The 136119-nt window shown below is 34.6% G+C and overlaps 19 protein-coding genes and 1 long non-coding RNA gene across 21 annotated transcripts; 10 read left to right on the forward strand and 10 right to left on the reverse strand.

The window, feature by feature from the left end:
• Positions 1-40728: 40728 nt before the first annotated feature.
• On the reverse strand, positions 40729-43160 carry LOC126839845 (cullin-3-B-like). The gene is given in 2 exon segments (XM_050575266.1): positions 40729-41350; positions 41353-43160. Coding segments are annotated over 2 exon segments (2304 nt in total). The 5' UTR covers positions 43055-43160; the 3' UTR covers positions 40729-40748.
• A 537-nt stretch (positions 43161-43697) lies between these two features.
• Positions 43698-45345, forward strand: LOC126839848 (uncharacterized). Its single transcript, XR_007685982.1, has 5 exons — positions 43698-43907; positions 44005-44213; positions 44286-44400; positions 44467-44573; positions 45326-45345. It is a non-coding gene; the product is annotated as an uncharacterized LOC126839848 (long non-coding RNA).
• A 9031-nt stretch (positions 45346-54376) lies between these two features.
• On the reverse strand, positions 54377-56023 carry LOC126839810 (uncharacterized protein K02A2.6-like). Its single transcript, XM_050575225.1, has one exon. The coding sequence runs from the start codon at positions 56021-56023 to the stop codon at positions 54377-54379; it is 1647 nt and encodes a 548-aa protein (XP_050431182.1).
• A 6756-nt stretch (positions 56024-62779) lies between these two features.
• Positions 62780-63157, forward strand: LOC126839811 (histone H2B-like). Its single transcript, XM_050575226.1, has one exon. It carries the CDS (start codon positions 62780-62782, stop codon positions 63155-63157), a length of 378 nt encoding a protein of 125 aa, XP_050431183.1.
• Positions 63158-67938: 4781 nt separating this feature from the next.
• On the reverse strand, positions 67939-68250 carry LOC126839812 (histone H4). Its single transcript, XM_050575227.1, has one exon. The coding sequence runs from the start codon at positions 68248-68250 to the stop codon at positions 67939-67941; it is 312 nt and encodes a 103-aa protein (XP_050431184.1).
• Positions 68251-68525: 275 nt separating this feature from the next.
• On the forward strand, positions 68526-68936 carry LOC126839813 (histone H3). Its single transcript, XM_050575228.1, has one exon. The coding sequence runs from the start codon at positions 68526-68528 to the stop codon at positions 68934-68936; it is 411 nt and encodes a 136-aa protein (XP_050431185.1).
• A 2165-nt stretch (positions 68937-71101) lies between these two features.
• LOC126839815 (histone H1-like) lies at positions 71102-71731 on the forward strand. The gene has a single exon (XM_050575229.1). The coding sequence runs from the start codon at positions 71102-71104 to the stop codon at positions 71729-71731; it is 630 nt and encodes a 209-aa protein (XP_050431186.1).
• Positions 71732-73988: 2257 nt separating this feature from the next.
• Positions 73989-74366, reverse strand: LOC126839816 (histone H2B). Its single transcript, XM_050575230.1, has one exon. It carries the CDS (start codon positions 74364-74366, stop codon positions 73989-73991), a length of 378 nt encoding a protein of 125 aa, XP_050431187.1.
• A 444-nt stretch (positions 74367-74810) lies between these two features.
• LOC126839817 (histone H2A) lies at positions 74811-75188 on the forward strand. The gene has a single exon (XM_050575231.1). The coding sequence runs from the start codon at positions 74811-74813 to the stop codon at positions 75186-75188; it is 378 nt and encodes a 125-aa protein (XP_050431188.1).
• A 701-nt stretch (positions 75189-75889) lies between these two features.
• On the reverse strand, positions 75890-76552 carry LOC126839853 (histone H4-like). Its single transcript, XM_050575272.1, has one exon. It carries the CDS (start codon positions 76528-76530, stop codon positions 76219-76221), a length of 312 nt encoding a protein of 103 aa, XP_050431229.1. The 5' UTR covers positions 76531-76552; the 3' UTR covers positions 75890-76218.
• A 1267-nt stretch (positions 76553-77819) lies between these two features.
• Positions 77820-78230, forward strand: LOC126839818 (histone H3-like). The gene has a single exon (XM_050575233.1). The coding sequence runs from the start codon at positions 77820-77822 to the stop codon at positions 78228-78230; it is 411 nt and encodes a 136-aa protein (XP_050431190.1).
• Positions 78231-78803: 573 nt separating this feature from the next.
• On the reverse strand, positions 78804-79284 carry LOC126839850 (deoxyuridine 5'-triphosphate nucleotidohydrolase, mitochondrial-like). The gene is made up of 2 exons (XM_050575268.1): positions 79065-79284; positions 78804-79000 (listed from the first exon to the last, which is right to left on the reverse strand). Exons 1-2 carry the CDS (start codon positions 79282-79284, stop codon positions 78804-78806), a joined length of 417 nt encoding a protein of 138 aa, XP_050431225.1.
• A 1639-nt stretch (positions 79285-80923) lies between these two features.
• On the reverse strand, positions 80924-81544 carry LOC126839819 (histone H1A, sperm-like). Its single transcript, XM_050575234.1, has one exon. The coding sequence runs from the start codon at positions 81542-81544 to the stop codon at positions 80924-80926; it is 621 nt and encodes a 206-aa protein (XP_050431191.1).
• A 2219-nt stretch (positions 81545-83763) lies between these two features.
• On the reverse strand, positions 83764-84233 carry LOC126839851 (histone H3). The gene has a single exon (XM_050575269.1). It carries the CDS (start codon positions 84201-84203, stop codon positions 83793-83795), a length of 411 nt encoding a protein of 136 aa, XP_050431226.1. The 5' UTR covers positions 84204-84233; the 3' UTR covers positions 83764-83792.
• A 223-nt stretch (positions 84234-84456) lies between these two features.
• Positions 84457-84848, forward strand: LOC126839852 (histone H4). Its single transcript, XM_050575270.1, has one exon. It carries the CDS (start codon positions 84479-84481, stop codon positions 84788-84790), a length of 312 nt encoding a protein of 103 aa, XP_050431227.1. The 5' UTR covers positions 84457-84478; the 3' UTR covers positions 84791-84848.
• A 957-nt stretch (positions 84849-85805) lies between these two features.
• On the reverse strand, positions 85806-86183 carry LOC126839820 (histone H2A). Its single transcript, XM_050575235.1, has one exon. The coding sequence runs from the start codon at positions 86181-86183 to the stop codon at positions 85806-85808; it is 378 nt and encodes a 125-aa protein (XP_050431192.1).
• Positions 86184-86627: 444 nt separating this feature from the next.
• On the forward strand, positions 86628-87005 carry LOC126839821 (histone H2B). The gene has a single exon (XM_050575236.1). The coding sequence runs from the start codon at positions 86628-86630 to the stop codon at positions 87003-87005; it is 378 nt and encodes a 125-aa protein (XP_050431193.1).
• A 3325-nt stretch (positions 87006-90330) lies between these two features.
• On the forward strand, positions 90331-94781 carry LOC126839841 (MAD2L1-binding protein-like). 2 transcript variants are annotated; one of them, XM_050575263.1, is made up of 4 exons: positions 90331-90453; positions 93220-93402; positions 93648-93749; positions 93836-94781. In XM_050575263.1, exons 2-4 carry the CDS (start codon positions 93232-93234, stop codon positions 94463-94465), a joined length of 903 nt encoding a protein of 300 aa, XP_050431220.1. In that variant the 5' UTR covers positions 90331-90453; positions 93220-93231; the 3' UTR covers positions 94466-94781. The 2 variants fall into 2 exon arrangements, with proteins under 2 accessions (XP_050431220.1, XP_050431219.1); XM_050575262.1 differs by lacking the exon at positions 90331-90453 and adding an exon at positions 92155-92359.
• A 1841-nt stretch (positions 94782-96622) lies between these two features.
• On the reverse strand, positions 96623-101332 carry LOC126839802 (ras-related GTP-binding protein A-like). The gene is made up of 8 exons (XM_050575217.1): positions 100766-101332; positions 100459-100558; positions 99875-99941; positions 99557-99785; positions 99371-99466; positions 98707-98921; positions 98470-98585; positions 96623-97350 (listed from the first exon to the last, which is right to left on the reverse strand). Exons 1-8 carry the CDS (start codon positions 100775-100777, stop codon positions 97256-97258), a joined length of 930 nt encoding a protein of 309 aa, XP_050431174.1. The 5' UTR covers positions 100778-101332; the 3' UTR covers positions 96623-97255.
• A 1989-nt stretch (positions 101333-103321) lies between these two features.
• On the forward strand, positions 103322-110390 carry LOC126839822 (uncharacterized). The gene is made up of 8 exons (XM_050575237.1): positions 103322-103354; positions 103967-104126; positions 106215-106356; positions 106459-106682; positions 107226-108940; positions 109009-109141; positions 109624-110227; positions 110294-110390. The coding sequence occupies exons 1-8, from the start codon at positions 103322-103324 to the stop codon at positions 110388-110390; spliced, it is 3108 nt and encodes a 1035-aa protein (XP_050431194.1).
• The last annotated feature ends 25729 nt before the right edge of the window (positions 110391-136119 follow it).

The raw sequence follows: 136119 nt of genomic DNA on the forward strand, positions 1-136119 counted from the left end.
TAATAAATCAACTATCCGACAATGTTCCACAATTAACAATGAACAGCTCAGCCATTCACCCGCAACCCGGACTCGAGGATTGGCCATTGCACCACTTGGGAGAGGTCAACGAGCCGCCAAAGGACGACTCCTTCCACGACGATCGGACGGCCATTTGACGTAAATACGAGCCGCCTCGCCATGCGATCCTCAGAAGTGTTTTGGCTGCGTATTTTGATACCTGCAACAATAACATTCACGATTACTGTTTTGTACACTAAACTTATACACGTTGAAATTACAAAATACTTACTTTATTTTTGTCTTTGAGAGTTTCTTTTCATTTTTAAACCTTCAATACCATCTTCAACCTTTTGTGTACAAGTACTCAAAGGCCACGAACTTGCGAGGAACTTTACACTGGCGCAGTCGGTAGGATTGTCAAAAGCGGGACTGATTTCAACATCACACCGAAGACCAATTGAAGAGTTCCTGCCTTCTTGATCTTCAACGCTTTTTGACACGACCAGACGACTCATCATGAACGCTCTATTGTGAGTAATCTATAATATAAGAATATAAGATAAGTTAATTAAGTTGATTGTATGAGTAATAATAAGCAGTTAGGCACTTCTCACGTTAAGGTAGAATTAGATTTATCTGAAGTTACGTTAGAATCTGATGAAATTAATTTGATTAATTTAGACGAAAGTAACGGTAGTTCTATTATTATTAATCAGGAATCTGAAACTGACCCGATAGACCTTTTAAACAGAACATTTAGGGAAGCAGATAGGCGACTCACTAGGAGTACACGAGGTGTAGTGCATGTTGAACTACAACCAGTTAGGAAAACAAAATCTAAGGTAAAAGAAATTAACACAACAGCTACGGCTAATACACCAGAAATAGAAACTAATCAATCAATGATGTCTTCAACTCCCACGTTAAGTTTAACTGACGCGTTACATTTAACTCCTAAATATTCCGGTGAAACGGATATTTATCAATTTTTAAATGCATGTGAGGCAATAATTAATTCAGTTAGTGCCGATCAAATACCGCTTTTGTTAAAAATGGTTATAAGCACCAAGCTTACGGGCCGTGCGTTTAATTGTACTAAATATAAAACTTTGGCATCTTGGGAGGAGTTGAAAAAATCATTGCTTGACGCGTTTGAAACACCTTTTGCAGCGGCTAACTTACAAATTCAATTAAATATAATAAGAATGAACAAAAATGAAACAGTTAATAGTTATAATGAACGGGTAGATGAAGTTTATCAAAAATTATGTAACGCTTTAGCTGCAGGAAAATCGAAGGAAGACGCGAAAATTATAAACGAAAATGTAAAAACACAGGCTCTGGTTAGTTATATTAATGGGTTAAATGATCAACTTAAATTTGAAGTTAAAACTAAAAATCCTCTTACACTTGATGGTGCTATGCAAACCGCAGTCCTAGCTGAAAAGGACTTAATCACTTACAGAGGGGTACAGGATATGTTTAAATCGCAAAACTCAGGGAATAATTTTAATACGGGTCAAAACAACAACGGGAATAGGAGTTTTCAGTCACCAAGGAATAACGGCAATAATAATAATAATCGGGGTAACAATTTTAATGGTAATCGTCCTAATGTAGATAATAGACGTTGCAGGATTTGCAATCAAGTAGGTCATTTATCCTATAATTGTAGATTAAACACTAACAATGGCAATGATAATAATAGACCTCCGCCTCAGCAAAATAGGCAAAATACTAATTATCAATCGGGAAATTTTAATTCGAATAATGCGGGTCCCATGGTTTGTAATTATTGTGGCAAAATCGGGCACGGGGAGTCTGTTTGCTATAAAAGGGAAAATGACGCGAAACGTGCAAATATGGGAGGCGCCGCGATTAAAACAGAAAATTTTCTAGAACCGACCGCGAACCACGGGGCGCGCGTCGTCAGACAAATAGCCGTGGAATCGCAGACTGTTTCAGAATCACTCGAACGACAATGATTAATAAACATATTTTTTGTAATAGTAACGCTAGCAAAAACGATAATTTTCAATTGCTAGTCGATACTGGCTCTCAGATTAATATTTTAAAAATTAGCACGGTAAAAGATGATATTATGGTTAACGAATTAAATAAAGTCTATCTTAAGGGAATTCATGAAAAAATTATACCAACTTATGGTACTATAGTTATTCCGATAATAATTAATAATAAGGAAATATACACAGAATTTAATTTAGTAGGTAACAATTGTATAATGCAGGAAGATGGTATTTTGGGGGAAAAATTCCTTACTGAAAATCACACGGTGATAGATATGGGTAATAATGTTCTTTTGATAAATGATAATGATGATGATGATGATGTTTTAAGTAGAAATGGTAAGCAAAATGGGAAAAATGATATTTTAAAAAATGAAAAAGAATTAGGTATAGTTGGGAATAATAAAGTATTAGGTGAAGAAAGCTTGAAAATGGATAGCAATGTAATTGGGGAAAATATGTTAGGTGAAACAGATACCAAGAGTATTTTAATGGTTAGTGGGGAGCAAATAATTGATGAGTGTATAGTCACTCTAGTCAATGGGAGTATAATTAATGAAAATGTAGTTGATGGGAATATAGCCAGTAGGAATAGATTAAGTGAGGATATAGTTGAATTCCCCTTAGCAGAAAAAATTGGAAAAAATAATTATAATGATAATGGGTTACGTCAGGGTGTATCATGTTCGCATCAAGCGGCGAATAGTATTGAACACCCTGCCATAGGTAGAAACGAAAAGGATATGAATATTAGTTATGATGAAATAAAGGACAAATGTAGTAAAATAGGTTTAAATGCGAATGACGCAGGGGAAATAAATGTAGAAAACACGACATTGGAATGTATTGGGTCACAGAACAAGGATTTAGTCGATATAGACGGAGCTCATAATGTTATAAATGTAAATGAATTGGTAAAAAATATATGTAATAAATTACATTTAGATGACAGGGTAATAAAAAACATAGGTAACATGAAACTAAACGATACGGGAAATAAGCAGGTAGCCAAGAATAATGATGTAATACTACAACCGAGGTCAGAGACGGTCATAACGGTACCAATCACTGATCTGGACGGGCAGGAGATATTGGTACATAAACAGGAATTAATTAAAGACGTATATTGTAGCAGCGCGATTTCTCTTGTCAAGGACGGTGGGTTTATAGTAGGACTATTAAATATCGCAGAAACCGAGTCACGTTTAAGTAGTCACGATTTAAGTAAAATAACTTACGAAGGACAAAACAATTATAGTATTTATAATATTAATGTAGAAAACATCGAAGAAGACAGGGTCAATAAGATTAAAACATTAATTAGGAGCGATCATATGAACGCTGAAGAAAAAGAATCTATTCTAGAAATATGTGGGGATTTTTCAGATATATTTTATTTAGAGGGAGATAAATTATCTTGTACTAATACAATAGAACACGAAGTTAGAATAAAACCGGATCAAAAGCCCGTGTACTTAAGGCCATATAGATTGCCTTTCGCGCAGCAAGAAGAAATAAGTAGACAGGTATCGCAAATGGAAAAGGACGGGATAATACAGGAAAGCTTCTCTCCTTGGAATTCACCACTTTTGTTAGTAAAGAAAAAGTTAGACGCTAGTGGGATTCAAAAGTACCGTATAGTAGTTGATTTTCGGGGGTTAAATGCTGTTACATTAGATGAATTTTATCCGATACCTAATATTACCGAGATACTTGACCAATTAGGCCGAAGTCAGATTTTTAGCGTCATAGATTTAGCATCGGGGTTTTATCAAATTCCCTTATCAGAAGCGTCACGGGAACTCACTGGATTCACCGTAATGAACTCCAGACACGGTGCTCGACATATGATTTTCAATCGTGCAGTTATGGGGCTTAAAGGAAGCCCTTTGACCTTTTCACGTCTTATGGCTACAGTACTATCAGGGCTAATAGGGCTCAAGGCCCTAGTGTATATGGATGACGTCATCGTGTATGCAAGCTCGCTTAGTCAGAGCATAACTCTAAGTTACGTGACGTTTTCGATCGGTTAAGACAGCATAATTTAAAGATTCAACCGGATAAATGTCATTTTATTCAAAGGGAATGTGTTTTCCTAGGGCACGTTGTTTCAGCTGACGGTATTCGTCCGGACAAATCGAAAGTCCAGGCGGTTTTAAATTTTCCTGTCCCTAGAACACCAAAAGACATTAAAAGCTTTCTTGGTCTCTCAGGTTTTTATAGAAAATTTATTGATAATTATAGTAGTATTGCGAAACCATTAACTAATCTATTAAGAAAGGGGGTAAAATTCGTATGGACAGATAGTTGTCAGGAAGCATTTAATACACTAAAAAATGCACTATGTTCAGAACCCGTTTTGCAATACCCAGATTTTACTAGGCCTTTTATATTGACTACGGATGCTAGTTTAAAGGGGTTGGCAGCTATATTGTCACAGGGGGAACCTAAAGAAGAAAAACCTATAGCATATGCCTCTAGGACTTTAAATAAAAGTGAGAGTAATTACTCAACAACCGAACTCGAATGTTTAGCAATAGTATTTGGGGTAAAAACGTTCAGGCCTTATCTCTATGGACGAAAGTTCACAATATATTCAGACCACAGAGCTTTGCAGTGGCTCTTTAACTTAAAAGACCCTTTATCAAAATTAGCCCGTTGGCGAATATTATTAGAAGAATACGATTATGAAATACGTTATAAACCGGGGGTACAAAACTCGAACGTAGACGCGCTAAGCCGAGTATATAGTATTACAGAAGTCAAAGAATTAACGTACCCAGTTTTCCTTGAGAAATTCGAAACACAGCTGATTACTAATAAAAATGTATCTGAAGTAACGGGAGAACTAATAGACGTACCCGACGAATATCACATAGTGTCCGAGATCGCGAAGCAATTTAATTTTAGAACCGGTATTAACTATCAGTTAAAACAAAAATTCGGAGCCGACCAAAACGTACAAGCAGGCGATATTGGTGGGACGACTTTCATAAAAAATAACGACCGATACATTATATTCTTAATAACGAAGACACGCGATCAGCAGGTAACGACGTGTGAAAACCTGTTTCTAACGTTAGTAGCATTGCGGCAATTCTGTGAAGAAAACAACTTGAACAAACTAGCCATGAATAAATTAGGTCATGACGACGATTTAGACTGGTCACACGTAAGGTCAATGATACGGTATGTTTTCCGTGATACCGACATAGTAATTATTATTTGTTCACGCGTAGAGTTTACACCGGAAGAAAAACGTACTATTTTTGCGCAATATCACGACTCAAAGCTTGCCGGCGGTCATTCAGGCGTAAATCAGACACTTAAAAAAATACAGCAATACTTTAGCTGGAAGGGGCTTAAGAAAGAGGTAAAAGAATATATTAAAAAATGCGATTCTTGCCAGCGCAACAAAATATCGAACCACCACGTTAAACAACCTCTCGCTATTACTAGTACAAGTTCACGAGCTTTCCAGACCATTCAATTAGATATAGTTGGCCCACTGCGAACCACTGACTTAGGAAACAGTTATCTTTTATCGATCAAAGACGACCTTACTAAATTTGCCTTGGCAATTCCCCTACCCGACCACAAAGCTAATACGGTCGCAGAAGCACTTGTAATACATTTTGTGTGTTTACATGGACTCCCAGAACGAATTTTAACTGATCAAGGAACGGATTTCTTATCAAAAACTTTTAAAGATGTATGTAAATTACTAAATATAGATAAAGCTCAATCTTCGGCTAATCACGCCATGAGCCTTGGCTCGGTGGAGAGGCTCCATAGGAACTTAGCTGAATATCTGCGTGCTTATTCAAATAAGAACTTAAATGATTGGGATAAAAATATAATGTACGCTATCTTTGTTTACAATAATACTGTGCATACGTCGACTAACTATAGCCCTTATCAATTGGTATATGGCAGAGCCATAGAAATACCTTTTAAATTACAACGCGAACCAGAACCTCGTTATAATTATGATGATTACTATTTTGATTTAAAGCAGCGTATGCAAGTAGCTCACGAAATAGCTAGGGAAAATTTAATAAAGAAAAAAGTAGAGTCAAAGGAACGCTATGATAAGAAAATTAATCCAATCGAATTAGAGGTGGGAGACGACGTTTTGTTATTAGACCATACTCAAAGAAATAAATTAGCTCCACTTTGGAAGGGACCATACAAGGTCACAGAAGTGATTGGATCTCACAACGTACAGATATTAAGGGGCAACAAACACGTGACTGTTCATATAAATAATGTAAAAAAATATTTCAGTCCTAGTTCCGATGAGGAAGAGTAATACTAAGACTGTCACATTTTTATACTGTTACACCTTTAAATCAAGTTAATTTTAATAAACAAAAAAAAAAAAAAAAAAAACACTTTTAGTTCACTGAAACACTGCACATAAATAAAATAGCTTTTACTAACCTGTATTATAGGTGAATCTCTATGATGAATGTAATTATAAACTCTTAAAACAATTTTCTTAGTAAAGCCGGAATTAGGTGTGCGATTTTTCTCCCCGAGTAGGTCTATGATTTATTTTTTATTCAAAAAAAAAAAAAGTAATAAAGAAAAAGAATAATAATAACGTAATGACGCCAGACGCATATTTTAAACATGAGTTATTTTATATTATGCAATTACATTAACGTTAAAAAGAAAATATGTATTAATGTATTTCAGGAATTAAACTTAAATTAACGCTAACAATATTAAGTTAAAAAGAAAAAAAAATAATAAACATTTTTGTTTAATCGACACAAAACGTTTTATAAAATTCCGACAACGGTACACGAATATGGCCAACTATATACTAAGCAGTGGCCAACAACCAAAAAACCTGTGTAGGTCTGTTCAGTTTGTTTCGGCATTATTTTTAATCACCTGCTCGACACAGGTAAATCCGATGGAACAACGCAAGGTCGACACTGAAACCACATTCCTGTGGGGTTGTACAGCGTTGCCACGTTGTGATGTTACCTAAAGATCGTTTTAAGGTACATACGTTACATCACAATAACTAGTTTTAACCGTATAAAACGAATAACATGGGCTGACCATGAACGGTAACATTCAAATATAATAACCGTTTGATATTTTCTGTATAATGGGTACCTTACAAAAAAAAAAACTTTATTGTCGAGGTTACGGTTCGAAAACAATTATGATATTTTTATATAATTTAAAACAAGCGTATATTAAAAGTGTCTCCCAACCCATTGTTATACCACTTCGTTTCAATTACTTTGACAAACGGGAAAAGAGTAGATCAATTATTTTTACTAATTGGTTCATAATTTTGTTTTGACCACTTTAATAATAAAAGAATACGGTTAAATTTCAGAACACTACCGCTACTAATTACCATACGGCTTGTTAAGTCAACCACGCCTTATCAAGATGACAGATTGTTAACCACTGCGGGGTTACTTTACGAAAGTTTGGGTGAGATGAGAGTTCAACAAACAGCTTTCGACCTTACAGCATACCTAGATTTAAGTTATTATAATTCTAATGCAGATCAATTAAAAATACGTATCGCCGAGTTAAGGGAATATTGTAAAAACTATGATAATCGAACATTTGAATGGAATTCTGTAAACAATGTTACTACCAATGATAAAACCTTATCACAACGATGTACTTTTATAGCAGATAAAATAGATTTTATTCGCGAGGAAGTCGGGCGAAAAATAGGCTTAAGTTTGAAATCTGTAGGCTATTCTAAGTCTAGACGTTCTATTCCATGGGGTGCCCTAGTCAAAACGGCAAAAACTATCTTTGGGCTCTGTAGCGACATTTGCTTGGAAAAATCTGAATCACTCATTAAAAATTACCTAGATGGGGGCGAAACTGCTTTACCGCAAAATACTAGAGTATTTAAAATATCACAGAGTGTCAAACCTGATCAAACTTTGCCACCACAAATAAAACCTCCAGTCGATGTCTTTACCACGGGTATGATGGAGCTATTTCGTCTAGGAAATGTAGACGAAATTGAATTGTTATTATCCCAATATATATACGAATCCAATCTCATATTTGAAATACTACAATTAGCACGATTAGGTCAGCTTCATTCTAGCCTAATAAGTATTGAGGAACTCCAAACACAACTAGTCGTTATCGCAAACCAATTAGGACCAAACACTCAACTTCCATTTGATACTAGTATTGACCACATAGCTGAAACAATTAAATTATCACAAATTATCATTTATTATGCCGATGGAAAAATTGTATTTAAGATAAACTTACCTGTAGTTTTAAGGGAACGGCTACTTTTGTACCACATCGTTCCTTTGCCATTTTGTAATAACCAGACTTGTATGTATATCAAACCAAAATTTCACTATATAGCTGTAACAAACAATCATGAACGATATTCGACATTCGAAAAAATTGATCAGCTAAACTGTAAAAGAAGCTCAAATTTCTTATTATGTAATGAATTATATCCACTCCATGCTTACAGCAATTTGCAAGTTTGTGAGCTTTTACTATTGAAACAACAAAGAACAGTACCTAGTAGTTGTAAAATCCTTTACAACAGGATAACTAGTACAATATTTTATAAATTTATAAACAAAAATAAATGGTTGTATATTTCCTCTGGTGAGACCATTTTCATCGCTTGCGGAGAACGTCCCGCAGATCGAATACAATTAGAAAATAATGGGATACTAAGTTTAAATGCTTCTTGTAGAGCCTATAGCGATCAAGATGTACTAATACCGGGAAAAGAAATTATTTCTGAAGGATACAATGATTTTATTGCCAACTTCTCTATGCCTGAACCAACATATATGAGTTCAAGGTTTAATAACCACTTTTTAAATGCCTTTCACACACAAGCTCGTTCAATTAGTGATCTTTTAACTAACGGGAAGTCAACAAGGCAGCTCGAAGCAGAAGCCGATATTTTTCATGTACCATTTATACAAAGTATTTATGAATACGTTTTATTAGGTCTCAGCGTAGCTAACTTAATGATAATTTTAGTAGTACTATATATAAACGATATATTACAGTATAATCGCTTAAGGCGAGCACGAGCCAATAGGATCGGGCCAGCTGTGCACGCCGACGAGGAAATACCCATGTAAAATATTAGTAATAAATCAGATAGAAAGTAGTTTTATAAGTCTAGCATAGTAATTTAAATATTAAAATAACCACGGTGAAGGACGATCAATGCACGTATAATATCTGTAATAATGTAATAAAACCTGTTTTAGTGCCAACGTAAAAATCATTGTTGCTGACTTTGAGTTCTTACCAAAAGCACACAGTGAGTACATCGCTGTGTCGGGGTGTTTACTGTCGACGCACAAAAACAACATTCCTGTGAAACTATCGGGATTTCCCGTAGTAGTAACCACCCATTGTGCGCCTAGAGCAGCTAGTCAAAAGGAACTCAAGTCATTAATAAGGCAGTGTAATAGATTTAAAGCTACCAAACCAGCGTTCGACTCATTATTAAATGAGTTGAAGAAGGGGTTGTGTCAAACAGAACCCTCAACAATGACGTTACCCTCCATTACAAAATATTTGCATAAAGGATCACGAAAGCCTATCGTGGTATTTTGGAACGGTAGCCATGATTATAAAATATTGAAACAGTTTGGAGTGACTAATATCTACAAATATCTAAATATGACCGCCTGGGATAATAACAATGACGGGCGGTTCCATTTAAAACTTATAAACATGGATACCGGGAAGATATATTACGATGAGTTCTTGGGGGAAGTAAGGAAGGGGGGAAGAGATCTGAACTTACGGGAAGCCCACGAGTTAACGTGTATAGAAACACACTCCCCCCACATGAACTTTCATGATCCGGTTTTTGACACAATTGCTTCCCGCTGTGTTTTAAATTATATAATTAATAGATTAAGACCCATAAAATTTTACCGTTTAATTAAAGATATGCCTAGGTTAAGAAAAAAGAAAAACAATAAGAGAAAAAACAAAAAAAAGACTGTAGTATAGTGACTAACATAGAATTAAGCAATTATATAAGTATCACTAACATTTGATTCTAAAAATATATGTTTTAATGTTTTAGGTAATGGAAATCTTTCCTACTTACATTAGAATTAATACATTAGACATTACAATGAGTACGAGCAATCCCCGGATAATCTTTTTGAAACGAGTAATAAAACTTGCTTTAAACAATTGTACCAACCCTTTAGCGCCCAAACATACATTACATACAATAATAGCTGAAGTAAACTCAAATCTAATTATAAAATTTGATGACTATTATTTAAAAAGCGTAGGAAAAGATATTACAAAATTAATGAGGGAACTTTATGGACCCTTACGACCATATAACATTTCAATGGCACTTGTTATCTCCGCAATAGATGGGGACAACTTATTAGATTCGGTTTTTGAATATAAAAATACATCAGATAAAGTAAATTACTTCACTAATGTGTTAAGAATAGCATTTGAAAACTGTACTATACATAAAATGAGGCGCACACTTTGGGACATATTGGTAGAGGCAAATACCATTGATTTTTCCGATAGTTTCCTCAAACGTACTGAAACCCAATTTAAGGCTGCATTTAGGGATCGTTTTAATAAGCTAAGACCATACAATACCAGCATGGCAATTGTCATAGCCATCCAAGATAAAGATTTTCTAGTATCACAAATCACGGGGGTGCTACCCAACATGGATTACACCGTAGATGAGACCATAGACTAGGCTGTGCCTAAAAAGTTCTAAGGGAGACAGGATTTGTCTCTCTTCACACCGAACTGGTATGGCCCTGTCTTGGTCGAGTCTGGCTTTCCTCGGATAAAATAAATTGCTCGTACCTCGTTTAATGAAGACAAAAGTGTTTTGTTCCGCAATAGTTCAAGAGAAGGCAGGACTTGTCTTTTCTCACACCGAGCTCAAGGACACACACCAGCGTCAAATAGATTATGATTAATAATAATTAATAAGATTGTGACACGGTCAATCATTAAAAATGGTAAAGTTCCTTTTGTTATAGATTCTAAATTAACTGAAGATATTATCTATGGTAATAAATTGTAATTGTACTTTAAAAAAAAAAATATTGTAATTGTACTTTGAAAAAAAAAACTTATATATATATTGTATTGTGTCTTGATGAAAAGATATATATTGTAATTGTAAAATTATGAAAAAAAATAATAATAGATATATAAATTGTAATTGATGTTAAATACTAATCTATACTAATCAATAATTTTAAATGTTTAAAAAAAAAAAAAAAAAAAATTTATGTAATACTAACCATTAACCTACTATATTCATTATGTACTCAAATGTATAACTTTTATAACGAATGTAATTTTCAATGTTATGTAATGATACACAAACACGTAATCAATGATGAAGAAGGTATATCGTTTACGGATGTACAATATACCTCCTTTTTGGAAGGAAGGTGTAATGGGTTGCTACAACTAACTAAATAACCGATTTCTCCTCGAACGTTAATAATGCACGACCTAAATGGGTTTTTCTCTACTTTGTAGCCCAAAGGGTAAAACAACGTAATAAATTGTAAAATCCTATTATAAATTGTAATAACCAATGTATTCATACAACTATAAGAAATCGTGTACTCTGTACCTAGCCAAAGGGTAAAAACCATGGCATAAATTGTAAACTCCAATTATAAATTGTAAAAACCGATTTATTTATACACTATAGAAATCATATACTTTGTACAAAAAGAGATTGTAAAAACACACGAATAAGCCATTTTAATAAATCAACTATCCGACAATGTTCCACAATTAACAATGAACAGCTCAGCCATTCACCCGCAACCCGGACTCGAGGATTGGCCATTGCACCACTTGGGAGAGGTCAACGAGCCGCCAAAGGACGACTCCTTCCACGACGATCGGACGGCCATTTGACGTAAATACGAGCCGCCTCGCCATGCGATCCTCAGAAGTGTTTTGGCTGCGTATTTTGATACCTGCAACAATAACATTCACGATTACTGTTTTGTACACTAAACTTATACACGTTGAAATTACAAAATACTTACTTTATTTTTGTCTTTGAGAGTTTCTTTTCATTTTTAAACCTTCAATACCATCTTCAACCTTTTGTGTACAAGTACTCAAAGGCCACGAACTTGCGAGGAACTTTACAATGATGTAGGCTGTAGCCTGTAGGGCATGTGTACAAATTGCTGGAAATTATTATTCTACAGCTAAATATTAAATAAATATTATGAAATCGTAATGCTTAATTTATTTTCCTACTGCTGTAGTCTACTACATAGTACACTTACAAAAAAATAATTCTTTGAGATTTTTTTTTATTTTTGCTTAAATTTGTATTTACTGGCCTATAAGTTAGCTACGCAAAATGTGTTTTTTAAAACCACCATGGACTATTTCAAAGGGATGATAGAATATCGGGTCTAGTATGATTATAAAATTAATTCAATAACACAATGTAATTATGTAAGCAGCTCAGAATTCTGGGTTATTGTTAATTTATGTTAATGGATTATATTATATATTAGTTTATATTATATTATTTTATATATTATAGTTAGGTTGTTTTGCAGGATGTCATGATTGGCTAAATGACATCATAGCCCATAGGCCTTAAACTTTTAAATTGTTATTACACAGTATTTCTTATTGTAAACTAGGTCACGTCTAGTTACCCCTTGTAATTATTTTTAAAATTCGTGGGTGCGCGTGAAAAAGGGGTTAAGTCAACCACTATGAACTTTTCAGGAAATGGAAAATAAAGTTTAGAAGAATATGTAAGATCAGGTATTAGGATAAGATAAATATCTTTTTAATAAGATAATAAAATAACTTGTTTTATACTTTCCTGTATAAATTAGAATTAGAACACTATTAAATTGTAAATTCAAAAATATTTAAGTCGACTTATTACAAAATACACTAAGATCAGAAAAATAGTGACATCTCATCAAACACTTCTTTATTATTCATTGAATATTACACTTAGACTTAAACTATAAAACACAAATGATAGTTTTTTTTGTGAATTTGTCGGTGCATATAACTCATTTTGCACAAAATGTTGACTTAACCTCTTTTTCACGCGCATCCACGATAATATTATTAGGCCTTCCTAGTTCTCTAAGTTAAACGTCATTCACTAATTTATATATTACTATATAAACTGTTTTTTAATTAACCACAATTAGGCCAGTTACTTATGCCAGATCATAGACATAGTGTGTCAGTAAAAGATTTATATATATATATATTATATTATATTATATATATATATATATATATATATAATTGTTATTGTGTGTTTATTATAAATTACAGCTTTAAAGTCTTTTAAGTTATAACGTGGTTTATATATATTCTCTTGGTCCTCAATTTTATGTAGTGAGCTCTGCTTACTACAATAGCATATATTTAATCTATAGCAGTGACGCAACGCCACCAGTTAGGTGCCTGTTATTTTTTTTTTTTTAGATACTCCAAAGTAGCTTAGCTGCTTTAAATAGATATTTTATATACTATTTATCATGGTTTTTTCCACGGCACGGGGCACCTGCTGCGCCGGTTACTGTTGTCACGCCCAGTGCCTTTCAACATACGTTAATGCTCTATTATTGTTATTATTGTTATTGTTATCAAACATGCCAGTTGCCACCTAAAACCGGTTTTGGTCGCGGTGCCCGAACCCGGAGATTTCGGCGCGACCGATTCGCCGCCAGAACAAGGGACGTTAAAATTATAATATATAACGAGGAATTACTTAATGCCATTCTAGAGGGGCTAGGATTTTATAACACAGAGATTAATGTATATTTATTTAATTTTAGTGTCAATGAAATATTGATATTTAAATCGAATCTGTTTATACAAATATATATTAAATACACTTTTATTTTATACAAATGTTTTGATTATGCATAAATGTAATGCAATGTTTTTTAAAATTAACTTTTAAAAAAATAAGTACAGATTGATTTATATATTGTTTTCATTAAATGTAATATAAAATTATTTTAAAACAAATTATATGATTAGTTAACATTATATAAGCGCTTCTTCGGCGGTCGGTAGACGGCCGGCTGCTTATATTTTTGTGCCTGGGTTCGGCGGCTTCTGGTGGCCGCAAGACCCCCGGTGCCAACTTTTTTCATAGAGACGAATTTTTAGACATTTTAGTAAGCGTTCGATTGGTATAGTCAAATTGAGGGGACCTCTGTCCGGAACATTGTCAAAAATTGACATAACTGCCGTCGGTTTAGGTCGGCGGTCGGCCGTTTTTTTATTGCTGGATTGGGTTCGGCGGCTTCTGGTGGCCGCAAGACCCCCGGTGCCAACTTTTTTCATAGAGACGAATTTTTAGACATTTTAGTAAGCTTTCGATTGGTATAGTCAAATTGAGGGGACCTCTTCCGGAACATTGTCAAAAATTGACATAACTGCCGTCGGTTTGATCGGCAATCGGTCGGCGGTCGGCCGTTTTTTTATTGCTGGGTTGGGTTCGGCGGCCGCAAAACCCCAAGTGCCATTTTTTTAAGTTAAATAATATACTCTTACTGTTTTGTCGATAAATATAATATATTTTAATTATTTAAGTCGATATCGTATAATAATAATCGTCGGTGTTTGGGGTATATATGGACTGCCCCTTAGAATAATAAGTGTATTGGCAACACAACATACACCAACGCCATGACACTTTCTGTTATCAAATATTGCTGGCTCGTTTATGGCTAACTTCACACACGTACATAATTTACTTGTATTAATAGTTTTATTTAAATAGGATGTAATAATATTGTCACACAAATTAGTACAATATAGTGTATGTATGAACTTTGTCGCTAGGTACTATAATTGATAAATATATTATGTTATTCATATTAAATATTGCAAGTTTATATTATGTGAAAATAAGAGTTTTGAATTATGAATTAAAAAAGAATTCTAATAAAAATATTCATTTAATATTAATAAGAAACGAAAGTAAATTTTATTTACCAATAATTATCGTTGTCGTCATATGAACTAGTTGGTTTTTTGTCATTATAAATGTATCGTAAAAATGTGTACTATTTAAGAAAATATAATATATTTTAACACGGTTATTTTTTTATCATTTGAATTATTGCCGTTTAGTTCTAGAGATAACAGTTAACTCTGACAAACGTTAGTTATATTTTAGTTACTTTTATTCTGATAGAATTGGCAGACTGATAGAATGTGATTTTATATTTTGGTGTTTCTGGGTTGGTCATGCTGATAAAATAAAAATTGTGTTATCTTTTGGAAGAACTCTTATCTCTTATCATTTATTGGAAGAATTGCCCTAAACACTAGCTAAGTATAAACAAATACTAACAATTAAGCATTGGTAGTATATATGGAAAAAAAATGTCAACCACAAAATAAAAAATAGCTGTATATTTCAATAACAAATGGAACTTATCACAGATGTTATAAAAATAGCGTAAACAGTAGACACAACGCGGTCACACGGCGCGCGTAACAGTGTTTTTGTATACTATTATAATTTATAACTTATAAGGTTCTGTTCAAACAATAAGTGTCAGCTAAAATACGTTCGATGACATTATTTTCTACTTAAATATTTTTCGGCTATTATATTTTCGGTTAATATATGTTTTGGTTCTAAATTTTTTCGGAATTATTATTTTCGGCATATATATAACGTGATAACTAATACACAGATATGATAATATATAATACAAAATTAAATAGTATTTAACTATAATTTATTATTGTGTTATTGCCTATTGGAAGTTGTAAAGTATTTAAGTAAATGTGTTTAATTTTATTGACGGGTATCGAATAGTTTCGTATGAGGTATTCACGATGTATTGTTTTAAATAGATAGGTATAATACATCGGTATTAAATAATTTAAAAAAAAAAGTATAATTTCATTGAAATTTGATCAATGAACATTCTGCTTTACTTATTATAAAACGTGTAAGTATGTTTTGAAAAACATTTTTTTTTACAAACTCAAGCGGCAATTTATTGTTGGTAAATTATCACTATAATATAATATTGTAAATATTGTTTCATATACTTTCATTTTTTTTTTTTATATAAATTTCAATAATAGAAACTGATTTGATTATAACTTAAATAAAAAAACTCAAAACAGGAGACAGGTCACACAGTGAATTAAAAATAGTTCAAGCCTTATTGCATTAATTATGAAATGTACAAGTTTTCCCCTTTAAAAAAACAATACTAGCCGCACAACATACACGAATAATAATCATGCATTTTTTATAAATATTGTATATGTTGGTACCCCTTCGAGTGGCTGCTTGTCGAGTGGCTCGGTGTCGATTTTCGGTGGTTGTTTGTCGAGTGGCTCCGTGTCGAGTGGCTCTTTGAGGTGTAACCCTATTTTGTGGCTCCCTTATCGATGTCGAACACTATCTTTTCTAGTTTTCCTAGTTTTTCTAGTTTTTCTAATTTTTATAGTTTTTATAGTTTTTCTAATTTTTCTATTTTTTATAGTTCATCTAGTTTTTATAGTTTTTATAGTTTTTCTATCTTTTCTAGAAAAACTAGAAAACTAGAAATACTAGAAAAACTAGAAAAACTAGAAAAACTAGAAAAGTTTTACTAATTTTACTAATTTTTATAGTTTTTCTAATTTTTATAATTTTTTTAGTTTTTCTAGATTTTCTAATTTTTCTTTTTTCCTAGAAAAACTAGAAAAAATAGAAAAACTTTTCTAGTTTTTCTAATTTTTAAAGTTTTTATAGTATTTCTAATTTTTATAGTTTTTTTAGTTTTTCTAGTTTTTCTAGTTTTTCTAGTTTTTATAGTTTTTCTACTTTTTATAGTTTTTTTATCTTTTCTAGATAAACTAGAAAAACTAGAAAAACTAGAAAAATTAAAAAAACTAAAAAAACTTAAAAAATTAGAAATACTATAAAAACTATAAAAATTAAAAAAACTAGAAAAGCTTTTATAGTTTTTATAGTCTTTCTAATTTTTATAGTTTTTTTTGTTTTTCTAGTTTTTCTGGGTTTTCTAATTTTCTAGTTTTTCTAGTTTTTCTGGAAAAGATAGAAAAACTAAAAAAACTATAAAAATTAGAAAAACTAGGAAAACTAAAAAAGTAGAAATACTATAAAACTATAAAAATTAGAAAAACTATAAAAAGTAGAAAAACTAAAAAGATAGAAAATAGTATAATATTATAGTTTTTCTAATTTTCTAGTTTTTCTAGTTTTTCTAGTCTTTCTAGTTTTTCTCAAAAAGATAGAAAAACTATAAAAAGTAGAAAGACTATAAAAACTATAAAAATTAGAAAAACTAGAAAAACTAGAAAAGATAAAAAAACTAAAAAGATAGAAAATAGTACAATATTATAGTTTTTCTAATTTTCTAGTTTTCCTAGTTTTTCTATATTTTATAGTTTTTATAGTTTTTTTAGTTTTTCTAGTTTTTCTATTTTAAACTAAAAAAACTATAAAAATTAGAAAAACTAGAAAAGATAGGAAAACTATAATATTATACTATTTTCTATCTTTTTTGTTTTTCTACTTTTTTTAATTTTTTTAGTTTTTTTAGTTTTTCTAGTTTTTATAATTTTTAAGTTTTTCTATCTTTTCTAGTTTTTCTAGATTTTCTAATTTTTATAGTTTTTATAGTTTTTCTTCTTTTTATAGTTTTTCTATCTTTTCTAGATAAACTAGAAAAACTAGAAAAACTAGAAAAATTAGAAAAACTAAAAAAAGTAGAAAAACTAGAAAAGATAAAAAAACTAACAAAAATAGAAAAACTAGAAAAACTAGAGAAGTTTTTCTAGTTTTTCTATCTTTTCTAATTTTTATAATATTTCTAATTGTTATAGTTTTTTTAGTTTTTCTAGTTTTTCTAATTTTCTAGTTTTTCTAGTTTTTCTGGAAAAGATAGGAAAACTATAATATTATACTATTTTCTATCTTTTTTGTTTTTCTACTTTTTTTAATTTTTTTAGTTTTTTTAGTTTTTCTAGTTTTTATAATTTTTAAGTGTTTCTATCTTTTCTAGTTTTTCTAGATTTTCTAATTTTTATAGTTTTTATAGTTTTTCTTCTTTTTATAGTTTTTCTATCTTTTCTAGATAAACTAGAAAAACTAGAAAAACTAGAAAAATTAGAAAAACTAAAAAAGTAGAAAAACTAGAAAAGATAAAAAAACTAACAAAAATAGAAAAACTAGAAAAACTAGAGAAGTTTTTATAGTTTTTCTATCTTTTCTAATTTTTATAATATTTCTAATTGTTATAGTTTTTTTAGTTTTTCTAGTTTTTCTAATTTTCTAGTTTTTCTAGTTTTTCTGGAAAAGATTGAAAAACTAAAAAAACTAGAAAAACTAGAAAACTAGAAAAACTAAAAAAGATAGAAAATAGTATAATATTATAGTTTTTCTAGTTTTTCTAGTTTTTCTATATTTGTTAGTTTTTTTATCTTTTCTAGTTTTCTACTTTTTTAGTTTTTCTAATTTTTCTAGTTTTTCTAGTTTTTCTAGTTTATCTAGAAAAGATAGAAAAACTATAAAAAGAAGAAAAACTATAAAAACTATAAAAATTATAAAATCTAGAAAAACTAGAAAAGATAGAAAAACTTAAAAATTATAAAAACTAGAAAAACTAGAAAAACTAAAAAGATAGAAAATAGTATAATATTATAGTTTTCCTATCTTTTCTAGTTTTTCTAATTTTTATAGTTTTTTTAGTTTAAAATAGAAAAACTAGAAAAACTAAAAAAACTATAAAATATAGAAAAACTAGGAAAACTAAAAAAGTAGAAATACTATAAAACTATAAAAATTAGAAAAACTATAAAAAGTAGAAAAACTAAAAAGATAGAAAATAGTATAATATTATAGTTTTTCTAATTTTCTAGTTTTTCTAGTTTTTCTAGTCTTTCTAGTTTTTCTCAAAAAGATAGAAAAAACTATAAAAAGTAGAAAAAGTATAAAAACTAGAAAAACTAGAAAAGATAAAAAAACTAAAAAAATATAAAAACAAGAAAAGTTTTTCTATCTTTTCAAGAAAACAGAGAAGTTTTTCTAGTTTTTCTATCTTTTCTAGTTTTTCTAATTTTTATAGTTTTTTTTAGTTTAAACTAGAAAAACTAGAAAAACTAGAAAAGATAGAAAAACTAAAAAAACTAGTAAAACTATAAAAACTATAAAAACTAAAAAAGATAGAAAATAGTATAATATTATAGTTTTTCTAATTTTTCTAGTTTTCTAGTTTTACTAGTTTTTATAGTTCATCTAGTTTTTATAGTTTTTCTATCTTTTCTTGAAAAACTAGAAAAATCAGAAAAACTAGAAAAATTAGAAAAACTAGAAAAATTTTTCTAGTATTTCTAGTTTTCTAGTTTTTCTTTCTTTACTAGAAAAACTAGCAAAACTAGAAAAACTAGAAAAGATAAAAAAACTAAAAAAAAAAGAAAAACTAGAAAAGTTTTTCTAGTTTTTCTAGTTTAAACTAAAAAAACTATAAAAATTAGAAAAACTAGAAAAGATAGAAAAACTAGAAAAACTTCTCTGTTTTCTTGAAAAGATAGAAAAACTTTTCTTGTTTTTATATTTTTTTAGTTTTTTTATCTTTTCTAGTTTTTCTAGTTTTTCTAATTTTTATAGTTTTTATAGTTTTTCTATTTTTTATAGTTTTTCTATCTTTTTGAGAAAAACTAGAAAGACTAGAAAAACTAGAAAAACTAGAAAATTAGAAAAACTATAATATTTTACTATTTTCTATCTTTTTAGTTTTTCTAATTTTTATAGTTTTATAGTATTTCTACTTTTTTAGTTTTCCTAGTTTTTCTATATTTTATAGTTTTTTTAGTTTTTCTAGTTTTTCCATTTTAAACTAAAAAAACTATAAAAATTAGAAAAACTAGAAAAGATAGGAAAACTATAATATTATACTATTTTCTATCTTTTTTGTTTTTCTACTTTTTATAGTTTTTCTAATTATTCTAGTTTTTCTAGTATTTCAATTTTTTCTAGTTTTTCAGGTTTTCCAATTTTTTCTAGTTTTTCTAGATTTTCAATTTTTTTAGGTTTTTCAGTTTTTTCTAGTTTTCAATTTTTTCAGGATTTCTAGTTTTTCAGGTTTTTTAATTTTTTCTAGTTTTACAATTTTTTCTAGTTTTTCTAGTTTTTCAAGTTTTTCAATTTTTTCTAGTTTTTCAATTTTTTCTAGTTTTTTTTATATAGTACTATATTGTCCTACCGGGGATACAGAAGTGTGGGGGTTGTGTTGGGATGACTAGGAGGAAGGTAGGGCAGCTTGAATAATTGCCTACGGACTCTAGTCACCGGGAGGAGAGCGCAACTTTAGTAAGTGACTCTGTATTTTAAGAAGGACGGCCTTCGATGTGGAATCGTCGGTGGAGCCGTGGGAGCTGTCGGCACATCTGCTGCGGGTGCCGCTTCTGTCGGTTCCGCTGCTGCTGGGGCCGCTGTGGTTACTACTGGTGTCGCTTGCTACTGCTGGTAGACGCTGGCGGTTGATAGTATAGGTGCCGGCTTCCAATTGATCCAGTGTATAAGATACCCGGATGGTTGGAAGAAGACTGTACTGATTATGGGATTGCGCTCGGTATTTATGCTGTTCTCATAAAAACCCCGCAATCCCATTGGTCGATTTTTTGTTACTGGTTTTCTGTCGTTGTGTTTACTGTTCGACACGGCCGTGTGGTGTGTTGCTCCGTTACATATATATATATATATATATATATATATATATATATATATATATATATATATATATAATATATATATATATATATATATATATATATATATACCGGGTGATTGGTTAACTATGGACCACTCAATATCTTAGAAGATATTAGACTTTTTAAATTATTTTTTTTTTTTGCACTATTATAGTTATTAGGTGGGACAAATTTGATGTATTTTTCAAAATTTTAATACCATCCTTTATGCGTTAAAACCATATCAACTTTAGATTTTTAAATGGTAACCCCCAATTTTTTTTTGATGATCGTGTTTATTTTTTTAAAATTTAATTTAAGGCGTAAAGACTAGCTAAATCGGACAAGTACTTTTAAAGTTATAGCTTAGTACTACAATATTATAATATTAGCTTATATGAGATGCTTTTATAAGTTTTACAACTAAAGAAAAAAATTGTTTATCGCCAGATCTCACGTTGCACAAAATAAGATTGATTAACGATACGGCTGTTGATTAAAATTAATAGTTGACGGGCGTCGGTCACAATGAAAACGAACTAATAATAAATCTATAATATTATATGGGTAATGTCTTCTTATCTGTTTTTTCTGTAGTGTTCCTAGCGGTGCGGTGTACCTGTACGTATTGAATATTAGGCATTAGCTGCTGTTATGTATGAACAAACCATATTATGAGCCCTAGTAAATAGTTTTTTTTTTCAATTTCAACCATAGGTTACCGTGGTCTAATCACGGTCTTATATAGAGTATATACCGTGGTTCTACCAAAACGATTCGTTACTAGCGTAGATTAATATCAACACAGAACAAATTATTATAAAAATACGACTACTTGAAAATTAATTAAAAAGTTCATTATTCTAATTTTTCAATTATTATGGTTATTTAGCGTCTTGATTTTTCTTTAAATATTTAGCGTCTTGGTCTTAATAAATGTTACTTGTACTGGTGTCTTAACTAGTCAAATTATTAATTCTGTTAGTGAAAATGTTTTTAAAAAAACTTTAATAAATAACATTCAATTTTTTATTTTTTTAGTATAATACTGTATTACATACAGTTAATAGATAATATGTACCGAATATATACAGAAATAAACAAAAACTAAACTTAATATGTACAGAAACTATTTTAGCATTTGTTCAAACTGGTTTATGATACTGGTTTATGGTACATAAGATGTCAAACTGGTTTATGGTACATAAGATGTCAAACAACATCTTTATAAGGCAACTATTGTGTTTATTAAAATGTTTAGATAACAAAGGATTCCATAAGAAATATGTTCATCCAATACTTGTGCACTAAAATAAATTTTCATTTTTATAATTTAAAGTTGTAACGCGTCAATTTTAACTATTTCTAGTTCAGTATTTTTAATTATTAAAAGCTGTATTTATTTATTAACTCTTTATTATATTACCACCTTAAGCCTATACTGTATATATTTCATAGTATTAACTATTCTTACTTACTTTAATATGTTCATATGAACAGTAAAAGTATGTTTTTTATTTAATAAATGGTTGTTTTTCTCGTTGTACGAGGTATAAACAAAAATTTAGAGTGACAATGAAAAAGTACAATTTTTGTTGTTCTTGTACGGCTTTTTTAACAGTCATAAGCTTAAAATTCAATAATAATATTACTAACAAACATTTAAAAACTATATTATGTTATGTTTATTATGATAATAGTAAAATAAAAAAACAAGTAACAAGATAAATAATACGCTTATAAGATACGAATAAACATTTTTATTTGCTAAATCATATTAAAAAACTAAGACTAAATAAAATTAACATATCTATAATTAACTTGTAAATAATAGAGGTACTACATATTACTGTATATAGTGATGTATTTACAGGAAGTTACCTAGGGCGGTAAAGTTTGTTTGATGATTTTCCACTAGAAGAAATCCATCTCCATTTACATATTTAAGTTAAAAAATATTTATAAGTATATTCATTCAATTTACTTTTTTACACTTAATCCAGTAGTTAACATTTTTTTTTTCTATTTTGTGTTTTATAATTTTATTTACTTTATTACTTATAAAAACTTAATCGTAAACCACTAGAAAGTTGTCAATAAATTCTGTAATAGCTAATGCCAAAACTATGCCATCATGAAAATAATTTCAAGATTTGTATTAAGACAATAACATATTTTAGAAATATTAACATTCTCAGCAGCATTTTAAATTAAATTAATATTAAATAAAGAATTCATCATTAATAATTAATAAATAATAAATAATGTATAGTAATTATAGATATGTTAAGTATATGTGTGTTTAAATACTTAGAGTTTAAAAACTCATTGTCACTTTCAAAATGATAAAGTACTTTTAAATTATTTTATTGAATTACATTTTTAGCTGAATAACTAAATATACATAGTTGTCTAATATTTGATTTGAACTTGTAAATCCATCTTTTTCTCCTTACTGACTTAATGGAAAACCGTTATCTGCAATAGTGTGCCACAGTAACTAAAAAAATAATAATAATAATAAATTGTTAGTGATGAATTCATAGAAATTAACTAAATTATTGCAAACTGATGATCTTATATATTTTACCTTAAAGTAAAACACCTATAAATTTACTGAAAATTGAATACCACAACATTCGACAATGTATTGATGGAATTGGTTTAGACTGATTGACTACAATAATATAATACACCAAATTTGACGTTGGTAGTAGTGTAGTTGTAGACAATAATAAATATCAATTTAAGTTGAGATAGTCCATATTAATATTGAACATACTGAAACATATAATTTAAAAAAATGAAATAAGTTTCTTAGATACTTAAATAATTATATGGTTAAGCAACAAATATCAGTATACACATATATTTTTTATAATTATACAAGTATGATAATTTTTAAGTTAAAAGTTAATTTTTAAGTAACGCATTTTAATAAAACATATTAAGTATGATAAACTTAAGTAATCCAAAAAAACTTATTATGTAAAAACATTTTATATGTTCATGAATAATAAAAAAATGTACTTATACAATACACCTATACTAATAAATACATTATCTTACCTATTATTGATACAGTAAACGATGATTGAAGATTCAATTTTTTCATACAAAATTTTATATTTTTTCTTTGAATTCAGATACCAATATGTTAAAACACAAAACTACACATTTATAAGTTTCTCAGAACAAAGACATAATACTGTAAAAATAAAAGTTTTAATTAAAATATCATCAAGCATAATTCAAATTACTCTATTTATTTTAAATAACATATTATTATTATAAGTATCTTTAATTTTGATATCTGATGTGCATACATTTTATAAGTAATGTTTTAGGCTTTATAGACTTGTCACTTGAGCAAAACTCCATCTCGGTATTCACATTGATTATGGATATTTAATACCAATGTTATTATTTAAAACACAATAAATGTTGACAAGTTCATAGATCTAGTAAGTTATGATACTATATTATTATAATATACTATGAAATTAAGACGTACAAATCGCATGAATAAACAAAATGTTTCAAATTAACCAAAACAAATAATTGCTAAATGCTGGAAAAATATACACAAGGTATTGATAACAAATTAAACATACCTACTATTTTACAAAATAAATGTAAAAGTGTGTAGTGGTGGTATATTTGTCAGTCGATATAGCGGTTATCATTTTAATTTACTATCGGTGAATTATTTACCTAAAGTAAATAGTGTTTGGTACGGTTATGATTTTTAAACGCTATTATAGCTATTGTCAAAGTTAATTGTCAATAAATAATAACAGAGAGCAGTCAAGTGTCACCTTAATATGTTAGCGTCTCCAAGATATTTAATTTATTTTTTACACTCCCTTTATTTTAAAACTGTGTAGCTCGTTAACTACTCAGTCGATTTACTTAGTTTTTACGCCTAAAATTATATTTAAAAAAAGTAAACACGATCATCAAAAAAAAAATTGGGGGTTACCATTTAAAAATCCAAAGTTTATATAATTTTAACGCATAAGGGGTGGTGTTAAAATTTTGAAATATATATATAAAATTTGTCCCAACTAATTACTATAAAAGTATTAAAAAAAAAATAATTAAAAAAGTCTAATATCTTCTAAGATATTGAGTGGTCCATAGTTAACCAATCACCCGGTATATAATATATTTATTATGTATGTGTATCATACACAATATAATATAATGTATAACATCAATATATAAAACTTAAAATATACCCATAAACGTACAATGTATAAAAATTATGTACCTGAGACGTCGCGTAATCTACAATAGTAGAACTTGCAACTTTATCGTCCAACATACAGAATTACACTAAAAAATAAAGTTCGAAATCATAACAGATTTCAACTATACAATGTCATTTAAAGGTATTATAATTATCATTGTGATGAGGAAATCCTAAAACTATTTAAAATAAAATTCATTATCGGTGTACTACAAATTACAATAGTAGAACGCGCGACTGATTTAGGGTTAATCGCATTACTCAACCGCACTTCAACACAGTCCTTAATTTTAAACTCCATTCAAAAGATTCAGCAAATTATTCTTATTTTAAAAAGTTTGGCAATTAATTAAATGCGTTCACATTAAAGATTCAAAAGTTAAAAATAATAACAGTGTTTATTATTTATTAGTTTAATAATTTTGTACAATAACATGAATATTTTATTTAACCATCTTGATTGATGACTAAAGTTTCTCATTATTTACTTTTAGTTAAATTTAATCTATAATATTTGCAAAAGCTTAAAAAATAAATGTCGCTAAAAAAAATTGTATAATTTATACATAACAAAATCGGCACGTGGTTATTATTTGTTGAGTTAACTGAATAAACACGGCATGGCACTTGTGTGAAACATGATGTCCCAAAATAAAATAATTTAATAAAATATGTTTAATACTAGGTGATCTTGTTGGACTTTGTTTATAGTTTTTAATAGCAAACTGGTTTACGATGTTTAGGTGTAATATAAAGGAAGTATTTTTTATTCTGTATTATCCAAAAGTTACCCAAATAATTTAAAAATAAAATCATTTTTTTCTCGGAAGTGTCATACGCAGCTGTGTGCACCACCCGTCCGAAACGCCTGGAAAACATGGTTATGTACGTGGCACGTGTAAGATATTTAGGATATTTTGTGATTATCATTGTCAAAATTTTGTATAGCGTTCCAATGTCAAGTTATTATAAACTAACATAATATTATAACGTCACACGGCCCTTGGGTTTTCTTATCGGATATCCAATACGAAGGAAATTATATTATGTAACATACAATATTATTTTTACTTTTTTTGTCCTATAAATGTACACCTCTATATCCTGCTACAGTATTGAAATACTGATATTTAGAAAAATAGACAATGCCAATTTCTGAAACAGCTTTGCAGAACTCGAATTTTAATTGGTAGTTTTAGAGCATATATTATGCAAAACGCATAATACAAAAACCGAAAACCAATAATGATATTGCACAGGATAAATTTAACTAACTGGAACGGTAGTGAACAAAATCCTAATTATTTATTTATTCCACAGAAAAACTGTAAAAGTTAGATTTGGTCCAATAATATTATTAGACAATATTCAAATTTGTATCATGTTTATTATTTACTGTAAAAATAACTCTACCCTCCACCCTTCCTCCTGTCATAACTTTAAAACTTAAATAACTAAAACTGGTTAGCGACCAGTTAAATTTTTAGAAAATCATTCTTAACTTAAAGAGTTAATAAAATATGTACGTTACCATTTAAGTTTTTAAACCTCATAAAACTAGAAAATTCTAAAAAGATAAAAATTTGAATATCGTGAAATATTGTAATATAGCATAAACAAAATATTTTCAGAAAGAAAAACTAAAAAATTGTTATTATTTTCCGAGTAAACTAGTATAGGACGTTAAAAGAATCATACGGTACATATTATAAATATAAAAATAATAAAACAAATATAATAATATATTTTTTTTGATACGAAACGATTTATTTTAGTATTACAATTGCATAATATTTCACGCAGGTTTGGATTCAAATTTTCTGAAAAAAATCATGCAGTATAGGGTTAATAAAAATGTTGGAAGTACATAATTAATGTGTAAGCCTTGTTTCAAAATAGTGATAATACACTATGCTTAATTTACCAAAGTGTGCATTTGGTCATTGATATTAATATTATGTCAATAACAAACTATTTATGATATTTATATGTAGGAAGTATGAAGGTATATTTCGGTATTATTCGTAAGTTAAAATATTTTAAATACATGACTCGTGTAGCAATATTATTATGAAATAAAATTTAAGGGTGTTTTATAAGTTCATATAAGTGTCGTATTTAAAATTTTTAAAACATAAAAATAGGCTCTCTAATTAAATAAAAAAATACACATTGGTAATAACTAATGTATTGGTTAAAATCTAAATACATAATTTTTTAAAATATATATATTATTATTATATCAAACTCTACAGTTTTCATTTATAAAATGGCCCGTGAAGTATATTATTAATATTACAGCAAATAACTAAGCCATGTGTATGTGTGTGTAGTCGCACCAATTTTTATCGCCAAAAAAATAATAGTACAACAATACATAGGGCGGAAGTGTTAACAACGGTATGTTGAAAATACCTATAAACTATAAAGACCCATTTATCTATGTAAGCACACAATCACTTTATTTTTCTCGGAAATAATTATGTGTACCATCTAAACTATTATTTTTTGGGAAAATTTGATTTTATCAAGAAGAGAGTTATTTTGTACCGATGACTGGAAATATTAATTAAAGAGATGGGAGAAAGTGACAAAATTTAGTAACGGTTCCAATGGTGACAGTGACCAAAATGTCACCGTTACTTTTTATGGTGACTTGTCACCACTTATTCTACTGATCGAATATTTAACATTTCACAAAGTCGCCATCACGTATCAGCCTAAGAACGGTCGCCGGTCAGCCGTCGCGTTCTGCGGCGAAGTGAGAAGGCCCCAGTGACCACAGCTGTCACGGACGGTTGTGTGTAACCATGGTTGAAATATACAGGTTATTGCACATCGTCTCGAATCGTTATCTTCAGAAAAAAAATTGCCGCGTAACGGGATATCAATTTTACTATTACTGTATATTTTACTGTGTACATATAATATACCTACAGTATACTTTATTATTGCTAATTGCTAAGCGTTACGCTGACATATTTGATTTCATCATCAAAGGGTCCTATTGATAATACGTTTTTTGAGACACGTAAATACTAAATGTGGTAAATTGAACCAATATTACTTCCACCAAGCTAAAGGATTACCTACTCTTGATAATAAATCTATTTCTAGATATCTATTGACTTAAGAAGACGTTCTTTCTCCTATTTATTAAGGCGTTATGTTATTCCGTATAGACATTTTTTTGGAAAATCCTAATTTTAACATAAAACTGAAGTGTTAATATTTGTTCAGTAATTAGGACTGTGTTTTTGAATTACCACAGCAGCATCCTTGACAGGGATTTAAAAAAAAATTAATTGAAACATAACTACGCAAAATACGCTTTACTCAGTTCATAGTGGTTTTAGAGCAAAAACACCTTGTAAAGTTCCTCGCAAGTTCGTGGCCTTTGAGTACTTGTACACAAAAGGTTGAAGATGGTATTGAAGGTTTAAAAATGAAAAGAAACTCTCAAAGACAAAAATAAAGTAAGTATTTTGTAATTTCAACGTATATAAGTTTAGTGTACAAAACAGTAATCGTGAATGTTATTGTTGCAGGTATCAAAATACGCAGCCAAAACACTTCTGTGTATATTTCCTTATTATTAATTATTATCGGAATAACTATAGTACCATAAGTTGGTATAATTTTTTCATGAATTCCCTTAAGATAGACTTTATTTAATTCGTTAACCATAATATCATCTTTTACCGTGCTAATTTTTAAAATATTAATCTGAGAGCCAGTATCGACTAGCAATTGAAAATTATCGTTTTTGCTAGCGTTACTATTACAAAAAATATGTTTATTAATCATTGTCGTTCGAGTGATTCTGAAACAGTCTGCGATTCCACGGCTATTTGTCTGACGACGCGCGCCCCGTGGTTCGCGGTCGGTTCTAGAAAATTTTCTGTTTTAATCGCGGCGCCTCCCATATTTGCACGTTTCGCGTCATTTTCCCTTTTATAGCAAACAGACTCCCCGTGCCCGATTTTGCCACAATAATTACAAACCATGGGACCCGCATTATTCGAATTAAAATTTCCCGATTGATAATTAGTATTTTGCCTATTTTGCTGAGGCGGAGGTCTATTATTATCATTGCCATTGTTAGTGTTTAATCTACAATTATAGGATAAATGACCTACTTGATTGCAAATCCTGCAACGTCTATTATCTACATTAGGACGATTACCATTAAAATTGTTACCCGATTATTATTATTATTGCCGTTATTCCTTGGTGACTGAAAACTCCTATTCCCGTTGTTGTTTTGACCCGTATTAAAATTATTCCCTGAGTTTTGCGATTTAAACATATCCTGTACCCCTCTGTAAGTGATCAAGTCCTTTTCAGCTAGGACTGCGGTTTGCATAGCACCATCAAGTGTAAGAGGATTTTTAGTTTTAACTTCAAATTTAAGTTGATCATTTAACCCATTAATATAACTAACCAGAGCCTGTGTTTTTACATTTTCGTTTATAATTTTCGCGTCTTCCTTCGATTTTCCTGCAGCTAAAGCGTTACATAATTTTTGATAAACTTCATCTACCCGTTCATTATAACTATTAACTGTTTCATTTTTGTTCATTCTTATTATATTTAATTGAATTTGTAAGTTAGCCGCTGCAAAAGGTGTTTCAAACGCGTCAAGCAATGATTTTTTCAACTCCTCCCAAGATGCCAAAGTTTTATATTTAGTACAGTTAAACGCACGGCCCGTAAGCTTGGTGCTTATAACCATTTTTAACAAAAGCGGTATTTGATCGGCACTAACTGAATTAATTATTGCCTCACATGCATTTAAAAATTGATAAATATCCGTTTCGCCGGAATATTTAGGAGTTAAATGTAACGCGTCAGTTAAACTTAACGTGGGAGTTGAAGACATCATTGATTGATTAGTTTCTATTTCTGGTGTATTAGCCGTAGCTGTTGTGTTAATTTCTTTTACCTTAGATTTTGTTTTCCTAACTGGTTGTAGTTCAACGTGCACTACACCTCGTGTACTCCTAGTGAGTCGCCTATCTGCTTCCCTAAACGTTCTGTTTAAAAGGTCTATCGGGTCAGTTTCAGATTCCTGATTAATAATAATAGAACTACCGTTACTTTCGTCTAAATTAATCAAATTAATTTCATCAGATTCTAACGTAACTTCAGATAAATCTAATTCTACCTTAACGTGAGAAGTGCCTAACTGCTTATTATTACTCATACAATCAACTTAATTAACTTATCTTATATTCTTATATTATAGATTACTCACAATAGAGCGTTCATGATGAGTCGTCTGGTCGTGTCAAAAGCGTTGAAGATCAAGAAGGCAGGAACTCTTCAATTGGTCTTCGGTGTGATGTTGAAATCAGTCCCGCTTTTGACAATCGTACCGCATCTGCGCCAGTGTAAAGTTCCTCGCAAGTTCGTGGCCTTTGAGTACTTGTACACAAAAGGTTGAAGATGGTATTGAAGGTTTAAAAATGAAAAGAAACTCTCAAAGACAAAAATAAAGTAAGTATTTTGTAATTTCAACGTGTATAAGTTTAGTGTACAAAACAGTAATCGTGAATGTTATTGTTGCAGGTATCAAAATACGCAGCCAAAACACTTCTACTTAAACGTGACTCGGTTTCTGCGATATTTAATAGTCCTACTATAAACCCACCGTCCTTGACAAGAGAAATCGCGCTGCTACAATATACGTCTTTAATTAATTCCTGTTTATGCACTAATATCTCCTGCCCGTCCAGATCAGTGATTGGTACCGTTATGACCGTCTCTGACCTCGGTTGTAGTATTACATCATTATTCTTGGCTACCTGCTTATTTCCCGTATCGTTTAGTTTCATGTTACCTATGTTTTTTATTACCCTGTCATCTAAATGTAATTTATTACATATATTTTTTACCAATTCATTTATATTTATAACATTATGAGCTCCGTCTATATCGACTAAATCCTTGTTCTGTGACCCAATACATTCCAATGTCGTGTTTTCTACATTTATTTCCCCTGCGTCATTCGCATTTAAACCTATTTTACTACATTTGTCATTTATTTCATCATAACTAATATTCATATCCTTTTCGTTTCTACCTATGGCAGGGTGTTCAATAATATTCGCCGCTTGATGCGAACATGATACACTCTGACGTAACCCATTATCATTATAATTATTTTTTTCCAATTTTTTCTGCTAAGGGAATTCAACTATATCCTCACTTAATCTATTCCTACTGGCTATATTCCCATCAACTACATTTTCATTAATTATACTCCCATTGACTAGAGTGACTATACACTCATCAATTATTTGCTCCCCACTAACCATTAAAATACTCTTAGTATCTGTTTCACCTAACATATTTTCCCCAATTACATTGCTATCCATTTTCAAGCTTTCTTCACCTAATACTTTATTATTCCCAACTATACCTAATTCTTTTTCATTTTTTAAAATATCATTTTTCCCATTTTGCTTACCATTTCTACTTAAAACATCATCATCATCATCATTATCATTTATCAAAAGAACATTATTACCCATATCTATCACCGTGTGATTTTCAGTAAGGAATTTTTCCCCCAAAATACCATCTTCCTGCATTATACAATTGTTACCTACTAAATTCCTTACTGAAAATCACACGGTGATAGATTAAGGTAATAATGTTCTTTTGATAAATGATAATGATGATGATGATGATGTTTTAAGTAGAAATGGTAAGCAAAATGGGAAAAATGATATTTAAAAAATGAAAAAGAATTAGGTATAGTTGGGAATAATAAAGTATTAGGTGAAGAAAGCTTGAAAATGGATAGCAATGTAATTGGGGAAAATATGTTAGGTGAAACAGATACTAAGAGTATTTTAATGGTTAGTGGGGAGCAAATAATTGATGAGTGTATAGTCACTCTAGTCAATGGGAGTATAATTAATGAAAATGTAGTTGATGGGTAGGAATAGATTAAGTGAGGATATAGTTGAATTCCCTTAGCAGAAAAAATTGGAAAAAATAATTATAATGATAATGGGTTACGTCAGAGTGTATCATGTTCGCATCAAGCGGCGAATATTATTGAACACCCTGCCATAGGTAGAAACGAAAAGGATATGAATATTAGTTATGATGAAATAAATGACAAATGTAGTAAAATAGGTTTAAATGCGAATGACGCAGGGGAAATAAATGTAGAAAACACGACATTGGAATGTATTGGGTCACAGAACAAGGATTTAGTCGATATAGACGGAGCTCATAATGTTATAAATATAAATGAATTGGTAAAAAATATATGTAATAAATTACATTTAGATGACAGGGTAATAAAAAACATAGGTAACATGAAACTAAACGATACGGGAAATAAGCAGGTAGCCAAGAATAATGATGTAATACTACAACCGAGGTCAGAGACGGTCATAACGGTACCAATCACTGATCTGGACGGGCAGGAGATATTAGTGCATAAACAGGAATTAATTAAAGACGTATATTGTAGCAGCGCGATTTCTCTTGTCAAGGACGGTGGGTTTATAGTAGGACTATTAAATATCGCAGAAACCGAGTCACGTTTAAGTAGAAGTGTTTTGGCTGCGTATTTTGATACCTGCAACAATAACATTCACGATTACTGTTTTGTACACTAAACTTATATACGTTGAAATTACAAAATACTTACTTTATTTTTGTCTTTGAGAGTTTCTTTTCATTTTTAAACCTTCAATACCATCTTCAACCTTTTGTGTACAAGTACTCAAAGGCCACGAACTTGCGAGGAACTTTACAACCTATTATAAAATCGAAAGATATCAAAATTTCAGAGACAATGCCATGTCCGATTTTGAAAGTAAAAAAATAATGATTTTAAATGTTAAATATTTGGTTTATCAAAAAAAGAATATGTATGACATTGTCTCCCAATTCTTTTCATTTTTCATTTTTGTTATCAGTATTTTTGCTATGAAATACAGCTTCACAGAGCGAGTAAAACGCATTCTGCGTAGGTATATTTAACGCTGTACAATTAGGTGTATAACATACTCTTAAATAATACCTTTAGATATAGGTATTTGTTCCTTATGCATAATAACATTTGATCTAATTTACTATGTCTACTGTAGCATTTATAATTTCAGATTTTGTTTAAGCGGAATTTTTTAGGTTAATGGTAACTATTTAAATCTTGGTTCTAAAAATGTACTATTCTTAAATTACTGTTTTCCAAGTTGGAGAAACGTTTGACGAGTCCATTTTTCAGTTGTAAAATAACTTTTGAAATATTAGTAACATGATCTTTTACATACATTTTATCTGTCACTGCCTTTAAGCTATTGCCCGTAATAATTACCAAAGAATCACTCATGTATATCTCTCCACTCACTGCTTTAGTAACTTCCTCAAACGACTTTAATATAAGACAAAGTTCCTTACAAATTTTCCAATCATTTGGTAATAAAGTAGGCAAATTAATATCGAGTATAGCAACTGTTGCTTTTAACGCATTTTCCAATTCTATGAAACGACTTAACATATAATAGGTAGAATTCCACCGTGTGGCTACATCTTGCAATATTTTTTTTGGCGTAGCTCGCAAATTTCGTTGATATTTATCAAGTTTATGGGAGGCATTTGAACTTCTTTTGAAATGCCCCACCAATGATTTAATTGTATTAATTATATTTGTTATTTCAGTTACTTTTTAACGATTCTTGGACAATTAAATTGAGCGAATGGGCAAAACATCCAGAATGCTTAATATTTTAATTATTCAACGCTCCTTTTATACGGAGGTATTATCAGATACCATTAGTAAAATTGTATTATCTAGCTCTCAGACACTTATAATAGTCTGTATTTCTCGACTCAGATTTAAACTAGTATGTTTTTCTTCAAATGACGTACATAGTAACAAAATATATTTTAAACAAAATCAGCTTTGAATATTGATTAAAGTTCCACAATCTGTCATTTAACTTAAGGATAATGAATCTACTTTTATATGTATCTTCATATAATTTAGGTGCACATTTTTCATATAAAACAGGCAAAGAAGTATTTGATAAGTATTGGTTTCTAGCCTTTCATTTAGCAGCATGAGTTTTTTTAAGTGTAAGTAGATATTAATCATTAGACGATGGACCTTCCACATTATATGCTAAACGACAACTACTTGTAGAAGCACAAACTTATGAAACAACAACCATCTGTTGTTTCAGGTAGGTACCTAACATTAAATAAGCCATGATATTATGTACATATATATATGTATTAAATAACTACAAATAACATAGTATGTATTCATTGACAAATATTTAACTAAAAATAGTATAATAAAATATACTAAAATTTTTAAGCTGTAAATACTATTGGTAGTAGGTACACTAATAGTTATTATAATTATTATTGTTATAATTGTATAAAACTCTATAGTCAAGTAAAATAAACTTTTTTTTTGTAAAAAAAAAGTTAATAAATTTCAGAAAATCTAAATAATGGCCTAAGTAAGGTATTATAGTACGTAAATTTTAACATGGTGGTATTTTCAGATTTTTCACTATTGCAATTAGTTTAAAATAAGGCTTTTGGTTTTTTCTGCCATGATATGGAAAATCTAAAAAGTATTCTATTTTCACTTTTTTTTTAACATACACGTGATTGTGGTCACGTGACTTCCCCTCGAGTGATTTTGCCAATATTTTCACCCTTATCGTCTTATGCCTTCTAAATATTCACATTGATTTCTTTAACAGCTAGTGTAAATCGTAAAAAAAACTATCTTAATTATAATTCATAAGTTTTGTCATCTGTGTAATATTAAAATAAAGATAGTTCTACTTAAGTTATAACTGAATTTTATCATGAGTGATTCGAGAAAACGAACTAGTGAACTATGGCAGTTTTTTACTTATATTGACTCAAATCATGCCAAATGCGATGCATGTCATGTAAAAATTTCACATAAAACTACCATGTCTAATTTAAAATAACATATGGAAAGGAGGCATCCATTGGTTAATTTAGGAATACCCTCTACATTTGAGTTACCACAAGTAAGCTCAGACAAGTTTATTTTACTTGAATTTAGAGTTTTCTATAGTTTATTTAAAATAATTATCAGTGTACTACCAATAGTATTTACAACTTAAAAATTGTATTATATTTTATCATACTATTTTTAGTTTAGTATTTGTTATTATATTTGTAGTTATCAAATACCTCACTACCTTTTTTGTATGAGAAATGTGTATCCGATATGAAAATTAAAATGAAAGCAGAAGCATTATCTATATGTTTAACAACAGATTGTTGGACTTCCATTAACAATCAAAGCTTCTTAGCGTTAACGGCTCATTATTTAGATAGCAACTTTAGTTTAAATTCGGTTTTGTTGCAATGTTCTCCTTTTGAAGAGACACATACTAGTTCAAATTTGAGTTTAGAAATGCAGACGATTATAACTGACTGGGAGCTAAATGACAAAATTGTATTAATTGTATCTGACAATGCCTATAATATTAAAGGAGCAATAAATAGTTTGAATCTAAAGCATTTTGGATGTTTTGCCCATTCACTAAATTTAATAGTCCAAGAATCGTTAAAAATAACTGAAATAACAAATATAATAATTAAAATTAAATCATTGGTGGGGCATTTCAAAAGAAGTGCGAATGCCTCCCATGAACTTGATAAATATCAAAGAAATTTGGGAGCTACACCAAAAAAAATATTGCAAGATGTAGCCACACGGTGGAATTCTACCTATTATATGTTAAGTCGTTTCATAGAATTGGAAAATGCGTTAAAAGCAACAGTTGCTATTCTCGATATTAATTTGCCCGCTTTGTTACCACATGATTGGAAAATATGTAAGGAACTTTGTCTTATTTTAAAGCCATTTGAAGAAGTTACTAAAGCAGTGAGTGGAGAGAACTATATGAGTGCTTCTCTGGCTATTGTAATGGTTAATAGTCTAAAGGCAATAACTGAAAAGATGTATATGAAAAATTATGATATTAATATTACAAAAGTTATTGTAGAGTTGAAAAAAGGACTAGACAAACGTTTCTCCAACTTGGAAAATATTAACACTCTTACCAATTGTACATTTTTAGATCCCAGGTTTAAACAGTTACCCTTAAGTGAGAAAGTTGCCACTCTTACGAAAAATAGAATAATAAGTGCTACAGCAGACAAAGTTAAAACAATACAAGATAATATGACAACAACTAGCTGCAATGAGGAGATAGAAAGTGATGAGTTTAGTATTTGGAATAGTTTTGACATAATTAGATCAAATGTTACACCCCAAGGGACAAATACATCCAAAGGTATAATTGAGGTTAATAGATATTTAGAAGAAGATCTTTTGATTAGAACTGGTGATCCCTTGGCTTGGTGGAAAGAGCATGGGTACAACTACCCACATTTACGAATTTTGGCCCGAGAAAAGTGTTGTGCAATGGCGACATCGGTACCATGCGAAAGAGTTTTTTCGAAGGCAGGATATGTGTTTAATGAGCGCCGTAACCGCCTAAAACCAACAAAAGTCAGCCAAATACTATTTTTAAACCATAGTTATAAATTTTAAATATAATATTAATTTTAAAAAAAAGTTCTTTTTTTAAATTTAAATGTTTACATCGTGTACAAAGTATATAAGAGCAATAAAGATAATTAAAGATAATATATTTTAACATAAGTAAAAAACATTACAAAAGTTTAAACTACAGAATAAAATTTAAATTTATAACATCCAATATCCATATTTTAATTGTTTTACAACAAATGTAAAATTAAGTGATTACAGATATTTACTATTTTGTAGTTTATCACGGTGATAGTGACAATATTATCGTAGAAGTGGAGTCACCACTGGCAGTGTCGCCACGGGCGCCACAATTTTTGTTTTTTTTTTTGTAAATATATATTTTACTACTTTAATCACTGGTCACCATATATTTTACCCAAGTGTCGCAGTGACTACTAGTGACAGTAATGTCGCCGTGACAAAGTCGCAGCGACGAGTTTACTTACCCTACTCTATTTAATTTACACGCGAATGAAATGACGTCGCATATTATATAGTGTATTAAACAAACACGACACCTAAAATACAATAAAAATGTATTTCATATGGTACAGTATTCGTATACCTGGACACATGAGTAATATACCGCTAGAAAGATGATGTTATAAAGCGTTTTGTTGGAATTAGATTTTGATAATTATAATTATTTTCCACATTATAAACAAATGAATATTACTAATTAATGATGTTATTGGTTAGCCGCAATGCTTGCTTTTTGGCACCATTTTCAGTATCGGATTCCAACAACAAATTGAACCCAATAAAACCAATTAAAAATCATCAATACTGTATTTATAAGTATAAACTAGTTAAGATCTAAATTAGTATTTAGCGAAACGTTATCTATGCGTCTATGTTTATGAAAAATGCTGTGTAAGTGTAATTAATCACGTTAACTTTGGTAAGCAAAAATTTTTAAAAATTAGGTTTATATTCTAACGTAATAATTACTACACATAATTAGTGCTATGTTAAAATATTTATTTACCAACATTAACAACTTGTAGTTGTTTAATATATTTTACGAACTGTTAAATATATGATAAAATATTTTAGATAAAAATTATACAAAATTAAATATTCTAATAAAAAGATTTTGAGTAATATTTTCATAAGATAGACAATTTAGGGTGTTCCTTAGCCATATGAGAAAAAAAAATAAATGATATATTTTTGGTCTCACCCCCTAAATCGATGTGTATACATATAAAAACGAACTGCAAAAAATGTTAGATCAATCAAATAAAGTTATTTCCTAAACCGTTATGAAAATCGTAATTTTTCTTCAAATGTTTTTTCAAGTAAATTAAATTTCCAATATATTTTATAATATAACATTTTTTGATAAATCTATTTATTTATAAGATGCATAAGCTTTACTCTTAAAATACACAATTTCTCCACAAATGTATTTATTTACATTACATTTATAATACTATAGTATTTCACTGTAGGACATTAGAATATATATAATTAAGAGTCAGAATTATATAATAAAGGGCTTAAAACACAATCTATTACTTTCGATGAGGTCATAAAAATATCAAACAATTTTTTACTGTAGTTTGAAAATGCACTCGTAGTGGATTATATTTTCGAAAACCGTAGTGCCACAATTTTTAATACTTTTGTGTACGCGTCAAGAGTGCGCCTCAGGGCGCCATCAGTAGTGCGACCCGGCGGTAGTCTTTCGGCTGGATGGCGACCAGTGCGCGGCCCGGGGCGTAACCGTACTGCGACCGGGCCGTAGTTTCTGGGCTCGGGTGTATTTTCCGGGCCGAGTCCGCTGATTAAACTTATGTATTTAAAAAGCTAAGAAAATTTCCCATAGGACGGGCATAAGGAAAAAGGTCACCCGTCGGGGGTTATATTTTTAATTGTTTTCTGAACGCGGCCCGGGCGTAGGTCTATGGCTCGGTCCCGGGCGCGCCGCGGTAGTCTGCGGTTTATGGGTCTTTGCCGTCGCATATACGGAATATGCGGCGGCCTCTAGCGGTAGATATCATGATATTTCATAGGTCACCAGTCGGTAACCTATTTGAACCGCAGTGGTTACTGCGGTCCATACGTAAAATCGTTATCACGAATTGCTAGAATGGAATTGCTAGTTTCACACTCGTTAGAAAAAAGACAACTCCTTTATCCTAAGAACCGAGAAAACCAGAATAATATAACTGATTGGTAAAAAATTAAGTCACTGTATCAACAGCAGGTCATAGCAGTCATTGGGGTTTTCATGTTAAAATGTACATATTATTATTATTCATTTAGTTAATACCAAGTAGTTCCATCTATAAAAAAAAATTGAAAAATATTGCAAATGAAATAATTAAAGAAAGTGTTGTTGGGGAAATTTAATACATAGTTTATATTTGAATTTAAAAGTGTTTAGACAATTATATACATATATCAGTTTATTTTATTATTATTTTATTTTAAACATTACAACTTACACATACTATTTAAGTATACTGTAACTTTTTCTTACTAATCTGTTTCCGATGAATATATCGGTTCATAACAAACGGCACCGTGTAAATGGGCTGGATTAACATTTACTATTTATAATACATTATTTTTCTATTTACTGTAATCCAACAATGTCGAACCATCTTACATTCTAATTAGTCGGTTTTGTTGTGGTATTTTGCAACTTTGTTGCATTGTTCACCACATACGGTGCATTCATCATCGCTGTCGAGGATTAAGGATATATGTATAAAGTAAAATGTAAGTATATTTTTTTTTTATCGAGTATATTTATAAACAATCACACAAAAAAATACCTAAAATTATTCCTAATGTAAGTAGTGAAAAGTTAATGGCAAAATCAAATAATTCTTATAGAAAACTAACATCTACATAATATGCACACTACATAAAACGTAAAACACAATCTTATCACTAGAATAATTTTGAATTATTTTTATACTACACTTAAACAATAATTAAATAAGAAAAAAACCACACGAGTAAAAACCGTCGGTATTCATTAGTTCAAAATCACATGTTGATACATTTCAGGTTACATTTTAGGTTGATACATTTCAGGTAGAAATGTATCAACCTACAAACTTCTTTTTTACAAAACGATTATCTGAAACATAAACAATGCACAATTAATTTGGTAAAACATTTACAAAGGTTTGTGTTTAAAATAAAATTGTTTGCAATACTAGTGTGGCAAAAACAATGATTATCAGTCCAACGGTCCAATTAATTTAAATTTATGTTAATGAATTAAAAATCTATTTAAAGCATTAATTTAAATTATTCCCCAATGTAAAAAAAATTGTAGATAAATATTTATTATGCATATAGTTGCAAATTAGGAGATTAGAGAATATTTTTATCTAGTTTGCATAATTTTCTGAAAAAATCATATTTTTTATTAATATATTGATGAATTATTATTTATAATTGTATTATTTTAAGAGAGACTGTTTTTAAGTTACTACATTAAATTAAATGACCAAAGATATAGTGAACAATAATAATATTATTTTTTTTTACGTTCAAGTATGTTGGCATTAGTTTGTAGTTTTTATTAAAAATGTTTTAGTATTTAGAGAGATTGTTTTTAATATTTAAATATAACATTTTGGTAATACCTATTTCAGGAATAAAATATTTTTTAATTTGAATTTATTTTATCTCTCAAAGAAATAATATTCAATTATAATTTTTTTCTTTGTTCAAAATGTATTATTTGTTGTTTTAACTGAATAATTAAACATATTATATAGTATGTTTTTGTTACATTAATTTAGCTATTATAGTGGATTTTTACATGAAAATATATTTTAAGTTTATACATATATTTATTTAGGCTTTTTACAGCTTTAAAAGGGTAACAAATGTATCAATCAGAAATGATATTAATATCATTGAAAAAATATTATTATGGAGATAAGAGATGATTTTTAGGTTTTTTTTCTTTATACCATATTTTACCAGTTTTTTATTAAGTATTAACAGAATACTTTAAGACATTATTAGTGCCTATAATAATTTTAACTTTTTAAAACCTAAAATTTTGTTCTCTAGTATTAAAAACAAGAAAATATATATTTTAAAATAATTACCTCATACATAAATGGACATCGGATAAACAATTTGTGGCATGTGTTTATATGACATAGATGTAAGTGTTTTGATCTTCCAGAGTACGTGCTATGTATTCTTTTTCGATCAACCACTCGATTCGTTCTTTAATGTATTTATATGACGGCATGAATTGCGACCTCAACTGCTCAACAACTTCTATTACGAGCGTATCGTGCGTTAGTTTTTTGCGAGCTTTCATAATGCAAACCACTGCTGCCTCGATTTTGTGCATTCTATCCTCTTCCACCGTGTCCTTGGTCTTTTGAAATTCTGGCTTGCTTTCGCTTTTAGTTGAGGTTGACATTATTTGGACTTGGAATTTGTTCGACATGTACGACTCGTTCACAGAGAACTCGTGAGATAGTTCAATTTCTGGTGTATTAGGGCTCTTCAACAGCACTCTTTGCGGTGGTTTGCCCATCACCAACGATTGCAGAACGTGGGTCAGATCTTCCTTGTCGATTTCGGTTTTGTTCATGATGGTTTCCATAGTGATTTTCTCGTAAGTGTTGAACAACATCAGTATTGCCATTTGATAGGTGGAAACTTGGAAGTTATATTTTCGTGTAGACAACGTACCAATAGAATTCACGCTCGTACCAGAATTTAATGAAGGGGACACACGATGCTATCGATGGCATTTGTGCTTGTCGCACTATTATCTTGACGAGTCTCGTTAAACACGGCAGTAATGTCCGCCCATCCCAATTGAGGTTGGAGCCTTAATTGTTGGTGGCCCTTGGGTTCTCTTATACAAAAGTTTTGATAATTATTGTATGCCAGTTGCGCTACACTTGGCATGTTACATTTCGGTGTGGTTGCTGGCAACGGCCAGTAACCAGTTGTCAAGACGCAAACGGACAGTTCCATATTCTTACAATTCAAAGGAGTCCTGGCTAAATTTTTAAAAGAATCCATCATGAAGTTTGATAGCGCCATGTCTTTGAGCATACCTTCTAGTTTATACGTGAATTGACGTCCACACACCAATATCAATTTAGAGATCATGTTTTTCTCGATATCGTCGCTGACAGATTTGTTGTGCAACAATCTTTTGGCCAAAAGTCGCCTATAGTATGTTTCGAAAACATCTTTGTCCTGAAGCAATCGGAACAACGCTATGGCTTTGTCAAGTACCGATTCCAGGTCGTCCTCGTCCATTCCACAAACTCCTCTCTTCAACTTGTCATCGATAAATAACGACAAGTACTCTGGAGATTTTGGATTTAAATTTAAAAAATATATGAAACCCGAAGATATCGTCTGTTTGAACATTTTGTCGTTGACAAAACATTTGTTGAGGAATAAATCGAATCTATCTTTGAGATCCAACAGACTCTGTATGCAAGTGATAGGATTTAAATTGGTTTCGTCTTCTTTCACCAACGAACAGCCTTCTTCTCGTAGATATTTACTTAAACAATCTAACATGGTTTCGAGTTCGTCTGGAAATTTTTTCAGAAAATTGTACATACAAGCCAGGTCATTTGTTCTTTTGTTTCTCAACATGAACACTAAGCCGGAATTTTCCATTTCCAAAATGGCTTTTATATTTTTCTGGATAAGATGTTCCTTAAACGCTTGTATTATTTTCTTTGAGGTTGAGTTGTAGTCATTCTTGCAGCAATTCTTGGGGGGGTCCATGAAGTTTTCAGCCAGCTCGACTTCCTTTCTGAAGCACGCTTCAGCTTCTTTTATGTAATTGGGAGCACTGTTTATGGCCAGCAGCCTTTTACTTTCGAATTTGTAGAACTTGATGGACAGGGCAAGAAAAGGTTTTTCGAAATCTTCTTCATACACTGTCCGTTGTTGAATTCCCAACACCATGAGCATTCGACACGCACGCTCCAACTCTTTCCTATCGATGACCTCGCCGTTTCTTTCACTCATTACCATGCTCAACAATGTTTCACGTAAATGAAATTTAATGAGATCGTTGTGCACCACAATGTCGCAAAACAATCTGAGTCCAAGGCTGTAAACGCTGTGTAGCCTGTTCACTGCATTCAAATGCATGAATAAATATGTAATCACATCCATTGCTCTCTGATGATTCTGCCAGCATTGCTCCAGCTTTCTTAAAAAATGATTGTTTAATGAGCCGAGCACTTTGGCTAGCACGTTAGTCTTTAAATGCGCAGACACTGTTTCCTTCAGGCCGTTGTACAGTCGTTCGCCTTTTTTTAACGATAACAATTTGTATGTGTAGTTATACAGATCCGTATGTAACTTAAAGCTCATAATAGAGTTGTTCTTTAGTACATTTTGTACGGTGGTCATCAGCGTTTCCCACAAGCGGTCGTCCTCGGTGAGGTACGGGACTGCCATCTCGGTTTTCTTCTTCCGTATCTAGCTGTTCAATACGCTGGTGTTTGGTGAGTCTCCGTCCAACTTAAATCGATCTTGTGGCGCAACTAAAGTTGTTAGACGTTGACTAGAGTTAACAGCGATTGCACATGAGGCATTTCACATTAAGCGTATTTTCGCGAAGGAACCAAAAGCAATAGACAAATATTATACTAAACCAATGGCTTACAGATTACCGACAGCTGACTACTGTTTATTGATCGATAAAATGTTATCCAGGGGGTGTGACTCTCTATTCTATACTCCGGACCCTGATAAAAATTAACACAGGGATGATGCTTATCACACAAACCGCGGCGGCCATCTTTTTTAGGCTTCACCCCCTTGGATCCACCCCGGTCTACGCATAAAATATTTAAACACAGTGTTTGGTGTGGGTACCTATTTAAATATTTTTCAATTTATTTGGAAAATCAAAAATGTTGTCTTAATTAATGTGCTTCAGAAATCGCTTTTACAATATTTTTCACCGTGTATACTTAAATAACCGCGGTTTGCTTGTATCGCGGATATAGCTTGGGACCTCCTGGGAAATTTCTTATCATTAGTTTACTATTGCAGCGTACTGATAACATGACACATAACAACAGAATCGCCAATTACATTTATATTTTTTATACAAAACATTTATATTTTTTATATAATACTGAATACTAGCCAGTAGTCGTTCGCTAGGAACATTATTTTGAGACAACTCTACAAAACAGAAAAATTAAAAAAGTGATTGCACAGCTATTGTAATTTAAAGGGTTTAAATTTTTTTTTGTAATGAACAAACTACGCAAAAAATCAACGCTTCTAAATAATCGTTCGGGTTAGTGTGAACAAAAACTGATTATATAATATTATGTATTTATGGGGTATTCTAATTTTAGAACCAAATCGTTCTATATTTTTCTTTTGCATTTCAGATTTTGTTAATTTTTCTTCGTTGTCTATCAAATCAACATTTTCCTATTAAGGCCCTTGACTTTGAAGGCGTTGACAGGCCTTTGAATATAAAAGCTCGAGTTAAATGGCCTTGTTACACATCATGGATGAAGATCTAGCCGATAGAAGGTTTGGACACCGCTATGGTAGAAGAGGTGACTCCGAGCGGGAACTCGAGTTGGAGCCAATGGTATGTAAAAAATAATAGAAATTCCAAAACATAATTACAAGAAATCATAATACGATCCTCATAAAACTACAGACTTAACTGAGTGATAGCGATATAGAAGTCTCTGATGCTTGTCCAAGTTTTTCAAAAGATAATGACGAGTTACTATGTTGTGAGCTATGGATTTTATCATCGCCGATAAGTCCAAGTAAGCAAAAACAATAGAGGCTATAAGAATTATGCAAAATGTAACTTTATAGTTTTATGTTTTAAGGTGAGAATTCATGGGGAGATAGCTGACTAGTTCCTGGGATCAACCGCTTGTTGTTGGTGGCCTTGGGTGCAGTGGAAAATTTGGAAATGAGCGTAATGTATTTATAGGTACATATATATTTATGTATATTATTTTTTTCTATATTAAAGCCATTATTTTAATAAATAGTGAATAGAGTGTATTTTATATTGGATTTAAAAATATATTTGTTTTGCTATTGCAGGTAAATTTTCGTTAGTGATTATTTGAAAAGTTTTAACTTAATAAAAATTCGGGTGAGATTAGGTTAAGTTTGCTTTTTGAATATTTGGTTTGAAAAATCGTTTTGTTTTTGTTTAAAATCGTGTAGTTGAAAATGTCTACTCGTTTGTTAATGATGTGAGGTATTGTTATGCGTACTTGTGAAAAGGCCTACAAATAAGACGATGCATGCTTATGAATTTTTCTCAAGAATCTCACCTACTAAAACAAAGACGGCTGCACACTTTTGTGATCTCAGCCTATAATTTATGTTAATTTTTTTAGCTACAACACGGAGCTGAGAGGCTAATTTCATTTGTTTTTTTTACTGAGTTTGTGTATGAATAGGGTGTAGATAACTGCAATCAAATAGGGTAATTATTACAACTGCTAAACTTTTCATTAATATTTTTAAACATTGACTAAATAACTATAACTAGATGCATAAGCGATTTAACCTTAAAAAAAAACCTAATTGGTATTTTTGTGTTATATGAAGTTGATATTACCTACTCTATGCTGTAGAATTTTTTCAACAAGAATTATTTGTATTGTAAATTTAAGTAATTAGATATTTTTTGTTTGTTTGTAAATGAATTACATGTGTTCCTTTTTTTAGGACTTTATGCACAAATGGTTGTCATAACAAAATCTTCATAAACTGTTTTTGGCAAGCTATGAATGTTACATTTGTTGCTACTCTCTTCAGTTGTAAATCATCAACTACTGCTGCTACTACCATAGAATCAGCCACTGTTGTATTTGAGTCTTAACAAGCTCTACAATCTGTTTATCGCAGAATTATTTGTTTATGCTCAGTTTTCTTATTAGCCCATTATTATTGTTATTTATCGGTCCACACAAAGTGCAGTATAAATTAGTACAATAACAAAAGTTGGGTTAAACCAATTATAAAATCCGAGGGCGGATCTAGGAACAAAAAAAAGAGGGTTAGAAAAAAAATCAAAGAAAGAGTATATTTAAAGTCCTGAGTAAAAATGTTTATTATAAACTTTATTAGGTAATTAATTAACAATTTTGTATATAAGTGTGTAATGAAAAATAAAAGTGTGTTTAATATATTAATAATAATAGTACTGTAATATGTATATAATTTTATTATTATACGAAAAAATGCTTAGTGTATAGAAATTAGTTATCGCTAGGTTCCTGATCTGAATTATCATTACTACCTACTCAATAGTGATTCCGTTTTTGGATCATCTGGCCATACTTGAACAATTTGGTTTCCATTCATTTGGTAGTGGGTAGTAATATCGAGTGAAGAAGTTAGTTTGCAATCGTTAGGATGGTATGTCTCCGTTATTATTATATATCCAAATGATTCAACTGACAGGAGCTTTGTATTTTTTTTACAATCCTATCAAAAGGCAATGGTGGCCAAGTTGGAATCCTGGTAGAGTTTTACCTTGATAAAACATAAGATTTTTTTTAGTTGCCTAATTTAGCTTACTAGTTATTATAGTTTATTTTGTTGTGTCATTCATCGAAATCTAATAAAATACATTTATGTAGTCCTTAGTTATTGTTACATAATTGGGGTATTTTAAATGCTAAAAAGATTTTGTATTAAAAACTATTGTTATTGGAAGGTCAAGCTTTACCTAAATATTTTAAACGTAACTTTAAATATTCTAGCCATAACGTGTTATACGTGTGGTTATTAAAAAATAAACGTTTATATTTTTGTTAAACGGTTATGAATTATTAATATTTAAATGACTTTTAAATGTATGGCATTCAAATGTATCACGTAAGTGACGGATCAACAAAATTGACTAAGCTGTGCTAGTCATGTATAGAGGTCAGAAGGCCCCATTGGGTTGGCCACACGAGAAAACTAGAAACCAAACGACCCAGTAAACGAGGGGAGATAAGGTTGCCAAAGTTTTCTTTCAATGTTATAAAGTGAAAGTAGAAAATGGAGTACAATAAAAAGCAATGCCATTACAATTCTATAATAATATTTACCCTGGTAAACAGGTCGGTAGTTCAATCCATTTCTAATTATATTTTCTACAGCATTTTCAGTATACTTTCTTCTCTCTTCTCCAAGTTTGTCCAACTTTAAGAATAAAGTAACTTAAAAATTTAATGAATAACCGTGTTAATAACATATTATAATAAAAATAAAATAGGTAGCATCTTTTTTTTTGGTTTTTAAGTTGAAATTTTAAATTTAAAGTATCTAGAGGGCTATATCGTCAACAATGTTTTAAAAATCTTGAAAACGCAAAAAAAAAAAAGGAAAACTACACTTGCATTGTATTAAATTTCTAGATTGCTTTTTTCAAAAAGAAACAATAGTGAATAACCCAACTAAGTATTCTTACTATGATAAATTCTTAACTTTTCTTTAATTATACTAATTTAAATTTCAAAATTGTAATTTTTTGGCAAAATAATTATTTAAATAAACAAATTATGCGAAAACAATTTGGTTCGAATTAGGTTCTAAGTGTTTTAATCGAATAAACATATTTAAATAAATCAAACAACTTGAACCTACATTGGACAAATTTTTCGTTAACGTAAAACGTATTGACAAAAATGTGTTATTTATTGTGATGCGAAGTGATCAAAAATCATTTATGCTGTTCAAAACAATACTTTAAATACAATTTTTGTTGAATCCCGCTTTCTCTCTCACAACTATAATTATAAAAGTCGATAGTTAATTTTGTTTATTGTTTACAATTTTTTTTTTTGAATAATAAAAGCTCAAAAAAGTCTACTATTACTTATTGTAACTATTATGTGATCACAAAAAAAGTAAATTTCAACTTTGAAATAAACCAAAAGGGCTATTTACAGTTATTGAACAAATTCATACTTACAAAAGTAGAATAACTGATTTTTAGGATCAAGTTGGCTTAGCTCAGGCTCAGGAACAGCTTGCAAATAAAACATTTCTCTTATACAATACTGTAATAAAGAGTTAATCCAAGAGTATCCAATAAGACATTAGGACCTATTGAAGTATTGAACCCTGCGGTCAATATGAACGGCACGGGTTGTGCAGCTAGCGATATGTACAAGATAATATTTGTAGACCAAACAATATAAAATCAGATTCTATTTTTGACCAAAAAAAAAAGAAGACACATGGTGCGGGGGCGCCCTTACCCCCCCCCCCCCCCCCCCCTGAATCCGCGCCTGCTATACCTGCAACCTACCTTTTTTACACAATACATTTTAAAAAGTTAACAAAGTCCTATTTTCGATTGCCTTTTATAAATACACAAAAAGAAACATATTTTGGCTATTTTAACATTTTTGTATTTATTTTTGTTATTTTGTTATTAAGACTTTTTATTAGCTAGGTTAATGTGTTTTTTTTTCTATATAAAAATTATTTTAAAATTAGGATTTTGAAAAAGTGGTTTATATTTTTGGGTCACACTAAATATTCATTCAGTCACATTGAATTTAAAATCAAAACCTACTCATCTCCGCTCTGGAGGCGACTGCGACTAATACAAATTGTTTTTGTGTTTATTACTATTTTCAGATAAAGATGAAAATTGTCTGTGTTTTAATAGCATTTATTTTGGTAAATGTTTTGGCTGACGATGATATGAGTAATTATTTTAGTTTTAACTATATGAATGTAGTTAATAATAAAAAAAAAATTGATATTTAAATCTTCTTTACAGAAAACGATTATAAGAAGCAGGTTTTACTTACAAGTCAGTAGAATTTTTTTCTTCTTACAAAATAGCTTATAAGTTTTTGAATTTTACTGTTTATGAACATATTTTTTAAATAATAAACAACAGATATATACATTAAAGAAGCTTCTAATCATGAAGATGCATATGGAAGTAAGATATATAAAAAAAAAAAATAAACTATCATAACATATACCTGTGAAATAGCAAATATTAAATATAACAAAACTATAATATTTGCCTGATTGTCAAATGATTCATAAATAAAAAATTATAGTTTAGAGGATCTGTTCAGATCAGAATGTACGAGGTGTTAGTACCAAACAATATGTGAATACTTAATTTATGATAATCGAAAACATTTTATTTATACTTAAAATAGCAGTATAATTTACTTAAAGCACACTTGGCTATAGGCATTGACCGTTTAAATCAACAGGGGAAGAAAAGTTAAATCAAATGGTCATCGCTTGAAGCACGGTGTTATCTTATTCTGATAATTTCCTTATTTAATATGTTTTTATTTAAAACTTTTATTTATTTTTTCTAGATGGATTGGAAAATATAATTAAAATTTATTGTTTATCAGAAAACTTCAATAGGTAGTAATAACTGTGTAATAATAACAAAAAAAAAGGCTTGCTAGTAAAAAAAATATTTGAAATTTATGTGAAAATTCCGTTATAAAATTATTTTTATGTAAATTTATCAGTGATGGTAATCTTACAATTTAAATGTAATCTCTGACCTCTCTACATTAGTTATACCCTACACGCAGCCACCGCGGACTTACGAAAAGGAAATCACCTTCGAGCCGCAAAGTCAAGGGGCCGACCCACGGTTAGTCCGTCCAAAAACATATGGTCTCCACCAAACGTGTAGCAAGCCCTACACTAAATAACAATATGCTGAAAAAACCAAAACCTGTTTCAACATCTGCTGCTCCTCCGAACTACAAAACAATCAAGTCCCGCTCGCCATCCGCCACATCTTCATCAAACCTTTCGGAAAATCATGATGTCCAAATGTACACTTCTGACAGCAACATCTCCACAATCGATACCAGGTCGGATTCCAGATCCCCGAACCAATTAAAACCCCACACATTCCTCCTATAATCGGATAACTGGAAAACCGCTGCTACGAAAATAATGGCAAAATTTGACTCAAAAATCACTGTAAAGTTCTCTAATAATACTTTCCGTTTACAAGCTTCAGACGTTGGCACATTTTGAGAAGTCCAACACTCCCTCTCCGAAAACGGAATACAATTTCATACATTCTCACTTCCTTCGGACAGACTACTCAAGGTACTACTACATTTTATTCTGAACCTGAAGTGAAAGTCGAACTCGAGGCCTTGGGTTTCGCTGTCACTCATGTACGCCAGTTTCTCAAGGAAGGCCGAAAGTTCCAATGCTTATGGTCACTCTGCCTAAGACCCCGGATAGCAAAGAAATCTTTTCACTCTGCTTATTTCAATACGTAGCAATCAAAGTTGAACCATACAAAACCTCAGGCCCTTCATAATGCTTTGCGAAGGCCACGTCTCAAAATCATGCGCCAAGACACCAAACCAAACAGCAAAGTGTGGCAACTGCGGCGGTTCCCACACGACCAATTACAGGAAATGCCCAGCCTTCATGAAAGCGGATACTGACCTCCGCAACTTTAGGAAACCAAACCCAACTACTTCTTACAGAGAACCTCCAGTTGCCAGTCAACACATTACCACTTATATAAACCAAGCTTCCTACTCCGAAGTGATCAAATTATCAAATTAAAAGGCCGGAACTTCGCCTCAGTCAACAATGACATCATCGACCTCACCACTGTCACCATTGAAAAAATTAACGATGGTGCCAACATCAAGAACACTATTATGTCGGCCCTAGCGGCCATGCTCGTTGTTTTCCGCAATGGATGACTCCCTGAAAATCTTTTACTGGAACTGCCAGGGTCGCGGACAAAACCGTACAGAACTCTTCCGGCTTACCATTTAACTAAAAATTGACATCCTACTTTTAAATGAAACTCATTTAACATCCAACGGAAAACTCAAACTTTCTAACTTCTACACCTACCGAAACGACCGCCCAACAGCTGCTGGCCGACCGAACTGCGGGGAACTGCCGGCCTTGTCCATCACCGCTTGCTCCGTCACGAAGTCTTAGTTCAGACCACCTCCCTAGAGAACACAGCGATCCACCTCATGATCAACAGCCTAAAAAATCCGTTTGGCAGCAGTTTACAAAAGCCCAGGCACTAGTCTACTCGACTACGACCTCGACAACTTGCTAGACTACCGTCATGTCAACCTAGCAGGTAACCTAAACGCGAAAAATCAGGCTTGGAACTCTCACACTACAAACACTGCGGGAAGACACTTTTTCCACCACATGAACTTCCATTTCATCATGGAACTGGATTCGCCAACACACTTTCCCGACCAGCTCAACCAACGACCAGATGTGCTAGACATAGCTATAATGAAAACTGGTCCCACCCCGACCATCGACGGCATTAATGACCTATCTTCTGACCATATTCTCATCCTTTTAAATTTATGCGATTAAGCAGTCACCAGCCCCTTTCAGGAGCGAATTAGGTGATTTTCAAGTAGAAAAAATAAGGTAAAACGGAAAACTCGAGTGTTTACTAGTCGGTATGGCGACGAGTATATAGAGTATATAGATAAAGTACCTTACGCGAAGTACCTTAACGACCTACCGCTAACCGCACACTCCAAGACAGCAATATTCGCGGACGACACCATGTTCCACTCAGGCAACCAAAACACTAACTTCGCAATACTCCAGCTGCAAAAACAACTCGACCTTGCCGCAACATGGATGGAAAAATGGAGACTCAAGCTCAACGTCGATAAAACCGAAGCCATCCTATTTGGGGCCCTACCGAGCAGAAAAACGAAGAAAATAACTATACAAAACCAGCCCATCGAATGGAAACACAAAATAAAATATCTCGGCATAACACTTGAACACTAGAATCCTACAAGGGGTATGGGACAATTTCTCAGAAACGTTAAATTTCAAAAATAAATCACTCTATCAACTAAACCGCCGCCTCCTGAACAAAAAACCTGCAGATACACCGCTACAAACAACAACAGGGGTCAAAATATATGAAGCAGACGAGAAAGCAGAACTATTCGTGGATACAATGGCAAGCCAATTCACAAACAACCCGGGAGATGATATACGGGAGGTGACTCAAGCGATAGCGGAAGTGGATCGGGACTGCGCCGCAATAACTGACTATATCTCACCAAAACAAATCAAAACCATTATCAACAAATTACCAATTAGCAAAGCACCTGGACATGACAATATATCAAACTTGGCCTTAAGGAACTTACCGGACAACATAATAACTCAGCTATCTTACATATTCACGGCAAGCATCCGAATAGCCTATTTCCCAACAAAGTGGAAAAAGGCCATAGTAGTAATGATCCCAAAACCAAATAAAAACCATTCAAAACCGGAAAACCACAGACCAATATCGCTTCTGACCTCCATATCTAAAGTCTTCAAAAAAATTATACTCGTTTATCTGAAAAAAACACATCAAGCCGAGACCAGAACAACACGCGTTCAGAGAAGGCCATTCCACCACCACACAGCTCGTCCAACTGCTTCAAGACATCCAAAGCAATAGAAACAACAAGAAGCGAACCGCAGCAGTATTTTTAGACATAGAAAAAGCGTTCGATCGCGTATGGCATCAGGGGCTAATCTACAAACTAAAGACAAACACAAAATTGCCGATACACATTATAAAACTAATAAAATCTTTCATAACAGGGCGGACATTCCATATCCGTGTAGCCGACCAAATATCTACATCCCGCCACATCGAAGCTGGTGTACCGCAAGGTTCGTGTCTGTCGCCAATACTGTATGTACTATACATTAACGACCTACCGCTAACCGCACACTCCAAGACAGCAATATTCGCGGACGACACCATGTTCCACTCAGGCAATCAAAACACTAACTTCGCAATACTCCAGCTGCAAAAACAACTCGACCTTGCCGCAACATGGATGGAAAAATGGAGACTCAAGCTCAGCGTCGATAAAACCGAAACCATCCTATTTGGGGCCCTACCGAGCAGAAAAACGAAGAAAATAACTATACAAAACCAGCCCATCGAATGGAAACACAAAATAAAATATCTTGGCATAACACTTGACCACAACCTCAAAATGCACCACCACGCTACAAGCACCATACAAAAGGCAAAGGGCGTCAGGGCTGCGCTATACCCAGTGATAAACAGCAGATCACCCATACCAATGAAAACTAGATTACAAATATACTCAATATACATCAAACCTGCCCTACTCTACGGTTCGGTAGCATGGAGCGCACACATTAGCAACACCAAATGGAAAAAACTAGAAGCGGTCAAAACATCGCCCTGCGAGTAATAACTGGCGCAGACTACTACCTAACAAACGAAAATTTAAGAAATTCAACTCAACTGCCATCCTTATATGCAGCAGCAGAATCAGCATTAAAAGAATTCTTCCACAGAGCATCAGTATCAAAATTTACGCACATACAACAATTAACAGAATAACAGATACTCTCACACCCAAGAATAACAAAGAATAACCACAACGCCAAGAACAACAATCAGGTTAACTTCAACCAAGAAAGAAAAGGCTAACGCCTGGAAATCTCTATAGGCCACAGGCCGTCAAACAAAGGCAAGGCAAGTCCAAGCACCCCTACTCTCGCCACCATGGCCAGAAAAAGAAAATCTCCGCCTACCTCATCTAACCGTCGCTCTTGCTCCCCACAAGCTAAGAAAATAATCCAGTCATTGTCATTGTCTGACAATAAAGGCAAACAGCGCTCCGCACCAACCTCCCCGGAGGTTACCGACAACGACTCCATGTCAGGCGACTCTTACATTTCATCTTCTTCCTCCAGCCTATCCAACCTACAATGTCAAGTTTCTCCTCATAAGACAAGCTCTGTTAAATCAAATTCTGTCAAAAAATTCAAAATACCACCAATAATGCTAGAATCCTCGGCATGGAGAAAAATTGCCCCAACTATTTTCCAAAATCCTGACACCAATCCAGACTCCATCACAGCAAAAATAACGTCCGACAACAACATCCAACTAATCACAAACGAAGTTAACCAATTCTGAATAATTCAGAAAATTCTTACCGAAAACAACATTGCATTTCACACCTTCAAACTTTCAGATGAAAGAACTATGAAAGTCATAGTTAGAGGCCTACCAACTGACATCGAAGAAGACGAACTCAAACAAGTACTAACAAACCACGGCTTCGAGGTACAGACCGTCAAGCGCTTTGGTACCCCAAGTTAACTACTTCCTATTTGCCTAGTGATTCTGACTCACAACGCAAACGCTAAAGAGATTTACGACCTCGATTCACTATTTTATATTAAAATTTCCGTCGAACAATTTAAGAAAACAGGACCGGCCCAATGCACAAAAACCCAAGAAATGAAACCAAAGTGCTGCAATTGCGGTGGCGAGCACACCGCAAATTATCGCGGCTGCTCCTACTACCAACAAGTTACCGAACTGGGTAACAAACACCTACCACCCAAAGCAGAAATAAGTCCAACTGGAGACGTATTACACCCAAACATAAATATACCATTATCAAACAAAAAGATAATCCAGATCCAAACCTATGCAAATACCACGAAAAACATCCAGCCAAATCACACAAACCAAATCATCCAACTACTCAAAGATCTTGTTGTATATTGTTATACTGTATATTGTTATATTGTTATATTTATAATATGGTTATTCAGATAACACTAATTAATGTGTACGCAGTGGGGACTGTTCACGGCGTACGCTAATATTGAAAATAATTACTTGTCATTGCTGTTATAGCGTTTCATAATAAACGTCTTTTATTAATCCTAAAGTTGAGTTGTATTCTTCTACAGTTAAGTATACAACAAATTGGCGACGAAGATGGGATTTATGGTAATTTTAAAGTCTCCGCACAGCCTGACACTACCGCCCCTTTTCAATATTGGAACTACGGGAGTTGCCCATTCACTGTGGTCGACGGGTATCAGAGCGTTGATAGACAACAGTCGATCTATCTCGGTCTCAACTTTTCCCCTTAATGCTAAAGGAACTGGACGATGTTTAAAAAACTTTGGCGTGATCCCCGGTTTTACTTTTAGTGATATTTTGTATCCATTAAAAGTCCCCAGCTCCTCACTGAACACGTTTGGATACTTTTTTAAAACCGTTTCAACGCTATCCTCTGCGCCGGTAAAATTACACTTTAAGTTTAACACGTTATTAATACCGAGCGTTGATAAATCATTTCTACCGAGTAACGGTGGTCCCCCGTTTTGAACAATATACACCCATATGTCGGCTGTTTTATTGTTATACGTGACGGTGAGCGCGACTTTACCTATCGGTGTGATTCTATTGCCGACGTAATCTGGCAACTCGACGTCGTTAGTGACAATAACCTTCGGACCTATTAATGATTTAAACATCGATTCGGAAATAATACTGTGCACAGAACCGGTATCAATTTCAAAGGTTATAGGTTTACCTTCGACAGCTAAACTAATTCGATACGGGGCTACTTTAAGCTTATCGTGGGAAATATCATTAAGTGCAAAAAAAGAATCGATGAAATCTACGCAAGAATCGTGATCGCCTGACCGCTCCTTTACCGTTAAAAACTTATTTTGCGCCTTATACTTAGTACCTTTATTTTGTGTACCCCTAGCTTTGCACATAGGGGCCAAATGACCTACTACCCCGCACCCATGACAAGAATAATTTTTAAACCTGCATGATCCGGTGTCGTGGTTGGAACGGCCGCATACTTGGCACTTCCCTTTCCTGTTGGCTTGGTTACTCGTGGCCGCATTCTGGTGATGTCCACTTGACCGCTTAACTCCATTTCGCTTCGGTGTCGTGTATACTTGACTCCCTTTCTGTTTGGTGAAGTGGAGCGCACTGGTCGTTTCCCTTGACCACTCTTTACTCGCGTTGATGTTTGCCTCCTTCGTGGTCGCCACCTCCATCAGCTTAACCAGCGTGGTTGATGCTACTGACGCATCCTCTTCCAGTAAACGATCCTGGATCTTGCCGGATCCCATTCCAACAACGAATACGTCCCGCACTACTACCTCCAGCTCTGGCCCAAAACCGCATTTAGACGCAAGTTCGCGTACGCGAGCGCCCCACTGGACCATACTTTCATCGTGGTTTTTACGAGCTAGGTAAAACTGGTGGCGGGCGGCAAAATACGATTTTTTTGCCTCATAGTGATTTTGCAGTATGACCGATAACGACTCAAAAGTCTTACCGTCGGGGTCCTCGGGTAAACACAGACTGAACAGAATTTTATGCACTTCCTCCGAAATCGAGGATAGCAAAATTGCCCTCTTCTTACTCTCCTCCGTGATGCCGTTGGCGGCGAAAAAGTTCTTTAGCCGAGCGAAATATATCTTTACATTCGTCTCTTGATCGAAAATTCCCGGAGTGCCGATGACTTGCGAGTAGATGGTCCTTACTGACGCCGATGATGCTCCGTCGTTGCGTGATGATTGTGTCATGTTAAACGAGTTCGGTTTTTTTTTTAAAAATATTTTTTACTAACAATATGTATATAAAATATGTTATATATGTAACGGTGCAACACACCATCTAAAACGGCCTTTCTCAAGGCCACCAACGATCCGTACCGAATAGTAAACGAAACTACCGAAAAACCACTAACAAAACATCAGCCAATGGGATTGCGGGGTTTTTACGAAAACAGCATAAATACCGACCGCAATCCCACAATCAACACAGTCTTCTTCCAACCATCCGGGTATCTTATACACTGGATAATTTGGAAGCCGACAACTACACTATCAACCGCCAGCGTCTACCAGCAGTAGCAAGCGACACCAGCAGTAACCACAGAGACTCAGCAGGAGCGGAACCGACAGGAGCGGCACCCGCAGCAGACGTGCCGACAGTTCACACGGCTCCACCGACGATTCCACATCGCAGGCCGTCCTTCCTAAAAATACAGAGTCACTTATTAAAGTTGCGCTCTCCTCCCGGTGACTAGAGTCCGTAGGCGCTTATGCAAGCTGCCCTACTTTCCTTCTAGTCATCCCAATACATCCCCCACACTTCTGTATCCCCTGTAGGACAATATAGTACCATTACTGTGAGGTACATAGTGCCCGTTTAACCCAGAGTGAGAGGCGAACTTATGCGAGTCCCGCCCTCACCGTTACTTATTGTATTACCTAAAACCTCTGAATAATAAAGAACAACCGTAATATCAAGCATCCGTCTTATTATTCAACACACGACACGGCAAGGCACCCGCCACCCGTATCATATACTAGCAACAAACAAAAAAAAAAATTTTAAATCTTCGTCGCCAATTTGTTGTATACTTAACTGTAGAAGAATACAACTCAACTTTAGGATTAATAAAAGACGTTTATTATGAAACGCTATAACAGCAATGACAAGTAATTATTTTCAATATTAGAGACCATAAATCCCGTGTTAGTCAGTACGGAATATCCCCTGCCCAAGATAGAACACCTTTACGCCAGAATAGCGGGCGCGAGATATTTTTCTAAAATAGACTTGAAGGACGCTTATCAGCAGTTGGTACTCGACGATAATTCACGCGCGTTAACGACCATAAATACGATTAAAGGTTTATTTAGGTACACACGCGTTCCGTTCGGTTTAAAATCATCGGCGGGTGAATTTCAGAAAGCAATTGAAATTATCACAAAAAAAATAGAGGGAGTGGAAGTGTTCATTGATGATATCATTGTATCGGGTAAAACGGTGCCTGAACATAATGCACGTTTGGACCAACTTTTAAAAGCACTCGGCTCAGCAGGGCTAAAAGTAAGAGAGCGTAAGTGTAGTTTTTTGCAGACAGCGGTGGAATATCTAGGTCATAAAATAGACAGACAAGGTTTGCATACCTTAGATAAACACACAACCGCGATTAAGGAGGCAGCGGCGCCTCAGAACCGGTCCGAATTAAAAAGCTTCCTCGGGTTGGTAACATATTATACTAAATTCGTTAAAAACGCGGCACGGATTCTAAAACCATTGTACGACCTTTTAAAAGCGGGGGCAAAATGGTCTTGGTCCAAAGAAGCGGGCGACGCGTTTGATAATATCAAATCAATATTGTCGTCTAAACCCGTACTTGACCACTACGATCCGTCGGTACCAATTAAATTAATGGTGGACGCAAGTTCGATTGCGGTCGGCGCGGTAATCTCACAGGTATACGGCAACGCTGAAAAACCAGTAGCTTATGCTTCGCGTGTGTTGTCAGAAGCGGAACGTAAATACCCGCAAATCGAAAAAGAGGGATTAGCGATTATATACGGCGTTCAAAAGTTTTACGACTACTTATACGCACGCAGATTTACCCTAGTTACCGATCACAAACCGCTCTACCACATTTTTGGGGAAAAGAAAGGTATACCGGTTTACGCGGCAAATAGACTCCAAAGGTGGGCTCATGTACTAACAGCATTCGATTATGACATTTCGTACGTTAAATCTGAGAAAAACGCGGCGGATTACTTATCGCGCATTAGAATAGGCACGGCAGATAAAGAATTAACGACGCCGCGGTGTCTTAATTTTATTTATGACGATTGCCCGTTTAACGTTAATTGGGTCAAAATAAAAACACAAACACGAGTGCATAAAACCTTATCTCAGGTAATTAAGGCTATCAACATTGGTGAGTGGCCCATACACGCGGATAAAAACGAGCTGCTTAAACCGTATTACACGCGTCGTTACGAAATCTCGACCGAACAGGACTGTTTGATGTGGGGGTACAGGGTAATTATACCAAGTAAATTTCGGGTGACCCTATTAGCAGAATTGCACTCTAGGCATGCGGGGATGAGTTGTATGAAGGCGATCGCGCGTTCTTATTTTTGGTGGCCTAAGATCGACAGCGACATCGAGAATATGGCACGCAATTACGAAAGTTGTATGCAGGTTAGACCCGCACCGCCGAAGGCAGTGCTAACGCCATGGAAGTGGCCGGAACACGTGTGGACGCGCCTACATGTAGACTTTTTAGGACCTTACAAAAATAAATTTTTTTTAGTCATAGTAGACGCGACTTCGAAATGGCTCGAAGTGTTCGAGGTAAGCGCATGTACGGCGACAATTGTCATTTTAAAAATGCAAGAACTTTTTGCACGTTATGGAGTCCCTAAGGTTATTACTTCCGATGGAGCTAAGTGTTTCACAGGAACGGAATTCAGTACGTTTTGCGCCAACGGCGGCATTAAGCATTTGGTAGGGGCCCCGTTCCATCCACAAACGAACGGATCAGCCGAATCAGGGGTCAAATTAGTTAAACTTTTTTTTAAGAAAAATAAAACCACCAGTACTACACTATTGCAAAAATGTCTATTATTTTATCGCAATACACCGCACTCGGCCACACGCCAGACACCGGCGAAATTATTACTAGGTCGTAATATTTGAACACAATTCGATACCTTAATCCCGAGTACACAGGACGTGGTTAGTGATCACCAGAATTCCCAAGTGAAACGTCACGGCAAACGGCAGCTCGAAATTAGGCAGGGAGACACAGTGGCCGTGCGTGATTACCGAAGGGGGGATAACAAGTGGTCAATGGGGACAGTATCAAACACCATGGGTAAACACGCGTTCGAGGTAGATACCGAGGTGGGCACGTGGAAGCGACACATAGACCAAACCATTAAAATACCAAATAGGGACCTGGGAGTACCCGAAGACGAAGGTCATGATAGTTCGTTCGAACCAAGGGAGGTACAAGATCAGGAGGTGGTCGAGGATGACGTAGACGGGGAATTATGACTAGCTCGACTGGACATTCTCGCCCGGTTAGAGTCAGGAGATCGCCTGATCGCTATAAGTCGTTAGATTTTAGAAAATAAGACGATTATCGTTATTTTTTTGTTTAAATTAGTTATAAGCACGAGCCTTGTTATTCTTAGGTATAAATTATGTATAAATTACCATACAAAGAGATAGCATTGTTTTTAGTTGTATCTTTGTTCATTTTATTCGCACACCTTCTCAATCATGATTAAAATGTCTTATAAATAATTGTAAATAATTTGTAATTAAATGTAAGGGGAGAGGTGTTGTATATTGTTATATTGTTATATTTATAATATGGTTATTCAGATAACACTAATTAATGTGTACGCAGTGGGGACTGTTCACGGCGTACGCTAATATTGAAAATAATTACTTGTCATTGCTGTTATAGCGTTTCATAATAAACGTCTTTTATTAATCCTAAAGTTGAGTTGTACTCTTCTACAGTTAAGTATACAACAAATCTCTTACAAATTATCACTTCCAACGAGGACACAAAAGCTCTTCTAATTTCAACAATTAATTCATTTCTCAAAATATTAGCAATCAACAATGAATAACCTAAAAATTGTTTACTGGAACTCCAACGACATCAAAAATAAAATCCTTGAACTCCAAAACTACATTAATCAAAACAAAACAGACATTATATTACTAAACGAAACCCACCTGAATCCGAAAATTAACCTCAAACTTCCGAACTTCTTCACCTACAGAAATGATCTACCTCTAGTTCCAGGATCACCATCTCACGGAGGAACAGCCATACTTGTACACAGAAGCGTAACTCATCAACCAACGAAACTAAACACAGCTCTCCAATCAACTAGCATCTTAATACAAATTGATGACAAAGAAGTATTGGTTTCAGCAGTCTACAAGCCCCCAAATGCAAAACTAGAGATTACCGACCTCGACATACTAACAAAAAGCACCAAATGGTTTATAGCGGCAGGAGACCTGAACGCAAAGCACACTCTCTGGAATAGCAGACTGCACAACCTATCCGGAAAGACAATCTACAACCACCTACAACAAAACGACTATATGATCTACGCTCCGGACTCCCCAACTCACTACACATCATCTCCAGGCCACAGACCTGATGACCTGGACATAGCCCTGACCAGAGTACCCTTACTAGTCAAAGTCACTAACCTAAACGAGCCCTCATCAGACCACAATCCGGTACTCCTGGAAATTTCAAGCTCTCCAATCAAATCATCCCCACCATCCACCAATCGCTTAATCAACTGGAAAAAATTCAAAGACATTCTGTCATGAGAATCCGCTATCATCAACCCTCCAACGAACAAAATGCAAGAAATTGACACGGCCATAACAAAACTTACTAGTTACATACAAACAGTCCTCAATAATAGCGCATCAATCTCCAAAAAGAACTCCACCAAAAACCAAATCCCAGACTTCATCCTCCACGAAATAACCCTGAAAAACCGAATTCGTCGCGAATGGCAAATAAACCGAGACCCCAACACCAAGAAAACTCTCAACGCCAAAATCAAACTAATTAGAAGCATGCTAAAGACCCAAAAGCAAGACGACTGGGACAACTACCTAGACCAACTGGAACGCAGCGACAACCCAAATTCAATATATAAACTAAATAAAATCTTCCTTAAAAAGCGACTCGCAACACACCCTCTACTAGGTTCGAATGGTCTAGTCTTCTCGCCGAAAGAAAAGGCTGAACTGATAGCCGACTCACTCGCTCATCAATTCACTCCCAACCCAGACCCCCCAAACGAAATAGTAGAAAACAAAACGCACGAAATCAAAAATATCAAAATTACTTCTTCAAAAATATTCACCACTCCAGGTACAATAGCCAAAATAATAAAAAAACTACAGAAAAAGAAAGCCCCGGGCGATGACCAAATATCAAACACCGCTCTAAAATTCCTACCTAAGAACATTATCCTCACCCTCACTAAAATTTACAATGGATGTCTAAAAATTGCCTACTTCCCGAAAATCTGGAAAAAAACAATAACCATCTCAATTCCGAAACCAGACAAGAACCCAAATCTACCCGAAAGCTACCGGCCCATCGCTCTTCTGACATCACTTTCAAAAATCTTCGAAATAATTATCCTTTATCACATTAAATTAAACTCAGCCGGCAGCATAAGAGACGAGCAATTCGCCTTCCGTCCTAATCACTCAACAACGCAACAACTCACCAAACTCATGGACAATCTAGCGATCAACTTTCAAAACGGCGAACAGACGGCAGCAGTCTTCCTCGACGTAGAGAAGGCCTTCGACAAGGTGTGGCACGGGGGACTTCTCTACAAAATGGATCAAATGGGCATCCCAATTTCGCTCATAAAATTAACCGAATCCTTCCTGACCGACAGGACCTTCGTAGTCAAATGCGAAGACCAACTGTCAACAGAGCGCAAAATAACTGCCGGAGTCTCACAAGGATCGTGCCTTTCTCCTCTTCTCTTCATCATCTTCACCAACGACATGCCACTAACCCAAAAATCTAAAGTAGCCCTCTTTGCCGAAGACACCATGGTATACTCTAGTAACCACAATGCCACAAGAGCAATAATTCAAGTCCAAAACCAAATAAATCAGGCCAATGAATGGTTCACAAAATGGCGTCTAAAAATAAACTCAAACAAAACAGTAGCAGTACTATTCGGCCGTATTAAACTGGACAGACTACCGAAAATCCATCTCGCAGGTACTGCCGTCGAATGGTCAAAAAACGTCAAATACCTAGGGATAACAATAAACCGGAAGCTCAACGCAGGCCCACACATAAAGACCATCATTAAAAAAGCTACTCAAAGAAGAGGCATCCTCTACCCAATCCTGAACAATTACTCGGCAATTCCCTTAAAATCAAGGCTAAGATTATGGGAAATGTATGTGCTTCCGATCCTAACCTGCGCCGGAGCAGCATGGGCGCCAAACGCAACGAAAACCCAATGGAAAAACCTCGAATCTGCTCAAACATCAGCACTACGACTACTAACAGGAATGCCAAAGATCCTCAAAAACATCCACCTACTCCAACAAACCAACTCCAGTACTATTAAAGACACTATTAAGTCGCAATCTAGAACAATGCTCTACAAAAACAGCATCTCGCCCTACCATCATATCCGTCTAATAGGAAAAGACAAAGAACCGAACTGGCCAAACCGCTTCGCCACAAACCTAACTAGACCTCTAAACTGGACACAGACCTAAACCAAGCAACAAGTAACTCAAACCGTCAACAAAAGCATCCATAAAATTCCTACAAATCCATCACTAGCAAAGGCTCAGCCTGGCATAGTTAATAGGCATAGGCCGCCCCTTTATGCAAAGTGCAAGTTTCGAACTATCATTCGTCCACCAGCTACCGGTCAACTATTTCGACGACCCGCAAACCGTGTACAACCGCAGTCACTATGGCACCAGGAGGTAAATCCGCAGGCAAGGCCATGAAGAAGTCCGGCAAGGCGCAGAAAAACATCACCAAGTCCGACAAGAAGCGCAAGCCGAAGAGGAAAGAATCGTACGGTATTTACATCTACAAGGTGTTGAAACAAGTGCACCCCGACACCGGCGTTTCCTCCAAGGCGATGAGCATCATGAACAGCTTCGTCAACGACATTTTCGAACGCATCGCCGCCGAATCCAGCCGTCTGGCCCACTACAACAAGCGTTCGACCATCACCAGCCGGGAGATCCAGACCGCCGTCCGTTCCCTGTTGCCCGGTGAATTGGCCAAGCACGCCGTCAGTGAAGGCACCAAGGCCGTGACCAAGTACACCAGTTCCAAATAAGCATTTCGATATTAGTCGCGCGCTATATCCACTTAAAACGGCCCTTTTCAGGGCCAACAAATTATTATTCTGATACACGTTATATAATATAATATTATTATTATTCGTAGTGTACTCATTTAAGTAATTAATATCTGGGGTTTTTAATTTTTATACACAATATCACCGACCGACGACCGCCTTTTGTTTTGACGCCGTGTGTGTTATCGTCTTTTGTATCATTTATTATGTTTGTCGTTGGTTTGTACACGTGTGTTTTATTTGTACATTCATCGAATTTATTCACATTATTTTACCAAAAATATAAATTCACTACACAAATTAGAAAAAAACGGCAAAACAATATTGGCTATAGATAATACTTAAACTAGCTATATGTATATGTATATACAAATTTTATTACAAAAAAAAAAAAACTTGATCTGCATACAATAGTGATCTGCTCACTCGAGTTAGTTGCATAACGATACAGTTTACTGCTTAAGTATAATATTATTGTTTTTGAATATAGTTATTATTAGGGCCCGGGACTTCTAGCGTTTGCTCGCTTTTACCGAATGGTCTGAAAAATAGATCTAGATAAACTATAATTTTGAAAAATTATTTTGTATATTTTGGGATTTTTTTATGACTAGGCAAGTAGGTGCTGAAATTTTTTATTATTTTTGATAATTGAATCATATTTTTAAATTTTGTTTATTTAAAGTGTTTAAATTCATTTTTTATAAAAACTCTTTTTATTTCGGTTTTGCGGTTACAACTAGTATGAACATAATATTAAAAATTACAAGTTATATTTAAAAATAAATTTCAAGTGCATATTTGGGGTTTTATTGAGATTTTTACTGACCAATTTAGAGATAGGTACAATATAAAAAAAAAACGATTCTGAAGTATATACGTATGGATGGCGTGTACGTCAACAGATATCGCTTTTAGAAATGATCGACATCGAGACGGTTTTTCGTGTACAGTCTATTATACACAACTTTAGTGTACAAGTATTTGAATTTGAATAAAAATTTCCCGCGTCCGGCAACGGTCGACCACGGCCAACGACGCGGGTCGTTCATTCCGCTCATTTGTTTTTGTCCTGTTATCTATATCTCGCGTGTGCCGTTTAACGCACAGCGGTCCGTTTTTAATCAGTCAGGTCAATTTGTAATATTTCATAATTATTGTTATTTTGATATATTTAAAGTTTTGTTGTGGGCATACAGCCATACTTGTAATTATAAGTCAATTAGGGTTTAGGGCTGGCCAGACAGTCCTAAGTATTGTCAAATCAATTAAATGTTATTATCTGCAATAGCCAAGTATTTTTTATAGCATTACAATTTGGTATTTTTATTACTATTAAATTTCCCCGCTCGTCCATTGTAAAGGTGTCAGCTAAAGGGCAAGCCCTTTCAATCTGTTTAAAATACGATTGTCATAATGTTATTTTATTTGTATTCTATGGGTAAAATACCGACTAACAGTTGATAAACTACGGATTTATTCTAAGTTTGTATCATTTTCCTAAATATACATACAACAATAAACGTATTTACCCATGTTGTAGTCGTTTTAACTTTTTCATTCCATTTCACAATCACTATTACTTACTGTAGTTTGTATTACTATAATCTATAAAATATCGGTACGAGACACCGCGCGACACGCTTGTTGTGTATATTGTATTTTATAAATATTTGGTGGTCCTGAAAAGGACCGTTTTAAGGGTTTAAGAGAGTGTTTTTAACAAATTACGCCTTCTTTTTGGGCGCAGCCGTCTTCTTGAGTAGTTGAATGATTTGGTTTGTGTGATTTGGCTACATCCAGCATATTTATGTTTGGGTGTAATACGTCTTCAGTTGGATTTATTTCTGCTTTGGATGGTAGGTGTTTGTTACCCAGTTCGGCTACTTGATGGTAGTAGGAGCAGCCGCGATAATTCGCGGTGTGCTCGCCACCGCAATTGCAGCACTTTGGTTTCATTTCTTGGGTTTTTGTGCATTCTTTAACTAAGTGGGGGCCGGCGCACTTGACGCATCTAGGTGGGTGTCCGCAATTGCCCGAGCCGTGTCCAAATCTTTGGCATGCGTAGCATTGGGCCGGTCCTGTTTTCTTAAATTGTTCGACGGAAATTTTAATATAAAATAGTGAATCGAGGTCGTAAATCTCTTTAGCGTTTGCGTTGTGAGTCAGAATCACTAGGCAAATAGGAAGTAGTTTACTTGGGCTACCAAAGCGCTTGACGGTCTGTATCTCGAAGCCGTGGTTTGTTAGTTCTTGTTTGAGTTCGTCTTCTTCGATGTCAGTTGGTAGGCCTCTAATTATGACTTTCATAGTTCTTTCGTTTGGAAGTTTGAAGGTGTGAAATGCAATGTTGTTTCCGGTAAGAATTTTCTGAATTATTCGGAATTGGTTAACTTCGTTTGTGATTAGTTGGATGTTGTTGTCGGACGTTATTTTTGCTGTGAAGGAGTCTGGATTGGTGTCAGGATTTTGGAAAATAGTAGGGGCGATTTTTCTCCATGCCGAGGATTCTAGCATTATTGGTGGTATTTTGAATTTTTTGACAGAATTTGGTTTAACAGAGCTTGTCTTATGAGGAGAATCTTGACATTGTTGGTTGGATAGGCTGGAGGAAGAAGATGAAATGTAAGAGTCGCCTGACATGGAGTCGTTGTCGGTAACCTCCGAGGAGGTTGGTGCGGAGCGCTGTTTGCCTTTATTGTCAGACAATGACAATGACTGGACTATTTTCTTAGCTTGTGGGGAGCAAGAGCGACGGTTAAATGAGGCAGGCGGAGATTTTCTTTTTCTGGCCATGGTGGCGAGAGTAGGGATGCTACGGGTTTGTGTTGAAGGTTGTACGGACGGCGTACCGACTAGTAAACACGATCGCGACGTATCAAAGATACGCTTTGAATTGTTTGTGTTGCCCGTTGGCAGTCGAGCGCACGGCGAAAGTACTGCGGCAATGTGAGGGCGCGGCCCCACGACAGCGCTGGGGAATTCGACGCGACGAACTTCGGTTGGCGGACTGTGACTGGAGGACTAGTCGGAGTACCGTACGGTGGTCGCGGCGGACTATAAATGATGGTTCGAAAATCGTTTACGCTCATATTTATTACGCGTCGCGACTTGGTTTATCGAGTACGATTTGTAAGAGTCGACGAAAAAACGACGAGTAAGACTAACACTTTGTGTTTAAAAGCGAACCCTACGATGTGCCGTTTTTTCATCGTCAACGTCTAAGCATCAAAGAAAAACACGACGAGTATAAACAACACATAGCTTGAGACGTTCATACCTACGAAGTGTGGTTTTTCATCGTTGTTATTTTCAAACGTAGGCCAACATACAGACGCGTTTACGTCGTATAAGTGTATAAATACCGATTTTGGCCTGTTCCGATCATCAGTATCGTCTGGATTTTCTCTCGTTTCACTACACGACAACCTACAATCGAGTATCATGAGCGGACGCGGCAAAGGAGGAAAAGCAAAGAGCGGCAAATCGAAGACCCGGTCGTCCCGTGCCGGACTCCAGTTCTCGGTCGGTCGTATCCATCGTCTGTTGAGGAAGGGCAACTACGCCGAGCGCGTCGGTGCCGGCGCTCCCGTGTACCTGGCCGCTGTCATGGAGTACTTGGCCGCTGAAGTGTTGGAGTTGGCCGGTAACGCCGCCCGTGACAACAAGAAGACCCGTATCATCCCAGACATTTGCAGTTGGCCATCAGGAACGACGAGGAGTTGAACAAACTGTTGTCCGGCGTCACCATCGCCCAAGGCGGTGTGTTGCTCAACATCCAAGCTGTCCTTTTGCCCAAGAAGACCGAAAAGAAAGCATAAGAACGTCGTCGCCGTATTTACAAATATTAAAACGGCCCTTTTCAGGGCCACCAATATTTACTATTATTGCAACACTCTTGTTGTGTTTTCGGTATAAACTGATGTGCTATGTTGGGCGAAAAATATCATTACATTATTTTGTCGAGCCCTTAGAAAATATAGGTATATTTAAACAATTATAACTTAGAATTTCAGCAAATCTACTTTAGTTATTTTCTTAGGTCAATAACAATTTATAAAATATGACTATAACTCGAACTGGAAATAATATTTAAGTGTAATATAAATAGACAATTTTTTTTCCAACATTCCAGTTTGCTATTTAGCTACCTCAACCGGCACTACAATGATAACGTCATTGGTTAATATCGAAATATTGTCATCGATATTAATAGATATTATAGATTTAGATCAATATTATATTATTGTGATAATAAATTAGAACTATATCATATATGTCTATTTCGCCAATGGGCTATAATTATAAAAATCGTATATTACCCACGTGCGATTCTACTACTTGTATAATATACAAATATACAATTAGTATGTTATATTTTTTATATTAAATTATACGTTTAGTTTGTTTTATTGTTTTATGTCAACTAACATGTATGTTACAGAGAACATAATAGTCTGTATGTACCATAAAAAATATTAGTTCGAACAATTACAAATGTATACTAGTGTAGTTATTCATATTATTATAATGGCAATACGCTACAACGTTTTGTCAGTTTTTACGGTATATATACTTGATAAAATTAACTATTATTATGCACCTCCACTCTCATAACTTAGAATACTCATTAAATATACTCGATTGCATTAAATGACATAAACGTTAACTGACAATTGTAAATAATATAAAATGGTGGCCCTGAAAAGGGCCGTTTTAAAGAACAGTAGGTAGGGTGCAATGCGAACGGTCGTCGGGAATTAACCTCCGAAACCGTACAGAGTGCGGCCTTGGCGTTTCAGAGCGTAGACCACGTCCATGGCGGTGACGGTCTTCCTCTTGGCGTGCTCGGTGTAGGTGACGGCGTCACGGATTACGTTTTCCAGAAACACCTTCAACACTCCGCGGGTCTCTTCGTAGATCAGGCCGGAGATACGTTTGACACCACCGCGGCGGGCTAACCGACGAATGGCCGGCTTGGTGATTCCTTGGATGTTGTCCCGCAGCACTTTACGATGACGTTTGGCGCCTCCTTTTCCCAAACCTTTTCCTCCTTTGCCGCGTCCGGTCATTGTTGCTGATTGTCGTTCGGAGAGCTGCGTCGGACTGAAGAAACAAGTCGAATGATGCCCGGACAACGTTTTCGCGTCGTATTTATGTAATCGGGCCGTCGCGCGGACCAATCGCGGCGCGGTATCGCGCGAACCCCCTCTGTTTCGGCAGGCCGTTCCGTCGACCAATGAGAACTCGCGCCTATGATCCGAATTTGTATATAACCAGCTCGTTCGGTGTGCGGAGACACATTCGACCGTTTCGAGTTTTTACAGACAGTCTACGAACTACCGACATGGCCCGTACCAAGCAAACCGCCCGCAAATCTACCGGAGGCAAGGCTCCCAGGAAGCAGTTGGCCACCAAAGCCGCCCGCAAGAGCGCACCGGCGACCGGAGGAGTGAAGAAACCCCATCGTTACCGTCCCGGTACCGTGGCTCTCCGTGAAATCCGTCGTTACCAGAAGAGCACCGAGCTGTTGATCCGCAAATTGCCGTTCCAACGTTTGGTCCGCGAGATCGCCCAAGACTTCAAGACCGACTTGCGTTTCCAGAGCTCGGCCGTCATGGCTCTGCAAGAAGCCAGCGAAGCGTACTTGGTCGGTCTGTTCGAAGACACCAACTTGTGCGCTATCCACGCCAAGCGCGTTACCATCATGCCCAAGGACATCCAGTTGGCTCGCCGTATTCGCGGAGAACGTGCTTAATCGTCCACAAACACTACAAATCCTCTTTAAAACGGCCCTTTTCAGGGCCACTACATGCGTTACAAATATTTCTTTATTGACCTTCCAGCGGGCGCCGCGCTGTTGGTAAAATTAATACAATAGTTTTATTATTATCGACGGTCGTGGGTATCCCCCCCGAGAATGTTGTTACTTACATTTTTAGATTAATCTTGAAAATTTCCAACGACCGTTTTTATTGAAGTATTATTTGTATTAAAAAAAAGCGGGTAAAATAATAGGCGATAGACGATGAACGGGTCGGGATAGTGTTAGGCATAGTGTAAAATGTATTTTTGGCGCGCGCGGGAAGTAGTCGGCGGCGGCGGCGGCCGCGTTATAGTCGATATGAATTTGAAAGGTGTATAAAGGAATTATTATTTTCTATCCGGTTTGTCCGACGGGAGGGATGGAAGCGTTATTAAAAAAAAGAAAAAAAACCCGTAGATTGTGGTGTATTGTTTAAAACTATTTTAACTGAAATTAGGTAGATAGATGAGCCCCACACGTTTCCGCGGCACATAATTTAAAATACACGGGCAGTGACGACATCAATAGGTTCTATACGTTTCTCAAAACTAAATAATATAATATACCAAATGACGTATAATAATAATAATATATTACTTGCTAATGTGAAATGGCCATTGTTCAGCTGGTGTTTGTATTTTTTTTATCGAATACCTAGCCCATAATATACAGTTAATTATAAAAGTCAACACTTTTTGACATTTTGGGAAAATATGAAAAAAACCGTTTAATAAAATGTCCAAGACAAATAGTTGTTATCTATAAATTGCAATTTTTTTTTGTTAATTGCTCTATATTTTTAATTTTTTTTCCAACCACGTTTCAAACTAACTAGGTTCGGCACTCAAATGTGAGTAAACGAAAAGTTTTGGAATCAAGTAGATTATTGCTGGAGAAAAAAAAAAACAACGATTTTATTCATAAAATAAATTTTCTAATTTTACAATAATAATTTAGCATTTTCGTTTAATAAAATGAGAAATAATTGTTTCCGACTTTAATATTAAAATATAATAATATGTAATACCGTTGTGATGGTAATAAGTTTTTATTTGACAAACGGTCAATATTACATGCCTCTTGGCAATTACTGCAGACAATAACTTTTGGAAATAAGCCTACACATAAAGTATATGTTTATCGGGTAAAAAAACGGGTTTTGGAAATTTATTTCGAGACAAAATAAACCAAAACGTCAATCATAAAACTTTAAAAAATAATACCGATATTAATTTTTTGCAACGTAATCGGTTTTGTAAACGGGCTACTCGTCGTTCAGTTTATACACTGTGCTGTCTCGTCATAATATGGACCCCCGACGATCACGGGCGAGTCTAGATATTTATTTATATAAAATAAATTTGAACAAACGTAAAGACGTCTTAGTCGCGACGGTTTACTCGTTCGAAGCGGCTTACGGTTCAATTAAAATACAGTTCAGCGTTCGTTTGGAAGTCTTATTTTTAATAGAAATCGGGGCAGCTTTGATAGCCGAACGGGTAATATATTTTTATAATGACAATTGAAATTGTTTTTACTATTTTCGGTGTAATCTTAGGTCGATTCGGTCGGTGTGGCCGCCGTCAAAATATCGCATAGAGTCTCGACGATAACTGCGCGACGCGTAAAACTACTAACGACCCGAATTCGACACGGCCCCCCTCGGTCCCTTCATAAATCAGACTCTTATGCCCTACGCGATAATTTTTCAATACACGTGCAGATTGCGAATCGAAAAGACTTTTTAATTTAACTCGACATTAACGGGTAGTAATCGACCTCGAAAGAGGTGTATCGTTGAATAGTCGGACTGGTCGGAACAACCTCCTACGGCACAGCGGCCGTCGACTTAAAGAGAAAATTCGACCGACCGACGGCTTTGCTATAACGTTGGCTTTAAGGAGAAAGAGATTTATCGCCGTTGAGTGATTTTCGAGCGGAAAAAACGAGATAAAACGGAACGGGATCACGTCAAAACGGAAAATTCGATTCCGTAAGCGTTTACTAGTCGGTATGGCGACGAGTATATAGACGGTGTGACGGCCAAACTCGAGTTATACACACCGTTCCTGTTCATTTTGCCAGAGTACCAGAGTCTATTTTCAAACCGCTTCACCATGACCGACACCGCAGTCGCCGCACCAGCACCAGCCGCCTCGTCGCCGGCCCAGGCCAAGTCGCCGAAAAAGAAGTCCGCCGCTCCCAAGGCGAAGAAAGCCGCACCGGCTCATCCTACCACGGCCGTGATGGTGATCGCAGCCGTCAAGGAACTGAAGGAGAAAAAAGGATCGTCGTTGCCGGCTATCAAGAAATATTTGGCCGTCAACTACAAAGTGGACGCTGCCAAGCTAGCGCCTTTCATCCGCAAATTCCTAAAGTCGGCCGTCGCCAGCGGCAAGCTGGTCCAGACCAAGGGCAACGGAGCGTCGGGCCATTTCAAATTGGCCGCCGAAGTCAAAAAAGAGAAGAAGGTAGCGCCGAAAAAGAAGCCGATCGCCAAGAAAGCGGCGGTGTCCAAGGCGCCCGGAGCGGCCAAGAAGAGGAAGAGCACCGGTGCCAAGAAACCGAAATCCGGCGAGCCCGCCGCCAAGAAGGTGAAAAAGGTAGCCGCAGCGCCTAAACCCAAAGCCGCGAAACCGAAAAAGTCTCCGGCCAAGGCTAAGAAAGCGCCGGCCACCAAAGCCAAGGCACCCAAGGCGAAGAAGGTGGCAGTCAAGAAGACGGCTGCGCCCAAAAAGAAGGCGTAATTTGTTATAAACACTCTCTTAAACCCTTAAAACGGTCCTTTTCAGGACCACCAAATATTAATAAAATATAATATACACACAATAGTCGTGTCGGTCAACGGCGGTGTCTCGTACCGATATTTAATATTTTATAGATTATAGTAATACAAACTACAGTAAGTAATAGTGACTGTGAAATGGAATGAAAAAGTTAAAACGATTACAATATGAGTAAATACGTTTGTTATTGTATATTTAGGAAAATGATGTCCCACAGATACAAACTTAGAATAAATCCGTAGTTCATCAACTGTTAGTCGGTATTACCCGTAGAATACAAATAAAAAAAAATTATGACAATCGTATTTTAAACAGATTGAAAGGGCAGGGGTGACGCCTTTAGAATGGACGAGCGGGGAAATTTAATAAAAATACCAACGTTATTGTAATGCTATAAAAAATACTTGGCTATTGCAGATAATATGTAAGATGATTAAAGCGATTATGAAGTATGCAAGTATGTATGTATGTATGTATGTATGTATGTATGTATGGATGTATGTATGTATGGATGTATGTATGTATGTATGTATGTATGGATGTATGTATGTATGGATGTATGTATGTATGTATGTATGTACGTATGGATGGCGTGTACGTTAAAAGACATTGCTTTTAGAATTGATCGATATCGAGATAGTTTTTCGTGTACATTTTATCATACTACAAATTGACCTGACCGATTAAAAACGGAAAAAAACAACGGACGCGGCCGCTGCGCTGTGCGTTAAACGGCACACGCGAGATATAGATAACAGGACAAAAACAAAAAAAAAAAAAACAAACGAGCTGAATGAACGACCCACGTCGTTGTATTCATTTGTATTTCATTGTAAATTTGTATTCAAATTCAAATACTTGTGTACTATAGTCGTATATGATAAACTGTACACGAAAAACCGTCTCGATATCGATCAATTCTAAAAGCAATATCTGTTGACGTACACACCATCCATACATACATACATACATGCATACATACTCACATACAAACGTACTTCATAATCGCTTTTTTTATATTGTACCTATCTGTAAATTGTTCAATAAAACCCCAAATATGCACTCGAAATTTATTTTTAAATATAACTTGTATTTTTTAAATATTATGTTCATACTAGTTGTAACCGCAAAACTTAAATAAAAATAGTTTTTATAAAAAATAAATTTAACACTTTTAAATAAACAAAATTTTTAAATATGACGCAATTATCGAAAATAATAAAACATTTGAGTACCCACCTGCCTAAGAATAAAAAAATCCCAAAATATACGAAAAAAAAAAAATGTTCGATTCTTTAAAATGTAATTAAAAATTGTAACTTGTCAGTGTCGTATACGCACTTTGGTACACGAACCGTTAAACGCACACACACTTAAAATCGACGGGAGAAAAGGTAACACTTTTAAATTAAGTAAAAGAAAAGTAACTCAAAAGTTAATAAACACACACACACAGTTATAATATTCGTAAAAACAATAATGCGCGCGACAATACCCTCCTCGTAATAAAACGGTCTATTACGGGAGAGTGCCCCCGACAAAGTAATTTGGGCGGCCTTAAATGATAAACATTATTGACATTTTTACTGTGTAGACAATTTTGTATAGTTTTGTTTTGATTGTTTGGCCTGCGTTTAATTGCTTACTTGCTAAAATACGTTGGTCTTTAAGAACTATACTGCAGTCAGATCTATTTTTCAGACCATGCGGTACAAGTCCCGGGCCCTAAAAATATAATATATTCAAATGCAATAATATTATACTCTGCCAGTAAACTGTGTCGTTATGCAATTAACTCGAGTGAGCAGATCACTGTTGTATTTTATTTTAGTTAATAAAGCTGTTATATACATATATAGCTAATTTAAGTGTTATCTATAGCTAATATTGTTTTCCCGTTTTTTTCTAATTTGTGTAGTGAATTTATATTTTTAGTAATGTAATGTGAAAAAATTCGCTGAATGTACAAATAAAATACACGTCGTAGTACTAACCGACGACAAACGTAATATAATGATACAAAAGACGATTACACACACGGCGGTCGGTGATATTGTCAATAAAAATTAAAAACCCCAGATTTTAATAACTTAAATAGGATACACTACGAGTAATAATAATAATAATAATATATTATAACGTGTATCAGAATAATAATTTGGTGGCCCTGAAAAGGGCCGTTTTAAGTGGATATAGCGCGCGACTAATATCGAAATGCTTATTTGGAACTGGTGTACTTGGTCACGGCCTTGGTGCCTTCACTGACGGCGTGCTTGGCCAATTCACCGGGCAACAGGAGACGGACGGCGGTCTGGATCTCCCGGCTGGTGATGGTCGAACGCTTGTTGTAGTGGGCCAGACGGCTGGATTCGGCGGCGATGCGTTCGAAAATGTCGTTGACGAAGCTGTTCATGATGCTCATCGCCTTGGAGGATACGCCGGTGTCGGGGTGGACTTGTTTCAACACCTTGTAGATGTAAATACCGTACGATTCTTTCCTCTTCGGCTTGCGCTTCTTGTCGGACTTGGTGATGTTTTTCTGCGCCTTGCCGGACTTCTTCATGGCCTTGCCTGCGGATTTACCTCCTGGTGCCATAGTGACTGCGGTTGTACACGGTTTGCGGGTCGTCGAAATAGTTGGCCGGTAGCTGGTGGACGAATGATGGTTCGAAAATCGTTTACGCTCATATTTATTACGCGTCGCGACTTGGTTTATCGAGTACGATTTGTAAGAGTCGACGAAAAAACGACGAGTAAGACTAACACTTTGTGTTTAAAAGCGAACCCTACGATGTGCCGTTTTTTCATCGTCAACGTCTAAGCATCAAAGAAAAACACGACGAGTATAAACAACACATAGCTTGAGACGTTCATACCTACGAAGTGTGGTTTTTCATCGTTGTTATTTTCAAACGTAGGCCAACATACAGACGCGTTTACGTCGTATAAGTGTATAAATACCGATTTTGGCCTGTTCCGATCATCAGTATCGACTGGATTTTCTCTCGTTTCACTACACGACAATCTACAATCGAGCATCATGAGCGGACGCGGCAAAGGAGGAAAAGCAAAGAGCGGCAAATCGAAGACCCGGTCGTCCCGTGCCGGACTCCAGTTCCCGGTCGGTCGTATCCATCGTCTGTTGAGGAAGGGCAACTACGCCGAGCGCGTCGGTGCCGGCGCTCCCGTGTACCTGGCCGCCGTCATGGAGTACTTGGCCGCTGAAGTGTTGGAGTTGGCCGGTAACGCCGCCCGTGACAACAAGAAGACCCGTATCATCCCCAGACATTTGCAGTTGGCCATCAGGAACGACGAGGAGTTGAACAAACTGTTGTCCGGCGTCACCATCGCCCAAGGCGGTGTGTTGCCCAACATCCAAGCCGTCCTTTTGCCCAAGAAGACCGAAAAGAAAGCATAAGAACGTCGTCGCCGTATTTACAAATATTAAAACGGCCCTTTTCAGGGCCACCAATATTTACTAATACTGCAACACTCTTGTTGTGTTTTCGGTATAAACTGATGTGCTATGTTGGGCGAAAGATATCGTTACATTATTTTGTCGAGCCCTTAGAAAATATAGGTATATTTAAACAATTATAACTTAGAATTTCAGCAAATCTACTTTAGTTATTTTTTTAGGTCAATAACAATTTATAAAATATGACTATAACTCCAATTGGAAATAATATTTAAGTATAATATACAATATGATTATTAGTATGAGCTTGAAATACCAACGTATACATATGTGACAACAGTGATTTAATGACACTTGACTAAAACAAAAAAGACAATTGTATTTTGCTATTTAGCTACAACATCGGCCGGCACTACAATAATAACATCATTGGTTAATATCGAAATATTGTCTCTTCAATAATATTGTCATCGATATTAATAGATATTATAGATTTAGATCAATGACTTACAATATTATATTATTGTGACAATAAATTAGTACTATATGTCTATTTTACCAATGGGCTATAGTTATAAAAATCGTATATTACCCACGTGCGATTTTACTAATTGTATAATACACAAATATTCAATTAGTATGTTATATTATATTATACATTTAGTTTGTTATATTTTTTATGTCAACTAGCATGTATGTTACAGAGTACACAATAGTCTGTATGTACTATAAAATATTAACTCGAACAATTACAAATGTATACCGTTAAAACTACTCGTTTGTATATATATTATTATTATAATGGCAATACGCCATAACGTTTTGGTAATTCATACGGTATACTTCATAATATTAACTATTTTGCGCATTCAAACACGTGACACATAATATTATACTCATGTAGCCGACTGCGAAATGCATTAAATGACATAAACGTTAATGGATAATTGTGATAACATAAAATGGTGGCCCTGAAAAGGGCCGTTTTAAAGAACAGTAGGTAGGGTGCAATGCGAACGGTCGTCGGGAATTAACCTCCGAAACCGTACAGAGTGCGGCCTTGGCGTTTCAGAGCGTTGACCACGTCCATGGCGGTGACGGTCTTCCTCTTGGCGTGCTCGGTGTAGGTGACGGCGTCACGGATTACGTTTTCCAGAAACACCTTCAACACTCCGCGGGTCTCTTCGTAGATCAGGCCGGAGATACGTTTGACACCACCGCGGCGGGCTAACCGACGAATGGCCGGCTTGGTGATTCCTTGGATGTTGTCCCGCAGCACTTTACGATGACGTTTGGCGCCTCCTTTTCCCAAACCTTTTCCTCCTTTGCCGCGTCCAGTCATTGTTGCTGATTGTCGTTCGGAGAGCTGCGTCGGACTGAAGAAACAAGTCGAATGATGCCCGGACAACGTTTTCGCGTCGTATTTATGTAATCGGGCCGTCGCGCGGACCAATCGCGGCGCGGTATCGCGCGAACCCCCTCTGTTTCGGCAGGCCGTTCCGTCGACCAATGAGAACTCGCGCCTATGATCCGAATTTGTATATAACCAGCTCGTTCGGTGTGCGGAGACCCCCGCACCAACTGGTACACATCATAAAATCCTTTTTAGAAGACAGGTCATTCCACGTCAGAGTCGGAGAAACTGAATCGACACCAAGACACATCAACGCCGGCGTCCCACAAGGATCGAGCCTATCACCACAGCTCTTCTCCGTCTACATCGACGACATGCCCCGGCATCCCAAAACCAAGACCGCTCTCTTCGCCGACGACACTTTAATATACGCATCGAGCCCAACGAACACCTGCTCGTCAAAACGACTCCAAGAACACCTGAATCTACTGACACCGTGGCTCAAGCAATGGAAGATTACAGTCAACGCCCAGAAAACAAACGCTATCATGTTCTCCAACAAAGCCACGACGAACACACCACGGATTGTCATGCAAGGTCAACAAATCAAATGGTCCCACTCGACCAGATACCTGGGAGTTCAAATCGACCGGAGGCTCAACTTTTCCCAGCACATCAACAAGACGGTCCAAAAAGCCAAAGCAGCCAAGAGAATGCTATTCCCGGTCATAAACTCAAAGAGCCCCCTCTCCATCAATACAAAACTGTCAATATACAAGCTATACATCAGGCCAATCATGACGTACGGAGGAGCAGCCTGGGCGTCAAACCTTTCAGAAACAAGTTGGAAAACACTCGAAACCGTCCAAAACACCACGCTCAGGGCAATAATAAATCCAGCGCCATTTGTGAACAACACGGCAGTAAGAAACAGCACGAAAATGCCAACAATCCGAGAAACCATAAAGAAAGCGACACAAAACGTATACAAGAAGCTTGAAAACACCCCCCACCAACATCTCAAGCTAATCACCACCCGACCAGCCACAAGAGAGCGTCACCACAAACGACCCCTCAGCATCGGAAGTTAAAACACAAACGGAAGAAACCAAACAGGGAAAATAAAATCCACAGAGAGTCAAGCCAATATATCAAACTCCCTGGAAGAAGCAAATAGCTTGAAACAGAGGAACAATCCAAACCAGCAATGCAAAATGTGCGGAGGGAGACACATTCGACCGTTTCGAGTTTTTACAGACAGTCTACGAACTACCGACATGGCCCATACCAAGCAAACCGCCCGCAAATCTACCGGAGGCAAGGCTCCCAGGAAGCAGTTGGCCACCAAAGCCGCCCGCAAGAGCGCACCGGCGACCGGAGGAGTGAAGAAACCCCATCGTTACCGTCCCGGTACCGTGGCTCTCCGTGAAATCCGTCGTTACCAGAAGAGCACCGAGCTGTTGATCCGCAAATTGCCGTTCCAACGCTTGGTCCGCGAGATCGCCCAAGACTTCAATACCGACTTGCGTTTCCAGAGCTCGGCCGTCATGGCTCTGCAAGAAGCCAGCGAAGCGTACTTGGTCGGTCTGTTCGAAGACACCAACTTGTGCGCTATCCACGCCAAGCGTGTTACCATCATGCCCAAGGACATCCAGTTGGCTCGCCGTATCCGCGGAGAACGCGCTTAATCGTCTCGACACACACTACGAATCCCATTTAAAACGGCCTTTTTCAGGGCCACAACAATACGTTACGTTACAATATTATTATTTCTTTATCGACACTATTCTATTTCTATTTCCAATTTTACAAGAATAATTTAGAATTTTCGTTTAATAAAATGAGAAATAATCGTTTCCGACTTTAATATTAAAATATAATAATATGTAATACCGTTGTGATGATAATAAGTTTTTATTTGACAAACGGTCAATATTACATGCCTCTTGGCAATTACTGCAGACAATAACTTTTGGAAATAAGCCTACACATAAAGTTTATATTTATCGGGTAAAAAATGGGAGTAGTAGCAAAATGGGGCTTTACCGCCCATTTTAAAAATTCTTGTAAATTAAACTAGAAATGAATATCAACATCTCTTTATATAGTATAATACCTTTTATTAATCACAATAATTATAACATTTTATGATTTATCAATCTGTATAGCATAAAATAAACTTACATAAAGGTTTTCTGTCTCTATTATTCAAAGCTAAATCAATTTTAAATTACATAAATTCTACCTAACACACATGAAAATTATCCTGAAGAACCGAAACCTTTTTCTCCTCTATCAGTTTCATCTAATGACCGAAGTTCCCTGAGTTCTGGATACACAATTTTTTCACATATTAGTTGTGCTACTCGATCTCCACGTTGAACGATAAAGTCTACATCAGAATGATTGAATAGGAGAATACCAACGTTCCCGCGGTAATCTCGATCAATTACTCCAGCTAGGATTTAAAAAAAAAAAATATATATAACATTTTATTTAGTGATTAGATTTTATAAGCATACCTCCAACATCAATAAAATGTTTCCATGCTATTCCTGATCTCGGTGCAATTCGTCCATATGTACCATATGGTACCACAATTTGTAGATCGGTCTTAATCAATTCGTTTCCATGTGCTACTACAATATATTGGTATGGACTTTTTAGATCGTATCCAGCCGCATGCTGTCTTCCTCTAATCGGCGTGTATGCTTTATCGGTTAATTTAGAAAATAAAAGCATCTAAAGTTTTAAACAATCATTCATTCATAATAATCTTTATTTAATTTAACCCTAGCTTCATTTACTAATTTTATCATAGCATCATTCGTTTTTTTGTCTAAACTTTTTTCTATTTTTTTTTCTAATTCATCATTCATTAACGTCATATTTATTTTATTTTCCAAACTAGTGATACATTCTTTGAATGAGTTATTTAATTCAGATTTTATTGTTTCTATTGTATTTTTTGAAACATTAGTTATTGATTCATTATGTGTATTAAGTTTTTTTTCTAAACTATCTTTTAAACCAGTCTGAGTTTCTAAGATAGAATTTTTTGGAGGCCTACAATGATATAACGAGGTTTTTCCAATTTCGTTGATGTTTTTAAATTCCATAGTACATTTTTCGTGTTTCCGAGTTCAGGGTAAGTATATGTTTCAAATGATCTAAATGGTATAAACAAATCTTTTTCTTTTTCAACTATTTTCATTAATTTTAAACGCTGGCTATCATCAACACTAACATGAGGAACTTTCCAAACAATATTCTTAATATTCACACTACCTGTAGTTGCATCATCACTTTTTTTAATCAATGCATTTAAATCACTATTTGATCTAGTTAATATGAGTTCTATTCGTGAATTTAATACAATTTTTCTATAATGCTCAAAAAGCCTAACCAGTATTTTAGTGGCATACATGCTGTAAAATGACCATTTGTGTCTGATATGGATGAACTATTTTTGAAAGTCCATCCAGCATTTTCGTAACAATAATAATTATCTGGTGTACTTGAAAGATATCCTTTGATAGAACTTGTAATACCTAACATTCGCGAACTATCTATCTCGATACCATATAATTCTAAGCGAACTTGTTCAAAAAGAAAAGATAATCCATTATTACCTAGTTTTACTTTATCTTTTTCTTCAATGTCGCCTTCGATGTATAAAAAGCTTTCATGTAAATATGGGTATACATCAGTTTGTTGTACACATATACGCGTCCGTTGTTTTTTTCCGTTTTTAATCAGTCAGGTCAATTTGTAGTAGGATAAACTGTACACGAAAAACTATCTCGATATCGATCAATTCTAAAAGCAATGTCTTTTAACGTACACGCCATCCATACGTACATACATACATACATACATACATGCTTGCATACTTCATAATCGCTTTAATCATCTTACATATTATCTGCAATAGCCAAGTATTTTTTATAGCATTAAAATAACGTTGGTATTTTTATTAAATTTCCCCGCTCGTCCATTCTAAAGGCGTCACCCCTGCCCTTTCAATCTGTTTAAAATACGATTGTCATAATTTTTTTTTATTTGTATTCTACGGGTAATACCGACTAACAGTTGATGAACTACGGATTTATTCTAAGTTTGTATCTGTAGGACATAATTTTCCTAAATATACAATAACAAACGTATTTACTCATATTGTAATCGTTTTAACTTTTTCATTCCATTTCACAGTCACTATTACTTACTGTAGTTTGTATTACTATAATCTATAAAATATTAAATATCGGTACGAGACACCGCCGTTGACCGACACGACTATTGTGTGTATATTATATTTTATTAATATTTGGTGGTCCTGAAAAGGACCGTTTTAAGGGTTTAAGAGAGTGTTGTTAACAAATTACGCCTTCTTTTTGGGCGCAGCCGTCTTCTTGACTGCCACCTTCTTCGCCTTGGCTTTGGTGGCCGGCGCTTTCTTAGCCTTGGCCGGAGACTTTTTCGGTTTCGCGGCTTTGGGTTTAGGCGCTGCGGCTACCTTTTTCACCTTCTTGGCGGCGGGCTCGCCGGATTTCGGTTTCTTGGCACCGGTGCTCTTCCTCTTCTTGGCCGCTCCGGGCGCCTTGGACACCGCCGCTTTCTTGGCGATCGGCTTCTTTTTCGGCGCTACCTTCTTCTCTTTTTTGACTTCGGCGGCCAATTTGAAATGGCCCGACGCTCCGTTGCCCTTGGTCTGGACCAGCTTGCCGCTGGCGACGGCCGACTTAAGGAATTTGCGGATGAAAGGCGCTAGCTTGGCAGCGTCCACTTTGTAGTTGGCGGCCAAATATTTCTTGATAGCCGGCAACGACGATCCTTTTTTCTCCTTCAGTTCCTTGACGGCTGCGATCACCATCACGGCTGTGGTAGGATGAGCCGGTGCGGCTTTCTTCGCCTTGGGAGCGGCGGACTTCTTTATCGGCGACTTGGCCTGGGCCGGCGACGAGGCGGCTGGTGCTGGTGCGGCGACTGCGGTGTCGGTCATGGTGAAGCGGTTTGAAAATAAACTCTAGTACTCTGGCAAAATGAACAGGAACGGTGTGTATAACTCGAGTTTGGCCGTCACACCATCTATATACTCGTCGCCATACCGACTAGTAAACGCTTACGGAATCGAATTTTCCGTTTTGACGTGATCCCGTTCCGTTTTATCTCGTTTTTTCCGCTCGAAAATCACTCAACGGCGATAAATCTCTTTCTCCTTAAAGCCAACGTTATAGCAAAGCCGTCGGTCGGTCGAATTTTCTCTTTAAGTCGACGGCCGCTGTGCCGTAGGAGGTTGTTCCGACCAGTCCGACTATTCAACGATACACCTCTTTCGAGGTCGATTACAACCCGTTAATGTCGAGTTAAATTAAAAAGTCTTTTCGATTCGCAATCTGCACGTGTATTGAAAAATTATCGCGTAGGGCATAAGAGTCTGAGTTATGAAGGGACCGAGGGGGGCCGTGTCGAATTCGGGTCGTTAGTAGTTTTACGCGTCGCGCAGTTATCGTCGAGACTCTATGCGATATTTTGACGGCGGCCACACCGACCGAATCGACCTAAGATTACACCGAAAATAGTAAAAACAATTTCAATTGTCATTATAAAAATATATTACCCGTTCGGCTATTAAAGCTGCCCAGATTTCTATTAAAAATAAGGCTTAACTCTATTTCAATTAAATCGTTAACCGCTTCGAACGAGTAAACCGTCGCGATTAAGACGTCTTTACATTTGTTTAAATTTATTTTATATATTTTTGAAAGTTAAAGACCGATTTATTACGTTTGCTCAATAGTAGTATTGTTAAATATCTAGACTCACCCGTGATCGTCGGGGCTCCATATTATGACGGTTTCGTCCAAAGTCTACGAGGCAGCACAGTGTAAGAACTGAACAACGAGTAGCCCGTTTACAAAACCGATTACGTTCCAAAAAATTAATATCGGTATTATTATTTTAAAGTTTTATGATAACGTTTTGGTTTATTTTTTCTTGAAATAAATTTCCAAAACCCATTTTTTACCTGATAAACATATACTTTATGTGTAGGCTTATTTCCAAAATGTATTGTCTGCAGTAGTTGCCATGAGGCATGTAAATATTGACCGTTTGACAAATAAAAACTTATTATCGACACAATGGTTTTCACATAGGTATTACATATTATATTTTAATATTAAAGTCGGAAACAATTATTTCTCGTTTTATTAAACGAAAATGCTAAATAATTATTGTAAAATTAGAAATAGAAATACAAAATTTATTTTATGAATAAAATCGTTGTTTTTTTTTCTCCAGAAATAATCTACTTAAATCCAAAACTTTTCGTTTACTCACATTTGAGTGCCGAACCTAGTTACTTTTTCATTTGAAACGTGGTTGGAAAAGTAATTTAAAATATAGAGCAATTAACAAAAAAAAATTGCAATTTATAGATAACAACTATTTGTCTTGGACATTTTATTAAACGGTTTTTTTCATATTTTCCCAAAATGTCAAAAAGTGTTGACTTTTATAATTAATTGTATATTATAGGCTAGGTATTCGATAAACAAAATACAAACACCAGCTGAACAATGGCCATTTCACATTAGCAAGTAATATATTATTATTTGACATTTGGTATATTATATTATTTAGTTTTGAGAAACGTATAGAACCTATTGATGTCGTCACTGTCCGTGTATTTTAAATTAAGTGCCGCGGAAACGTGTGGGGCCCATATCTATCTACTTTCAGTTAAAATAGTTTTAAACAATACACCACAATCTACGGGTTTTTTTTCTTTTTTTTAATAACGCTTCCATCCCTCCCGTCGGACAAACCGGATAGAAAATAATAATTCCTTTATACACCACGTTCTACAACCTTTCAAATTCAGATCGACTATAACGCGGCGGCCGCCGCCGACTACTTCCCGCGCGCGCCAAAAATACAATTTACACTGTGCCTAATACTATCCCGACCCGTTCATCGTCTATCGCCTATTATTTTACCCGCTTTCTTTTAATACAAATAATACTTCAATAAAAACGGTCGTTGGAAATTTTCAAGATTAATCTAAAAATGTAAGTAACAACATTCTCGGGGGGATACCCACGACCGTCGATAATAATAAAACTGTTGTATTAATTTTACCAAAAGCGCGGCGGCGCCCGCTGTAAGGTCAATAAAGAAATAATTGTAACGCATGTAGTGGCCCTGAAAAGGGCCGTTTTAAAGAGGATTTGTAGTGTTTGAGACGATTAAGCACGTTCACCGCGAATACGGCGAGCCAACTGGATGTCCTTGGGCATGATGGTAACACGCTTGGCGTGGATAGCGCACAAGTTGGTGTCTTCGAACAGACCGACCAAGTACGCTTCGCTGGCTTCTTGCAGAGCCATGACGGCCGAGCTCTGGAAACGCAAGTCGGTCTTGAAGTCTTGGGCGATCTCGCGGACCAAGCGTTGGAACGGCAATTTGCGGATCAACAGCTCGGTGCTCTTCTGGTAACGACGGATTTCACGGAGAGCCACGGTACCGGGACGGTAACGATGGGGTTTCTTCACTCCTCCGGTGGCCGGTGCGCTCTTGCGGGCGGCTTTGGTGGCCAACTGCTTCCTGGGAGCCTTGCCTCCGGTAGATTTGCGGGCGGTTTGCTTGGTACGGGCCATGTCGGTAGTTCGTAGACTGTGTGTAAAAACTCGAAACGGTCGAATGTGTCTCCACACACCGAACGAGCTGGTTATATACAAATTCGGATCATAGGCGCGAGTTCTCATTGGTCGACGGAACGGCCTGCCGAAACAGAGGGGGTTCGCGCGATACCGCGCCGCGATTGGTCCGCGCGACGGCCCGATTACATAAATACGACGCGAAAACGTTGTCCGGGCATCATTCGATTTGTTTCTTCAGTCCGACGCAGCTCTCCGAACGACAATCAGCAACAATGACTGGACGCGGCAAAGGAGGAAAAGGTTTGGGAAAAGGAGGCGCCAAACGTCATCGTAAAGTGCTGCGGGACAACATCCAAGGAATCACCAAGCCGGCCATTCGTCGGTTAGCCCGCCGCGGTGGTGTCAAACGTATCTCCGGCCTGATCTACGAAGAGACCCGCGGAGTGTTGAAGGTGTTTCTGGAAAACGTAATCCGTGACGCCGTCACCTACACCGAGCACGCCAAGAGGAAGACCGTCACCGCCATGGACGTGGTCTACGCTCTGAAACGCCAAGGCCGCACTCTGTACGGTTTCGGAGGTTAATTCCCGACGACCGTTCGCATTGCACCCTACCTACTGTTCTTTAAAACGGCCCTTTTCAGGGCCACCATTTTATGTTATCACAATTATTCATTAACGTTTATGTCATTTAATGCATTTCGCAGTCGGCTACATGAGTACGTTAGTGTATAATATTATGTGTCACGTGTTTGGATGCGCAAAATAGTTAATATTATGAATTAACAAAACGTTATGGCGTATTGCCATTATAATAATAATAATATATATATATATATATATATATATATATACAAACGAGTAGTTTTAACGGTATACATTTGTAATTGTTCGAGTTAATATTTTATAGTACATACAGACTATTGTGTACTCTGTAACATACATGCTAGTTGACATAAAAAATATAACAAACTAAATGTATAATATAATATAACATACTAATTGAATATTTGTGTATTATACAATTAGTAGAATCGCACGTGGGTAATATACGATTTTTATAACTATTGTCACAATAATATAATATTGTAAGTCATTGATCTAAATCTATAATATCTATTAATATCGATGACAATATTATTGAAGAGACAATATTTCGATATTAACCAATGATGTTATTATTGTAGTGCCGGCCGATGTTGTAGCTAAATAGCAAAATACAATTGTCTTTTTTGTTTTAGTCAAGTGTCATTAAATCACTGTTGTCACATATGTATACGTTGGTATTTCAAGCTCATACTAATAATCATATTGTATATTATACTTAAATATTATTTCCAATTGGAGTTATAGTCATATTTTATAAATTGTTATTGACCTAGAAAAATAACTAAAGTAGATTTGCTGAAATTCTAAGTTATAATTGTTTAAATATACCTATATTTTCTAAGGCTCGACAAAATAATGTAACGATATTTTTCGCCCAACATAGCACATCATTTTATACCGAAAACACAACAAGAGTGTTGCGCAATAATAGTAAATATTGGTGGCCCTGAAAAGGGCCGTTTTAATATTTGTAAATACGGCGACGACGTTCTTATGCTTTCTTTTCGGTCTTCTTGGGCAAAAGGACGGCTTGGATGTTGGGCAACACACCGCCTTGGGCGATGGTGACGCCGGACAACAGTTTGTTCAACTCCTCGTCGTTCCTGATGGCCAACTGCAAATGTCTGGGGATGATACGGGTCTTCTTGTTGTCACGGGCGGCGTTACCGGCCAACTCCAACACTTCAGCGGCCAAGTACTCCATGACGGCGGCCAGGTACACGGGAGCGCCGGCACCGACGCGCTCGGCGTAGTTGCCCTTCCTCAACAGACGATGGATACGACCGACCGGGAACTGGAGTCCGGCACGGGACGACCGGGTCTTCGATTTGCCGCTCTTTGCTTTTCCTCCTTTGCCGCGTCCGCTCATGATGCTCGATTGTAGATTGTCGTGTAGTGAAACGAGAGAAAATCCAGACGATACTGATGATCGGAACAGGCCAAAATCGGTAATTATACACTTATACGACGTAAACGCGTCTGTATGTTGGCCTACGTTTGAAAATAACAACGATGAAAAACCACACTTCGTAGGTATGAACGTCCCAAGCTATGTGTTGTTTATACTCGTCGTGTTTTTCTTTGATGCTTAGACGTTGACGATGAAAAAACGGCACATCGTAGGGTTCGCTTTTAAACACAAAGTGTTAATCTTACTCGTCGTTTTTTCGTCGACTCTTACAGATCGTACTCGATAAACGAAGTCGCGACGCGTAATAAATATGAGCGTAAACGATTTTCGAACCATCATTCGTCCACCAGCTACCGGCCAACTATTTCGACGACCCGCAAACCGTGTACAACCGCAGTCACTATGGCACCAGGAGGTAAATCCGCAGGCAAGGCCATGAAGAAGTCCGGCAAGGCGCAGAAAAACATCACCAAGTCCGACAAGAAGCGCAAGCCGAAGAGGAAAGAATCGTACGGTATTTACATCTACAAGGTGTTGAAACAAGTCCACCCCGACACCGGCGTTTCCTCCAAGGCTATGAGCATCATGAACAGCTTCGTCAACGACATTTTCGAACGCATCGCCGCCGAATCCAGCCGTCTGGCCCACTACAACAAGCGTTCGACCATCACCAGCCGGGAGATCCAGACCGCCGTCCGTCTCCTGTTGCCCGGTGAATTGGCCAAGCACGCCGTCAGTGAAGGCACCAAGGCCGTGACCAAGTACACCAGTTCCAAATAAGCATTTCGATATTAGTCGCGCGCTATATCCACTTAAAACGGCCCTTTTCAGGGCCACCAAATTATTATTATTCGTAGTGTATCCTATTTAAGTTATTAATATCTGGGGTTTTTAATTTTTATTGACAATATCACCGACCGGACGGACGACCGCCGTGTGTGTTATCGTCTTTTGTATCATTATATTACGTTTGTCGTCGGTTAGTACTACGACGTGTATTTTATTTGTACATTCAGCGAATTTTTTCACATTACATTACTAAAAATATAAATTCACTACACAAATTAGAAAAAAACAATATTAGCTATATATAACACTTAAATTAGCTATATATGTATATAACAGTTTTATTAACTAAAATAAAATACAACAGTGATCTGCTCACTCGAGTTAATTGCATAACGACACAGTTTACTGGCAGAGTATAATATTATTGCATTTGAATATATTATATTATTAGGGCCCGGGACTTGTAACGAATGGTCTGAAAAATAGATCTGACTGCAGTATAGTTCTTAAAGACCAACGTATTTTAGCAAATAAGCAATTAAACGTAGGCCAAACAAACTATACAAAATTTTCTACACAGTAAAAATGTCAATAGTGTTTATTATTTAAGGCCGCCCAAATTACTTTGTCGGGGGCACTCTCCCGTAATCGACCGTTTTATTACGAGGAGGGTATTGTCGCGCGCATTATTGTTTTTACGAATATTGTAATTGTGTGTGTGTTTATTAACTTTTGAGTTACTTCTTTTATATTTTGGGATTTTTTTATTCTTAGGCAGGTGGGTACTCAAATGTTTTATTATTTTCGATAATTGCGTCATATTTAAAAATTTTGTTTATTTAAAAGTGTTAAATTTATTTTTTATAAACAACTATTTTTATTTAGGTTTTGCGGTTACAACTAGTATGAACATGATATTTAAAAAAATACAAGTTATATTTAAAAATAAGTAGAAAATAAATTTCGAGTGCATATTTGGGGTTTTATTGAACAATTTACAGATAGGTACAATATAAAAAAAGCGATTATGAAGTACGTTTGTATGTGAGTACGTATGCATGCATGTATGTATGTATGTATGGATGATGTGTACGTCAACAGATATCGCTTTTAGAATTGATCGACATCGAGACGGTTTTTCGTGTACAGTTTATCATATACGACTATAGTACACAAGTATTTGAATTTGAATACAAATTTACAATGAAATACAAATGAATACAACGACGTGGGTCGTTCGTTCCGCTCGTTTGTTTTTTTGTTTTTGTCCTGTTATCTATATCTCGCGTGTGCCGTTTAACGCACAGCGCAGCGGCCGCGTCCGTTGTTTTTTTCCGTTTTTAATCGGTCAGGTCAATTTGTAGTATGATAAACTGTACACGAAAAACTATCTCGATATCGATCAATTCTAAAAGCAATGTCTTTTAACGTACACGCCATCCATACGTACTTACATACATACATACATACATGCTTGCATACTTCATAATCGCTTTTTTTTTTTTTTTTTTTTTTAAGTCGATTTCGGGCAACCAGATGTAAAACAAAAAACCAATAATTATCGGTTGGCATTATCGACCCATTTTGATATTGCTCCGTGTGATAAGCGAGAACTTTTATTGACTTGATACAGTACTCAAAGTTATCAAAGCACGGTGTTATCATTTGATACATGCACATTGGTCACTATATGGTATTTTTTGTGTAATTCGCGCTAATACGTTAGGTTATATTAATGGTTTTCATCAGTGTTATGTCACTGACTAATTAATGGTATGTAAGTTTTTCAAATTTATGATGGTCAATGTTCATATTAAGATTACTTCGTCATTGTCTATCCTGCGAAAAAAGCCAACCCATCTATATAAGGTGGATTATATTATATAAAAATAATTGAAAAAGATACAAAATACTTGTTTTTTGTATTGTTATATCTTGTTACGTTGGCTGAGGAACTAAGCATATTTATAAAGGTATTTATGCGGGACAGAGTTGGACAGAGTTGTCATTTTGTTTGCTACATCAGTGTAACAAATTAAAACATAGTAGTGTACACACATTTCTAATTTGAAATTGTTTAGAATGTATTAAAATAATGTCCATAAAGTAAAACAAATAAGTAGATGTATTATAAATAGGAGACTAAGAGTGATAGGATAAATTATATCATACAGATTTTATTAAGTTTTGTATAATGTTTATACATTTATAACTAACTTAGTAGATAATCATATATCTTTGTATGTTTCATTACATTTTTTTTTCTTAGCTAGAAAACTTAAAAACAACATAATTTAGCACCTGAAAAATCAGTCACTAAATCTGATTGTATAAATTGTATGAATATTAAGTATAAAGTAGTATGTCTGCAATCTGTATAGCATAATATAGTGTTACTATACTTAACAAATGTCATCAGCAAATACTTTAAACATAAATTGTTGTGCATTTTTTGGAAATGAACCACTCACTTTATAAGTTGTTAAACTGGGTAGTTTATTTTTTTATTCAAAAGTATCATTTTTATTATGTATTGATGTACACAATAAACATCAAGACAAAAATATATTTTAATTTTCTTTTATTAAAAATTAATATATGTATACCTCTAAATGTGTGCACTTATTTTACACTTCAGCTCTCTGGAAACTTATGAACAATTTTCATAAAACTTATACATACATAATTTTTATATTATTTGAGTGAAAAATAAAATACTTTCTTTTTTATTTATTATAGTATACTTTTTGTATTATAAAACTAATTTATAACAAACAACAATTAACAGAATATAACCATATGTCCATATAATATGTTACTTAAAGATAACAATGTAACATAACTCAAATAAAAATCAACTCCTTTGCAATAGTTAAACAAGTACAATCTTAAATGTCAAATCATAAATAATTTAAGTCTTAATAAAGTATATATTTCTTATTGGGACATCATTGAAAGTATGGAAATTAAAGTCTAAAAGGCACTTCAGAAAACAAATCATCACTAGCATCATCTGTATTTTCATTTTCTGAAACTATATCATGTACCTACTTCATTGTTACTACTTTCTGTACAACTAACTTTATTTTCACTATTCATTGGGATTACTAGTGTCTGGTTTAAATCCCAGTTTGATAATACAATCATATATCTAAAAAAACACAAAAAACTATTTTATATAGTTAACAGAAAATTATTAAAATATCATAATGTATACATGTAAATTATGTTTTATAAACACCAGTTTGCTTGCTCTTTCATTTAAAAGTATATTTATTTGTGTACTGTGGACATCTTTATAGGTACTAAATGTGTGTTCAACTGCTGCTGAAGTTGCCGGTATGGATATAATGTTAACAGCAATTTTAGAAAGCTCAGTATCACAACAATATATTGCCCACCAATCTATTGGATTTGTTTCTTCAGCAGCAACCCAAAGGTATTATTTATGCTTTGGAAACTGTTCAGTTTTATTTTTGAAGTTTGTGAAATTAGAAATTACTTTTCCTAATTAGAAAGTACTTAATAAAAATACATAAAATATTTAATACAGATGAAAAAAAATTATTAATATTTAGTATTTATTATTTGTTGCAATAGATTTGAGCAATAAAGGATATTTTTTTTTAAAAACTATAAAATTCTGAACAATTCATACCTACATAATATGTTTTGGTATCCAAAATAGCTTTTAGAGTTTCTATTTTCAACTGTGATTTTTCTTTTGTCCATATTTTATTAATTTGGAAAAATACTCTCTCAGTTGATGCATTAGATTCAGGTAGGCATAAAACATACCTACTGTGTTCAATTTGACATTAAATCACGAGGAATTTGATTTTCTTTAAAATGTAAAAATACTTCTACCCAACTAATTGAAATCAACTTTTTCGTTGTTATCATTGTATTATCAGATACAAAATTTAAAATAGAAGTGTGAATTAATCAAAAAACTTTTCTAAGTTAGGAGTTTGGATGCTTCCAATGAAGGTGAGAAAAAACCTTTTTTAATTGCAAATTCTACAGTTTCTTCAATTTGAGACGAAGTTGGGACTTCTTTTAATGTTACCCATGTCATAAATTCAAGTTCTTCAAATTGCACAGTCCATAAATCTAAATATTCATTACTGATTACATGTATGATAAAATTCTTTTATAGATTTCTCAAACGAAGCTTGGTTTAACTCTGTATTTTTTAATCATGTCTTTACTGACATAGGAATAAAAACATGTTCACATTTCTGTTACAAATTATTTTTCAGTTCATTTAATTCCTGGAAAATGTCTGCTATAGAAATTTTAGTTCCTTCTATTTTTTAAACTGTTTGGTGAAATATGTATGATTGAGATGAACGAATAAAATGAAACCATGCTTCAGAAGATAGATTAATAATAACATGTTTTAATAAAACTGGACATTTTGCTTGACTTTAAATCTGGATACATTTGAAAAATTCTCTCAATAGCTGCCATTAACGCTAGCCACCTTGTTTTGCTGTAGCCTAATATCTGTTTATATTCAACTTTCAATATTATTATGAACTCGCGAAATTCCTTTAGAATTTAACAGTATAAATAAAAAAGAAAAAAATATATTTTTACAACTATGCTTTCAATATCAATAGGCAAGCAAAATCAATTCACGTCCCAGCTATATATATAAATATATAATATCTACAAATATAAATACAAACCACAGTGAATAATATAATATAATATATATAAAAAAATTAATGTGTGTTTTAATTTTTTTAAATCATTTTATTGTTTATTGATTGTATAGATTTGAAATTACCGCCATAAAAATATAGGCCAATCAGAGCCCTTTCCATAGGTATCATAGGTTTCGAGGTGTAACCTACGCCGCTGCAGCTACAGTGCTTGTCAGTGGTGTCCAAAACAATGTTAAAAGAAATCAAAAATATATATTACATAAAATGCAGTTTTAATATAATCGCGCCTCGCCGGGAAACGTATACAAATAATATAATAATACATTATCATATATTAAATATTCGATAGTTTTTAATTTGTACAATAATAATATTATACTGATTTTGATATTGCGTTATTTTGAACACCACTGCCGTCCGTAGCTGCTATCAGCAGCAGCGGTGGCAGCAGCTGCTCTCATCAGCACAGCTATTGTCTTGTACGTTTAATTTGATAAGTGTTTGAAAAATAAATTCCGAGTGTTTTTGCACGACTATTCGTTTTGCCTTTTTGCCCGAACCGTACTACTATAATAATTACATCGACGTTGTTCGACACACTTTGGCCGATAGTGTTTTTCTATTTTGTGTACTCGATTACGGTTCGCAGACCGTCGACTTTGCATACACGAGGTAAGTCGAGTCAGTTAGTTAAGTTGGAGTGATTTTTTTTTTTCTATACCTACTTGAACTCGTCTTCGAAAAAGTATGCCCCTCCCCCCCCCCATAGGGGGGCCAAAAGATCCAAAACGATCAAATTGTATCGTTAAATCTCGGTCCGATAACAACAGTCGACGGTCGTCGTCGAGCGTTCGAGTAAAACATATTGAACAACGATTTTGCTTAATTGAATTCTACATTATCGGTTTGTCTATCTGTTGACATTCGAAATCGATTAACCTATCGACAAACTACGCTTCATCGTCATAGGCGTTTGCAGACTTCTGTAGCAGCAAATATGGCTACAATTTTTTTTTTACCACCCATCCCAACACGTAAACCAAAAAAAAATGTACACAACAAAAATAAGAACAACATAAGGAAATGAAAATATATTTTAGATAATTTACCTGCATTACGTTAAAATGTTTAATGTAAATAAACTGATAAACAACAATATAGTTGCGTGGACTAATATAATTGTTTTAAGTATTAACCTTCGTTCTTATTCTGTTAAGACTTTTAATACTTCAATTACTTCATCATAGTTTATTGAATTAGTAACTTGTTCATCAAACATGTATAATATTGCGTCCAGTCGTTATTGATCCAATGGGGACCATGGTTAGGTTAGGAACAAGCTAGTAAGGAGCACTAGCAAAAACAATTTTAGAATGTTTGTTAAATGATTAAAAACTTTATCATTTAACCAATGTATCCAATGATGAATTATTTTACTTGATGTTCCTTTAATAGTTAATGTTTTATGTGTTTAGTTATTCAGATTTTTGTTATTCAGCTTAGCTCAATGTTAATCTGTTTTTTTTTTTCAGAAAACAAATCCCATGGCTACTTGCGACGTATGTGTCCATTTGTCCGACATAATGACGCCTCGGTCGTTTTCCACGTTACTGACAACCTTAATGAAGTATCTGGTTTACGAGAAACAGCTCATACCTTATCCGTACGACCGTTTGAAGTTGTACATCAAAAAGTATAACGAGCTACAGTTAGAGGTGAGTTTGTTTTGTTCGAGAACACATTATTTACTGTACCCGAACGACCTTTTATTTTTGCCACAATAAAACTTCGGAAATCTGCGGCCATACGTTAAACGATTTTGCTTACCTAACGCGTCGTTGATTGCCAATGCTTTAATGTGGCTACGACTTGTCGAATCCGCCGAACGTCGAGTGCTAACTTTTAGCCTAAAAAATAAAATCACTAAATTGTTTTAATTTCGGTTGATATGCTTTTTCAGGGAAACAGTCATTGTAACATAAAGAAAAAATATAAACTAGAATCCGACAAGTATTATAAAAAAGTGTCGGACACTATAAATGCGTTGGAGACTGTGTTTAAGGTAAATTGTTATTGTTGTTTTATTAAATAGCTGTAAAATTGCAAAAGGCTTCATTGATGTATTTGTGATTTGATTGGTTTTTTTAGTGTATTGAAAATGAATTTCTCAGTCGCATGACGAATCACATTGAAACGGTAGTGATTCTAATCGGATCCAACGTTCTAAATCCGCTGACCGTCTTCAATATCCACGTGCCGGAATTGAGTTACTCGCACAGCGACAAGCAACATTCTTCGAGGCAACACATCGACAATGTCTTCAGGAGCATATTGAACAACGACAAGTTCAACGAAATACTGACGTCGAACATAATGGTCGAAACCAACTTGTACGTCATGTTCAAAGTGAAAAAGGGCGAAACGATGGTGTCCGATTGGTGTGTACCTAAAGAGCAATTTCGATGTTTACGAGGCAAACAAGTGATGTTACGGTTTGACGCGTTGTCCATCGTGTCCGACTCGAATTCCAAGGAGAACTGTCGACTGCGGTGTAGCAAAGACTGTTTAGTAGACGAAATTCCGCTAATAGTAGACATGGCCGACGACAAACTAGGTCCGCGGCATATCGTCGACGACGACGCGTACAAAGACAGTTGCCGCGTGGACTGGTACTTAGGTAAACACCACGTTACGGGTTTCAAAAATTACAAGTACAACGGCGTTCCCATATCTGACACGTGGTTAAATCCCAACATAATCGACAGGATGGTTTCCTGATTTGACGTTGACGTTGGACCTCATGCACGCGATGCACACTTTCTAGCCAATTGAAAATAGAAAAACAAACTTTGACCGAAAAACTGGTTGATTTTATTTTTTATTTTTCCCAGGATTTGTTTTTCGTAGATATTTATTCTTTTAAATTGAAACTGTTATTCTTTCGCCAATTGATTAAGTATACTTGTTTGTCGTTTTTTATGATTCGATTGTGCCGCTTTAAAATTATTATTACTGTTTTTTTATACTAGATTCTTGACTACCAAATGGATATAAATTATGTTGAACAATAATTTTCTATTTTACTTATAACGACAATCGATAAAATATATTTCTTTCATTTGTGGAAACAAATATTATTATCATTGAATAAACCATATTATAACGATTGTAATATGTTACTATTGTTTTTTTTTTTTTTTCACTACGTTGCCGTAAAATAACAAGAACCAAAAAAAAACTTGAGATTTGACAAACTCGTTAAAAACAATTGTGTGATATTTTAAACAGTATTTTAGACTAACGTTAAACGGATATTCCTTCAACTCCGATTCCAAGCCAATTCAATTTTGTAAATGAAAAAAACAAAAGTAACATTTTGTAAAAAAATTAAAACAATATTTAATTTACTCTCGATTTAAATGATATATAAAAAAAAACACTTTTTTTCACATAGAAGACACCTTGTAATTTATTTGAACAATATAGATGCTGTTTCGAAGTTAAAATGAGAATATTTTTAGCAACGTACCTCGGAGCAAAAATGTATTCAGTCAAAAATTTCAATTTTCCGGTTTTTTTTTTAACCTATATTTAAATTTTGCGCTCTATTTAAGTCCATCGATTTAATTAGTTAATCATACGATCCATTCCGGACACCGTACCGGGGAAACCATTCAGAAACAATCATCGCATTATGACAGCGCTGGGCCTTTAAGGTACGTTAAGCTAATGACCATGATGATGAATTATTGTTTAATAATTATTTATTTATTAATACATTTGTTTACATTTTGTGACTTGATGCACTTTTGCTCTTGGGTACGGATATGTTTTTTTTATAAAACCAATACGACCAGTGTGCGTTTTAAAAGTTGAGAATAAAAAAATGTATCCTTATTACTGTGTGTTATTATACGTCTAAATTCCTGTCTGTTCGTTTATTTTTTTAAATAAATTAAGTACTTTCAAGTGTCATAGTTTAGCTTTGAGCTTTCAAATTGAAAAATGTTGATTAGATATCAAGTATTCAATATATTATAGTGAGTTATTGTATTATTATAATATTAATCTGATATTGTTTAAAATTAAACTGAAACTTAATCCTAAGTAATTGTATTTGAATAATACAACTGTATTTTATTAGTAATGTACGTACTTGGGCTTTCGTGGCGTTAAATCTAAATAATAAAATAAAGTTAGAATTTGTTTAATGTAAAATAAAAACTTGTTAAACCATGTTAATTAAATGCAAAAAAAAAAAATGAATAAGGATGTACTTAATTGTAGAGCTGGAGATCTGTAATTTTATGGATTTCTTATTTGGATAGGCTACTATCGTCTGAAAGGGCAAGTCGTAGTATGAAAAACTAAACAAAAATAACCTTTTTTATATAAAAGAGAGTAGTCTAAACAATTTTGTTTAAAAAGTTTTGCTCTTACCTCATCTATTTATTTTTTTTAAGTATAAAAGTAAGTTAAAAAAATATATTTTTAGCCTATCCCCAAGCTAATATTTTTCGTTTGAGATTAAGTTATTATAATTAGAGTTGTTTTCTTTGAGAGAGTACCCGATGTGACAGATTAAATTTTTTATCAGCATCTATACGGTAGACATTATTTTTGTGATACTTCAAATGATAAATTAGCTTGGGAGATAGGCCAAAATGCCGGCTTGTCTATTTATTATTCTCGCTTAAAGTATTTAAAATTGTAAAATCTCAATAAAATTAACAATGTTATAATCGACATAGACTAACCATAGGTTAGATTAACCTTGTGTATTATTTTATTTAAATATTTCAGCACAGTTTTCGATGGGATTACTATATCTAATAACAAACAAATTAGTGATTAACAAATTCGAGTACTCGTCTTATTAAAACATTCAAAACAAATTTTGATTTCTAAAAAAAAAAAAAAAATATAACATCTCCATTTATTTTCTTAATAATTGTTACAATCGACGAGTTGATAATAATAATAATAATAATAATTTAACATACATATTAACAAAGATACATTAAAAAAATACATATATATTATAACGTCACATTATTAGGGTTATAAGTGATAATTTTACGGGGTGAGGAGAAAGAGGATCTTGGTAAATTTTTTTATCGGATGAATGGCAATCGTATAGTAACTGTGAAAATAAACATTTAGCTTACATAATATTGTGTTGCATAAAGGAACATTATTATGATGTTATACAAACAAAATCTATCATAACTGTGCAGCAAGGCGAATGTGGCAAGCTCGAGGAGTAAGTTACGAGACGCAGCAGCCGACGACTACTCTCGACACTATAGAAAATTGAAGGGAAAAGTGTGAACGTAAATGTAAGTATAATTGTACGGTGAGCTAGTAGACAAGCTAGTATCTCAAGCGGTTGCTTATAATAGTATAATAATAATTTAATAAATTGTAAACGATAATATAAATCAAAACAACGATTGTCGATACAAATGTAAACATTAATCATACACGACGGAACAGTGAACCCACAATTTATAATATAATATACCGTTAGTTTACATTATACCATTGGTTGGGTTCACTTAATTAGTTTTATCTGCTGTTGTTCTGGTGTGCTTGGCTTTTGCGTTCCAATTTTTCAAAATGTTTACGGGCGTTTTTGATGTTGATTAAAGTCGCTGCCGAGGCTAAAAAGAAAGAAAAAAAGACAATCACAACTTCAATACGATACTCAAAATACACATATATATAAATATAATTTACGTAGTCTTAAGGGTAACACAATTTCATGTGTCTTCAATGTATATTGAGTGTCCTTGCCTTCCTCCCCCTTCCCATATCATGCCTAAATGAGAGAAAACAGTTTCCAAACAAATTTTACCTTACACCAGAAAAGTTAAAAAAAAAAAAATGGTTTTAGACGTCAAAGCTATATTATATAGTATAAAAATAATTAATAACTATTTGTCGTAAAGGTATTGTCGCTTTGTAATCTAAACTTGGACACAATTATTATTCTTAAGGTGTTCATGTTTTGAATTTCGGAAGGACTGATGAATTTTTTCAACTTTAATGTTTAAAAGAGTGTATGTGTAAAATCTGAAATAAATTTGATAATTTTAAAAATATAATCAATAATTAAAATGGGACCTACACACTCAAGAGGTAAAAAAATGGGTCTTCACATCTAAACTAACCGACAACAATCAAACGGTTTGAGAACGGATTCATAAGTTCCAAGATAGTTAGAATTATGTTTTTCACACATCAAATGATGAGTTAAGTATTTAATGAAAGTTGTACATTTGTTAGTTCTTTATGATTTATGTGTAATCATAATAAAATCTAATATTCATAATTTATGTATTATTTACAACACTTTTTTTAAATGTTTTTTTACAAAATATGTTTACAAGTGTTTTCTAAACTGATGATAGTTATAACTTTTTTTGGTAATTTTTTTATCGTTAGGAAATATAACATGTATATTGATTGAAGTGATTTGAACCAAACACACGGTCACGAATAATTTTTTTTATCAAAAACAAGTTTTTAATCTGCCGATATATTATTACGTCACCGAACCCCGTTTTTATCTGTATTTGCTTTACAGTTTTTTTGTTAATTTGAGAAAAAGATGTCGAAGAAAAATTAACGAACATAATATTACTATTATTGAAAACACATACATATTATATTATATAAAAATGAATTTTTTTTTTTTATATACATTAAATCCAAACAAATATTGTCAAAATGCAACTTAACGTATGAAATATCGTTCCAAAAAACAATCGAGTACTTACGAATGTGTGGATCCGACATGATGACCATGATATACGTGTTGGTGGTGAAAATGTCGATGAACGCAGCAAAGTTGGAATTTCTCACCTCCATGCTTTGGAACTGGGCGGCCACCTTACTGCGTGCACATACAAATACACAACGAGCGTTTTAAATACTTTAGGGTGAGGTTGAAACATTTTTTTTTTTTTTTTTTTTAAACACCATAACGACAAACACTTTTAAAGCGCTACACCGACCTGCAGCTGAGTTTGAACTGTTTGATGATGTTGGACACTTTTTCGAAGCGATGTATGTCGTGGTGCAAGTTTCTTTGACAGTGCGATATAACGAGGAATGTCGCCCGTTCGAACAATAACACTTCGTCTCCGTCCATAAGGTCGGCAAACATTTTCAAACTTTGTTCTAGCTCTTTGACGTTGGGTATGAGTTTGTACACGATCGAAGACCACGCCTGAAAGAAAAATAATCGGTTAGTAATAAATTAAAAAACAAAAACGTGCAAAACTTTTAATTTTTAACATTTGTCACTTGAAAAAAAAAAACAATTTGATGTGAACGATCTGTCATCGACTATTCAAGTTATCCACTGGAAACGTCAATTAGTGCGATTAATTACACAATTTAACTTAAACTTCTCGAAGAATAAGCGGCAGATTTTTTTCAAAACAATGAGATGCTAAATTAAAAACATTTCTAGCGTAAATTGGATTGATGTTGCAAATAAAAAAAAAAAATGAGCAAACTTTAAACGAGAAATGCATTTGTTATGTCATTGTTTTTGTCAATATTTTATGTTTTCTTTTTTTGAACTTCTACAAATTGCCATTCCTTCCACACAATTTTGGAAGTACACACAGCATATTATACCCTTGTACACTACTATGCCACTGGTATAATTACCCGATATAACGTTTCGTCCCAAATGGACGTTTTGAAACAAGTACAGTTCACTGGCTTGGACATGTTTATTATTTCGTTTTCACGTTCGGAAAATATCTGTAAACAGAAAAAAGTAATCAAGTCAATGTTTTAGTTAAACCGTATTGTGACAAAACAGTCGACAGCAATGTCGTATGATTTGTTCACCTTATCCCTTTGATCCTCTTGCAACAAATCCATTTTGTGTATTAGACAAAACACCTTGGCGCTCGGTGAATTTTCGTAAATGGCCGTCAGACACGATTGGTAATACTTTAAATCTCTTTTCAGCTCGTCATCACGACTTTCTACGTCAAACACGTAAATCAACACTTCTACGTTGCGAAAGATGTTCTCGCGTTGGCTGACAAAGTAGTTCTCCATGAATGCTTCTTGTCTAAATTGCAAAAACCAATGTGTTAAAAATAAATTGTAATCTCTTAAACCGAATCTTAACCATCCTAGTAATGGTTACGTATCGCTTACCCTCCGCAATCCCAGAGATTGAGAACGAGGTTGCCTAGAAATCTAACGTGAGAATGTTCGACGTCGACTGTGGACATAATTATTAAGATTAATAAATAATAATTTGTGTTTGGCTTGAATAAACCTTGCGATTGGGCCATTCTGTGTGAAATCAAATATTATTTGTGTATATTTCGCACTTGGCGTAGTAATCGATGGATTGACGTTTTTTACAGTGGGATACATCTTGATTGATGACCGAAAATTAATGACGACATATTATGAGTATTTTTTTTTTTTAAAAAGTGATTCTCGATTGTCAAATGTGGAAAAAGAGACGTTTTATAAAGAATACCAATTAACCGATTGCGGTAGATCAATCAAAGATTATTTGTTTAACGCGTTATACCTTATCGGTTTATACTTAAAACCGAGTACAGTGTTACGGATAATGCTTGCGAAAATGTACTTACAGAGCCGACATCGCGCAAACGTAATGTAATTTATAGTGTAACTAATGTGCTAAACCGTTAATGAACTATTGAGCGGATCGATTTCACGTGCAACGACCCAAATCGCAGTAGGTACTATATTTTTCAATTTACTCGTCGCTCCCAGTCGTCGAGTGTCTTTGGCAATGTAGTTGGCGAAAATTATCGACCGCATGCTGGTCTTGCCCGAACCGCTTTTGCCCATCAACAGCACCTGAAACGAAAAAAAATATGATCCGATAGTGTACAGCCGAACGATGTTATAAAACACTATTGTCGACGTTATCACGGAAAGCGTACGCCGCTTACAACAAAGGAGCGTAAAAAGGAATAAAAAAACACCGATGACTTTTTTAAAATAAATTCAAATCGTCACAGTTTCTTTTTCATTCCATTTTACTAATGTTAATGGTAGGTTTACCTTTTTTTTCATCTTTTCCTTGGCGGTTTTCTCCGGCCAGAAGGCGAACGCACAAAACGACAAAGCTCGCGGAAAATAACGTGCGAAAACTCGACTATTGTATTTTAATTTTAATATTATTATTATTATTATCAAGGCGAGGTCTTTTCGGCGGTACGACGACGGCGGCGACAACAACAACAAAGGCCATTAGCCGACGACAACCGACGAACGGTCAAACGGGCTGTCGCGGTGCCCATGTTTTCGGTTGTTCATTTAATATTGTTGCCGTTGTGAGATTTCATGTAATTTTTAAAATATAATATAGATATTATTGCGGTTGTTTTTGTTTTCGTTTAAACGATTGACGTGAGTTATGTTATTGACGAACGCGGGGACAGTGTCGCGTTTCGGCCACCACACGAGTATAGTACATATTTTATTTCAGATATTTTCTTCAAACGCCGTGCGGAAAGATAAGACGAGCGGTTGCCGATGGGCGGGGGCGGCCGAATGAAAGATAACAACAATGAAATTTTATTAATGTAAAAAATAATAAAAGAACGATTGGTGAACAGCTATTGGCCGTTGGGCTAATAGTATTATGATGATTCAAGGCGATCCCGGAGAGAGAACCGATACGCACTCCGGTGGCGCTCGGACGAGCCGTACTGATAACAGTGACAATGATAACGGGCGGTGTGAACACGGAATAACCAGAAGGGAAACTTTGAAACAAAATGAATGTCGGACGCTTATCGGTGCCGACTAGGTTTCCCTTCTGGTTATTGCTCTCTTATTTGATTATATTGTTATGATAACGACAACGTGTGTGTGTGGGGATTGCGCGCGGCCCGTTTGACTTTTTAAACCAAAAACCCAGACAAAATGTTAAATGTAGACTACTTACGATGGTCCGATTTTGGTTCTGTATTAATGTCATGAACAATTTTCAAACAGATTTGCTCGATCACAAGAAACTGCATTTTTTTTTCTCAATGAAAATCGGTTTCCTACTCAGTCCAGTAGAGGAGTAGTTTAAAAGAACCAGAATGTCTTTACAGAAAATTGTAATCCGATCATTCTGAGTAGGTTAGGGCTTTTAGGCCGAAAAGAAACCGAAGATGACATTTACTCAATAGAATAAATTATATAAATTAAAACAAATACACCGAACCATCTCAAACCTATTCTCTCTCATTTTTTCCACAATTCATGCAACTCTGAACTCCTAGACTCCCCTTTTTGTATTAATTTCCTATTCTATCTTCCCTAGTCACTCCACTCATCCATCTCAACATTTTCCACAATTTGCCTCATAAAAAATATTGGTGCCATAGTTGATTTCCATGGCATGAACCCAAATTGATTTTTCTTTTCTATCACCTTTTCCCGTTTCGTTCATACTATATAAAGTAGTAAAAACAATTATATAAAAAATATTTGTGGTCCTTCCCAGGCCAATTAACTATTTAAAAATTAAAATATCAAAAAAAAAAAATTGTTTTAGCCAACCCTAATATAATTTTTACACAAATGTTTATCTTTTTTAATCTAAACAGAAAAGACAATATTTTGTGTTCATTATTTAATTAATTTATCATGTATTAACGGAGCTAGAAAAAAATATGTATTTATAAAAAATAGATATGACTATAGATACGTATATTGATGCTTATTACATTTTTTTTTAATGTCTAAAAATGGCACTTGAGTGTAATAAGTTTTTTTTTTTTTCATTGAAACTTATGTCTGTTATACGCATAACTTATGCGTATAACATTATATTCATAATATCATGTAAAAATGTTTTAAATTTACGGCTCGGTTTGTTATCGTAGAAAGTCAAGATTTTTTGATGTTTTAGAAAATTTCTACTACCCAAGTAGGTCCGACTTAAATTCTTTGGCAACTTTACTAGGTAATATAGAAAACAAATTTTTGATTTTTTTATGCAAAAGAACCGCGTTTTAATATCGAAAAAATTGCATTTGTCAAATTACAGGAAACGGCAATTTTTAAATGAAAATCGGCTTCCTTCATAACATAGCAATAAGCACCAGAATATCTTTGCAGAATTGAAATTGGACAATGTTATGTAGTCGACATTTTGCCGAACTTTTTGGTCTAAGATAAACCAAAATGGCTTTTACTCATAGAAGATTGGGTTTAAATTAATTATAGTATCTTGTTGCTTATACAAAATAACCGGCAAATTAATTGGTTGAAATTTATTGAAACATTTTATTTAAAATTATCTACGAAAAACTTCTTGAAAACAGACCGTTCAAGTTAAAGTGGACTATATGGACAACTATAATATATGTTTTTATTGGATAATAATAATAATAATAAAATAAAATACAAATAATAGTCTATTTAAAACATATTTTGTTTTTCTGGCTTTGATCGATGCAGAATCGTCCGTAACATTCTCGAACGAGACAGTTGTTTTTACATAGCTGACAAATCAGATAATTATTCTGTTTTTAACTTGACGAATCAATGTTTATTTTTTAAAGTAAAATACGGCTCCGAAAAAAGAAGGTATTTTTTGCATCATCGCTAGAAAATGTGATGACCGAACGAAAATCATTGGACGGTATACCGGCAAGTACAATTATCGGTTACCTACAGCCTAATGCATATAATTAGATGATTTTTTACCGCACAATTACAGTGTACATAATAAGTGTTATTTAATAGTCAACAATGGTACAATGGAGAAGGTCGCTTTTTTCAAACATTTTTTTGGCAATGGTCGGCGTTATTAGATTTGTCATGAATAAGATAGATCACGCTAATTAATACTTATGGGAAGCAATAACAATATTCTATAGTGCCAGAATCTGATATATGAACTATTTTTTTTTTAATGATAATAATAAACCCGGTAAAAATAATAAATGACATTTTCATTGGAGCATGCGTTGCATAAATTATCTTGTTCTAGAAAATATCGTCTTTCTTTTTAATTTCTTATATTTATGTAAACATTTTTATTTTATTTATTAATTTATAATTCGATTAACCAGCCATGTACTTGATCCGTTTCTCTGTTATTTTTGTTATTATTTGCCAAACGGCCTCTACGGGATTTACGCCAAAGTTTCTTCCAAATCTACCTGCGGTAATATTAAACGTCATAATACAGCAACAAAAAGTTTAAAAACAAAAAACTTCTACCGGTATTGTTGGTTTAATTTTTTTTTTTTTTTGCAGGGAGAGTTCCGCATGAAGATTAAGCAATATTCGTCTTGTGAACCTACGGTGACACATTTGCTGAAGTACAATATATATTTGAGCAGGAGGTCACCGACTGTGTTGGAATTAAAAGGCAACAGCACATTCTTGATTCCATTCGACGATTCAATAACCGTTAGTAAATTGATACGATATTAATATGTAATTAAACAAGCTAAATATATTATATGGAATATCTGTGTCCTAAAATCGACTAAAAACTAGCATTTTTAGGTATGCAACTAGTATACTACATACCTACAATGTATATTGTTAGTTAAAAAGTAGCATGTTTATATTTTATAGCACACATGAATGCATACTGTTCATAATAAATTAATATAAAATATCAGAATCACGTTGTGTTCCGTGTGAGTTAGTTTTTCATTGTATTCGTTATCGCAGTTGAATGTTAACATGGCTGTAAAAGGATCAATCGGAGGATGGATAAATAATGCTGAAGTGTATACGACGAAAAGAGCTTGTTTTATGACAAAATTTTTAATGGGAAAAAGCTGGACATCGTTTGCTAAAGCATTTGGTTATGAGTAGATATATTTTGTCTGAGCTGGGGCCCCGCGGATCCGGGGATCCGGTTACCCACCCATAGGTCTCCCCCCCCACCCCTGTCTATAGTAGTCCCCCCCACCCCTCCCATCCCCGTCTATAGTGTTCCACCCCCCGTAAGAACCGGTGCAACCCCCGTCCATAGTTGTACCCCGCGTCCTGTCCACGCCCTGCTGTAGTTAAGCCCCCTCTCCCCCCCCCCCAGTCCCCTTGACCCCGTCTTATCCCCCCTCTGCTTAGTAAGTCCGCCCCTCCAAGTGTTGTCCGCCGCCACCACCACCGCATCCAGATGTCCTCGACAGGTGTAGACACGTCTGTGATATTATATTTTACTATACAGTAAACAGGTGCAGCGAGCTTAAAAAGCAGATGTTTTTGTTTTTATACACATTCACCGAGAGGGTTGGGGGCGAGCATCGTGAGAAGCAAACTCTTCTCTTTTTTTTTTTTCTTATCCTAACACATGCAATTTAACCCATACTTACTACAGTAAACAGGTGCAAGCGTGTGTGTATACAGCCGCGATAACATAGTTTTTTTTAATAATTGATCATTTTTTTTTTTATGACATTCTTGTTATAAAACAAGCATTTCTGTTTTTTTTTTTTTTTAATGTTACTAACAGCATCAGCTTAGAAGTAGCCTACTACACGATCAGTCCTTTGTTCGCCTTCGATCTCTGAAAAAGTTTTTTTCACAGCTCCGTCATCTTTTTCATCTTCTTCAGTAATTATATAGTAGAAAACAACAGGTGCAGCGAGCTTAAAAAGCAGATGTTTTTGTTTTTATACACATTCACTGAGAGGGTTGGGGGTGGGCATCGTGAGAAGCAAACTCTTCTCTTTTTCTTTTTTTTCTTATCCTAACACATGCAATTTAATCCTTACTTACTACAGTAAACAGGTGCAAGCGTGTGTGTATACAGCCGCGTTAACATATTTTTTTTTTAATATCCAGTAAACAGGTGCTGCGAGCGTAATAAGTTCATATTTTTGTTTACCAAAAAGTCCTCTTATATTTTACCCCCACCGATCACATAAAATTAAACATTTTTATGACACTCTTGTTATAAAAACAGATACTACCAGCAGCGAAGAAGTAAACTGTTACACGTTCAGTCTTCTATCTGCCTTCAATCTTTAAACAAGTTTTTCTTCTGCTTCATCTATATATATATTATATATACTTATTATATCGTGTAGTTTATAAAATAAAACAATTATGTTCTCGTGCGATCAATGTGAAAAAGTGTATACGTCGGTTAAAAATGTAGTGCGACACAAGAAAGCAGTACATTACGGTATAAGACATACGTGCCGGTTATGCTTAGCGTCGTTTATTAGAACAGATGATTTATCCAACCATGTACAGAAAATACACCGTAAGTACCGACAGTTTAATATTCTATGTATTTCTTTACTTTTTCATTTAAATTACTAAGTGCTATATTAAATAAATATTGTTTTCGATATTTTTAAACTAGACCTAGTCAAGTATGGTATTGACTATAATGAGGCAATAGGATCTTTAGTCGGCGTAGGCGTTCATAACATTCCTCAGGCAATGAATGGTACATTTTTTAAATTTTTAAATTTTTTTTTTTTTTTTTTTTAAACCGTGTATATTTAAATTTATATTTAAAGGTATATATTATTTTTAGTTAGTGCTGCAGGACCGTCTTCGTCAGCAAACAAAAGACCTATTACTACTATTAATGCCTCTACTAGTAGTAGCAATAACGATAATTCTAAAAAAAGCAAGCGTATGAAAATATCACGGTTAAGGAGCATATCAGAGGTTGGGTTTGTGGAGACGGGCTCATCCCTTAAAAGCAACATTCGGTGGTTTTATAGAAAAAACGTAGAACAAATGGTCGGATACCATATGTTTTTAAATTTGATTAGGGATGAGTTGGCCTCAACGCTCAGGAATTGTGTTCTGGAATCTCCTATTAAATTCAATCTGAAGTTGGAGGCGACCTATAATATTCCACACCAGGAGAATAGTGAAGAAAATAGGTCGTTTAAAACTGGAGCAAAGGAGATATTCCAGGACACAAATATTGAGGACGAAATTGACAATGCATTTCGAACATTACTCACCGAGGAAGAAGAGTACACGGGGCGGGGTAGTGGTTTTTCCCTGTTAAACATCGATGGACTCCTTCTAGGGGTATACAAATATACTCCGCTAGGGGGTTCATCATATATAACCCTGCCAGCAGATATTCGAAACAGGTGGGCAATAGTTAACCCACAAAATATCGATGAGAAATGTTTCCAATGGGCGATACTGGCAAAAAGGGTTACAGGGGTACACAGAGATCGTATAGAAGCCAATTATGCACGAGTAGATGGACTATACGACTTCTCTGGTATAACCTACCCTACTCCGCTTAAAGATATCAGATTATTTGAAAAAAATAATCCTTCTACCTCGGTGAATGTGTTCGGATTAAAGGAAAAAAAAGAAGCTGGAGGAGAAATAAAACACGTAGTATTCCCGTTGCGGGTAGTTGATGATGAGAAAGAGGACCACCACGACCTTCTGCTTATTACTAACAAAGCACAAGTCAGCCACTATACGCACATAACCAATTTCGCTCGTTTGGTTCAGTGCCAGCAGACCAAAAACACGTCTAAAATGATTTATTGCAAACGGTGCTTTACAGGTTTCAACTTTATACCCAAATTACACAAGCCGCACGGGCGAGAAGCACTCCTACAGCATAAGAAAATCTGTGGTGAGTACAAGCCTGTATTACCAATAATGCCAGAGGAGGGTACAAAGTTGAAATTCGAAGCATGGCAAAAAACCCAAAAAGTTCCGTTTGCAATTTATGCCGATTTTGAGAGCTTGCTGGTGAAGTCCGACAAAACTATAGGCGCCAACACAGAGGTACTTCATGAACATGTCGCAATGAGCTATGCGTTCATCGTTAAAGTATCAGATGAGGTACCTCAAGAACTGTTGGATATGTACAACATTCGGAGGTCAATAGTTTTGCACAGAGGCAGCAGGTTATCGGAACCCGACGAAGTGGCGAAACGATTTGTGGCTGACATAAGCGAGGAGGCAATGAAAATTAGCGAGCTTTTAAAAAATACTAATGTGCCTTTAATAATGAGTGAACAAGAGGTTGCTGCTCATACTGCGAACACAGCATGTGAGTTTTGCAAGACGCAGTATTCAGAGAACAACCTCAAAACAGCCGACCACGACCATCTGACAGGGAAATTTAGACGGACCCTATGCAATAAATGCAACTTAAAGCTCGTGACAACAAAGTATGTACCGTGTTTTATGCATAACATGAGCGGTTATGACGCTCATTATATCATCCGGCAATTAGGAAATGACAGCAAACGGATAACGGTGATACCAAACACGGAGGAGAAGTATATTTCGTTCTCAAAGTTCGTTACGAACACTTTCTCCGTCCGTTTTGTCGATACTTTCCGTTTTATGGCCGCAAGTTTAGCCTCCCTTTCGGATAATTTGCGCACATCAAACATAGGGTTGTTCCATGAGACGGCAAAAGAGTTTGCTGGCTTCGATATTAATTTGGTGACACGAAAAGGCGTTTATCCATACTCTTATACTTCTGATTGGGATAAGTTGGAAGAAAGGAAACTCCCGGACAAAAAAGAGTTCTTTAATGATCTCAGCGAATCCCACATCAGTCAAGAAGACTATGATCATGCATTAAAAGTATGGAAGCAGTTTCGTTGTCAAACACTGGGCGAGTATTCGGATGTATACTTAAAAATAGACACCCTAATGCTCTGCGATGTATTCGAAGCGTTTAGGAACCTTTGTATGCGTACATACAACTTAGATGCCGCTCACTACTTTACAAGCCCAGGTCTGAGCTTCGATGCCATGCTACTCTGCACAGGTGTCTCGTTGGAATTACTCAGTGATTATGAGATGAACCTTATGTTTGAACGTGGTATCCGTGGTGGATTAACCCAGTCGACATTAAAATATGCGAAAGCTAATAACCCGAAAGCACCTAATTACGACCCGAAGCTCCCAGACACATGGATAATGTACCAAGATGTTAACAACTTGTATGGGTGGGCTTTATCTCAATTCATGCCATTTGGAGGCTTTAAATGGGTGACAGAAGATCCTAATGAGACTCTTCAAAGACTAGATGGTATGGATGAGCATTCCTCAACAGGACTAGTTTTTGAGGTTGACATCTCATACCCGGAGAGCCTCCACGATGCACATAACGAGCTTCCATTTTTGCCAGAAACTAAATGCCCGCCCAATTCAAGAGTGAAAAAGTTGTTAACAACTTTTGAAAAGAAAGAAAATTATGTAGTACATTATTTAAACTTGAAACAGGCGATTGCTAATGGGCTTCGGGTAGAAAAGGTAAAATAATACAATTGTATAATATAAACAAATACAAAACTAAATGTTTAAAAAATTATATTTTAAAGGTGCATAGGGTCTTAGAATTCCAGCAGTCTGCGTGGTTATCCGTGTATATAGAGCTTAATACAAAATTGCGACAGGGGGCGGCAAACGACTTCGAAAAAGATTTTTTCAAGCTTATGAATAACTCTGTGTTTGGTAAATAACATGAAAAAAAAAAAAAAAAAAAAATTAATAAATAAATAATAATAATAATAAAGTTCATACATATTTTTTATGTTTTCTCTTTATTTTCAAGGTAAAATGATGGAGCGTATGCGGTTGAGGACGAATATAGAACTCGTAAATACTCCGAAACGTGCGAGCAAACTAATAAAAAAACACAATTTTAAATACTGCACGACATATAGTGAGAACTTATCTGCATTCACACTGGAAAACAAAATAATTGACTTTTGTAAGCCAATTTATGTTGGGTTCTGTGTGTTGGAGATAAGTAAAACCCTCATGTATGACTTTCATTATAATGTGATGAAACGACATTTTAAGGACCGTGTTGAAATTATGTATGGAGACACAGGTAATAAAAAAAAAAAAACATAGAAAGAGAGAAAGAGAGAGAGATGAATGAAGTTTACCATTATGTATGTATGTAAATAATATTTAATTATTAATTTTAGATTCTCTTGTTTACTTGGTGAAAACTAAAGATTTCTACGCTGAGGTGACCGCACATCCTGAGATGTTAAAATGGTTTGATACTTCAAATCTACCCTCTGATCACCCTGCATACTCTGTAGCAAAAAAGAAAATCCCAGGGCTTTTTTCTGATGAGACGAACGGTCTTACGGTTTATGAATTTATCAGCCTTAGACCAAAGTCGTATGCTTTCGAGAAAGAGACTTTAGTAACATCAGTGTCCTCGGAAAAAATTAGAGCCAAGGGGATTAGAGGGCATGTAGTAAAAAATCATTTAACCGTCTCAGATTTCAAAAGCTGTCTGTTCGCCGTCGCTGAATCATCTGTCGCTGATGGCAAAGCTCTAGCGGTGACAAATGGAAAAGCGGTGACCGCAAACATTCACTTGAGGGCAATCGACTCAACCGTTAAGAAAATAAATTATACATCATATACTCCATATAGGGAGAACATTTCAATTCGATCATATAAGCACGAAATTAAAACGATTAAAAACATGAAGATTACGCTAAACTGGCATGATGATAAGCGAGTCATTCTACCAGACCGCATACATACATTGGCAATCGGTCATTACAAGTTAATGTGAGTTAAAATAATATTTTAGTTTTAACTACACAAATATTAACCCGATGTATTGTATTTTTCTAGTGAACTTCAACAACAGCAACAACTTCAACAAAATCATATGCAACCTGATAATGAGGAGGAGGAGGAGGAGGAGGAGGAGGAGGACATAGCTAATTAAGAGGAATAAGCCATGAGAAAAAACAAAAAAAATAAATAATAATTTAATTAGTTTATTGTGTATATTTTCTAGTCAATTTTAAATAAAATAAAAAAATAAATGTACATAAATTGTAAATAGTAAAAATATAGAATATATAATTTCTTAATGTATGTTTGTTTGTAGAAAAAAAAAAAAAGGAAAATTTAATTAGTTTATTGTGTATATTTTCTAGTCAATTTTAAATAAAATAGAAAAATAAATGTACATAAATTGTAAATAGTAAAAATATAGAATATATAATTTCTTAATGTATGTTTGTTTGTAGAAAAAAAAAAAAGGAAAATAAAATTAGTTAACTACTCATAAAAATGCTTACATGTAATGAAAGAAAATATAATATTAATCTCATACAATTTGTAAAAAAAAAAAAGTGATATATGTATATATATATATATATATATTTAAAATTTAAATAATTACATTATACAAATAAAATTAAAAGAGTAAACCATACACTGTGTATTTTAAAGCTAGTTAAATATATATATATATATATGTGATTATAATTTTCGAACGTCGCCGCTGAATGGGTTATATTGTATAATACGGTCATGGATAATTAGACAATAAGCACTGGTCCCTGCTGCGATGTTTGCAGATGATTCAAATTCAATTCTTAAGTCAATTGTAGAAGATTGAATATCATCTTTTTGCCGTGTACAATCAATGCAAAAAACCGGACCATATTTTACAAACTCATCCCGGTTGAGCAATGGACGAGATCGTTTTTTCTCATAGTAATTTTTTTGAAAATTGACATAGTTTTGATAAAACTGTGTGACTAATCCTCTACTAAAGTCCTCATTACCATTCTCGTATGGGTATTCAGCTGAGTTTAAATGCACTTTGAGATTGGTGATGGAGCATGAATCGAATTTTTCAGTACGTTTCCCTGACAGTCCAGCATTATCAGCGGTGTGAAAAGCGAGTAATATATAACGTGGACGTTCTACACTGTTGGTGGTTTTAACCATCCAGGAATGCTTAGTCGTTTCAGGAAGTTGAGGATAAACACATAGATCCCAATTTCTGAATGCACAGTGTAACGATTTGTGAGATTCAACGATTTTTAATAGTTTTAATTTTTCCCGGTCATTGACTCGCACGACCGGTAATTTCCATGCAATTTTTGTTAGCTCAACAGTTGATTTCATGAGTTTCTTGGAACTCTCATCAGCCCACGTAACACCCGTTTCCAACGTACCGCGTAACACGTTCACGTCTTTCAGTGATCTGTTCAACACGAGCTGTTGACTTACGTTGATCATTATTTTCCTATAGTCCTCGGCAAACCCGAACAAATGAGATAGTGGTATACTTCCAGAGAACTTAAAATCATCCGCATGATATGTAATAGAAGGATCATCGTCATTTGGTGACCAGTAGGCATTTTGTAAATTATTTACATCGTTTAGGGAATACGAGCAGTACCCCTTTATTAGACTAGTCGTTCCAGGGTCTTTTACCTTTTGAACTTCAACTCCATTAACCTCATATGAAATTTCATCGAACAAGAACGCCAATCCGTTATGTGCAATACTCAGTTTCCCGTTGCACCCGTGGCTCTGGTTATTTTCCCCTCGATGTAAAGGTAACTTTCACAGAACAACGTATACGCGTCTGTATTTTGCACAGCAATACGTATTTGATCTCCACGTGACATAGCGCTGCTGGAAAACGGTAAGTATGATCTGTAATGCATATCCTCTATGGGTGTTTCGTTAACGAATTTCTCCTTAACGTCCAAATAAGACCCGTCCATTTTTTCACAATACGTTTAGAGATTTTAAAAAGGAGAGATTTTTTGTTGATAGATTCTTGTTTTTCTTCTTCTTATTATTATTATTATTCTTTTTCTTCTTCAGTGAGCTTAACTTTTTATGTTTTTTCCTCGTTCGTTGTTGACGAAGACGATGTTTACCAGACGTTGGTGTATCAAGCCCCTTTGACTCACTGAGCGGTCTATAGCTGATGACCTTTCTTTTTATATTGCCGAATTTAAGACCCATAACGTTGTTTAATATGCAAACGAATCGATAGAGTTTCTCCTCTTAAATCGATAAGACGTCCGTTTTGATCCTTAAGAGTTATTCTCACGTGGTTAATATAAGTACTATTTAGCGGATAATAAACGGGGTGCTTTGGTACTTCGTTAATCTGGAATCCCGGGGGAACATTGGGGATAAATTCGTGTAACGTGTGTCCGGGTGATCCGTTGTCAAATGATCCTGATATCAAATTACAGTCGACTTTTATACAGTTGACTCGTGATATTTTAATCGGGTTTTCTGATTTATGTACAACGTCATGGTTGTATACTGCATTAGTAAACCCTAATAAACTGGCTACACTATCAGGCAATGTAAAATCAATATCCTGATCGCAAAACATCTCACATTTTAAGGTAGCATTATCACCTTTCAGCTCAAAAGTCTTAACACCTAATTTTGAGAGTGTAATTTTCAAATATGATTCCAAACTCGACAATTCGTAAGATCCCTTAGGTATAGTAATTGTATCAGTCTTGTCAACACCACCTATGACTTGCTTTACTCCTATTTTATTACACCCTTCATAAATATTTGGAATCGCATTGTTGGTCTGCAAGCTCAAAAGACAAATCTCACTATTTGCCCGCGTCTGTATTGGAGGAAAAAAACTACACTCCAACTCTGTAGAATTACCGCTCATTGAAATCGAAGACATCACTCGGTTCGAGAAGAAGATTGGTGACGTGAGAGAAACTCTAAACAAAGTTTACCACAGTTTGTCGTATTATATTTTTGATGGTTATCGTAATTGTACGTTATATCACATCCGTTCAAATATTTCTCAACTTCAATCGGAGGTCTCAAATTGCCATAACTGTCGTAATAGTAAACCCTCTTTTTGATTTTCTTGAAGCAAACCCAGTGGCTACCTACCGGATGATTATCGTCAGCTAGATTAATGACGAGCGACTCTAATCGTTTAGGTCGTGCAGGCAACTGATTCTTGCAATATACGCCTCTGAAGTGAGGTATTTTTAACGCGTTTGCATATTTAATGATTTCAAAGTCGTACATTGCATCACTGGGCAGCTTCATGTCTAGTTTTTTGAAGTCTTCTTTTTCTTTTTGATATTATACCCACTATCACTCAACCGTCGTTTGTACTTGCCGTTTTCTATTTTATACTTTCCTCCACTGAAAGGTTTTAGGAACATACCTTTTCCGATGGGTACAATTGCATTTTTATTTGATGTTAACTCGTGTGCTGTCTTTATCACATTCGATACTCCTCCTGTTAAAGCTCCAAAAGCGCTTAAAGCTGCTAAAATCGGTAATAATGGTAAAGCTCCTCCAGCTTTAGGTATTGGTATTAACCTTGGTACTTTACTCAACATCGTAGGTGATGTTTTCTTTTTGTTAACTTTTTTCTTCTTCTTAACATTTTTTTTCTTAGTTTTTCTTTTCTTCCTCTTGTTTGTCTTCTTAACTCCAATTTTTAGAGTTTTATGATTGGTTGATACATTTTTTGCCGCCACCAAAGCTGTTTTCGACAACGAATTTAGATCGCCTCCGACTTTTGATTTCGCTAAGGCAATTTTGGCTGCTCTTACAGCAGCTTTAAAGGCACAACCTGCACCAATTTTTCTCTTTACTTTCATAGCACCTGCGACCGTTAAGGCAGCGGCTTTCTCTCCAAAACCTGCGTCCTTTGATTTAAACGTGTCCCACGCTCGTTCCCCCAAAACTTTGTCTGCTGCGTGTCTAACTAATAAGTCGTTACTCTTGCTGTATGCTATATCATGCGTTTTACACGCTTCGTCTAGAGAATTAATACCCTTGTCGCCACGATTTAAACGTTTTTTTAGTCTGGTACCGGGTCCGCAATATCTAACAGCAATGAACGATTAATATCATATAATTGTATTATTATTATTATTATTAAAACAGCTTACCTATAACCGGGTAAATGTAGTTCAAACGGAAGGTTATTTATAACAGAATTTAACAGACCACTACCCCTGGTGAACTTCACTGTACGACTAGACGTCATCGTATGCGGTTTTATTTTGAGACAGTTCTATAATATAGCTATGAAATTTGTAGAGCAAGAACAGAAACTTCCTGTGCACAATGCAGATCAACCGGGGTCGTGTGAAACTAAGAGATTGCGACATAGTGTATTATTCCCGTCTACAATAAGATCTTTGGTAGTCGGATCATCTGGCTGTGGAAAAACGAATCTAATCTATGCTTTGCTCACGGATCTCAACGGGCTTAAGTTTGAAAACGTATACATCTACTCGAAGACGCTTGATCAACCAAAGTACATACTTTTGAAACGAATTTTAAACAATCTACCCGGGGTGCGCTTGTTTACTTTTTATGAAAATGAGCAAGTCGTAACTCCTGAAAAGGTTCTCAAAAATAGTATTCTGGTGTTTGATGATATAATTTGTGAAAATCAAAACATCGTTAGATCGTTTTTTTCTCGCGGGCGGCATAACAATATAGACTGTTTTTATCTCGGACAATCTTACTCAAGAATCCCGAAACTTTTGATCAGGGATAATTCAAATTTTATAATACTCTTTAAACAAGACGAGTTGAACTTAAAGCATGTGTACAATGATCATTGTTCAGGTGATATGAGCTTTGCGAGTTTCAAGGAGTTTTGCATGACTTGTTGGAATAGAGAAAAATTCGGTTTTGTGGTGATCAGCAAAGAAGATAATAGAGACGAAGGACGATATCGCTGTGGTTTCGATTGCTTTGTGATTATATAAAAGATATGGAGAGTCGATTTCACAGCATTCGTATTGAAACGCTTATCATGACACAATGGACGATGCAAAGCTTGTACTCCCCGAACTCATACGAGCTAGAGAAAATATTAAACAGAAATATAACGCTTTAAAACAGGGTTTGGCGGACAACAATGCTTTGATAACGTCTACACTTAAACCTATAATTTCACCGCTCGAGCGTTTATCTGCAGATCGATCAGTTTATGACAATGGCAAAAGTTATGTGGCGGATAATAAAGTCATTAGCGAGACGGACGAAGGCTCGCATACGTCATTGGTTGAGGATGGTGTTTCTTCAAGAGTGGGAAAACTTGATAACTTCAACGTTAACAGTTGGTTGAAATCTAAGAATAGAGACAGAGTGTATGGTGTTAAGCAAGATTCCAAAGGTCAATTATCTCTTGGTGAATCCAACAATGTCGTGTTCGATGAAAAAACATCAACAATGTTTATCGATAACACACCTTTCCCACTAACTCAAGGACTACTTCAACTATTGTTTATCAAGGATCCTAAGAAATACAATAAAGAGGATTTAAAAAATTATAAACAAGTACTAGTCGCTACTTCTGCTCATTTAACTAAAAACAAAAAAAAAGTCAAAGTTGGTGGTAAGAAATACGCGAATATCATAAGTGGTTTATTTTCTACGAGTGGAGCGGGTCTTTCCAAGTCGCTTCAGAAAGGGTATAAAGAGACTTATATATTTTGGAATGATCCAAATGAATTAGTTGAGAGACTCAAGTTATTACTCTCGTCTCAAGCAGCCGGCAACACGGGTGTGTCCAACGAAATACTCTCAATTTGGGAGGAGCTTTTCGAGGCTGGTATTATTCAACGTATGCCAAAGTATGTCTAAGTCAGACATTGCACAAGAATTGCATAGACCAGCTAGAAAAAACTTTGTTAGAAGACATGTTGTCGTTAAAGGAAAAAACGATCTTTGGGAATGTGATTTGCTTGAAGTTATTCCATTCTCCAAAGTCAACAAAGGATATAAATACATAATGGTAGTCATCGATTGTTTCACAAAGTTTGCTTGGGCCATACCGCTAAAAACTAAAACCGGTAATGCTGTTGCTGAGGCTATGGCAGGTATTTTTATCAATCGTCATCCAAGCTTTCTTCATACGGACAGAGGAAAAGAGTTTTATTGTACTCATTTCGCTAAACTCATGGAAAAGTATGATGTTAAACATTACTCAACTTTCAGCACAGTTAAATGTTCATTTGCGGAACGTTTTATACGTACAATTAAGACGAATATTTACCGTGAGTTTACAGCTAGAGGTAATCGCAAATGGTTTTTATTTTTGGATGAAATAATGAAAAAATACAATAACTCCATTCACTCGTCTATTTCTATGACACCTACGCAAGCTGATGAAAACCCCTCAGCAGTTAAAATTAAGCATAGAAAACGTTCTGTTAAATCCAAAATTAAATTCAAAGTTGGACAAAAAGTGAGAATTTCGGGTTTCAAGAGTATTTTTACCAAGGGTTACATTGAAAGTTGGACCTGTGAACTTTTTACTATTGTAAAAGTCAACAACACGACACCTGTGACTTACTTACTTGAAGACTGTACCGGCGCTCCGATTTTGGGGGGATTTTACCAAGAAGAATTACAATTAACAAGATATCCGGATAGTTATCTTATTGAAAAGGTGATAAAAAGAAACAAGACCCAAATGTATGTTAAATGGTATGGGTTCGATAACTCCCACAATTCATGGATATCTTCTAAAGACATTGAAGGATAATAAATCGTCAGTCAACGAGAGATTGTGTTCCGTGTTCGACGTACAACGCGATCGTGTGTGTATTTTATATATGGATGTGTTTGGAAATACAGTCGGTGGTAAACGCGAGCGAATTTTATCACAAATACAATCCGAAAACAAATTACTCTCAAGAAATGTATTAGCCATCAGTTTATTGATTGAAAAATTGGAAAACAAACTAGACAATAAATTATTACTCGGTGGAGAAAAGGTTGAACATTTTGAAAGCAGCCTTAACAATTTGATTGAAGGATTGACTAGCAATGAAATTAAGGTATTGAAAATCCATAAAGATCAGCTGGCTTTGTTTAAACAAGAAATCAGTTTAAAATTAGTACTATTGTCCGACTATCTGGAGAACATTGTTGATATAGCCAATCGCGTTGAAGAAAAAGCTAACGTTTTGATTGGAAGAGGAAACGAAATTTATGATAATACCATACGCCTTGAACAAAAAATTAATGGTGTAATTAAAAATGTGAGTGTTATGAGTGAAGAAATAATTGAATCAATCAACAAAAGACAGTAGTCTATATTGGATTTGTATAGCGTATATGCACACACACACACACACAAATATAATGGCTTCAGGTATAATTGATATACAATGTATTGTTGGAGCACAGAACAAGTACATAATAAAAGAATTGTCTGTGATTGATATTGAACAATGGGCTGAACAAACATGGATATTCAAATTTAACAATTTCACTGATAATTATCAAAACTCCAAGTCGAAAGCCGTTAACAGATGGTTAGAAAACCATTATCACAGAATTCCAATGGAGTACGGCGATGTTGATTATAAAGAAATCACCCGAATTTTAAACTCTTTAAAATATAAAATTATCTATGTAAAAGGACTACAAAAACAACAGTTGCTCTCTGAATTTATGCCTAACATCTGTATAAAAAATTTGGAGAGTTATGGCTGTCCAAGTTTATCTAAACTTTACAATACCAGCGCCTCATCGTCGTCGTTTACCTGTTGTATTTTTCATAAAAATAACAGCCCAGACCATTGTACGCTTGTTAGAGGAAACAAGTTACGACTATGGTATTTGGATTATTTAAAATGGAAATAAATTTAAACCGATTTTAAAATATGTTAAAGAAAGAAATATGTATATTTTTTCTTCTGTATAACAGTGTTTACATTAAGTAGTTATTTTATATAATAAAATACATATAAAATACAATATGTATATTTTTTCTTCTGTATAACAGTGTTTACATTAAGTAGTTATTTTATATAATAAAATACAGTTATATATTATGTTTAAAAACAGATTATGTTGTTGTAAACATATATAAATTATAATGTAAATAAACTTGATTATTAATAAATTACTAAACATTTTATTTTTTAAATTGTATTTTATTTATTTTTAAAACAAAAACTAAGTTAATTCTTGTGTACGATAAAAATTATCTATATACATTTGAGGTGAAGCAGATGAGTGAAATTGGTTGAACAACTGAGAATAGTTATCTGCATGACGTGTATCGTATATAGATGGGCCATCGTTACAATCAAATGCCTATGATTGTATAAAATAAATTTAGTTTATACAAATACAATAATAAGTTGATAAATTTTATAGTCACCTGTTTATTATCATTGTCATCAGTTTTCGGTGGCTGGTGAGAAATACTTTCTTTACAGTTATCGAATACATTCGTCATGCTGTTTGTAGATAATACTTGAGTATCAGGCTTAATATTAAACGCATACGCCTGAAGGAAACAATAGGGTTAAACTAATAATAATATTGCATTTAGCAAAGAAGAAAAGAAAAGAAAAATGAAATTAATAACAATTACCTTGTTGTCTATAATATTTTGTGACCTTCTTTTCAACCAACTTTCGCATATGTATTTTTGAGCAAACATTTTAAGCTCGCTGGAAAAGTTGAAGTCGTTTTTCGATATAATTTTGTACATTTCCGAAGTAGGCATCGTTTTTAAAAGCTTCATGATATTTTGAAATTCATTTGAATTGTGTGCGTCAACAGTAACGGACTCCATGTTATTATCATAATTACTTATGAAATAATCAACAAATTCTTCAACTTGATTAATCATGCGTGAGCGCTCAATTGTTTTCTTTCGCTGGATTGTTTCGGATATAACCCATTCAAGTTCCATCAACGATATTAAATTTAAACGGGTCAATAACAACTTACATTTAACATTTTTTTTAGATTTTGTAACGGTCACATTTCGCCCGACCGTTACTTCGCGCCCCGAACCTATGGACACATCACTAATGACCTAATTAGGTAGGGAGCGCTGACACACTGAGATGACATTCGCGTATCATCTAATTAACCAGTCGAGATTTACCATCACGCGCCTACGCATCCATACAGCCTTCTTACTTATTATTTGTGTACCTTAATTCGCCTACGGTTATCACCGGTCATCTCTGTGTGCGCACCGCTCGACTCCGGTCTGATCCCAATCATCACCAGCCAGTATTCAGGTCAGACTGTATAAATATATATATATATTGCATATTTTGTATATTGATTTGCCACTGCTTTTTAGTTATTAATAAATACTTTGTAGCCTGCATAACCTGAGTGTCGACTACCGTTATTTTAGTGTGATCGCCCGTTAAGCTCCTCGGGCGATATAGTAAATTTATAAAGGAGACTTTAGGGTTACTTAGGCGTAAAGCGGACTAGCCAACCGTTTCCCGTCGGGGGCCGTCTACTTTAACCTTATCGACGAGCACTCAGACTAGTTTGGTAAGCTAGTCAAGTAGCGACGTTACAATTTGGTGGAGGCGCCGTTTTCCGTTAGTTTTATTTCTACTCTAGGGGAGAGCCCATTTTTTGAGACTACGGACACGATCCCCAAACAACTACACTAAATATATACGTATTACCCTCAGGTTGTGTAGAGGTTTGTAATTTAGGGTACAAATTGCTTTGGAGAATTAAAAAATTATAAGGCGACATATTATACAGCAAATTAATTATTAAATTCATGTCATTGTATACATAATACAGTAAATATTTTATAATACAATTATTAGTCATATTGGACATTAAGTAACACACTTAAATACAATTTACGATTTTATTTTTAATATACATTTTTATTATTTTGATTAATATGTAACATATGACGCTGTATAATTATTATATTAAAAGGGTTGAAAATAATCAAACGATTCGTATAAATTCGCGATCGTGGGGAATATTAGGTTTTGATCGCAACGTTGATGTCCAAGACATATCGGCATCAGACTTAGTTGAGCATTTTAAACAGGCAAAACAAATTAATACTCTAGAAGCGTTACAAGTTTGTAGGAATATTAAAACTCCATTTGTTAGTGTGCCTATTCATAAATACGACAACTTTGTTGTGTTAAAAGCCGTTAGTACTGCAAAGTACACTTTATCACAATTTCATAATAGGTCATTAGCTGAAAAAATTAGTTTACTGAAACAAGATAAGAAGGGTTATTTGTATCGGTACTGTACGAAAAACGATCTTATCAATATATTAGCGCAATTAGGAGAAGAAGCGCCAGTATCTTCTCTAATAGGGGTCTTAAAAAATAGGTTAAGGGAGACATTTAAGCAAAATCCTTTGGTAGACGCGCATAATTCGGACGAGGACAGTGATAGTGATAATCTAGATAAGGTTTTGGAAGCTAAACCCCATAGTTACATATCTGACACTTCTGATAGTACCACATCGTCTGACGACTTAGATAATACTGTAATCCCTTCTGATAATAAGACAGACGCGCCCGCAACTGATAAGCCCTCTACATCAGCGGAAGCGTCTAGTTTTTCCGATAGTGTTAAAGGAAGTCCTGAGGCAGGACGATTCGTATTCGACGCACACAAAGTAAAAATGAGTATCACCCCGCAGTGTTTTTCCGGTCGACTGACCGAAGATATTAATGATTACCTGGAAACTTATGATAGGATATCAGCCGCGAATGGTTGGAGCGAGGCGCAACGACTAATAATGTTTCCGCTGTATTTGAGAGAACAAGCAAAAAAATTGTATAAGAGAATCGAGGCCAAAACTGCAGATTTGAAATGGGCGGATTTGAAAAAGGAATTTTTAGAATACTACAACTCAGAAGAGCAACGAATACTGTTGAGAGAAAATTTAAATAAGAGAGAGAAACAGGAGGAAGAGAGCTTACAGGAATACATTCTGAATGTGGTTACCGAATGCAGTCAAGTGAGCGATAAAATGACTGAAGAGGAGATAACAAAACTGATATTGAAAGGTCTACCAGAGGATGTCTACTGGAAAATATATTCACTGGATAATTCGTCAGTAGATAAGATAACGAAGAATGTAAAGGCGTATGAAGTGGCTAATGCGATCCGAAAAAACCCAGCAAAGGAGATTGAGTTTTTAAAAAGGGAAATGGAGAAACTCAGGGTCAGCAGAGAAAGCAACAGCAGCGATGAGGTAAGACAGTTGAAGGAAGAGCTTGAGAGGGTCAAAGCAAGCATAAATAACAGGCCATTTAGAAATAATGATAATTTTAGAGGCAATTCTAATAATACTGGTAACTTTAGGGGCAATCCTAATAATAATAGTAACAATACTAGGGACCGCAATTATAACAATTATAATAGGGCTAGCGATAACAATTCCAGAAATAGGAACTACAACAATAACAACAGATATAATGGTAATAATTTTAGGAACCGCAATTTTAACAATAACAATAATTCAGATAACAGTAACAGGCCTAGAGATGACGATAACGGTAATAATAACCGGAATCGTAATTACAATAACAATAATAATGGTAATAATAACAGATCTAGCGGTAATAGCGGCGGTAGAAATTACAATAATCGTAATAATAACAACGAAAATTATAGGGATACAAGACGCGATAATGGAGACGATAGGGGTAGAAACAGAAATTTTTCGGATAGTCATGAGGATGACTTTGATAGGCGCAATTCAAAAAACTATAACTCGCGTTTTAAAAACAATGACAGGAGAGACGATAGAGATAATAACTCGGGCGATCAGCAAAGCAACGCAAAAAACTAATGGGTCAAAACCCGGAAGCCAGGTCGAGTTTTGATACTAAACATTCTCAAAAACCTGACTTTAATGTAAATCAAGCAACTTTAGATAACCCCCCCCAAATAGAGCGCATAAGTAGTTGTATATTTAATGATGTAAATTATATAGGGAAAGACCCAGTAATAATAGGCAGTCTAAATAATGTATTATATAAGTTTGTTTTGGACAGTGGAGCGAGCGTCAGTGTTGTTAGTGATAAGATACTTCCAAAAGAACAAGTAATTAAATCCTATGGCGCGACACAATTATATGCTGCTAATGGAGAAAAATTAAAATTGATTGGTAGAACAGTCATAGAAGTATATTTCAACGGTATACTTGTAAAAATACAATGCGCGGTCGTCCAAAATTTGAATTGTAACAGTCTTTTAGGGGTGGACTTTTTAAATAAATTTAAGGGAATTATTAATTTCGCTGATTCTAAAATAGAACTTAATGTTAATGATGAAAAAATACAAATCAATTTTCTTAGCGGTAACGACAATACAGTTAACACCGTTGTAAATGAGATGAACAATTCAAATTTCGATGACAGGGAAAAAATACAAGAAATGGCAACATCGGCCTGTGTATTAGCGCAAATCCCTCGCGACGGTTATTGTGGAGTCAATGCACTCGTTAGCGTATTAAATGAGCAGTATGTAGAAGTTAGTTCTCACGATATTATGGAATTATTGGAAATACAGTTTGAAAAAACTGCCGTGTGGTTAGAAGCAGAAGATCTCGCTGCAGTAGCCGATTTTTTTAACTATAACTTAATTGTTATATCGAAATCCGATAGGGCATATGAAGAAGGTACCATTGCCTTTTCAAAACCAAATCGCAATTACGTTATGATATTGTTCTCACACCGTCATTGGACACCTCTTAGGTTCAAACCCGACGCTAATAAAATTAATGAATTTCAAACGATAACTATAATAAATGATTACGATGATTTAACCGTCAGAAAGCAAATATTAAAACAACGAATTAAAAATCATGACTACACTTGTGAGAACAATATTGTAAATGGTAACGGTCCAGACGAAATTCGACACGGCGATTGTACTCAGGACGCGCGCGTCACAGAGCAGGCGCTAACGGTCAGTAATAAATTCCGCGAACGGGCCCCACGCGATGAAAGTGTTCCCAACATAGAATTTGATATCAACCCGGCGCTATCCGATTTACAATATAAAAAAATGCATGTCCTTTTAACCAAATATAGCGCAATTTTTTCTAAATCTAAGTATGATTTAGGGGAAGTGAGAATCAAACCCGTTGAATTTAAATTATCAAGTGATAGGATAATTAACATCCCTAATTTTAAGTTAAGCCGCGTCGAAAGAGATGAAGTTGAAAGACAGACACAGGAATTACTAAAAGCCGGTATTATTGAAAAATCAAATAGTCCATATTCTAATCCTGTATTTTTAGTAGGTAAAAATATGCCCCAAGGTAATAAGCATGCGTCAATCCCGCGAGAATATCGAATGGTTTTAGACTATAGGCAACTTAATTCTATTATTTATAAGGAAAGTTTTCCGGTGCCGCTGATTCAAAATATTTACGATACATTAGGCGGAAACCAATACTTTTCATGTATGGACGCAAACGCAGGTTATTATCAGATACCGTTGGCCGAAAACTCGCGAGCTTTTACCGCATATTCGACAGCAACGGGCCATTACGCTTTTCGCGTGTTACCAATGGGAATATGTAATGCAGTAGAAATCTATCAAGGCGCGGCGTGTAGAATACTAGCAGGTTTAATGTATAAGCATGTAGTGAATTATATCGACGACACCGTCGCCTACGGGAAAACTTTTGATGACCATTTGATTTCGTTAGAATTAACTTTTGAGCGCTTCTTAAAGTATAATTTAAAACTAAAGCCTTCCAAATGTAAGTTCGGCTATCAAGAAATAAAAATTTTAGGCAATATTATTGACACTAGGGGTATCAGACCGACTGATGAAGGATTAGAGTCTATAAGAAAGTTTCCCACCCCGCGCACAATTAAGCAGCTAAGATCATTTTTGGGCCTCGCCAACTTCTTTCGTAGATTCGTGGTTAGCTATAGTAAGATAGCTAAGCCATTAACTGACCTAACTAAGGGAACTTTTAAAAATAAAAAATCGCCTATAGCGTGGGAACACGAGCACGACTTAGCCTTTCAGGAACTTAAAGATAAATTGACAAGCAAACCGGTTCTCGCGCATTTCGATGAAAGCTGTCAAACTATTATTATTTCAGATGGTTCTAAGTTAGGGCTAGGGACTATCTTAAGCCAAAGGAATTCAAATAATGAAATACACCCTGTGGCATATGCTTCAAAAAAGTTAAGCGCGTCAGAACATAATTATAGCGCCATGGAAATTGAGGTTTTAGCGCTACACTTTGCTTTTACAACTTTTCGCCAGTACGTTCACGGAGAAAAGTCGAGGTCTGGACTGACCATAAGAACTTAACGGGTTTACTTAAGATAAAAACAGAGTCGGATGTGGTAAAGCGATTAAAAACAAAATTAATGGGCTATGACATTAATATTATATATAAACAAGGCATTTTTAATAGGGCTGCAGATCATCTTTCACGTTATCCTTGCGACGATAAATTAGGTTTAGAAGACAATAATGAATTTGACGACATTTTAGATGTTAATTTAGTTCAACCTTTAAATATAGAATCTGATCAGGCTAATGATGCATATTTACAGCATATTATAACAGCCGTTAGGTACCCTGATCTAAGCGATCAAAAATGGTTGAGTAAAGCTAAGAATTACTTATTTAAGAATAACAACGTTTTATACTATAAGTCGAATTATACAAATTCCAATAAATTAACATTGGCATTACCTAGCAAATATGTTAATGATATTATTAGGGAGAATCATGATAGTCCCCTAAGCGCGCATTTAGGTTTTAGTAGGACTTATACTAAAATAAAAGAAAAATATTTTTGGCCTAAGATGCGCAAAGACATTAAAAATTATGTTTTATCTTGTTCCACGTGCCAAAAACGAAAACCCCATAAACAGCCTAAACCACCTAAGATAGGGCATTATCCGTTGGATAAAGGGGAGGTTATGCAAGAAATTTATTTAGATTATGTAGGACCTCTACAAAGTTCAAGGGGTAATAAATACATTTTAGTCGCTACTGATCGCGTATCTAAATATTGTGTAGCCAAAGCTTATCAGCACGCAAACGCTAGGTCCACAGTTAAATTTCTATTAGAATTCATTTTAAAGTACGGCCCAATGAAAATCGTTCGAAGTGACAACGGTACACATTTTTCTGCAAAAGTAGTGGTTGAGCTTTTAGAAGCCCTACACATTGATAAGAAATTCGGAATACCTTTCAAACCGACTTCGCAAGGACAAGTAGAGAGACAGAACCAAACTCTAATTGACATGTTAGCACCGTACGTACAAGAAAATAATAAGTGGGTTGACTATCTACCTTATATAGTTTTCGCTTATAACACTTCCAAGCATGAAATAACGCAATATACACCGCACTATTTATTGCACGCGTATAACCCGAAAAGCATTTACGATATCGCGCTTATACCACCCACCGATGAGAACATTATATCAGAAATAGATAAGATAAAGCATGTTAGGAAAACATTACCAGAAATTATAAAAAACGCAGCGTTAAAGTCTGATTTGAAGAAAACTAATTTGGATAATAATATTTCATATAACATAGGTGAAAAAATTTTGGTAAAAGTCCCTGTACGTGACAATAAGTTCTCTAATCGCTACGAAGGCCCCTATGAAGTAATGAAGAAGTTAGGCCCTTACAGCTATTTAGTTAAGTTACCAAAACATGGCCAACTGGTGGATGCACCAGTCCATGTAGACCAAATCAAGCCATACAACTCTCGGGAAAATTAATAAATTAATAATTTTATATTATTCTATTTTCACTTTCAGCACTTCCCTAATTTTGTTCGGCACAAAGCCGTTAAATTTTTATCTTTATCAAATAAAAATAATTCTCACGCTATATGTACGCTACAATATTATTTTTTTTTCAAGCATAACGAATAAATTACCAAAGCGAAATTTGATAGGGACAATGAAATTTTCCCAGGCAGTAGCAACGCGTTTGATGGGAAAAGACAATATGCCGATCGTTATTCTAAACACAATGCCAAATTGCATTATACTTGGGGTAAAGCTTTACGTTTGCTTAAAAGTTTTGCCGATGCTAAAGAGAAACTTTTGCACGCCCAAAAAATAAAATCTAACGATGTACAAATTAGAGACGAACTACAGAAACTAGAAAAGGACAAAGAGTTCAATACAAACATTGAATTTTTTACTTTGAAGAAACACGGAGTAAATACTGAAAAAGAATGTAACCAGATGCTGCCACCCGATGGGAAAAGACAATGAAATGCTTGGTAAACACTTCTGTTTACCGATAAGCCAGTAGCCGTGACTCTCGCTGGATACAGGAGCGTCTCACGATCAGTCGTTCTCATCGCCCTGTTCACTGCACTACTTTTATCAACAGAACTTCGCGTCGAGAATTATCGTACTTAACTTCAATTTATTCTCTTTTTATTTTATTTTTCTTTTGTGCGCTTAAATACATTTAATTTTATACGACCGGTGTTTACGGATCTAAACTTTAATAACTTTTATTTTATTGATTTTATTCGTTTAACGTATTGTAAATTTTAATTACATTACTTAGTGTCGTTAACAATTTTATTATTTTTTTTTTAAATAATATTTTAGTCAGACCTTATTTCAAGACATTTACTCCTTTCGTTACCGTACTACATATCGGTGTTTTCGCGCAACTACATATACGGATTACTTGAAAAGTTAAACTTCAAGGATAATTTAGTAAGTCAATTTTTGACATTTACGATTATTCAATATTTTCGTTTTAATACTTTGCCCCTTTGTTGTCCTATTAGAATGGCGCGAGTAATATCTTTGATTTCCATTATCACCCTCTTAGTAGTATTAGGGTTGGGGCAAAATAGCCACTATACAAATACGCAAATTAATAGTTCAGGAATCTATTTTGAAAATCTGCACGATATAAAATTCACAAAAACTTTATATAGGCTGGTAGTTTTCATCGATATTAAGAATTATGAGCAAAAGTATAGGGATATTAATATTATGCGAGAAAGCTTAGAAAAAACATGCTCAAATCAAGCTGCGCGTTTAACCAAGACTTGCTTCAATTTTAATAATTTAATGACGCATTCATTGTACGAAATGGATAGGTATTACGAAGATTTACATCATTTATTATATTTTAGGGAAAGACGAGCACTTATAAACGTGGTAGGCACTATTAGTAGGTTTATGTTCGGAACTCTGAATGAAGATGATTTAGTGGAAATAAATCATCATATCAATAATAACACGCAGCGTACTAAGACAGCATTGAAATTACAGAAAAAACAAACGATAATTTTACAGTCCGGATTAAATAATATTAAATCGTTGGCCGACAAATTAAATAATAATACAGTTAAGTTAAGTAACATCTTGGTAGAAGTACAAGGCCAGCAAAATAAATTAAAAAATACTTTGGACGATTATTCATTATCAGAAAATGTTTTGGAATACATAATGAACCTTAATAGTGTCATTAATGAATTTAACTTAGAATCGCGAGACTTAATTACTGCAATTTCAACTGCTCGTCTGGGTCAAATACACCCAAACGTAGTCAACTCTAGTATTTTGGTAGAACAGCTTAGATCAATAGAAAAAGATCTACCGGAAAATGAACAACTGCCTATACCACTTAGCTCACGTTTTAATATCTTAGATTTTGTTAGTCTGTCAGATTTATCGGTAGCTTTCACGGAAAATAACTTAATTTATACTATAGAAATACCTATCTGCCAAAAACAAATTTACCAAATTTTCCATATCACGCCTTTTCCGAGTAAGCTTTCACAAAATCAGGTGACTTATATACAGCCGACAATCGAATTTCTGGCCATAGGGATTAATAGGGAAACATTTGTACCAATGACTTTAGACGCGTACAATAAGTGTAAACATGTAGGGACCACATACATCTGTCTATATCCGCAACAATTTCCACGTAGGCCGATACAAACGTGTGAAACGTTATTTTTCTTAACAAGGTCCGAAATTCCTGCGATTTGCGATATAAGACATAACTTTGTCACACTGCCCATTTTCACTAAATTACAGAGTAGAAACGCGTGGTTATACTTAGCACTGAACCCGATAGATATTACAATAATTTGCAGCCCATATACGTATACTATAGAACTGGTGGGATCAGGCTTGTTAAAGATTAAGAATAATTGTGAGGTACATACCCCTCATACCATACTAAGGGCAATCGCAATAAATAGCGGACGATACATACATACGGATTTTATTCCTACTTTAGACTTCTTAAACAATACAATCGAAGTATCGGAGAAGCTAAAGCAAATTAGAAACGCGACTTTAGGGAAGCCAATTCATCTTATTCCTATCGCGAACGATCTTACCGATTTAACGAAAACTTCGAAATCATTGGACGATTTGATCACCCAGATAGACTCGGCAAAGCAATTTGATAACGTTTATACCAATATAACGAACCACAGATACGCGTTCTATCTTGTGGGAGCATTGTTAGGGTATATTATTATACATTGGTTAATCCAAATAATTAGGCGCAAAATTACGGAATTTTGTTTAGCAGGCGATAACGCCATAGAGCCGCGCTTACGAAGAAGAAGGGTTAATTATGCAGATAGTCCATTATAAACACACCCACTGACCCCAATACTTATTAGTTATAGTCTAGGCTTAATCTAACTTAAGATAAAACTAGTTCTTAATTATATTGCAGCGATGACCAGTGTAGATTTGCTTTTCGATGGAGTCCTTCTTCGTCTAGAAAATGCGCCACTGATGGATTTCTTCCGCGGGTCCGGCGTGATATTAGCTCACTGCGCGTCGTCGGACTTTGACGAATGCCGCCGTCAGACACGAGGCATAGCCCGTTTCTTTTCGGCGAGCTTTGGGAAGCCATCAGTGCACGATAGGATCTCCAGTCGTCTTTGTGTTCAACGTAGGGGCGCCGTATTAGTTGTCACCCTATTAACAAAAGAAAAGTTTAATGGGAAACCAACTAAAACGGGGTACAGGGAAGCAGTGCGCCAACTGGCTGCTTACCTCGCGGCCAATCATTTTAAGTGGTTGACAATTCCCGCCATCGGGATGAGTCGAGACCGAATAGCTCCGTCTTTTGGAGCCCGAGTCATATGGGAGGAACTGATAAGTCGGGGAATCAACGTAAGACTGTCAGTCATGGGCGACTTGTTTTATGATTTAAGCAAGGAATTCCTTCATATTCACAAGTCTCGGAGTCCCTCTAGAATTATATAATTGTTTTTTTTTAATATATCCATTTCTTATATAAAATTAGTCACCATTGATAGTAATATACTATTTTATTTTGTTTTGTGAAAACGCGTCGTATTTCTTTATTAACCAAATTTCAAGGTAAATTACCAAATTACAAATTGATCAGGTACTGTGCGTATTATATTAGTACTTGCCTACGGGCGCCGGTCGGTTTGTTATGGGCTTGCAGTGTTACCATGCCGCCGTTTGGCCATTAGTTGCCTTTATTTGCCGTTTTGCCGTCCTGCAGTGATGCCATGTTGCCGTCCTGCAGTGTTACCATGTTGCCGTTTGGCCATTAGTTGCCATTATTTGCCGTTCTGCCGTCCTGCAGTGTTGCCATGTTGCCATCCAACAGTGATGCCATGTTGCCGCCAAGCAGTGTTACCGGCTTGTCGTTTGTTTTAGGTTGATGAATGCCGTGCCATGATTTTTTGTTCGTCGCACGTTTGCCAATTGTAGTCACCCGAACATTCGAATTGTTTAAGGTCAAGGGACCTCAAATTTTTCCACAAAACTTGACACTTAACTTTTAAATTTAAAAATCGGGCGTGTAGGTAGTTTAAAGAAAGGCGTAGCTAACCTCTATTTTATTCGACCGAACTGATTTTTAGGTGAACATTGTTAATTCGAGTTTCGTGCGCGGTCATCTGCACATGTGGGTTATATTTTATTCCGGCTGATCACCGATGATTTATTAATTTACGGCACATTTTTATCCCTGAAATTTGCAGTGGATTTTTGTTTTATTATTTTTACCGGCACAATTAAATCGGCGATTTATATAACTTTTTACGGCTTTTGTCTCCGAATATCACGGATTGAATTACCGATGTATTTATTAAAAACGGCATCTCGTACTAATAACGGCACTTACCAATTTTGTCACGAATTTACGACACTTCGCGTACACTTATTAATTTTCACAATTTCGTTTTCGAACACGAGGTTATTAGAGTAAAAAATTATGCTACCGAGAGCGGTTCTCGAACGATAATTTATTTTAAATTTGGACATTCCAATTTATTCCAGTTTATTTCGGAATAATTCACTATAGATAATCGAGTAACAAATTACGTTACAAAATTTAAAGCATTACAATTACACTTAAATTTTCACTCACTCGGAATAGCAACGGCTTATTCAAGCCCCGAACGAAACACAAATGACTGGCTTTACACAGCCGCAATATACACAGCAAAGGAGAAACGATAACGGTCATCGCTAGGGTCTATTCTTGCTTAGGTAAGCAAACGCGCGCGAGTACATAGCACTGTGTGGGCGCAGACAACAAAAGGGTATATTGTCCGTAGATCTATAGGATTTTATATTATGTATATTATAACATAGCGGTTTCTCCAAGGCAAATTCTGTGCATGAAATTACATTGCCTTGTAGTATTATAGTAATAACACGTTTAGCATGGTACATATACACATAAAATATATATATTTTGTTTTGAGTTTTAGAGCCAAGCAGCGGTATATGACACAGCATGATATTTTAAAAATGTCCTTTTAAGGACAATGCTTGTACTAATTAATGCTTTTATTTTTGATTTGTAGTGTATAAAGCACATAGTATAGTTCCCGTTTTGAGTAATTATGATAGGCGCATGCGATACCTACGGCGCAAGTCTGCTAACGTCAAGAAACAATCCTGTATTTTTGTATCGCTTGCATAATGTTTATATAATATTCTGATAAAAACAAAAAACTAATACGACCTGGATACTGGGCTATTTTCTTTTATTTTTTTATTTTGACTTGTAATTTTAACTTTTAAGACTCCCACATGATTTAAAAACACCCCTGATGTATGCGTTCTTTAACTTAAGGACATTTGTATATGGCGTGGTTTTTTAAGCAGCTTTTTCCCCACGACCATTAAGTTAACTTAAATGCGTAAATATGTGATTCCATGACATTTTAATTTTTTATCACCATTTTTCATAGGACGCACACTCACACCTATTGTGACCTATAATTACATAAATTAATCTCAATTTCATTTTTTGAATGTAAGTAATAATATTATACAAAGGCCACTATGAGTACGGGGAACTTTGAGAAGACCAATGGATTTAGGATTTTGCCCCGAGCTTTATCAAGAAAGCAACGACAGGGCGAGTCAGCCCTATGTGACGGGAACACGACCATGGGCTAGACTCAACCGAGGGATTTCCTCAAGGACTCAACAGGCCGAGAAGTTAGGAAATACAACAGAAGCTAGCCAGAAGTTCGCCGAGCTATAGGTGTGCCTTCCCCTTTTATCCATACCTTTGTTTTCAGGAGCTTTGTTCAACATTTTTAATTTTATTAGTTTTTCTTTTTTTGTTGACTACTCCTTATTTTGTATGGCAAGGTCCGAGGTCGGACCTCAACGGGGGAGGGGCAAGTTGTAACGGTCACATTTCGCCCGACCGTTACTTCGCGCCCCGAACCTATGGACACATCACTAATGACCTAATTAGGTAGGGAGCGCTGACACACTGAGATGACATTCGCGTATCATCTAATTAACCAGTCGAGATTTACCATCACGCGCCTACGCATCCATACAGCCTTCTTACTTATTATTTGTGTACCTTAATTCGCCTACGGTTATCACCGGTCATCTCTGTGTGCGCACCGCTCGACTCCGGTCTGATCCCAATCATCACCAGCCAGTATTCAGGTCAGACTGTATAAATATATATATATATTGCATATTTTGTATATTGATTTGCCACTGCTTTTTAGTTATTAATAAATACTTTGTAGCCTGCATAACCTGAGTGTCGACTACCGTTATTTTAGTGTGATCGCCCGTTAAGCTCCTCGGGCGATATAGTAAATTTATAAAGGAGACTTTAGGGTTACTTAGGCGTAAAGCGGACTAGCCAACCGTTTCCCGTCGGGGGCCGTCTACTTTAACCTTATCGACGAGCACTCAGACTAGTTTGGTAAGCTAGTCAAGTAGCGACGTTACAATTTAATCAAAATCAAATTTGTATTCCGAATAACCGTTTTGAAATAACAATGTTTTCATCTTCGAGCAAATTAATATGTTCATTTTTAATCGGAGCTTTTGTCATTAAAGATAAAATATTACCCATTAACGAATAAAAACGATTTAGAACGGTTACTGTTAAAGGAACAATGCAAGATGGAGAAATTAAATTCAGTTTTACGTCGAGTTTGTCATCACCGTCCAGTGCGATTATTAAAAATATTCGTTTTTCAAAGTCAATGTTGTACATTGTTACACCCAACAAATTATTTAATTCAGAACTGGTTACATTTTTTTTAATTTTAATTTTTTTACCGTTTTTATTATTACTTTTTACTTTAGCCATTTTTGAATTCACAATAAAAACACAAACAAAATTAGACTGTATGCCTTGTTAGCTTAACACTGACTGAACGAAAGACAAGATATGTTAAAGCTAAATTATTCCTCATTAATTCTAGTCTTTTTAAAATAAGTTTTCAGTTGTACCAACTTTAAATGCATCATAAATTTAATATTTTGAATAATTGTGTTTATTACAATATTTTATAGTTATTATTATTATATTTTTTTTCTCGTTGCACACTGAAACAGGTGTCTTACTCTGAGAATGAACGGTACTTTATAGTACACACACACACACACACAGTCAAAATATGTACTTATATACGTAGCTATAAGCTCTATACACTATTTAATAATAAGTATTGGATATATCGCAAGTGAAAAGATAAAAAATAGAATTTTTTGCTTCTCACGATGCTCACCCAACCCCTCGGTGAATGTGCATAAAACCATAAACACCCGCTTTTTACGCTCGCAGCACCTGTTTACACTGCACACTGCACCAGATTTTTTCTTAAGGGTGAATTCCTTAAGAAGATAATCATAATGAGTTCACCGTCGAACATTGAAAGCATATATCTGGCCATACACACAAACAAACTACACATTCGCATACTGCAACAGATTTTTTCTTATGGTGAGGGTATTTTTTGGTATATTATGTATTTAAGCTACCGTCAATCTTTTTGAAGGTTTCAGTAACATTTTATTTCTCGTACCGTTACAACCTTGTTTTTCGTCTTTTAACTGTTCCATCATTTAATAAAAAAAAAAAAAATGCAGCCAAAAGAGTTTAAAAATAAAATTGCAAACATCAGTCTAACCGAGGATGATGAACCGACGGAGCCTCGCGAAATGTTCATTGCCCAATTCGGTATACCGACCCCTGTATTTACGCGTCAAGGGAGAGAATTTGACGCGTTTGCTTCATCGGGGGAGGAAGAAGAGGAGAGCGAAGAAGAAGAAACATCTAGCGAATCTTCTTCTGACGACGACGATGAAGAGGGTCTGTTCAATCTATCTGATAATGAAAGTAATTATCCTTACAAATATTATTTATACATTTTAAAATATTATTTATACATTTTAAAATATATATTATATATTTTTACCGCTGTGTTAAAAAAAAAAAAAAAAAAAACATAACTCGTAAACAATATGACTATCTGCTGATTAATTATTTCTATTTTAATTAATTACAGTGGAAATTCAAAAGACCATGGATTTCACAGAAAACTTCATCCCTCTGCGGCCTGAGGAGCTTAACGAGTGTTCGTGGGGGAACGGAACATTCTGTGATCCATGGCCTATAGAAGGTAGCGAACAAATGGCGACGCTTCGATGGGAGTTGAGATTCGATGGCTCTCGCGATAGCAATGTAAAAATGGAACAGATTTATACACAGGCGTTTGACATTAACCATTACTCCGAAAAAGCAAGTGAGAGATCAAATACATTTTATAGAAATTTGCAGTATGATTCTATCAAGACTATTTTGGGGGGACTGATAGACATGGGCTTATAGGAGGGGTACTTCGAGCAAACTATTTTTGTTATACCTACTTCGAAGTAATGTGTTGCTTCCGAAATTTGTGGGGGAGAAATTTAATCATTTCAAATTATAAGTGGGGTTGGGTTCGTGGTCGGGATGGGAATAGGGCAGTGAGAAAAAAAATGTATTTCTGTAACACCGATGACTCTGAATGCCATCTTCCGACTCTGGAAGATGGTTTTGAAACAGTGTCATGTAGGAGAGAGATGTATCGATCATTGGATTTAATTTTCGAATTGAGCCAGTTAAAGCACTGTGAATGTTGTGAAACACGTCTGGAAATTTGGGCTAATTTCTCAGACGTGTTGTGGATAGATGAATGGGTTCCAAATTATATCGAACATTCTCAAAGAATAAAATATTTTTTTTCTCACTTAAAATCAAATTTCGGATAAATTCGGTTGTAAATAATTTTTTTCTCACTTAAAATCAAATTTCTGTTAAATTCGGTTATAAATATTTTTTATTTTAAATTCGGATAAAATTAATTTTTTTTCTTTTTCCTTTTTCCTTTAATTCAGCTATAAGTTAGTGTCAAACGTCTGGTGTAAATATGTATCTGTTATTGTTAATATTGTTATTATTATTATTTTTTTTTTTATTATTATTATTATTATTATTATTACTATTATTATTACTATTATTACTATTTTGTTCGATTTGTATTATAAGATGATTTCAACTGAAGTCAACTGTCAAACGTTTGGTGTAAATATGTATCTGTTATTGTTAATATTGTTATTATTATTATTATTATTATTATTATTTTTTTTTTTTATTATTATTATTATTACTATTATTACTATTTTGTTCGATTTTTATTATAAGCCGAAAATAAAAGTAATATATTTAAATTAATCTTGAATGATTTAAAATTGTCATGATATATAATGTAGTAACCAGGTATAATAATAAAATAATACAAATATTCTAGTATTGTTGTAACAAAAGTATATTCTTAAAGAAACGTACATTTTTAATATACAACTGAGAAAGAAAATAAAGGTAATACTGCCATATTATTACATTTAAGTATTTAAGTATTTAAGTATTGTTAATACAAGTGTTTTTCTCAAAAAAAAAAATAAATAAATAAATAAAATAAAATAAATAAATAAATAAAAGAGCACTACTAATATTATACAATATACATATCAGGTAAAATGTAATAAATTCAATTAAAAAAAAAAAATAAAGAAATAAATAAAAGACTTAAAATATATTTTCACAAAAATTAAATTCAATTCATTTTAATTAGACATTTTAGTTTAATATATATATATATGTATATAAATATATATAAATCTTATATTATTATCAAAACTAAATAAAATTAATTTAAAATTAAGCAATTTTAGTTTTATTTTTTTTTTTTTTTATTCAAACTTTAAAACATAAGAATTATTATTTTTACCTTTGTATACAAGATTAATTTTGTTGGTCTCTATATTTTCGTTGTAATTTTGGATCTCTTCAGATGACATTTGAATTGATTTTGGTAAATATGTCACCAAACGAGAGGCTCCTCCGTCGTCCATTAACCATGCTACACATGACTCTCCGAAACGACTATCAACTTTTTTCCCCATTTTCATGATTGGGTATAGAAAATCTTTTTTTAAATCACCAATTTGGATATATTTAGTCGATGCCTGGGCGTTTAGGTTATTTTTCAAGGAATCCATTCTAAAATATAAATGAAATACAAAAAAATTTTTTTAAAAAATTTA

Source organism: Adelges cooleyi, unplaced genomic scaffold, assembly GCF_023614345.1.
Source record: "Adelges cooleyi isolate 19-005CV unplaced genomic scaffold, UGA_ACOO_1.1 ACOO_flye_CR_arks_rails_tigmint_CR_PRNA_308, whole genome shotgun sequence".
Lineage (NCBI taxonomy): Eukaryota > Metazoa > Arthropoda > Insecta > Hemiptera > Adelgidae > Adelges > Adelges cooleyi.

What these genes read in the sequence shown, in the direction of transcription:
- LOC126839813 (XM_050575228.1), top strand. Translation starts at nt 68,526, where the DNA reads ATGGCCCGTACCAAGCAAACCGCCCGCAAATCTACCGGAGGCAAGGCT.
- LOC126839851 (XM_050575269.1), bottom strand. Translation starts at nt 84,203, where the DNA reads ATGGCCCGTACCAAGCAAACCGCCCGCAAATCTACCGGAGGCAAGGCT.
- LOC126839815 (XM_050575229.1), top strand. Translation starts at nt 71,102, where the DNA reads ATGACCGACACCGCAGTCGCCGCACCAGCACCAGCCGCCTCGTCGCCG.
- LOC126839802 (XM_050575217.1), bottom strand. An exon ending in CAGTTCAAACTCAGCTGCAG is followed by an intron (nt 98,586 to 98,706) that starts GTCGGTGTAGCG and finishes ATGTGCACGCAG; the next exon opens with TAAGGTGGCCGCCCAGTTCC. An exon ending in CATGTCGGATCCACACATTC is followed by an intron (nt 97,351 to 98,469) that starts GTAAGTACTCGA and finishes CTTTCTTTTTAG; the next exon opens with CCTCGGCAGCGACTTTAATC.
- LOC126839819 (XM_050575234.1), bottom strand. Translation starts at nt 81,544, where the DNA reads ATGACCGACACCGCAGTCGCCGCACCAGCACCAGCCGCCTCGTCGCCG.
- LOC126839818 (XM_050575233.1), top strand. Translation starts at nt 77,820, where the DNA reads ATGGCCCATACCAAGCAAACCGCCCGCAAATCTACCGGAGGCAAGGCT.
- LOC126839817 (XM_050575231.1), top strand. Translation starts at nt 74,811, where the DNA reads ATGAGCGGACGCGGCAAAGGAGGAAAAGCAAAGAGCGGCAAATCGAAG.
- LOC126839812 (XM_050575227.1), bottom strand. Translation starts at nt 68,250, where the DNA reads ATGACCGGACGCGGCAAAGGAGGAAAAGGTTTGGGAAAAGGAGGCGCC.
- LOC126839816 (XM_050575230.1), bottom strand. Translation starts at nt 74,366, where the DNA reads ATGGCACCAGGAGGTAAATCCGCAGGCAAGGCCATGAAGAAGTCCGGC.
- LOC126839821 (XM_050575236.1), top strand. Translation starts at nt 86,628, where the DNA reads ATGGCACCAGGAGGTAAATCCGCAGGCAAGGCCATGAAGAAGTCCGGC.
- LOC126839820 (XM_050575235.1), bottom strand. Translation starts at nt 86,183, where the DNA reads ATGAGCGGACGCGGCAAAGGAGGAAAAGCAAAGAGCGGCAAATCGAAG.
- LOC126839822 (XM_050575237.1), top strand. Translation starts at nt 103,322, where the DNA reads ATGACCGAACGAAAATCATTGGACGGTATACCG. An exon ending in AATCATTGGACGGTATACCG is followed by an intron (nt 103,355 to 103,966) that starts GCAAGTACAATT and finishes TTTTTTTTGCAG; the next exon opens with GGAGAGTTCCGCATGAAGAT. An exon ending in ATGGGCTTCGGGTAGAAAAG is followed by an intron (nt 108,941 to 109,008) that starts GTAAAATAATAC and finishes TATATTTTAAAG; the next exon opens with GTGCATAGGGTCTTAGAATT.
- LOC126839810 (XM_050575225.1), bottom strand. Translation starts at nt 56,023, where the DNA reads ATGACACAATCATCACGCAACGACGGAGCATCATCGGCGTCAGTAAGG.
- LOC126839852 (XM_050575270.1), top strand. Translation starts at nt 84,479, where the DNA reads ATGACTGGACGCGGCAAAGGAGGAAAAGGTTTGGGAAAAGGAGGCGCC.
- LOC126839841 (XM_050575263.1), top strand. Translation starts at nt 93,232, where the DNA reads ATGGCTACTTGCGACGTATGTGTCCATTTGTCCGACATAATGACGCCT. An exon ending in ATAACGAGCTACAGTTAGAG is followed by an intron (nt 93,403 to 93,647) that starts GTGAGTTTGTTT and finishes ATGCTTTTTCAG; the next exon opens with GGAAACAGTCATTGTAACAT. An exon ending in CGTTGGAGACTGTGTTTAAG is followed by an intron (nt 93,750 to 93,835) that starts GTAAATTGTTAT and finishes TGGTTTTTTTAG; the next exon opens with TGTATTGAAAATGAATTTCT.
- LOC126839850 (XM_050575268.1), bottom strand. Translation starts at nt 79,284, where the DNA reads ATGCTTTTATTTTCTAAATTAACCGATAAAGCATACACGCCGATTAGA. An exon ending in ACATTTTATTGATGTTGGAG is followed by an intron (nt 79,001 to 79,064) that starts GTATGCTTATAA and finishes TTTAAATCCTAG; the next exon opens with CTGGAGTAATTGATCGAGAT.
- LOC126839811 (XM_050575226.1), top strand. Translation starts at nt 62,780, where the DNA reads ATGGCACCAGGAGGTAAATCCGCAGGCAAGGCCATGAAGAAGTCCGGC.
- LOC126839853 (XM_050575272.1), bottom strand. Translation starts at nt 76,530, where the DNA reads ATGACTGGACGCGGCAAAGGAGGAAAAGGTTTGGGAAAAGGAGGCGCC.